This window comes from Prionailurus viverrinus, chromosome A2 (assembly GCF_022837055.1).
Source record: "Prionailurus viverrinus isolate Anna chromosome A2, UM_Priviv_1.0, whole genome shotgun sequence".
Lineage (NCBI taxonomy): Eukaryota > Metazoa > Chordata > Mammalia > Carnivora > Felidae > Prionailurus > Prionailurus viverrinus.
Window position 1 is genome coordinate 49,691,647 of NC_062562.1, and position 143,525 is coordinate 49,835,171.

Sequence of the window (143,525 nt, forward strand, 5' to 3'; positions counted from 1 at the left end):
AGAACTTGTCTGAAACATAGTCAGCACTGAATAAAGATGAGCTCGTGTTACTACCATAATGGTGATTAGTCTCATGCTCTCAGTAGAATACCAAATGCTTTAAGCATATTATTATCTATTTGGTCTATTTCTACAGACAGACATCTGTCTATTAACATCCATCTGCACCATCTAACTCAACCACCTCAACAACTCTGCCGAGTAGAGTTATCCCCACCATATAGGAGGGGAAACTGAGGCTCTGAAACATTAAGTAAGTTGCCCAAAGTTTGCAAAGCATATTGGTTTGGAAGTGCAGGGGGTAGAAAAAGCTGTGGCTTTGAAGACCTGGTTCCAACACTGGTTTGTGATTGTCACCAAGTGACTTTCCCTTCTCCAGTCTCAGTTTGCTCATCTGGAAAATGGGAATAACTGCCTCCTCTGCATACTTGTTGTGGGTACCAGCTGACTTTGTCATGACCAGAGAGTATTCAAGCTTCCCGGGGGGGCCACATTTGTTGTCTTCCTGGCTGTGCCCCCAGCTCCTTGTGCTTTGGATGGGTCATGGTAAGGGGCTCAATCAAAAGTAACTGGATGGGGGCGCCTGGGTGGCTCAGTCGGTTAAGTGGCCGACTTCGGCTCAGGTCATGATCTCACAGTCCAAGAGTTCGAGCCCCGTGTCGGGCTCTGTGCTGACCGCTCAGAGCCTGGAGCCTGTTTCAGATTCTGTGTCTCCCTCTCTCTCTGACCCTCCCCCGTTCATGCTCTGTCTCTCTCTGTCTCAAAAATAAATAAACGTTAAAAAAAATTAAAAAACAAAAGTAACTGGATGAATGGGCAAATTAATTGGTTTTGAGAAACCAATTGCTTTGAGAAACCGTTTCTCAGAGCAGAAGTTTCCTGAGTAATTCCCCAAACGCTAGCAATCTTGTGGTCCTCAGAACCTGAGACAATAGTCCCAATATTTGTCCTAGTTTTATCTGTGATTCCAAAGAGAAAAAAAAACAGATCCCAGGTTTCAGGAGGGATTGGGATGCCTTAATGCCAGGCTGGCTGTGCCAGAGGGAGGAATACTTAGTATTTTTGCAAAGGCTGTGGTGGCTGGGCCCACTCCACAGGGAGGGTAAAGTCCCGGGAGTGTCTCATACACTGAATTTCACAGAGAAAATAAATGTCAGTTTCATTTATGTCCTTATTTTGGTGGTTCAGAGCTCAGCCTCCCTTTTGAAGGCCACACTAGGTTGGATAGAGCATTCTAAGTCACTCACCGACTTCCCTGTGGCTGTCCCTGCATTCAACTTGCGTTCCTCCAACTCTGCTCAGCAGAGATTAGATTCTCATTAGTTTTCTACTGTATCTGGGAGGAAGAATATATCTGGTGATGAATCATGCCTGGAAAAATGAAGAAAACCCTCCAGAGGCAGCCATTTATTTGTTTGCAGATAAAACTGCAAAGGAAACCAATTAAGGTTTTTATTTTTAATTTAGGTTCAGTTTTGAAATGCTCCATTACCGAGACCCCAAAGGAATGTGCTTCTAGTATCCTGAGGACTCGAGCAGCCAACGCAGGAGAGAAAGGAGCTGGGAATCAGAGGAGCCACAGACACCCTCCAGGGACAGGTATAGCACGGTCCCGAGGATGGAGTGCAAGCTTCCTGCCTGCAACAGCCCGGCTCTCCTGGTCACTGAGACGCTCACTCGCTGTCCTACTATTATGCCCACTGACACGCAACCCCCAGTTCTGCCCCTTATTAGACATTTAAGAGGGACAAGCGCCTAGCCCCTTTGAGCCTCAGGTTTTTCATCTATAAACAGGGATAATGATGCTTGCCTACGTCAGAGTTGTTCTGAAAATTCCAATGCTATGTTGATTGACAAAGCAACTTTGCAAATGGGGGCACGCTTCTAAGAGTGGGAGCTTTCTTTTATTGTGTTGTAGCTCATCCTTCCCACCACTACCACACCTTCTCCAAAGAAAAGGTGAGCTCTTCCAGGGCGAGGTCCACGTCTTGCACAACAGCAAAATGCAGCTCACAATGAGGGGCTTTGAAAAAAACAGCATCCTTTCAATTCTTCCCCCAACACTTTATGGCCGGGTCAACATGGATAAGTTTCTTACCCTGAGACTCTGTTTTCTCTTCTGGAACATGGGGGTCCTAATATTTTCCTCATAGGGGTGTGGTGAGGACAAAATGAAATAACAGATTTGCAGTGTGTGACAGTGGGTGCTGTGATGGTTCGTCATTCTCTTCTCCTTTTCCTTTCCCCCACGAAATTTGCTTTTATAATTCCACAGTTTTCAGAACAGGGCTTCTGCACATAGTGTGTGCCAAATTAATGTTTGCTTGAAAAATTATCGGCACTCAATAAATACTTGTTCTAGATCATCTGGCTAATTTATCTGACCTTGTAGTACAGCAAAAGAGTCATTTCCCATAAAGCACACCTATTACTCTCTCTGTGGAATACCCAAAGGGAACTCACAGAAGTGATAACCATGAATCAGCTATTAAAAGCAATGAGCTAGACTTCAGTGGTCTGGTGTGGAAATCGCCATCATCACCATCATCACCGTCATCAGCATCAGCATCATCACCTAGGCAACCCTGACTCCACGCCAGGCACTGTCTAAGAGCTCTGTTAAAATGTTCGTTCATCTACTCCTCATAACAACACTATGGATACAGGTTGTGGTACTATCCCATTTTACAATAAAGAAAACTAAGACATAGAACCCTTAAAAAATGGTCTCTAAGTACATAAAGGTGAAACAATTCAAGCACCAGAACCATGAATAAAATTCTCGGTCATGTAATTTTATTTTATTTATTTATTTTTTTTTTAAATTTTTTTTTCAACGTTTATTTATTTTTGGGACAGAGAGAGACAGAGCATGAACGGGGGAGGGGCAGAGAGAGAGGGAGACACAGAATCGGAAACAGCCTCCAGGCTCTGAGCCATCAGCCCAGAGCCTGATGCGGGGCTCGAACTCACGGACCGCAAGATCATGACCTGGCTGAAGTCGGACGCTTAACCGACTGCGCCACCCAGGCGCCCCATCGGTCATGTAATTTTAAATACACACACACACACACACACACACACACACGCACACACATGCACACACATACACACATCACCCAGTGATGAGTTTAGGCCAACTTAAAGTTAGAAGGCACCGCCCCCAAGACGACCTTTACTTCCAACACCGATTGTGAATTCAGGGAACTGCCCAAAACCCTCAGGATCAATAATTTGCTAGGAAAACTCACAGAACTCATGAAAACTCTTATAATCACAGTTCTGGTCTGTTACAGGGGAAAGACACAGATTAAAATCAGTCAAGAGAAGAGGCACATAGGGCAGAGTCCAGGAGAGGGGACAAACGTGGAACTCCCATTGTCCTCTCCCTACTGAGTCATGGATGTGTTACTCTCCTGGCATCAATGTGTGATGATATGCACAGAGTATCACCAACAATGGAAGCTCACCCAAGTCTTACTGTTCAGAGTGTTAACCAGGTCTTATGACATGGACATGATTGATTCTTTGGTTGGTCTAATCGGCAAGTCAACAACTGATCATGACCCAAAGCCCCCACCCTAAATCACACTGTTACTATCTGGCTGGCCCAAGGCCCCTTGGCAAATGAAGATCACCTCCCAGGAGCTGAGGGCCAAGGCCAGACTTTCTTTTGTGCAAGGCTAAACTCTTTACTGCAGAGACACATATATATTTGCATTTGTATTTACACAGATATGTATATAAATGCATAGAAGAAAGACTGGAAGGAAACATACCAAGCTGTTAACAGTCAGAATTGAATGAAGTGGAACATAAAATATTTTACTCTTTCTAAGTGTTCTTCCTATATTTCTCTATTTTGAGTCTTTCCCAATGAGAATATATTTGCATATTATTTGTAGGAATCGTCATCTTTAAAACGTAGAGAATAAAGAAAAAAGAGAAAAAAAAAACAGAGTGTATTGTGGCCGCCAGGCCAGCCTATGAGGCGCCAGGTCTGAACTGCTGCATCATCCTATAAATAGTATGAAATCTGCTGACTTAACTGAGTGAGGAATGGCATGGGCTGGCCGTGTCAGGGAATTCAGAGTTGGGAGATCCTAGTGACACTGTGCAGTGTTAGGGCTCAGGAGGAAGGGGAAAGGGAGACAAATCCAGGAGAGAAATGGTGGTCAGACAAGGTTCAGGTTGACCTGCAGCGAGCTAGAGGCCGGATGGGGCTGAGCCCTGTGAGTAGGTTACTGGGGACAGCCGGCAGGATGCAGAACATGGAATTCAGACCTTGCCCTTGAAAATGGAGGGGGAGAGGTGAAGGTCAGCAGAGCATCTTCCCCACCATGATGCTCCTGAACCCCATGCCCTAGCCAGGAGCCCAGGGGAAGTGAGTGGCACCACCTCACATCCCTTCTGTGTGACACTCCATGCCACTGCTCCGGCCTGTTGTCCTGGCCACGCAAAAGCACTGCTAGCTCAGCGCCCCCGGGGGCTCCCTGATGTACACCCCACCCCACCGCACAGATCGGGGCAGGCCCGGGCCCACCTGTCATGGTTTGTCAGGACAGACCCTTTCCCTGTGGGGCCCAGTTGTCCCAAACAAAGGCAAGGCCTGCAACCTTCTTTCGAGACACAGCTGCACTCTTTTCTCTCAAAAGACTTTCTAATGAAACTTAACAGTGAAGAAAGGCAAACTTACACAAAATTACATGCCTGAGAGACACACATTAGAAGTCAGCTTGAAACCATAATTCAAGCCCTCCGTGGAAATCCTGATTATTCATATTCTCCACCATTTTCCTTTCAGAAAACGTTTTTCCTTTTTTTTCCCTTTCAGAAGAGTCACAGATTTTTTTCGAGAGCCCACGGTGCTCTTAGAGGCATCACAGCAAAGGTATAAATGTGATGTCTGTCATATACCAGGTGTTGCACTAATTCAATGAATCCTCACAATTGACACTGCAAAGGACTATCCCCATTTTACAGATGTGGAAGACTGAGGCTCAGAGAGGTTAAGAGGCTCAACATCACACACACGGTGAGAGGAAGAGCCATCCTACAAACCCAAGACTGACGTGAGCATCTACACTCTTTCCAGAAGGTGCTAAGAGCTCCTGGTTCTCGCAGGCTCCCAGCCCACAGTTGCCCCTGGTTCCAATACATATTGGCCTATGGTTAGCTGCTTCCTCCCAGGCTTTGTACCCAAATTCAGAAGCATCCTGAATCCGAAAATGACTTGAGCTGACTTTAAGAGCTTGACCTATTACAGGGGTACATTTTTCAAACCAAAAATAACAGAGTCTAACAGAGAAATTTTACTCTCCTTCAAGTGGGGAAGTTAATCTGGACATTGTCATCTGGACACCAGAGAGTGATGATTCCAGGGGGAGTTCAAGGGCTCTTGAAGACCAGCGAGTAGAACCTCAAGCCCTGGGATTGCACAGAAACCCTCATTCTGGTAGTACCCTGTGAGCACCTTGGGCATGCCTGCCACCCTGATGGATGCTGGTGATTGACATGTGTCTTGCCCAATGGCCTGTGACCTGACAGCCTTGGTGAACACAGACTGTGCTGAGGGTGGGGAGGCAGTGCTGAAAGGAAGGAGGAAAAGGGAAAGAAAGCAGAGAAAGTGAGAAAGGAGGAAAGGGAGGGAAGGAGTAAGAAAAATAAACTAGAGAAATGTTGAAACCTACAGTCCCACTACTTATGAACCCACTGAGTCGAGCCCCTTGGAAAGGTTCTACAGGTGAGCAGGGCTGTATGAGATGGGAGGCTCCCCTTTCCCTGCATCTGTCATCCAGGACCCAGCCCTTCCTGTGGACCTCAGCCAGAAGCCTGGAGCCTGCACCCCAGCACCCCACACAGGCGACTGCCGCCTCCAAGCTCACTTCCCTCTTGCTTCCAGGGCAACACGGAGGGTTCCTCCAGGGTCCTCCAGATAGCAGAGGTCACTAGGAGTAGCCCGAGTTAACTGTGCATGAGACACTGCTGGCCCACCTCAGTGCCTTCACCAGTACAAGTCAGTAGGGGCTGTGCTTGGACACAGCATATCTGGATTGCAGCCCGGCCTCCCCAACCATCCCTGGGTGCGGGAAGAAACGGGAGCTCCATGACCACACAGCCTGTAACATGTTGAATGACCGCTCTGAGGGAGCACCGAATAATGGCTTCACGGGAGCCTGAAAAGGGACACACCAGCCCATTCCCACAGGTCGTGTTTCTGTGACCCGGCGAGCAGAGGCAGCACAGAGCTGGGAGGGTGAATGGGAGGATTGGGACCCGAAAATACCCAGCCAGCCTGGAACAACAGCAGGAGTTCGACAAGGTGAAACTTTAATGGGGACAGATGGTTGGAAGCCCTGTGCCTGGGCCTTGAAACACAGCTGCCCCAATCCCAGAGTGTGGTGTGGCTTCCCAGTGGCACACGTGAGGAAGACGGAGGGGGTTCTGTTGTGTGTAAAGAGTGTGGGCGTCTGCCAAGCCGGGACGTGATGGTGGATGTGTGAGGGTGGGAATGAAGTGAGCGTCCGACTCCTCTCTGCTAAAGGACAGTGAAAAGCTGGGACCCATCCAGCGGAAAATGATGAGGACAGTGGTGTGGACTGAAGCCGTGTCATATGAGCAATGGCTGAAAGAGCTATGTTTAGCCTGGAGAAGAAACTCGGGGAGGACATGAGAGCTGCTTTCAAATATCTGAAGGGTTGCCACAAGAAAGAGGAATTTAAACCTGTTTTATCCAGCTCCACAAGGTGATACCAGGGCCATGGAAATGGCATCAAGGCATTCTGGCCCATGTAGAAGTCAGGTTGGCACTGTCCAGCTGATAGAGTTGTCCACTAATGAAACAGGTTATCCCCAGAGAGCCTGAGCTCCCCATCATTGGAAGTAATCAAGCCCAGACAGAACGACCACCTCTTAGGGGTGTCAGGAAGGGTGTTGGCAGGCCCAGATGACCTCTGTGGGCCATTCCATCTCTAAGAACTGAGAGGCCTCAGGAGGGAAGACCTGCCTAGAGGTAGGCATCTCAAAGGGCCTTCTCCTTAAATTCTCTGGCTGAAGGCATGAGCCAAGCACTTTCAACAGCTGCCATCCCACTGATTCCTTTTCCTAAATTAGGCTCCCTGGGGCCTCTCACCGGCTGAAGCCTAGAAACGAGGGCCCTTCATAGCCCAGAAAGTAATTAAGTCCGTGATGTCATCACTCAACTGGTCCCAAAGAACACCGAAGCCCCAGGGGCACGGGGCCAACTTTCCTCAAATTACCATTCTTGTAGCAGATTGTGGCCTTTTGTCCCTAAGGGCCCAGGCCTCTGTAAGGTGACACATGCCAAATGGTGACTGAAATAGAGCAGAGCGCTGGGACCCAGGCTGTCACCCAGGAGGGGGACATTCAGTCAAGGACACTGGGAAAGCGGCATCCAGTGTCCCTGACCCCTTCTCCTCCAGTACTGTCTGCAGTTACTTTCTTCTCAGTCAGCCAAGCAAAGTCAGGGGCAGGAGGTGGACAGGAGACATCTTGACATGGGCAGGACTGGCCAGTCTGGGTGTCATGGAAAAGCAGGGCTTCAGAGTGGAAGGGCTCCTGAGAGCACGTCATCCACTGGCCCAGGAGATGAGTGAGGGCTCACGACACACTAGGTATTTTGCTACAGCGACGAACAAGGCAGGCTTGATTCTGATGGCGGGGAAAGAAAGGAACAATAACCGAACAAACATTCTCTCTTGTGGCATATGAGGAAACTGAAGCCCAGAGAGGTTCAGGGACTTGGCCCGGGTCACAGGGCAGTGCACGGACTCTACCAATCCTTACACAGATATGCCCGCCCCACGGGGCCCAGAAGAACCAAGGAGGCCCTTCTACCATCTAACTCATTGGCTCTTCTCATCTCTAGAACCTCTTTTTGGGGAGAATCAGAATTTGTTGAGAATCAAAACTCATAAAGTGGTAGAAAATATACAATCTCTGAGTACCTAAAGGAGGCGGGTGGGAGCCCTACAGAGCTGACAACCTCCAGAAGAGCTTGGGGGCTCCGAAGACAAATTTGCCTGCCTTCTAAATTCCGCCCTAGGGATGGCTCTACACCTGGGGGGGCAGAACAAGGACGGAGGCTTGTGGGCGGAAGAGAAGCAACAACACGAAGAAGCTGCCAAAACATGTTGGACCACGTTTGAATCTTCGCTCTAAAAACCAACTTCAAATAAATGTTGTCTATTACCAACTGCGTAGGGTTCAACCTAACACATTCTTTTTTTTTTTTTATTTTAGAGAGAGGGAGAGAGAGAATCTTAAGCAGGCTCCACACTCAGCATGGAGCCTGACGCAAGGCTCAATCCCACGACCCTGGGATCATGACCTCAGCCGAAATCAAGAATCAGATGTTCAACTGAGCCACCCAGGCACCCCCAACCTAACACGTCCTTAAGTACTTGTGGATGAAATAACATAATTCTAGGACTTCCTTCCCAATACCCTAGTGGGGTAATGGAAAACAGGGAGGTGGGAATAGATGAAACAAGACTGGCTGTGAGTTAATATCACTGCAACTAGATGCTGAGCATGAGGCTCATTATATATACTACTCTCTCTACTCTTGTATATGTTTGAAATGTTCTATAATTAAAGATTTTAAAAGGGGATGGTGCCAATATTTTGAGCATCACTGCTAATGTTACAGCCTCAAAAGACAATTTTAAAAGGACGCAAATAGTTGGCAAAGGTCAATTTTGGTGTTAGTGATTATGTCAGTGCTTATTAGGCTTTCTGGAAGTCATCTCAGTGAAATGTGATGGAGCAGGGCAGGGACTGAGAAAAGCACACTCATTAAAAACATGAGAGTGGGGTGCCCGGGTGGCTCAGTCTGTTGGGTGTCTGACTACCGATTTCAGCTGAGGTCATGATCTCACGGTTCATGAGATCGAGCCCCATATTGGGCTCTTGGCTGACAGCATGGAGACTGCTTGGGATCCTCTCTCTCCCTCTCTCTCTGCTCCTTCCCGGTTCATACTCAAATAGATAAACAAATGAACATTTTTTTTAAAAAAAATGGTAGAAAAATGGCTCATCCTTGCTTCTCTTTTCTGGGAGACCAATTTGCTGACTTCAGCACCCTTCATGGGAAGGGTGTACCTCTTGTCCTTTCAGTTCATTTGTGGTGATCTCCAAGCTTCACTGTTGTGCCCTGGCTCCAGCGATGTCACCAGCATCCCTTTCCCTTTCTGCAGAGCCTGGCCCATCCCAGACCCAGTTGCTCAGATGCCTTCTCTAAATAGAAGCGTTGTGTGAAGATGCCTGTCTTTTGCTGCTTGAGGAAGCCAGCCTCAAAGGCCAAGCCGATTAATCCTGAGCAAATTTGTACCTGTGACCACCTGTCAATGTCAATTTCTACAGGTCGTGGATAGTGTAACCACGTGACATGGAGATATGATAGCCCGTCTTTGGGGCAGAACTGTCCAGGATGTAGGGTGGATGGTCCACAGCCCGGCACTTAATAATACTGACTCACACACTGAGAGCTTTGTCATGTTCTGCCATCAACTCTCTTCAAATCTTGCTGGTGACTACAAGGAGAAAGGCTCATTTTTGGTGCCAGTGTCTTTAACACCTTTCTAAGGTTAGCTGATCCCCCTTTTTAAGAAACAGAAAGCAAGCCCCGGGTTTGGAGCCCTTGCCGGCAACAGTCTCCAGCCAAGATTAACTAACTTAGATTTTCATCATACTGAATTCTTGTAGCCACTTTCTATTTATGGAACAGAGGCCGCTTTGATGTACAACCATAAGACAATGTAAAGAAATGTTACGTAAATATAATTTGGGTGATCTGCATATCGTGACAACACAGATTTAAAGAAGCTTGCATAGGCTTCCTGAGGCTGCCCCAACACCACCCAGCACAAGAGAGGGGGAAGTCAGAGGACAGAGAAGGCAGTCAGAACCAACTGGGGTTAAGATATCCAATATCCAACTTTTCAAATTCTTTTTTTTTTTTGATGTTTATTCTTCCATCTACATTTTTTTAATTTTTTTTTAATATATGAAATTTATTGACCAATTGGTTTCCATACAACACCCAGTGCTCATCCCAAAAGGTGCCCTCCTCAATACCCATCACCCACCCTCCCCTCCCTCCCACCCCCCATCAACCCTCAGTTTGTTCTCAGTTTTTAACAGTCTCTTATGCTTTGGCTCTCTCCCACTCTAACCTCTTTTTTTTTTCCTTCCCCTCCCCCATGGGTTCCTGTTAAGTTTCTCAGGATTCACATAAGAGTGAAACCATATGGTATCTGTCTTTCTCTGTATGGCTTATTTCACTTAGCATCACACTCTCCAGTTCCATCCACGTTGCTACAAAAGGCCATATTTCATTTTTTCTCATTGCCACGTAATATTCCATTGTGTATATAAACCACAATTTCTTTATCCATTCATCAGTTGATGGACATTTAGGCTCTTTCCATAATTTGGCTATTGTTGAGAGTGCTGCTATGAACATTGGGGTACAAGTGCCCCTATGCATCAGCACTCCTGTATCCCTTGGGTAAATTCCTAGCAGTGCTATTGCTGGGTCATAGGGTAGGTCTATTTTTAATTTTCTGAGGAACCTCCACACTGCTTTCCAGAGCAGCTGCACCAATTTGCATTCCCACCAACAGTGCAAGAGGGTTCCTGTTTCTCCACATCCTCTCCAGCATCTATAGTCTCCTGATTTGTTCATTTTGGCCACTCTGACTGGCGTGAGGTGATACCTGAGTGTGGTTTTGATTTGTATTTCCCTGATAAGGAGCGACGCTGAACATCTTTTCATGTGCCTGTTGCCCATCTGGATGTCTTCTTTAGAGAAGTGTCTATTCATGTTTTCTGCCCATTTCTTCACTGGGTTATTTGTTTTTCGGGTGTGGAGTTTGGTGAGCTCTTTATAGATTTTAGATACTAGCCCTTTGTCTGATATGTCATTTGCAAATATCTTTTCCCATTCCGTTGGTTGCCTTTTAGTTTTGTTGGTTGTTTCCTTTGCTGTGCAGAAGCTTTTTATCTTCATAAGGTCCCAGTAATTCACTTTTGCTTTAAATTCCCTTGCCTTTGGGGATGTGTCGAGTAAGAGATTGCTACGGCTAAGGTCAGAGAGGTCTTTTCCTGCTTTCTCCTCTAAGGTTTTGATGGTTTCCTGTCTCACATTTAGGTCCTTTATCCATTTTGAGTTTATTTTTGTGAATGGTGTGAGAAAGTGGTCTAGTTTCAACCTTCTGCATGTTGCTGTCCAGTTCTCCCAGCACCATTTGTTAAAGAGGCTGTCTTTTTTCCATTGGATGTTCTTTCCTGCTTTGTCAAAGATGAGTTGGCCATACGTTTGTGGGTCTAGTTCTGGGGCTTCTATTCTATTCCATTGGTCTATGTGTCTGTTTTTGTGCCAATACCATGCTGTCTTGATGATGACAGCTTTGTAGTAGAGGCTAAAGCCTGGGATTGTGATGCCTCCTGCTTTGGTCTTCTTCTTCAAAATTCCTTTGGCTATTCGGGGCCTTTTGTGGTTCCATATGAATTTTAGGATTGCTTGTTCTAGTTTCGAGAAGAATGCTGGTGCAATTTTGATTGGGATTGCATTGAATGTGTAGATAGCTTTGGGTAGTATTGACAATACTACCCAACTTTTCAAATTCTACAAAAGCATATAACCATATGAATATATTCTGAATGGTACTTTTCTTTTCTTAAAAGGTGGTCTCTCGGTCACCTGGCTTAGAAATCCTGACTTTTTCTTCAAATTCCACTTGTCATCTCCATCCATTATGGTAGATGTCACCATAATTATCATCACCATCATTATCTTCACTGTCATCATTATCGCCGCCACCACCATCTCACCATCTTCATTTATCATCATCACCATCATCACTACCTCCATCATCACCATCCTCCTCATCACTACCATCCTCACCATGAAGGGTTAACAGCATTTACTGAATGCTTTCTATGAGCCAGGCACTGTGCAGGCTTCCTTTGAGTTGTTTCAGTGAATCCTCCCTCTCTCCACAAGCAGAAATACTCTTATCTAGCCTATCTGGACCATAAAACAGACTCAGAGAGGTTAAGTGATGAGCCCATGTTTACACTTACAAGTAAGTGGCATAGTTAGGATTCAAACCCAGATTGATCCTTAGAGACCAAGCTCTTAATCATTACACTTTCCTGCTTTTGGTGCAAGCAATGACCTAGCTTACGCCTTCAGTATTTCTTCTCTGGTCTTCATTACTACTTAACCAGTCTTCTTGCCTCCTATCTACCTCCTACCCCCACAAGAACCAAGCCATCCATTGTCCACTCACCAGCATGGGCTATATAACATTCAAACATGTCCCAGAGACTCCCCTGCCTAAGATCTTCCAAAGGAGCTCCCCCACCTGGATGGTATAAACTCCTTGTACCTATTAGGGCTCATTGATGAAAAGCAACAGAAACAACTCTGAACAATTTAATAAAGAAAAAAAGGCAAGGGCAGAGAATTCATTGGAAGGACAGGAGGTAGCTCACTTAACCACAGAGCCTAAGGTATAACAAGTACTCACCATGAGTTTGTTGAACAAATAAATGAATGAGAGAGTAAGTAAATGGATGGGGCAGGTTGCTTGGTTTCTAAGTGCAACTGTGAAGATCCATGGAATTGCTTCAAAATCCCAGGGTGGGGATGAGGCTCTGGGCCACACAGAACCCCCTCCCCACTACTTCTATCTGTTTATGAGTTGAGAGGACTCAAGTAAGACTCATCTGTAAGAGGTTCTACTTTTGCAAAACCACAGGTTGAATAAGTAAAGCACCAGCCTGGAATCTGGAGATTTACATTCTAATCCTGGCTCTACCTCTCACTGTGTGGGCATTCTTGCTAGACATGTTCCCTCTCTCAGCCTCAGTTTCTACATCTATAAGATGGTCACATCCAGCAACCCAGGGAGCAAGTGATCCGGGATGATAGCACACACAATGGATAAAACCAAACACAAGCTCTGGGGATCAACTTTCTTAATCAGATTTTTCTGAGTTAACCATAAAATGAACTCTACCCAGCCACAGCACATGATGGGGCCACAAGCGTAGAGACAGGAAGATGGTCTTGTCAGGGGCACGGAAGCTCTAGGTTTTAATAGCTATTACTGGCAATCTACGAAGTGAATTTCCAGCATTAGGGTTAGCTGGCAGAAACCAAACATTAAAGATGGATGATTTGTCATTTCACCATCCACCAAGTGGACTATGCAGTAAAATGTATATTTGGGGCATGTATGTGTGTGTGTGTGTGAGCTCATTGGGAAGTCCCTAGAAATCTTTCCAACACTAACCCACGTGGTGAAGCAACCGAGACCCAGAGAGGCTAAACACCTGGTTCTTGTTCTACCGTTGATTTTGTACCAATGGCCTCTCGAGGCCCATGTCTCCTGATTCCACACCTAGCACATGCCTACTCCTCCCATTCCCCATACATAAATCCTTTCTCAAACCCATCTTGCCTGCTTCCTGCCAGGGGGTCCCAGTGCTCAGGAAGTTTCCTGGAGGAGACTGCGGTGGCTCTGAGCCCGTGAGAGGAAGTTGCAGACGCTTCTCTCCATGTGAGCCCAACACACAGTGTATTTACTCTAAGTGGGTTGGCACCACCCCATCAGCAACCTGCCAAAAATTTCCTGTACTCTTTGGGTTCAAGCCCAAGGTCATTGTATCCCCTTTCAGGGAGCTATGGAATTGGTCCCAGAGGGAAGAAACATCTAGAAAGTGGAAAATAGATACGTATTACCCTTGGAGCCAGAGAAACTCTCACCTACCTACTGCATATGCTCACTACCAGTGGGCTCACCTTTAAGACGAATGGTGGTGAAGGTGGGACCTGGGGGCGGGGTGGGGCCTTGAAATGAGGCCCTTCCCAACTCCAGACAGGCAGAGCCACATGAACACCTGACCTGAACAAGAAATAGGACGAGCACAGCTTCTCTGGAACGCAATTTATCTGCACATAACAGGAGCTGTTAAAGTATATGTATAATGTCACGCACAAATTTTGTACTCACATTTTTATGTTCATGTCTGATTATTTCCTTCATGCAGAATTTTAAAAGTGGGTTCATGGCCTGAAAGGACAGAAACATATATATATATATATATATATATATATATATATATATATATATGATATATTGAACAATATACATTAGATATGTGCATACATTGTTATATGTGTGTGTTTAACCATAATAGCAAAAAAATTAGAAAACAGAAATTAAATGCCCACTATCACAGGAATAGTTACAAAAACAAGCTATGGCAATCTGCATGATATAAAAAACAGTTTTAAAAATCATGTTTATCCATAATGTTTACTCATAATGCTAAGAGAAGGGAGTAGAATACAAAGTTGTAGGAACAGAATGACCACTATACTGGAAAAAAAAAAAGCCTGGAAGAAAAGATACTAAAATAGCAACTGAGTTCTAAGTGGTAAGATCCTGCGTATTTCTATTTTATGCCGTGGTTTTCAAATGCCCTATAATGAACCTGAATTGCTTTTATAACCAGAAAAATGGTTGAAAAGGAGCATCTTTTCAATCTCCTAGCTGACTTGCCCGGACTGTTCTGTAAGTGCCTGAGCTCTGCACCCTCCAATCTGGCCAGCTGCCCTCTGTACTTACTTGTCTGACATCTCCTCTGGTTGACAGCGTAACTAATCTTAAACCAAGCCCTGTGTTCGCGATCCTTCAGCTCTTTCAACGCTGCCATCTACCTGACATGTAACGTTGAGCCCCTTACAGTTTTCACATCAGTGAAGTGATCACCCCCAGCCATTCTCCAACTCCCCACTCTCTGAGTCTCCAGATCCTCATTGTCCCCAGCCTCAGTCGAAAGAAGACCACACCGGGATGGCGCAAGGGGCCCCAGCCTGGGTAAGTTCCTAGGGCCACCCTGATTATTTTGGGACTCACAGTTTTTACTTCCCAGAGACCATAGCTGTTAGGGCCAGCCAGGCTGCCAGGAGATCCCACGAGAGCACCTGTTGGCTACAACCGGAAGTCAGCGATTTCCTCGCCTGAGTGAACCGCTGCTTGGGCCTCCCACCCAGGATGCAGAACCCATCCTCTCAGGCTTCCGGGAGAAATGCACTCATCCCAAGAGCGTTGGTCAGTGTCTTGGCAGGAAACAGCCAGCACACTCAAATTAAGACAATTTAGGGAGTGTTTAATAGAAGAAAATTTTACAAAGGTATGGGCAGGGTGTGGTTGGTTCCCTGGGGCTGGCAACAGCCAACTCAAGGCAATGTGGAAGCAGAGGAACAAGCAGCCCCCCCATCCCCGCCACACACACATCACTCTCCTCATTCCCTCTGATGCCCTGACCAGACATAAATTGGCTCCACATTGGCCAAACCAAAAGGAAGCCAGAGGGCAAGAGAACCTCTGCCAGATGGCCTCCCGGGCTATAGAAGCAAAGAGAAGAGATTCAGGCCACCAAACCTTGGGGATCTCTTAACAATTTCTACTCACACTGTGTATGTTCCCAGGGAAGGCCCACACCACCCAGCACCCTGAATTTCTCTTGAAATGTCCCCCACCTGACACTTCAACATGCCTCAGGCCCTTCTCTGCTATTCCTCCTGTCTGTCGTCCTTCCTCCACACAGTGGAAGGGTTTTTTCATTTTTGTTTTGTTGTTTTTGTTTTGTTTTGGAGAGAGAATGCGAGGGAGAGGGGTGGAAGGAGGGAGGGAGGGAGAGAGAGAGAGAGAGAGAGGGAGAGAAAATGAGAAGGAGAAGGAGAATCTTAAGCAGGCTCCACACTCAGCACAGAGCCTGATGGAGGGCTTGATCCCACCATCCCAGGATCATGACCCAAGTGGAAATCAAGAGTCAACCGACTAAGCCACCCAGGAGCCCCCAGGGGTCAGCTTTTAAAACCTCCCAATGTCCAACTGCCCCCTCCTTAATTATGCAGAGCCACTTATAAGGCATCCTGCTCTCTGTTCCAAGAGGTCATCACAACATCTCTTCCCGGCCATACAGCCCCCTCCCCCAGAGGCAGTTTGGCAAATCATTTTCTCATCTCGCTTCACGTTTTTGTCATTCGTGTTGCACAGCTCCAAGTCATTATCAGCCGCAAAGCCTTGTTTGGGGAGTGTTGCAAAAATAAATAAATAATTCTCCCTAATTGATCTGGATAAACACATGTCTGTCAATACAAATCCCATCCCTTCACGGATCATTTGCCGCATCTCCAGCTCTATGCTCCAGGGCAAAGCTAAGAAGGCTTTTCTGCATCTGTACAGGGGCAGTCACTGAGTGGATCTTTCTTTGAGAAAGCTCTCTCAGAGCCAAGCTGGAGGGATGAGAGAAATCAGCAGAGGCCAGGAGGATTTTCATGTTTGCATAATGCAATCTGGTCTGTTCCCTTGCAAGAGTCGAGATTCCCTCATGCCTACCAACCACCACAGACCCAAAGCCACCTGCCCAGTCTGCCTGTCGCTGTCCAGGGCCAGACCGCACTGGCTCCTGCAGCCCAGCTTGCCCTCATTCACTCTGTCATTCTAAGAGGCTGCATTCTGCACTACCTGAAGACAGCACGTGTCCCTTAGAAGCAATTGGCTTTTTGTCTTCCTGAACCAGCTCCCCACTTTGAGGCAGAGCAATCCTCAGTGGACAGTGTGCCACAGGGAGGAAGGAGAGTGGAGAGCCTGACTTTGCTGCCTAGCTTCAGAGAGTCTCAGCCCAGCCCCTGCATCCTCAAAGGAAACTGTGCACCCAGGTTTCTATCATGTATGACGCTGAACAGGTCCAAGCTCACTGTCTCAGGATGAAAAGAGGTTGGTTGGGGAAGGGGCCAATCTAAAGTGTGCACAAATGCTGCCCTGGGCATTGTTTATTTGGTCCCATGGATTCTCCTCTCATTCTGGGAATGGCACCCAGATTATCCTAAGGGAACCAAGCTTCTCCCCTTTTGTATCCAGGAGGTTTCCATGGAGCTGGTTCCATCCTTGGATCAAGGCTTGGCTTATCAGCTCATTTCATCACCCAGGCCACAGGCATTGGCACTAAGCTGGCCCAAACCAGGCCATTCGGCCCAATGAGTCTCAGTACTGGAACCTTTTCTGGAGCAATCAGGAAAGCCATGTGCACTTAGCTGTAAGAGTTGCTGAGAGAGTCAGCATAAGCCTGGAATTAAGGTGGATGGACAGCATGTCACCCAACTGGACAAGAGGTGGAGAGAAACAGGTTCCCATGGCACTGTTTCAACCTTTGGGTGCACCCAGGCCCCAGGCCAGAAACCACCTGAGGCTTTCCAGTTCTGCATGTCAACAAACTGTTTCCATCAGGGTGAGCAAGGCTTCTGGGACCCACAACCAAGTGACCCAGCACCCACGTGTCCATCTATGTTTTTCTTCCGCTGTATCTAGGTCACTCTTTGCTGCTGGAGTCAGCAACATCTATCCTCTGCACACCTTCCTCTTCTGTCTTCGAGTGTCCTGCCTTGGTCTGGAGAGGGCGGTATGTGATGAGTGAGAGTCCTGGCCAAGCTGCATGGTGGATGTGTGGCAAGCTGGCAGGTCTGGGATAAGAGCATGGAAGCTGGACCTAGGGACGTCCGGGATTGGATGCCGGGAGAGAAGGCTCCGGATGTCCAAAATGGTCTGCACTGTGAGAAGTGGGGTGGGTTTGGGCTCCAGGACACGGCTCAACAGGAGTCATCAGTTACAAGAGGGGACAAAACTAGAGTCAGAACAGGGGCCTCACAGACAGTGGGAGGCTGAGCAGGGAAGAGAGGACAGGGAAGGAAGAACATGCTCTGTGTTAGTATGTGCCTCCTGGGACTCCTGAACCTCTTCTGGTCTTAAAGGAACTCTCGTCAATTCCATACTGGAGGTCAAGAAACCAGAAGGTCCTAGCTCTGGTCCAACCCACGTGACTTTGGACAGGACGCTCAAGCTCTTTGCACTTCATTTTTCTCATCTTTGAAATGGGTCTTAAAGTAAATAGGTCTCAAAGGATTGATGAGTACATCAGATTGGGACAGTAGGTGGAAGAGTGTTTTATAAATAAGCAGTTAGAAGCTGGTGTGGTTTAAAAGGCTGTTTCCAGGGCACCTAGGTGGCTCAGTCGATTAAGTGTCTGACTCTTAATTTTGGCTCAGGTCATGATCTCACAGTTCATGAGTTTGAGCCCTATGTCAGGCTCTGCACTGACAGTGTGGAGCCTGCTTGGGGTTCTCTCTCGGCTTCTTTCTCTGCCCTTCCCCTCCCTCAAAATAAATAAATAAACTTTAAAAAATAAAAATAAAAGACGAAAGGCTGTTTCCTACATAACAGAAGGTCAATTTCAAAGAGACTTCAATGCCTAAGAAGGACATAGGATTTGGAGCCTGAATGCTTTGAATTTCAGTCACGACTTTGACCCTTACTCTTTAGGAAACCTGGAACAAGACATTTTGCTTTTTTATGTTTCTGTCGGAACGTCTTTCAAATGAGAAACGCATTTCCAGCTTTCCCTCAGACCCAGAGTGAGAACCAAATGAGCATAAAAGAACTTAGTAAAATAAAACACCAAAATAGTAAACGGCTCTTTAATGAGCACTTACAGTGTGCCATGCATTAAGTCATTAAGTCCTGCAGTGATCTCTGAGACAGACGCAACAAGAGTGATAATAATAGTCGCTGGCACTGGCTTAATGACAGTGACCACTGCGGAGTGCTTAGTATGTGCTAGGCCCACTGTAGGGGCTTTCCAGGCATTATATACCCTTAGTGCTCAAACCACCCCTGAAGGAGGAACTACTATTAACATCCCATTTTGCAGATGGGCAGACCGAGTGCTCAGAGATTGATGAGCCAAGGTCTTCAGGCTAAAAAGAGCATAGCTGGGATTTATCCAAATGTAGGGGTGATTTTACAATTTATCCCGCACACGTTGTGGGATATATCATGTATCATACACAGTAGAACATATGAGTAACTCTAGCCGCGTGAATTCCTGGCAGGGAGAAGGATCACACAGGGCTCTGTTAGCCCCCTTCCCCAGGACGGTATCACAACTAGGAAGCCACGGACAGGACTGTTACTTGCACTGCAAAATAAAGTTCCTGCTCTCGGGTGTGGCTAAAGAGGTGACCTGGGATCCAGCCACCTTGAGAAGAGGCCAAGTCAGCTGCGGCCACAGAGAAAGTTGGGCCCCAAGTTTCTGCCCAAGAAGAACAATGCACTTCCTTCCAGCAGCTGCCAGGCTGGGGCCTCCCAAAAGCCGCAGCTGTTCCAGCCGCCTACAGGCAGGCATACTGTCCACCCACCGGCCTCGGGCAGGCCCTGCTGCTGCTGTCAGCTGCTCCACACACTTTTCCCCTGGAGTCCTGGGGGTCACCCCCTCTTGGGCACATAAGCACACCGTCTATACTGGCCCACTGCATTTGCACCCAGGACTGAAAGCCAGACAGCATGGCTCTGCACTTTCCTGCTCTGTGACTTTGCACAAGTGATTTAAACTCTTGGGGCACCTGGGTGGCTCAGTCGGTTGAGCATCCGAATTCGGCTCAGGTCATGATCTCACAGTTCATGAGTTCGAGCCCCACATCAGGCTCTGTGCTGACAGCTCAGAGCCTGGAGACTGCTTCTGATTCTGTGTCTGCCTCTCCTGCTCATGCTCTGTCTCTATCTCTGAAAAATGAATAAATGTTAAAAAAAAAAAAATTTAAGCTCTCTGGGCCTCAATGTGTTTATCTATAAAATGGGGATAAAAACTGTCCTTCCTTCACAAGGTTGTTAAGAAGATTTAGGGCTAAATGCTTGTAAAATGGTAGAATAGTGCCTGGCACTTGGTAAAGGCTTAATAAATGTTCACCGTGATTATTACCTGTTTCAATCAGTGAAAAGGGGAACAGGGAATTGGAAGGAATCGCAGTGCCTTCCCAAGGCAGGTTAGATGAATCCCACAGAGCTGTGCAGCACACTAAGGTGGGAGGAGGTGAGGTTCTGTTAGCATAATGAAGTCCAGATGTCGGGTTGGGTCTCCTGGATGGAGTCAGGACCGCCTATTTGGCCCCGTGCCTCTAACGCGAGATGCTTGGATTTCTACTGGGTGTTGGGGGCATCCAAAAGAAACAGGCAAGAAACACAGCATCTTTCCTTTTGACTTCTTCCAGGAATCCAGGACACCATCACGGAGGGCAAAGACCAGACTGAAAGACTGCCTGGGTGAGGGGGGCAGAGGTAAACAGCTAATGGTGAGCCACCTTCATTCACAAGGTTACAGTGCTGTGCTGGGAGTCCCCCCAGAAGGCCCTGAGCTGACAGCCCATTCTCTCCTTGTCACACTGAGACTCACAGGTGCCTGGTGGGGGAGCATTACCGCCCCCATTTTGCAGATGGAAACTCAGGCCCCAAAAGGTGACCTGTGGCCTCACATGGCTAAAGAAAGCCAAGCGGAAGCAATCATTTGGTTCACGGTGCTGATAAATCCGTGGGAAGAAAGTGCTTTGAGGTTGACAGCGCAGGGCTCAGCAGGCACTGGAACCCCGGGGGGCTGAATCATGACTCTCTGAGACCTCTGAGAAGCATGTGGGTTCCAAAGGCAAGGAGGAAATCAGTAAGAGAGAACACCCCTTCGCAGAGAGGTAAGGGGTGTTCAAATTCACTGCTGAATTCAGATTCAGCAGTTCAAATGTCATCTCTTCCAAGGGGCCTTCACTGCTCCCCTCTGGGTCAAATCAATGCCCCCTCCCTCCAAGTCTTTTTAGCCTCCAACTCCACTCCATTCAGCCCCGGAATGCTCGGGGCTGAGGCTCTAGCTATAAGCTGGATCCAGCTCTTTACTCCTTAAGGGATACAAACTTCAGGGAGATAGGTGTCACAGGTAGGGCTCCCCCCAAAGCAGGTCCTGAACCAAGGATTGCAATGGGAGTCCTTGCAATCCTTTAGTTGGAAGGTGATTCCAGGAAACAACAGTAGGAGTGAGAGGAAATGCTACCTAACAAGTAGGAAGGCAGGGAGCATGCATACTGGAGCTGATACTGCTGTGGCCACCTAGAGCTCAGTCCCACTGGGGAGCACCAGAGGGCGATAGAGAGCACACCTCAGCGTCGTCCTGCCCTAGGAGCTGGGGTTATTGATTCTCTAATCCCCACCTCCACATCATCTTCCCAGCACTGCCCCCCTGCCCGGCTCAGTAAGGCGTCATCAGTGTGCCTGGGAACAAGGAGTGACTAAGGCATGAGTGTCTTACAGCTCTTATTGCCAAGTCATTATCATGCCTGTCTCCCCCACTAAACCAGGTAGATCATGGGCTCTGGAGTCACACTGCCCAAGTTTAAATCCTTGCTTCTCCCCTCAAAGTGGGACCTTGATTTAACTTCTCTGGACCTTAATGCCCTCCTCTGTCAAGTGGAGGTAATAATAATACCTACCCGGTAGGGCTCACATCAGTTAGCACATATGAAGAACCTAGGACAGCAACTGATACATGAGTAATTCTCTAAAAATGTTCACCATTATCTTAAAGAACAGTCCTCAAGGCTAGGAGGTCAGTGGCTGACCTGATTCAACTTTGTTCTCCCTGTGACTGCCCTAGTCAGTGCCCAGCACAGAGAAGGTCTCGGTTTTGGTGTTTCTTTTTTAAGTTTTATTTATTTATTTTGAGGGGGGAAGAGAGGGAGGGGCAGAGACAGAGACAGAACCCCAAGCAGGGTCCTCACTGCCAGCATAGAGCCCCATATGGGGCTCAAACTCACAAACCCATGAGATCACGACCTGAGCTGAAATCAAGATTCGGAGGCTTAGAGAAGGAGTCAGTCATATCTACTGAATGAATGAACGAATGAGTCAGTGAGTGAACGAATGAATTGGTTTCGAGAGCCAATGTGTTGACCTCAACCATTAACTTCTGGTTTGGCATCTGCAGCCTGGCTTCCTAAATGTCAGTCAGTATTGTTTCCCATGATGTCCTTCTGGAAGGATAAAACATTTTAACTGGAGCCTCTGAATGATATTCAGTATAAATATACTGCATGCATTCCTGAAGAACTTTCTGGAGACACCTCAATCTCCCTGAGGCCCGGACCTTGCAAGGGTCTCCGTGGCCCATGAACTGCTGAGCACCACCTTCCTAAAGTTCTGATTTCATGAGACAAGGAACTCACTTGTGGGAGAAACTGCTCCAAGGTTTCGTGTGCGTGCACCTGCTGCCCCCTGGTGGGCAGGGTCAAAAGTAACAGGAAACCTTAGAAACCATCAACGTTATCTTTCCCACTGGTAATAAGATATATATATATGCGGTGTGCTGATTTACAAGCACTTTCACATTCCAAGTCTTATGCGAGCCTTCAAACAACCCTGGGATGTAGGTAGGGCAGGGACTGTCCCCATTTCATAGAAGAAGCTGAGGTTTTGAGAAAGTAAGCCCACAGTGAGCTAAGAACTGAAATTTGAGGCGGACAATTTTGATTCCAAAGCCCAATCATTTTGACTCCAAATGCCAATTTCCTGTTCTATGCACAAGAATCATCTCAGGGCATTTATTAAGGTTACAGAATCTTAGACACCAATATCCTGAATATCTAGGGGTGAGACTGGGAATCTTGATCTTTGACGAACTTTCTAGGGAAGCCTGCTGCAGTCAGGTCCCAACACTCCGACTGGCTTTTGGAAACCACTGCCTTGTATCACATAGTGTTAGATTCTGTACTTAGACACCATCTGCCTTATTCTGTGCTGCTCTAACAGAGTACCATAGACTAGGTGGCTTAGAAGCAAAAGAAAGTTGTGCCTCACAGTTCTAGATGCTGGAAGTTCAAGATCAAGGGACCAGAAGACCACCAGTGTGTGGTGAGGGTCTGATTCTTAGTTCATAGACGTTGTCTTCTCACTAAATCCTCACACGGCAAAGGAGATCCCTGTCTATTCTATAAGGGCACTAATCTCATTGATGTGGGCTCTACCTTCATGACCTAATTACCTCCCAAAGGTCCCATCTCCAAATACCATCACATTCAGGGGTTAGGGTATCAACATATGAATTTTTCGGGGACACACATAGTCTACAGCACCCTCCTTCTGCTCTACCCCCAATGTTAAGGGTCTGATCTCTCCCTCCCAATAGTTGCCTCTTCCTGTATACTATTAACGTATACATACTACTAACCTCTCACACCATTGAGGACTCAAATGCCACACAAACCACACACACTATTCATTGCATCTCCCACAAGGTGCGTGAGTCCACATGGTGAATTGTGGCTGAGCCAGAATGGGAAGCCCAGGCTGTGGCCACAAGGCCACATCATGTGGCTTTGTGCACACTGTGCTATCTCCCCTACAGAATGCCCCACCCTCTGCCCCAACCCCCTTAAAGTCATGCCTGGCTTTCCGACCATGGGACAGAAACTAATTGTTACTAAAATGACAGTGACTAATTTTGCCCTAAAATATTAGCTCTTGAAAATATTAGCTCCCTATATCCAGGTCACCTCTTTCTTCTCCTTCAGGGGAAGACACAGCCTTTCCCAGTATGGAGCACCTACTGACTGAGCTCTGCACATCCCGTCCCTTTCCAGCATGCCCTGCAAATCTAGTGCTGTCATCCCCATCTCACCAGTGGCGAAACACACTCAGCAAGATGAGTGAATTGCTGTGTCACTCGGCTGACAACAGGCAGAGCCAGAGCTTCAACCAGAGGGTATATGACCCCCAAAGCCACGTCCTCTCCACAGTCCCCGACCACTAGACACAAGCATATGCAGCCTGGAATTCTGAGGGTAAGCCGGCGGAGTCCAGGCTGCTTGAGCCGGAAGGGTCTCTCCTCCTGCTGAGAAACATAACTCCACCTGGGTTGTTTGTCCTGACTGTGAATAAAACAGTTGTCTCTTCGTTCTCCATAGCAAGGGCTGCATGTGAACTAGAAACTGAAGTTGGCCGTGGGCTCAACAAGCTAACCATACAATGAAGGTTGGGTATTGGGAGCTACATGGAATAACAGGGCCCTGGAGCTAAGGGAGGAAAACTAGGTCAGGGGAGGAAGTTCCTCCAGCCTTTTAAGCAGTATGCTCCCCATCTGGCAAACACACACACACACGCACGCACGCACGCACTCCCTATACATGCACAGCCCATATACACACACACCATATACATGCACACACACATATACACATACACATGCACACACATACAATGTACATGCAAAATCCATGCGCACACACATACATAAACATGCACACACAACCATATACATGCACACATACACATGCACACACTCATACATACACAATGTACATGCACACTCCATATACACACGTGCGCACACACACACACACACACCCTATACATGCACACCCCATGCACACACACAAACATGCACACACACACTTATACACCTATACCTCATGCACACACACATGCACACAGGATACACACACCCTATACATGGACATCCCATGCATACAACCCTATACATACACACTCCATGCACACAAACACGCAAATATACACACATGTGCATACACCATGCATATGTACACACATATCATGAATGCACCCATGCACATGTACACACATATACACATATGTACACACACACACACATAAGCACACATGTATCCTCTCTCATTCCAGGACCATATCCCTCCCCTGAGACCAAGGTCAGTCCAAATTCTTATTTTAACAGCCAAACTGCAGAGGATAGCAGCCCTATAATCCCAGCAAATACAGGGAAGGGAAGTTCAGGGTCTAGACAGGGAAAGGACCCAATCCCAATTTCACCTCTCTGGCTTAAGATATCATTTGGAGCAGAGTACACAAAAAAACTCTGGAACATCATCCCTGGATAAACTCAGCACTTTCTGTGTGTGCCTCTAGTGGACAGGTGCCCAACTTCCAGGGGTCTCTCTGATAGTCCCAGGCTGCCCCCAGTTTAGGGGAAGAGGGTTCCACGTGACCTAGGCTGGCCAATTCAGTCACTACATTCACTGGTCAGTGACTGGTTCAAGAATGGGCATGTGACCCAAAACAAGCCACTGAGAACCTTCCCTGCGACCTCTGTATGAGAGTCTCTGGAAAATTAGCTTGCAGCCCCCTCTTTCCTGAGGTCACTGAACTCATATGATGAAATTCCAGAGCTGCTGGTAGCTGTCTTACTGCCAAGGTATGGAAAGCTTGCCTGTGAACAAAAGCAAAAAAGAGAAAAGCAGATAGGAAAAAGAGGGAAGGAGGGCAGGAGAGACCACGTTGGAATGAAATCCTCCAAATCCCTGGATCCAGCTATACCTGAAGCTGGTAAACTTTATTAAGGGATAAGAGCTAATCAATGAGTCAATTTGAGTCACTGTCACCTGTAATCACTACTACTGACTTGGGTCTTAGGTATCCCCCTCTTATAAAGATACCTGACTATCACATTCATTCTTTCATTGTCCCCTGCATATATTCTCTCCTACTATAGTCTTATAGTCTTATATACTATAGTATACAGTCTGATAGTCTCTCCTATAGTCTTAGGGCAGAGACTGCAGATCTCCACGAAACCCTCACAAAGCCCAGCATGGTTCTGGCCGCCTGGCAGACTGACCATCAGTGAATAGAGAAGAACAGGGCTAGGGCTCTCCTTTGGGAAAGCAACAAAGAATAAGCAAATCACTTGAGTTTGTGTCCTTTTAAAACAGAATGGAGACCAGAGCCACAGTCTGTGGTGGCCAGTGTTGGGGTCCAAGCTGTCCTAATATTCTAATCTCTACCCCCCACCCTCCCAGTGACTTCAACTAGGTTTAGGGCTACACACGGACAGCCAACTCAGCCCGGGGATAATAGAAAGAGGCAGAAATAGAAAATGAAGTCATACCCTGGCTGCAGCGAAGGTCATAAAAATAGCTAACACTGCAGGGAGAAACAAATGACTGTTATCAAACAGCCAGAAGACCCAGGATTTATTTGGGACTTTTGCCAGAACCACGGGAACTAAGGGCCCTGTGGCTAGTAACCCACCGGTACTCAACTGGAACAGTGTCTCTCTGGACCCACTTTATTCCAGCTAGATTTTCTCTTTGGGTTCACACACCAACAGTATGTACTGGTCACTGGACACTTTTTTTTTATCCTAAAAGGACACTCATGTATAGTCCACTTACCTGTTTTTAAAAACAGAAAACAAAAAAGCAATTGAATGCACAAACTGAACTATTGGAGAGGAATGAGAAGAAAGTAATATTTTAATGCACGTTATGTGAATTTGTGGACGCTCAGGCAGGACTGCACGAGGAGCAGTAATGGGGTTGTCAGGGAATTACTCCTTTGGACTTCAGGGTAATAAGAGATCCAGAAGCAACTTCAAACAAGACATGCAGGAAAATCAAAGAACAGAGCCGAACGCTAAATAAGAATTACCACTGCATCAATCTCAGCCACTGCTGAGATTTTGTGTAACCAGGTTCTCTGTGAATGTCAGTGGGGTATCTGCAAGTTGTGTAAGATGTGACACAGGCTTCGTCATACGGATTGCTAGACACCCTGCCTTCCTGGACTCCGTCTATCAAATGCCAACCGTGTCCCTTCCAATCACTGCAACAAACAAAGCCCGTGCCCTCTGTTGGTACAAACGCCCCCAGAAGCATCCCCTCTGAGGCCCACAGAGGTAAGCTGGAGGAACTGCAGGGTTAGAGGTGTTGGCCTCCCAGACTTGAGTGTGACAGAGCTACAGGAGGAAGAGGAGGAAGGGAGGCTTGTAGTACTCTCCCGTAGTAGTCCATCCACAGGGGCAGAATGCACCACCACCCAGGGGTGCACCTCATCCTGGCCTCAGCCTCCCCTATAGGCGGAGCCTGTGGCGTTGGCGGGGGGCAGCTGGATCCAGGGGCCAAGTCTGAGCCGGGAATGTTTGCCAGCTCAGGTGACTCAGGGTCTCCCAGCTCATGGCTCTTTGCTTCTGCATTTCCCCTTGTCTGACAGGTGGTCCCAAGCGAGCAGGACACCCCTCCCAGGGCTGCGGCTCCCTGTTATCAAGACCCCCACCGGTACGTAGTTCGGCCAGGCTTGGTGGGGAAGGGGTAACAGTAGTAACTGAACAGGACAGAGCGAGTCCCGGGGGGTGGGGTGTAACAGGTGAAGGTGAAGTGCTCATCTGCATACCATCTGTCAACAGTGCCCTGGGGGGTGGTCTCAGGCATCCCAAGCTTCTTCTAACCAGGCCTGTTATGTCCACATCCTCGCACACCGAGGTGGACAAGGGCTGCAGGCCAGCAGGGGCCTGGGGATCAAGAGGGCGCAGACTGACCCTCTCGGTATGTAGCGATTCCCTTCTGAGTAGGGTGTGGATGGAACAGTATGACAGGGGCCTCTGGTTACCCCCAACCAGCTGCACAGCGGCCCGCCTGGCCCCCAAAACAGCCTGGGCGTTCAGTCTTCAGAGCATCTTCCGTACCCACCCAGCCTTGCTGCACGTGACTGGGTTCACAGGACACCCTACCACGTGAGCAGGTTCTAAGGTAGGCAGGTGATGTAAGAACCCACATATACCCCAAATCGCCCTCCAAAGCCGACCCTCGCATATGCACCGTGTCACCATCCAATACAGCAGCTTTGTCCCCTGGCCTGGAAACAGATCTCTAGTTTTTCAGTTGGGGTGTGTGTGCGGGGTGCCTACCCCTGGAGCTGCCACGTGGAGAGGAAGCCCAGGCTGCACGGAGAGGTCGCATGTAGGTGTCCAGCTCATGGCCCCTCGTGGACGTCCCAGCCAACGGCCACCATCAGCAGCCAGACCCCTCGGTGAACCAGCTTTCAGATGATTTCAGTCCCCTGCTTTTGAGGCACCAGAGTGTTCAAATCTTCCCCGTGAGGCTTCAGACATCACGGAGCAGAGATAAACCATCTCCGCTGTGACGGTAGCTGAATTCCTAGCCCACAGAATGGGGTGTAAATGTTCTTCTCTTCTCTTTTTTTTTTTAAGTAGGCTTCACGCCCAGCGCAGAGCTTGAACTCACGACCTTGATGTCGAGACGTGAGCTGAGATCAAGAATTGGATGCTTCCACAACTGAGCCGCCCAGGCACCCCTAAATTTTGTTCTTGATGCTTCGAGAGCACTCTTTGGTATGCATTAAGAGGCAGCCAATCTGTAGGAGACCTTTAAACATCTCAGTAACGCTCAGCTGGGCCAAAGGCACTGACAGTGGCACAACAGAACTGAGGCAAGCAAGTCAAGGAAGAAGCAAAATCAAACTGCACGCTCGATCGGGGTGCTGGCTTCGAGACCAGAGGCACGGCCCCAGCCATTTCAATGATGTGTTGTGAAGAAATGTGTGTAGGTTAAACGCGTGCTGGATTCCACCAGGCGAGCTCTGGGGAAGACTTGTGGCTTGACAGATGATAAGCCGAATTGTCTGAAAGGACACACCAGGGTTTATACAAGATGGTTCAATGGAGCCAGCGATGAGTGAGCTCGGGGACCTCGGCTGTGCTCCGTGGCAAACGAGACTGGCAGGCCGTGGAGACAGCTGTGCCCTGTCAGATGATGGTGCAGCCAAAGCAGTACCGGTCCGGGTAGTCCACCACATGTACCCTGTGGTCAGTGCCATAGATGTAGTAGACATATGTCTGTCCCCGGTACCAGTAATGGACTTCCGTGACGGGGATCAGCTCAATGGTCTGGCGCTGGGGAAACAACGGGCCGAGAAAAACTTCAGTGTTCGAGTCACTTGCCTGCTCAAGGATCTTCAGTAGCTCCCTACTACTCTGTGGGATGAAGTTTATGCTCTGGAGTTGGCGTTTTGGCTCCCATATGCCTTTCTAGATGTACCTCATACTACACTCCTTCAAACACACTGAGCTCTGGTCCAAACCGACTTCTCAGCTTTAGCCACTATCTGATTCTATGTTTCAGAAAGTGGGGGGGGGGGGGGGGGGGAGGAGGGAGTCATCCCCAGGGACGTCCCAGGGTGTATGGAAAGCCACCAGCCAAACAGGACATCCTCCAGAAGCATTAATTTTTAGATGGGGAGGAAGGGCAGAGAAAGGTGGAAGAGAAAGTCATTTTAAACATTTTTGTATTAAAACAACCATGGAGGGGTGCCTGGGTGGCTCAGTCGGTTCCGCGGTCAACTCTTGATGTCCGTTCAAGTCATGACCTCCCAGTTTGTGAGTTTGAGCCCCATGTCGGGCTCTGTGCTGGCATCGCAGAGCCTGCTTAGGATTCTCTCTCCATCTTTCTCTGCCCCTCCCCCATGCTCTGTAAATAAATAAGTTTAATTTAAAAAAACAACCATGGAGATGTTAGGGAGTCCACGACACAATCTGAACTAAAATATAAGGTTAAATGTTGACACCAAAGAAATTCCAAAGTCTGCTAATCTGCTTCAGGCTATTTTCACAGGACCCTCCCTCTCCCACCATGGTTTTGCTCTGACCTCCCTTTGAAAGCGGTCCTTCTCAAACACCCCCCCTCCTTTTACAAACCGGGAAACTGAGGCCCATGGGCTCACGGAATTTCAGGTTGGGAACATCATCCAGGTCAAGGTCCGTGTGGGTAGTGCTCTACACTCCTCCCAGCATGTGGCCTGTACCTGAGAGCCTGGGGCACTCACTTCCCCCAGCAGAGCGGTCCTGAAGTGTCCCATTCTCTGGCCCCTCTGCTGAGCAGTTACTCTACAACCTTCCAGAATTGCAGGGCCCTGCATAGAACGTGGGAGACCACCTTAGGAGAGAACACGGGCGTCCAGCTGAAACATCCACCCCCATTAGCACTAGGTGCTGCTGTGTTGGGACAGCTCCATACAGGGGACACAGCAAAGTCACTCCTCATCACTCAAGCTAAGCTTCCTTGGGGATGTACTGCGGGCCAGGCTCTGTGTCAAAACCCCAACGTTCTCCAGCACAAGCTGCTTCTTTGTCCCAGACTCACATCTTGGGGGATTCCAAACCCAGAGGGAAGTGGTGTGGATGGCCCAGGGTTAGACCTTCCTCCTTCAGGATGTTCCATTCCTTGGGAACAGCTCCAGCTCTCTCACTGTAGGTGAAGGTCCAGAGGCCTTCAGGGAAGGAGAAACAGGCCAGGGAGGGGGGCTGTGAAAAAAAGGACCCCTGTTCCACTGGAGGGGCGGCTGAAGGGCAGTGTGATATTGCGGCAGGAAGAGGGGACTCTGAGTCAAGGAGCGTATCTTCCATGAAGTTTTCTGTGCCATCTTAACTTCCTTTCTCTAGGAAATGGGGGTGAGAGCTCCTATGCCACAGGGTTGTTGAGATAACCGAATGAGATCCAGAGACTTCCCAGAAGCCAGAAAGTTGTCTCTGAGTGGTAGTTTTGGAAATAAAAGGTAGAAGACCCCTCTTTGATGTTTTGGTATGGAGGACACAAAATGAGAACCAACAGGCAAGAGGAGGTGGGAACCCATATCACTGCTCCAAACGCCTGGGCAGTATGGTCAGGGCCGCTCTCATTTCCAGGCTTTTCTACCAGAACCAAATGGAGAGCAACAGCAATACCACCCTCTCCTGCCTCCCTTGGCTTCTGATGCAAAAGGTCTTCAGGTTTGAGGCTACTGATTGGTTAGGACATCAGCTGCCATCAGGTGGCTACCTTGTAATCAGCCACAGATCTGTTGACACGCCTTGGTCATGCCTCCAGGATGAGCAGATTCCAAGTCTGAGAGCAAGAGCGGGGCACGGGGCACGGTGTCATGAGGGGTGTGTCCTCGGGCTGACTCCACTCACTAACTTCTCAAACCTGAACAAACTATCCTCGGACACCTTTGTCTCCAGATGCAGGACCAAAGGACAATTTGAGGAAGGGATTCACAAGAGCCCTTTTCTCTCAGTGCTAATCCCTTTTAACACGACACACCCGTCTGCTGCTGGCTTACATTTCCCTGCTCCGGGACTGGTTCACAGAGGGCTTGTGTTGCCCAAGACAAGACTACGCTCTAGGGGAAGGCCGCAGGAGACCCAGGCCTGCCACCAACATCCTGTGTGATCTCGGGCAGGTCACTTCCCCTCTTCAGGCCTCAGTTTCCCCAGCTGTCAAAATTAAGGGTCCAGAAAGGATTCAAATTATCAGTCTCAGAAATAAAAGAATCTCAGGATAATCACGAGTGTCACAAGCTGACAGGCCCATTCCTAGAGTCAATTCCCCCACCTCAATCCTGGGGGCTCTCCATGTGACCCACACCGTGAATATGAGCTCTGCAAGAGCAAAGTCCCACAGAGACGATGTTCTGGGTCTTCCATGAACCAGGTTCTTGTCCCACCCATGCTCCTGCAAATCTGCCTCTTCTCTGCTGCTCACAGCCCATTGTCCTTCCTCAGAGCCCTGTCCTTGAGTTACGGAGCCCATGTCTCACAGAGAATGCACAAAGTGCCTGCGAAGCTGTGCCCGATGTTTGGACGGTGCTAAACAGCAAGAGGCCAGTTCCCTCGTCTCCAGGCACAGAGCTGCTGAGGTGTAACGAGCACACAGAGGTCCCCTGGGACAGGGTGGTGGCTGGGCCCTTGCCACACCTCACCCTTGTGTGACCCCTGCCCCTCCCATGCTGGCTCCCCTAGTCCTTTACAGGTTCCTCCTGGGAGCCCTTCCTAGACAAATGTCCTGCACACAAGCTGTCATCTCGAAGCTGCTTCTGCAGAGCCCAACGTAAGGCAGGGTCCAACCCAGCTCATTTGAAAGATGAGGACACCAAGGCCTTCAGGAGGGGAGAGCGTGGCTCAGAGCCACGTGTATGTGCCAGAGCTGACAAGCAGGTCCCATCCCTGCAGTGTCTGGCCCCAGATCCCCCTTCGCTGATAGCCCCGTAAACCTGCACTGGCTTTCAAAGAGCTGCTGGTGTGCCTTGAATGCAGTGAGTAATAACATTTGACTTGGAGCTAGGAAGTGGGTTCTACTCCTGGGTTCTTGCACTAAGAAGCTGTGTGATTTTAGGTAAATTGCTTCCACTCTCTGAGCTTCCTTTGATTTAGTGGAAAACTCGTGGGTTCAGGCTAGACTAAGGGGTAGCTGACATCACCCCACAGGCCAAAGCCAGCCCGTCAGCCCATATGGTATTCCTAGCATTTTTAAAGTTTTGTTCTCAATCTTGAAAAATTGGAAGGTTTCCTATAAAAGTCTGGCTTTCAGAGGGTCCAAAATCTCTGCCCCTGTGCCTGCACAAAGATGAGTCATGGCTGGCTCCTTTGGAGAAGACGGCTCTCTCACTCATGTTACCACCTGGCTGTGGCAGGTCTCTGAGTTTGCGGTGCGCCCAATCCAGCTCCGAGATGGGATTCATTACTTTTTAATTAAATGCATCCTTCTCTCCCCTGCAAACAGGGGGGATGTGCAGAAAGGGAAGGGGAGATACTCATTGCAGAGGGACCAGAAGGAAAAGGGACATTTTGAGCGGCAGTTTCCAAGCACTTAAAGCAAACCCTCTGAAGGAGTGTTAACGTCTCTTTTTCACTGGTGAGAAACCAGACTTCGGGGAGGAGGAAGTAGCTGGCCCAGGAGAATGTCAGGACACAGGAGAACCTGGATCTAAGCCTATTAGACTCAGGGAGCTCGACCCTGGCCATTCTGGGGCCAAACCCCCATCTCCTCCAGGGACCCCCATCAAGCAGCTGGCTGCAGGGACCATTCAAAGCTGCAAGAGGCAACATCGCCACCTAGTGGCCATCTCAACACAGCACGAAAGCAACCTAACCCTGGGGGCCTCAGCCGCTCCCCAAGGGAGGCAGGAGAAGACAGGCCTTGGATTTAGAAAGTGCCCTGAAGGGCAGAACTCTAGGTGCCAGACTTGCGTAAGCCCTGAATCCTGAACTTCCTCCACCCGCCCCTCTCTGAAGATTCTAACCCACGGGGTTAAAATCAAGATCTCACTGCCACACTCCTGCTTGAGACCCTACAATAGCTTCCAGTTGCTCTCAGGATAAGAATCCTAATCTTGCACAATTTCCAGTGGTCCCACCTTCTGTGGAGGCCCCACAGTGCTCTGCTGTCTGCCCTCCAGCCACACGAGTCTCAGGTCAGTCTCCAGTACTGACCCCCTTCCTAAACTGGGGCTCCTGTCCTCCATCCTTCCCCTAACTGACGCCTTCCCGCCCTTGTCTGGAAGGGCCCCCCCCCCCCCAGCAGGAGCTCCAGCCTGGCCCCAGAAGCCTGGCCTCCCCACAGCCCCCGACCCCTACCCCACTCACCTGCTGCAGGACTCGGGCCCGGGGGGACAGGGCAGCGCTGTGCTCCGCAATGCCCCTCTGGGAGGCCAGAGAGATCTCCCGCAGCGGGAAATCCACAATGGGGTACACCTGCGGGAGAGACACAGCCGACCTGCTGCCCTGACCCAGGGTGTCAGCACCTGGAGCCTTACAGCTCTGATTCACACGGGGCAGAAAGCAAGCCCAGACAGGGAAGGGCCCCCGAGGCCAAGAAGTGAGTGGGTGGGAATTGTTGAACCTCCAGGTGCCCCTGACTTCCTGGGGAATTCCAACCAAGAAAGCGGGGCTGTGGGACAGAGAGCAATCCTTCTCCTGCAGCCCACTCTCATCCAGCACACCTTTGCTGCTGACTCGGGCTTGGGGTGGGACTTCCTGAAGGGTCATGCCTGAACTGAGCCCGTAGGAAGTCAGATTGGGGCAAAGAAAGGCGGATGAGGAATACTATGCCACCATAAAAAAGAAGGAAACCTTGCCGTGGGAGAAAACATGGATGGACGTCGCGGGCATTATGCTAAATGAGATCAATCATTCAGAGAAAGACAAATACCATATGATCTCATTTATACGTGGAATCTAAAAAACAAACTCCTAGATAGAGAACAGACTGGTGGTTGCCGGGGCGGGGGAAGGTGAGATGGGAGAAGGTGGTAAAAAGGTACAAACTTAGGTATAAAATAAGTAAGTCCTGAGGATGTAACATGGTGACAATAGTTAATAATACTGTGTTGTATATTTGAAAGCCGCTAAGGCACTAGATCTTAAAAGTGCTAATCGTGAGAAAATAAAAACTGTAACTGTGGTGAGAGATGTTAACTAGACATTGTGATGATCACTTCACCATACATACAAATACTGAATCACTTGTTATACAGCTGAAACGAATATGATGTATGTCACTTGTGCCTCAACTTTTAAAAATCTACACTACAGGGGCGCCTGGGTGGCTCAGTCGGTTGGGCATCCGACTTCAGCTCAGGTCATGGACTCGCAGTTCGTGGGTTCGAGCCCCGCATCGGGCTCCGTGCTGATGGCTCGGAGCCTGGACCCTGCTTCGGATTCTGTGTCTCCCCCTCTCTCTGCCCCTTCCCTGCTCACGCTCTGTGTCTCTCTGTCTCTCAATAATAAATAAATGTTAAAAAAATAAATAAATAATAATCCATACTATAAAGTGAAAGAAGCCAATCTGAAAAGGCTACTTACTATGAATGAAAGAGAGAGAGAGAGAGAGAGAGAGAGAGAGAGAGAAGAGAAAAAGGCTGAACACCTGGTCTCTCTCAGAGAAAACAGGATGACCCTGCTCAGATATCCCATAAAGGCCAAGTTCCCTGCCAAGACCTACAGCAGAGGTTGGCAAATCTGTTTTGCAAACGGCCACACAGTAAATATTTTAGGCTTTGTAGGCCATAGGGCCTCTGTCTCAGCTACTCAATTCTGCCCTTGCAGCACGAAAGCAGCCACAGACAATAAGTAAACAGACAGGCATGGCTGTGTTTCAATAAAACTTTATTTATAAAAGCAAGGCCAGGGCCAGATTTTGCCAACCCCTCTCCTACCGGACTCTCCCTGATCTGGTTGCTGACACCTCTCATGTCTTAGCTGCTTGCTCTGCCCGACTCAAGTCCCTCCTGTCCCACTGCCCTCTGCTGCTCCCTCTGCTGGACCCCTTGGCTCGAGTCCACATGGTCCACTCCCCCACCGCACCGTTCTGGTCTTTGCCCAGGGTCACTTCCCAGCCACCAGCTGAAACCACACCCCTCCATGTCTCTTTTCCCTGCCTGCATATTTTCAATGGCCCTTACAACCATCTGACATTGGGGTGGAATACTATTACCTTCTCCCTCACCGGACTATGAGAGATCTACAAGGGTGAGCATTTTGTTCCACGGTATCCCCAGGGCCTAGAATAGTGCCTAGTATGGGCAGAGGTTCTCAAGGCTTGTGTGAGGGTGTGGGGGGAGGAGGAGGAAACGCAGGGTCGAGCATGTGAAATTCAGGAGAGAACTGGCCCCACAGGCCCCAGCAGTCACTCTCCTGCTTGGCAGCAAGCACCATCGTCACCCAGCCTGTCTTTGTCTTTCCGAGTGAACGCAGCACACACAGGAAGGGAGGGCAAACCCAACTGCCATGCGACAGTCTTCAAATCCCTCCTTACCGCAGTGTTTTCGTCCTTAAAGAGGCTTTCTCCTTTGGCTTTGGCAAGGAGCTCCCTGGGACAATTCAGCCGGTGCTCAGATACAAACTCAAACAGGCTGTTTTTCCTGGAAGTGCAGAGGATAGGTTTGGAATCGGACAGGCGTGGGCTGGAGGGCTTGCATGACTACCGGTGGGGCCTTGGGAAAGTTCTTTGGCCTCTTTGGGTCTCAGCATCCTCATCTGTACAGTGGGAAACTGAAGTACTGACAGTTCTGTTCTATTACCTCATTCTGTCCTTGCCTGTGAAGCCCTTAGCATGGCGCCCAACAAGGGAAACCCATAGTGCATGGGGAGCCTTCCCTGACATGGGAACTTAAGACACAGGGACTCTAGTCCCAGAAGGGAAGGCCCAGGCACTGAGTGGCTGCTGCACTAGAAACTGGCAATGTCAGAATTTGAACTCGGGTCTGTCCATTGTGGAGCATGCCAGCATCCAGCCACCCACCCTGCCTCTCCCCAGGCACCTCCCCCCTCCCAAGTGGCCTAAAGCCCTTTTCTCCCAGCACAGAACCCTGCGTTGTGAAAGCCCCAACCAAGTGGAGTTTCTCTGCAGAAACCAGTCCAGGCCATGTCCCCTGGCCTCCCCCATGGCGCCACAGCCACATACCACATGATGACCAGCTGGATGAAGTGCAACAGTCTCTTCTCCCCCTTGCAGGTGGCACAGGTCTTGCTTCCCCTTCCTGAGCACGTGCTGCACCTGAGAGGGGCACATGGTCGGCACCACTCACGTAAGTCACGGGGTCCTGGCGGCTTCCAGCACGCCCACCCCCAAATCCTTCCTCATAGAGGTGGACTAAGGTGAACACCACTGGCTTCCACCCCCCACCATCTAGACCTCCTGCTTCTGGTGGCAGTGCCCCAGTTTCCCTTTGGAGCCCACCCTTTCCCCACCCAGCCCACATGGATTGTGGGCTTTCCCCCACCCCTTCTATGACTAGCTTCGGACCTGGGCGTGGCCAGTCAGCTCAGTCCATCTCTATGGCCACAGTGGCTGACACAGATATGAGCACATGACCCAGTTGAGTGCAATGAGATCTGCCCTGTAACTGTTTCTGAAACTATCAGGAGAGGGATATCCTTATCTACTATCAGGAGAGAGATATCCCCATCTACTGAGGCTACTACGCTTGAAGCTGTTGGCTGTCCCCTCTTTTACCACAAGAGACAGCTTGCCTGAGAATGAAGTCAACACAAAGACACGCCAGGTGAGGGACTGAGAGTCCTGGTGACATTGCTTAAGCACCTGGATCCAGCTGTACCTGAAGCCATCCCAGAAATATAATCCTGGACTTTTCTTTCACAAGGGCAGGGTTTTTTTGTTAAGCTCATTTGAATTAGGATTCTTTCACATGTAAATAAAAGAAACCTGAGCAAACAGAGATGGAACTGTGTTGATTGTTCAGTCAATCAAGCAACCTCCCTTGACTCCTGCACTCAGGCTCTGCAGTGAGTATAAGTAAGAATTTGCCTAGGCCCCGATCCTCAGAGAGTTAAGGATATCTGGTTCGAGTGGTTTCCTGTATTCATTTCCCCACCATGTGGGCAGGAAGAAGTCTCCCCTCCTAAAACCCTCCCTCCCTTCCTCTCTGCAGCACTTCATTCTTTACATCTCTACCCACAGACTGCTGGACGAGTTCTAGTCTCTTCTTGAAGTATCAAGCCTGGAGGAAGGTTCACCCACTCCACAAATATTTACTGAGCACCTACTACACACACAGCTCTGGGGCACAGGAGCGACAAGACAGGGTACCCGACTGCCCTCCAGAAGGGCAGACAATGAAAAGCAAGAGAGCTGGTAAGGGAGCGCTCTTCACCTCGGTGCCGGGGAGACCCGCTCATACCTCCGCCTGCCAGACCCCGAGCACATCTGACATCTCCGGGACTGCTTGGCTTTGCGCTTGGCTCCACTGCAGGAGGGACACCTCACCTGCGGACACACCACGGCCTCAGCCCCTGCTGGCCTCCCAGGGAAGGGGGCAAAGGGCATCCTGAGACCTGGTTCAAATCCCAACCCGGTGATCTTGAACAAGCCACTTGTCTCCCTGGGCCTCAGCCCCTTCATCTGTAAGATGGAAGGGGAACACTGTACCTTTGGGCCCCACCAGCTGTTGCCTTCAAAGATGCTACAGCCTTACATCTGTGTGCCTCCTGAGACATCATCCTCTCCTGCTCCTCTCTGATCCCCATGACTCCTGAGACTATGCCCTGACCGAACAGCCATGGCCAGAGGGACTTGGGAAGAGGGGTGGGCTGGCTGAGGAGCCTGGAGTTGGGAATGGGGAGCTCAGTCTTGGAGAGGCCCCCAGGCTTCGTTCCCACAGCTGGCTCACAAAGGCCTCTGGAGACATTCCAGGGAAGAGGGAAGGGAAGAAGGGGAGCAGGGGTGGAGGGAGGAACACAAAAGATCACAGGGAGGGGCTCCACGAAGGCTGCAAGGGGGTGCATGGCAGGAGCAAGGGCACAGGAGACAGAGACGGGTGGGAAGGCATAGGCGGGCCCCACAGGTGGCCTGTTAGTAGGCAGAGGAAGGCACACAGCAGGTGGAAGGTGGGCATCCAGAGGGTGGAAGGCAGGTGGGCACAGGGAAGGATGGAGGAAGGCATGGCTTAACGTGGCGAGTGGTCAATATGTGTCCAAAAGATCAGGAGCAAATGGGGAGAGCTGAGGACACATAAGGGGCATGATCTGACTCCCAGTGTGGTGAGCAGCCCCGAAGGCTGATGGCACCAGAGCCTGGCAGTGTGCTTACGGACCTGTACTAGGTTGACCAGTATCTCCCCCACCACCACCCCCCAAAATTTATAGCTACCAGGACCTCCGAATGTGCCTTTATTTGGAAATAGTCTTTGAAGATAGAATTAGTCCAGATGAGGTCATGCTGGACGAGGGTGGGGCCTAAATCTAGCGCCTGGTGTCCTCACATTCTGAGGGAGCCCCAGGACATACGTGGAGAATGGAGTGGTGCACCTACTGGCCAGGGTGCACTGGACTGAGGGGCAGCTGCCAGAAGCTGGAAATGTGGCTCAGGGCCTCCAGAAAGAACCAACTCCATGGATACCTTGACTTTGGATTTCCAGCCTCCAGAAATGTGAGAGAATAAAAATCGGTTGTCTTAGCCCCCCCACCCCCAATTTGTGGTAATGTATCATGCTCTCTAGGACACGAACACAAGGCCCCCATCTATATTTTGCCTCTAGAAGCTCCCATGAACGTCACTTTTTCAGACTCATCTCCCCATCCTGCAAGTGCTGGTCACTTGTCGGTCTTACCCAAAGACAGAGGGTTCCCAGTGGGAAGGCCCACCTCTTACGGGGTCCTCTTACAGGGCCCAGCACAGAGCGTGTACTCAGTCTCAACAAATGTTTGTAAATGAATGAGAAAAAAGGAAAAGAATTGAAATCATAAACCATAAACCACTGCAGTGAACAAAGGCCAGTAGCAGACGCCCAATCCAACTTACCCATTTTGCAGGTGAGCAAATGGAGGCCCAGAAAGGGAGGACAACTTGCCTCAGGTCACACTGTTAGTGGGGGAGCCCCATACCCGGGGCAGAGCCCTCTGTCCCCGCGTGGTGCCTCCTCCCACATCATGACTTACTCACCAGAGGCCACACAGGACTCACCATGCCGGCCCCGTGGCAGCCGCTGCATTTGTAACGCCCGCGCCCATGGCATTTGTGGCATTCCTGAAAGTGAAAACCTCTCCTGGGCTCCAGTTTCCCAAGCCCCAGCACCTCCTGATTTCACCTGCCCCACACCCACTCCACAATGTCACCAGCCCAAACAGAGGTGCAGCCGGTAAGGCCCAGGGCGAAAAGGTAGCCATTCTCACTTGATGAGGATTGAATCCTCATCAAAGGGCCTTGAATGCCAAGCCAAGGAGGTCATGTTACCATTTCCTCAGAGCCCCAGCCCAGTCTGTTCTCTGAACTCCGTGCTCCCAGGCTACGCCACAAAGGCCGACATCCTTGGCCCACTGCATAGCTGAGAGGTCTTTTGGAACAGAAGCCATAAAAATTGCACAGCATTTCTGTGCAAGGCAAAGAGCTGGCTATTGGAATTTAATCACCAAATCAAAATAGCTTTTCCACTCCTGAGAAAAGAATGGAACCTCCTCCTGACCTCTCAAAGTCCTGGTCATCACATGACACTATGAAAACTCATAGGTTACGTGCTTGAATCAAGTTCTAAAGTGAAAATAAGGCAGGTAAAGAGATGAGAACAGAATAGGAAATATCACGTGTGTGGTTTTGTAATATGTTACAAAATATGTTACAATGTTGGCCTCATTGCAGGTCTCAATTACATTTTCATAGGACAGGAGGGAAGTCCACTTCTGTCCCTTTAATGACTCTGCTGAAAATCCAAACAGTTTGAACTTTATTTTGTATCAGTTTCATTCAGCACTTCAGCCGTTTACTGTTTACTGGTCGGGCAAAAATAAAAACACACTGAGGGTCTAGGAATGTGAATGTTCACTGTTTAAAGCTGGTGACAGGTTAGTAAATGAAATCATCCTTTCGCTATGTGACTATTCTCTAATCTGCATGAATTAAAAAAATGTTTTAATGTTTACTTATTTTTGAGAGAGAGAGAGAGAGAGTGAGCAGGGGAGGGGCAGAGAGAGAGAGGGACAGAGAATCCAAAGCAGGCTCTCTGATGACAGCAGCGAACCATGAGCTGATGACCCGAGCCGAAGTCGGCTGCACAACCCACAGAGCCACCCAGGCAGGTGCCCCTAATTTGCATGGAATTTTGGATGGGTCTATATTCCTTGCACTGGGTTTCCTTAGAATTAGCCCGATTAATAGCCAAGGAATGAACCACCATTCTGCATTCTGGATTTTCTTTTCTTAAAAAATAAAGTTTAGGGGCACCTGGGTGGCTCAGTCGGTTAAGCATCTGACTTCGGCTCAGGTCATGATCTCGTTGTCCGTGGGTTCGAGCCCCGCGTCGGGCTCTGCGCTGACAGCTCAGAGCCTAGAGCCTGTTTCAGATTCTGTGTCTCCCTCTTTCTCTGACCCTCCCTTGTTCATGCTCTCTCTCTGTCTCAAAAATAAATAAATGTTAAAAAAAAATTTTTTAATAAATAAATAAATAAAGTTTGAGGAAATACCCAGTGACTTCCTAAGATCAGCACTATGAGGTCTGAAACCAACTCAGAGAGAAGGGCAAAGATTCCAACAATCACGTTACCTTGACTAGTGACGAATGAGGGACTTGGAACTTCCTCGTGTCTTCCTGAAACATCGGGGGGACCTGGACCTTGATGTCCCAAAGCCTGGGAGAGGTCCCTCTCTGTGGCCCATCCACTGACTGGTCTGACACAGAAAGGGATCATTGTAAGGCCAGTGAATAGCTACAAGAACAAGCTTTCATTTATTTACCAAACAGTATAGAGCCTTCACCTGACGCCAGGCATTAGGCAAGATCCTGCGCTAAGGGCCCCCTCAGAGTCTGTGGTTAAGCACCCAAGTGTTGAAGTCGAACAGACCTGGTTTGACTCCTGACTCTTCTGCTTCCCAGCTGCGCAACTCCAGACAAGTTAATTTACCTCTCTGACCTGCAATTCTCTCATCTCCAAAATGGGGGAAATACATAGCACCTACCATATAGGATGGTAGTGAAATTAAACAGAAGGCATAGCAATGCTTAGCACAGGGGTGGCACATGATAGAGGGATCAAAAGCAAGAACTGCCATCACTGTGGTGACTATTCCCCACCTTCTTGTCCTTTCTCCTTCCCCTCCTCTGTTCAAGGAGATAAGGCACAGCTACAATGATGATACAATGTAATAGGATATGGAAAGTGCTTGGGACAAGAGTTGCATAAAGCCTCTGCAAACTCAGAAGACTGACTCCTGTTGGATAAGGGGTCAGCAGGTGAAGAAATCCTGAAAGGCTTCGTAAAAGAGGTGACACAGGAGCTGAGTCTTAAAGGATGAACCAGTGGTCAGCAGAGAAGGAAGCGCTTAGGGCTTCCCAGAGAGAACCTTCAGCAGCTAGTGGGGTTCAGCAGCAGGCAGGATGGCACAGTGAATGGGGTCCTCAAGACTCAGGGAGGCACTGGGGATGGCCTAGAAGGCAAGCGGAAACCCAACCACACAGGCTGCCTTTGTGATCTAGCCCCGTGTGGTGGCACCAGTGTGTGGCCAAAGGCAAACCCTAGAATTTTCAGGCCCTTCTGCAAACCACTTCCAGACAGGAAGGATTTATTTCCCAAGTTCCACACTGGAAAGTCTGGATAAAAGCCCACCCTCTCATTTTACAGAGGATGGGGAAATCAGGGCTCCAAGCAGAAGAGCATCTCACTCAGGGTTAGTGGATAAGACATATCCTGATATTTTCCACCAGCCCCTGCCCTGTTCCCAAGTAAACTGATTTCACTTACTAGTAAAGGGTTGAAATGTCCATTCGCTTATCCTGGATTCACTAAAAGTCTCTAGTCGATACTACAGAGAAAAAAAAACCAGCATGTTCACAGTCATGCCCTTTAGGAAGACAGCATTGTGAAAAAAGACGAAGCTTTCCACCTGCCGAGGCTCCCCGGGAAATTGAAAGGCCCCACACCCAGCACCACAGGCTGCTTTGAACAGCTGGCAAAGATGATTTCTGCTCCAGATGCCCTGGACGCCTGCAGGGAGGTCAGTCAGCCCCAGGAAATCTCCCCCGATGGGCTCACAGGCTGATTTCAGCTCCCATTTCTTTACACCCAGAAATGCTCTATAACGCAAGCTGTGGGACAGCAATTGCCCTTTAACAGATGGAGGCCAGTCGAATCTGCTGCCTCAAATGTCCCCTCTGGAGGAATTTTTCTGCCTGATGTCAAGGTCCTCCCTCTTGATCTCATCCACAAAATCACAAAACAAGAAGGGATCTTGGACATCACCTGGCTCCTCCTCTGACACTGGAGAAAACAGAGGCTCAGAGAGGTCAGTTGCCTTGACCAAGATCACACAGCTACACAGGGGCGTCTTCCCCTAGGCTCCTGCTCTAACCACTCCCTGTGAGGCTTCTATGCTGTCTGTGTGATGGTGCACTCGCCAGAGGATGGCTGTGCCAGTGTCACTAGAAAATGTGAACTTAAAAGCTGTTCCCTGGCCCTGTTGATGCAGAAGGGGACATAAGTGCCCACTGTGGTCTCAGTAACAGACATAAGATTTCCCTGGAGCCTCGGGCCCAGGGGTCATGAATAAACGATTCCTTGGCACAGATGTGACTGGCGGGATCAAGGGGAGTAGATGGGCCTTTCTTGGCCCACCTCTCCCGGAAGCGGGTTACTCATGTATTTAAAGACACGGACTTTGGTGACGACGAACCCGATTTACGTCCTAGCTCTGTCACTTCTACCTGTAAATTTGGGGCAAGTAACTTTACCTCTCTAAACTTTCAATTCCTCCCCTTTAACTGGTGACAGTAAGATCTACTGTGCAGGGCAGTTGTGGGACTTCATAAGACATACGTGTAATGTGCCACCCATGATGCCGAGCACAGTTGAGCTTTGCAGTGAAGACTGGTAATGACTCCTTGTGTCATCGTGCACAACTACAGACCAGAGGAGTGGCAAAAGGCACTTCAGTGTCAACGCTATTCACATGCACTGATCCCCCCAAGACTCCTTTCTCCCGTTCGACCTCACACAAGCCACCCCCCGCCCCAAAGCCTAAAGCCCTCCCAGGCGACCGCCAGGCCCAGGCCCCCTTACCCTGCACAACGTCTGTTGCTTCAGCTCCTGGATGATGAGGTCACCGGCGGCTGTGCTGCCATAGCAGCATTTGGAGCTCACAAAGCTGAGGAGGGCTTCGCGGGCCACTTCCTCTGTCACCAAGGGGACTCTGCTGGGGACAGAGCACAGAAGCAGGGTCTCTGGAAAGGGCCTGCAGGCTCATCAGGGCCAGCCAGCTCCCTCTTGAGGCAGATGGAAATGGAGGTCAGGAGAAGGGAAGGGCCAGGCCGTGGGCCACGGTAGTGGTGAGGCACTCGGGGGTCCATCTGGGGAAGGAACCTCTGGCAGAGGGAACTGTGTGAACAGATGCCCACAGCGGGAGCAAGACAGTTCTTTCTAGAGGACAGGACAGCAACACTGCTGTGGCTGAAGTGCAGGGCTCAGGAGAAGAGCTTAGAGAATCTTAGCACACACACACACACACACACACACACACACACACACACACACACACACTTAAAGATGTACTTAAAGACGAATCACGCCATTTTACAGATAAGGAAAACTGAGATCTGGAGACGATGTCACACAGCTAGGAGGAGGCAAAGTTAGGCCAGACCACGTTCCCATGTTCCTGCCCTTGGGGACCTTGCCCCCTCAGCCAGAGGAGCTATGAACAGTGTTCATGAGAAAGCCCCTGCCAAGAACTACCAGGCCATGGTGCCCACAGGGACCCACCATGAGCCTGCTGGGCCAGCGCGGCAGTGGGTGGGAAGGAAGACAACAAATGGCCCATTCCTTGGCCTTCTCTCTGGATGCCTCCCTCTCCTCCTAGAAACCTCTTCCCTGAGGCCCAGCTGCCATGCCCCCTCCTAGCAAAGCTCTCCCCCACCAAGACCTCCAGGAAGCAGAAGTCCCCTCCTTCTTCCTCCCTCATATCTTCATTTACTTCTCCACAGCAGCCTGACTCCAAACAGTAAGCCCCTCTCATGCACAGCGATGTCTCCAGAGCCTCTGGTCTGGTGCACAGAGGGGCCTGCGCACATGCAGGAGGTGTGGGGCCCAGAATGGCCAAGAGCACTCCATTGAGGAAGCAGGGTCTGCCCTGGGCATGGAAGGTGGGCAGCCAGGGAGGGGAAGGGGAGGCACTCTAGGCAGCGGTGCGGCCAGGAGCACCCAGGAGATTCCTTGAAGGCAGGATACAGCCACCCAGCCAAGTGGCCAGACCCAGAAAGCAGGGGGTTCCACCTTCTCTCTGCACAAAGCTGGCTGGAAAGCCAGAGCTCTGTCCAGAGTCCTGGGTCCAGGGAGTCAGCAAACTCCTTCCGCAAAGGACTAGAGACTAAATAGTTTAGGCTTCATGGACCATACATACAGTCTGCCTCAATCACTCACCTGTGCTGTTGTAGAACAAAAGCAGCCACGGACAGTATGTGAATAAATGGCGTGGCTCTGCTCCAATAAGACTTGATTTACAAAAGCAAGCAGCGGCTGGATTTGGCCCAGGGAGCTGCAGTTCCCAACCCCTGGTCGTACACTGTGCTTCTCGACCGCAGCTTGGTAGCCAAACAGCCTGAAGAGCTTGCTTGGTAAAGTACACATTCCTGGCCTCTGTCCCTGGAGGATCTGATCCAGTAGGTCTGGGATCCTGATGCACTGTCAGGGTTGAGATCTGTAGACCCTAAAATCCTCGAGGAGGGCTCTTGGCACAGTGGGGGTGGGGGTGATGTGAGGGTCACTGCACATGATCCTGTGTGATGGCACCACAGCTCACCTGTGCTCCAGGAACGAGGACCAGCACCTTTGCTCCAGGGGTCTCCCTGGAGCCTCCAAAGGTGGGAACATTATCTGCTGTCCTGGAGGAGAGGGGAGGAGTCAGGGGCCTAGCTCTAAGGCACAGGTATTTGCAGGGTGAAGGAAGAATAGGCTGGTTGAAAGGGAGGTTGAATGAGACAAAGGGAAATGCTAATGTATCTAATGCAAGAGTGGTTCTCAAACCAGCATGATTCCATTCTTAAATACCTGTGGATATGGTCATGGAATGTTTGTGGACACAGGGCTGATGTCCCTATGTGCTCCTTGTCCCTCCCAATGGTGATAAAAGGCTTCCCAGGGCCCCCCAGGGGAAAGGGGCGGTATCCCAGCGCTGGCCTGTTCCAGATAGGTCTCCGCAACCAGCATAAGCCCCAGGAAGAGGCTGTAGGAAGCAAGACCCGCCAGACTTACCACCTCTTTGAAAAAGCCAGTCATAGCTGGGCAGTCTCTCCAGGAGTTCAGCTGGCGGCGCCAAAGGACTCTCGGCTTCAAAACTGAGGTCCACCACACCTGTGGAAGGAAGGCAGTCCTGAGCTTCTGGGAGGAGGGGAGTCAGTGGTGACTTCACTGGAAGCTGACAAGCCAGGGTGGACGTGTTACAAAAAGGCTGACAGTTTAACAAGCCAATCTCACTCTGGCACCATGGGACACACAACACATCTGTAGGGCAGGCGGGGATGGGGTGGGGGTGTGATAGGGGCAGCGATAATAATAATGATGAGAAAAACGTTCAGAATGGCAGCTCCTGTTTGCTGGGTACCTACTCTGTGCCAGTCCCCCATGACAGATGATCATATAGAAACATGATCATGTTCCACGACCCTAGGAGACAGGTACCGAATTAGAGATGGCCACACTTCTTTGATGCTTCTGTCTTCAAGTGGTGTATCTGTTATCTCCTCCCCTTGAACCTTCACAGGCTTGAGGCTGCTTCAAGCAAGGGAACATGGGGGAAACATGAAGAGACCACAGCTTCTACTTCTTGTCTCTTGGAGCACTCCCTCCCGGAGCACTCCCTCTCAGACCACTCCCTCTTGGAGCACTCCCTCTTGAAGCACTCTCTCTTGGAGCACTCCCTCTCAGAGCACCCCCTCTCAGAGCGCTCTCTTGGGGCACTCCTTCTTGGAGCACTCCCTCTTGGAGCACTCTCTCTTGGAGCACTCCCTCAGAGCACTCCCTCTTGGAGCACTCCCTCTTGGAGCACTCCCTCTTGGAGCACTCCCTCCTGGAGCACTCTCTTGGAGCATCCCTCTTGGAGCATTCCCTCTTGGAGCACTCTCTTGGAGCATCCCTCTTGGAGCACTCCCTTATGAGCCCTGAACTTCCATGTATATATCAGCTACCCTCCTGGGGAGACCACATGGACTACAGGCAGACTATAAGCCCACACGCAGAGGGGCCCAGTGGAGCCCAGCCTGCCAGCCACTCCACCATCCTACCGAGCCACCAGGAATCCGAGCAAAGCCATCACAGACCCGCCAGGCCAGACCAGCTTCCGGCTGAATACCACTGAGTGACCCTGTCATGGATTGCATGTCCCCCCAAATTCATATGTTGAAACCCTGAATGGTATTACAAGGTAGGGCCTTTGGGAAGTGATTAGGTTTAGATGAGGTCATGTGGTGGGATTAGTGCCCTGCCAGGAAAAGACAGAGCCCAGAGGCCAAGGATCTTTCTTTCTCTCCCCCGTGAGCATGCAGTGAGAAGGTGGCTGTTTACAAGCCAGAAGTGGACTCTCACCAGACACCGGGTCTAAGGGTGCCTTGGTCTTAGAATTCCCAGCTTCCAGAACTAGAGAAATACATGTTGTTTAAGCCAGGAAGTCTATGGTGTTTTGTCACAGCAGCCTAAACTGACCCTAATGGATGATACAAGGAGGAGATAAATCAGCCAGCTGACTCTGCCCAAATTCCTGACCCACAAAATCATGAACTATAATAACATCGTTGTTGTTTTAAGGCGCTGGGGTGTAGACTTGTTTTTTGTGCAGCTTCCTCTAACGGGCAGTGGAGTCATGGTGGGGTCCAGAGCCGACAGCCAAGAAAGAATTCTTGGGATGTCTTTGGTGCAAAAAGGTGATTTTATTAAAGCATGGGGACAGGACCCGTGGGCAGGAAGAGCTGCCCTGGGATGGTGAGGAGAGACTGATCACATACTTGGGAGTTGGGAAAGGTAAAGTCAAAGGGGAATTTCAAAAAGAATTTTCACATGCCAAAGAAGACTCACAGAAGTGTGGGAGGTCTAACTACCTCCAAGCCAAGGTTGTTTTCCCCACTAGCAAAGCATCAACACCAAGACAGTAGGGAGTTCCTAGAGAAATGCCATACTCTGACTGCCTCAAGTACTCATCAATGGGCTGCAGATTATCAGGAAATTCAATTTTACCTGCCATTTCCTTCTGCCTTTTTTTCCCACAACGGCTTCCTTCTGCCTTTTTTTTCCCACATCAGGCAATCTTTGCTCTGGGATTCCCCACAAACCTGGCAAAACTTTCCGAGAGCCACACCATGGTCTGAGGCTCCTTCCTTCCCTCCTTCTCTCTTCTCACAGGGGTCCAACCTGTGGTTAGCCTGCAGACGGTCCCTGCCCACACCTGCTCCCTCCTCTCCTCTTTTCCTTCCACATACGTTTCCCAAGGACCTCGGGCACATCTGCCATCTTAGTATCTGCTTCTTGAGTGACCCAAACTGACACAGAATATTATCCATTCTCCCAATGAGGAAATGGACTTAGAAAGGCTGTGGCTCGCCTCAGATCACACAGCCAGTGAGTGATGCAGCTGGATTCAAACCAAGGCTCGTTGCTCTCCAAAGCCCACGTCCTTCCCACATACTTCCCATGAGGTGACCCCTGTGGAAGAATCACTCACTATATATCTGCTTTTAAAACCTCACCTTATACACCTTAAACTAATATAACACTGTATGTTAATTGCATTTCAATTCTCAAAATTTAAATTTAAATTTATTTTGTTAATATTTAGTTATTTATTTTGAGGTGGGGGCTGAGAGGCAGAGAGAATCCCAAGCAGGCTCCACACTGTCGGCACAGAGCCCGATGCGGGGCTCAGTCTTACAAACCGTGAGATATGACCTGAGCTGAGATCAACAGTCTGACACTTAACCACCTGAGCCATGCAGGTGCCCCAATTTAAATTTAAGTAAACTGGGGCGCCTGGGTGGCGCAGTCGGTTAAGCGTCCGACTTCAGCCAGGTCACGATCTCGCGGTCCGTGAGTTCGAGCCCCGCGTCAGGTTCTGGGCTGATGGCTCAGAGCCTGGAGCCTGTTTCCAATTCTGTGTCTCCCTCTCTCTCTGCCCCTCCCCCATTCATGCTCTGTCTCTCTCTGTCCCAAAAATAAATAAACGTTAAAAAAATAAATAAATAAATAAATAAATTTAAGTAAACTAAAAAAAAAAAAAACCCAAACACCTCAGCTTGATCTGCCAGGCTATGGCAGAGACACACATAGTCCTGAGACTGCACAGAAGAAAGCATAATATAAGCACTGACTCCAAGAAATGCTAGACAACTCAGAAAGCACCTCCCCATACCTGTTGCTACACCCACTCTCTCACCTGGAGATACAGAAGGCAGGACTTCTAACTCCATTTCACATGAGGAGTCTGAGGCTCAGAGAGGTTACTCCAGTATTCGTAGGATACACAGCAGTGAAATCAGAGCAGGATAAACGCTCCTTGCTCCAGCTCCAGCACACCTGGCCACCCCTCAAACCTATTCCCTGAAGCTCTCATGCTGGGGGACAAGAACCACTCAGCTCTGTCTTTCCAGTGGCCAATTTGATTACGGGAAGTTGACTTTAAAAGGGTAAGTTGGTAAGTGGTCTGTGGAAAGAAATTCGCTCTGCATGAAGTCACTGAACACACTCAGGTCAACAGCTGATCTGTTTTACCCCCTAGATCCCTCCTTTTTTTTTTTTCCAGCTCTTGAAAGCCCAATAGCTCTTTCCCTCTACAAAAATAAAAATAATATGTCCTGTCTTTTCAAGTTTAATAAAAACAGAGTCCAGAAGAAGAAACAGATGTTGTAAATTGGAGCAGGGGAGGCTGTTTGGAAGTGGGCTGAGAACAATGGAGGGAGGAAGGGTGTCATTAAGACAAATGAAGCATCTCATTCTACCACTCCCCTCAGAGTACGTCTCAGCCCTCTGACAATAAGAAATGCATATGTATCTGTAAGGTTTCTCCTTGCAGGAAATTTACAAAGGAAGCTGAGAGAGGAGAGTGTTTCCAGATACGGAGAGTATCTTTCTGAGCAAGAAAGCGAAACTTTGTAAGCAAATGATTCTGCGCAGAAACCAGTGAGAGATCTTGGACAGTTGTGGGTGTGACGCAAGGAGACACCATCCCAGGCCTGCACAATGGTGTATGCCAACGTGTCTGAAATCCCCAACATGATAATTCATCAGGAACTATTATATTCATACCTTGGTTCTCAGTATTTGCTCCTACTAAGTTTATTAGCATTTTAAGCTATTTTCGCCACCAGGGATCTGCGAATATTTTCTGCAAATAGCTGGGGAGAAAATACTGTAGATTTTGTGGGCCATACGGCCTGTTTCAATTACTCAACTCGGGCGAAAGCAGCCATAGATAATGCACAATTGAGTAAGCATGGCTTTGTTCCAATAAAACTTTACAAAAACAGGCAGCGGGTCAGACTTGGCCCTTGAGCTGCCCTTGACACTCACCTGTGTGGGTACGTTTGAGGGGGTCAGAAAGAAGGAGGCTGGAATTTCAACCTGTCTGGCGTCAGGGCCCATGCATGTCACTGCAGCTCCTGTGAGCCCAGTTATCAGAATTAAGGGTGAAGGTCAGGGTTGGACTGTAGCCAAGAGTGTCTGGAGTCAGAATTGGTGGTTGGACACCTGGGCTCTGATATGTCTGAGTCATGCACTACGTGACTCTGTGCCAGCCACCCATCCTTGCAGAAATCAACCCCCCCCCCACCCCCAGCTGTGAACCAGGGCAGACGATATTAGTGCCCATCTAATGAGACAGCGTGCACACAGCTCATGGCCCCGAGCCTGGCATTTAATAAATGCTTCATCAATGCCTTGGACCTGAGGAGGGTGAGTCTTCCTCTTTCTTTGTGCTCCTTTAAGCCAGGGGACAAGAGGTGAAAATGTCGAGCACAGAAAGAAAGGCAAGACCTTCATAGCCCTCTCCCTGGGGAAGGCCCCCCGCCCACCCGGAAGTCTGGGGTCTGCTGGGGCATCCATACTCTCCAGTGCTAGAAGACAGAAAAATGCCATATGGCTGCTATGTCCAGCTGGAAACCAAACAAAGAGGCAGGAAGAGGGGAAGAATGAGAGGTGGGAAACTCACAGCTCCATCCATCAACCAGGAGCCACCCTGACCTCTCAGGGCAGTAGTAATTCGTCAGAGCTAAATTAATCTCACCATTATGTTATGTACAAAAATAAAGGACTCCGGCTGACCTACAGGCAGATGCGTCATTTCCTGTGCAGATCTCAACAGGCACAACAGGAACGTGGACGTCACAGGTCATTGTGTGACGCCCAGCGTGGGGCACTTCGAAGGGGGTCCCCAGCCGTGTCACTGTTTCCATGGGGTCAGGGCAGAGTTCCAGCACGGCCACCCCACCCTAATACATGCATTGTGTCCCATGGCTCACAAAGGGATGGTGCAGGCATGATCTCTTTTGCATTTCATGACAACCACTGTTTCCCCTGCTTCGTAGAAAACCAAGGTGAGACTCAGAGATGTGATTATGGGGCAACGAGCTCACACACTCATAGCAGAGCCAGAAATAAAGAGTACTTAAAACTGAGATCCTGGGATGCCTGGGTGGCTCAGTCAATTAAGCCTCCGACCTCAGCTCAGGTCATGATCTCACAGTTTGTGAGTTCGAGCCCCGCGTCAGGCTCTGCGCTGACAGCTCAGGGCCTGGAGCCTGCTTTGGATCCTGGGTCTCCCTCTCTCTCTGACCCTTCCCCGCATTCTCTTTCTCTCTCTCAAAAATAAATAACCATTGGGGTACCTGGGTGGCTCAATCAGTTAAGTGTCTGACTTCAGCTCAGGTCATGATCTCACAGTTTGTGAGTTCGAGCCCCGCGTCAGGCTCTGTGCTGACAGCTCAGGGCCTGGAGCCTGCTTCTGATTCTGTGTCTCCTTCTCTCTGCCCCTCCCCCACTCACACTCTATCTCTGAAAAATAAATAAATGTTAAAAAAATTAAAAACAAAAACTTAGAGCCTAATGCTAAGCCAATGTCCTTTCCACCTAGCTGAACACCCTATTGCTCTGTGCAAATGTCATCAAGTGGTTGCTGAGAAAGTTTGTAAAGCATCTCTAAGGTAGTGCTCACCAGCCGCCAGCTATTTTTCTTTTGTGTCAAAAGGAATTTTTCTTGTGGAGCAAGGTATAATTAGTGGACAACCTCTTTAACTTCCACTTTGTAAAATGCCATTCCCTTTATTCCAGAGGAAAAAAGGAGTCCACATCTTCTGCCTTAGATTCCAGTACTAATCATCTTAAAAGCACTGAAATCATGCCATGTCTCCACTCACACACCTCCCCACTGCAAACTTGCTTTAGTTTGTTTCGGCCCTTGCCGCCTCCAACAGGGGCGGGAGACCCTTTAAGACAGGGAACCCCCCCCTTCCTGTATACAGTCGATGCACAAAATTACACTGTGATCTGTACACTTGAGATGGGACAGGAGAGACTCAGGTGGTCAAATCCACACAGACATGAAATGGAATGGGGTTGGCTGGCAGCAAAGAGGAGAGGTATGTGGGGGACTGTTGTTTAAAGGGGTTAGAGATGAAAGGACTTGAGAGATGCATGGTGGTGATCATATTCCCACAAGAATGGGACTGTATTTAATGTCGCTGGACAGCACAATTAAAGATGCTTAGGATGGCAACTTTCATGTGATGTGTATTTTATCACAATTGAAAATAATAAAAACAGGAGAGTCAGGTGATCACAAGAGAAAGGAAAGAAAAAAAAATCCTGCTTTGCCAAGAAGAACAAATACTCGGCTCTATTATTTAAAAGTCTTTGGGGCGTCTGGGTGGCGCAGTCGTTTAAGCGTCCGACTTCAGCCAGGTCACGATCTCGCGGTCCGTGAGTTCGAGCCCCGCGTCGGGCTCTGGGCTGATGGCTCAGAGACTGGAGCCTGCTTCCGATTCTGTGTTTCCCTCTCTCTCTGCCCCTCCCCCGTTCATGCTCTGTCTCTCTCTGTCCCAAAAAAAATAAATAAACATTGACAAAAAAATTTTAAAGTCTTCATAGTGGGGGTGCCCGGGTGGCTCAGTCGGTTAAGCATCCGACTCTTGGTTTCAGCTCAGGTCATGATCTCACGGTCATGGGTTCGGGCCCCGAATCAGGCTCTGTGCTGACAGCGTGGAGTCTCTCTCTCTCTCTCTCTCTCTCTCTCTCTCTCTCTCTCTCACACGAGCGCACACAATTTTGTCTCTCTCTCAAATAAATAACTTAAAAAATATTTAATAAAAAAAATAAAAAATAAAAGTCTTTGTAGCAAGACTAGAGGGCCTGACTGGGCCATGCCATCTCTTAAACACCGCAGTGGCTCACTACTGCCCACAGCTAATGTCTAAGCTCCTGCCTTTAGCAGAGAAGGTCCTGTGTTAAATGGCCCTAGAGTACCCACGGGACAGGAAGAAAAGATTCTAGTCTCCTCAGTCCTGAGGGGAAAAGCCTCCCCACACAGCCCAGAGCAGGGTGAGAGGAAGGAAAACAGTTGCTGCAGAAGGGGAGAGGGTGGGGATAAAGAACAGAGCAGAAAGGGGAAGCGAAAAGAAGAGCCTGCTTGGGGCTCCAGAGAGGAGTCAGGGGTGTGGGAGCTTTGAGGTGGGAGCCACTGAGAACACATTTGGGAGACCAAACACAGAGCCCACCATGGGAGTGAGGCCAGCATCGAGAGAAACAGGGAGAAGGCCGGGAGAAGTTTTCCTTGGTGTTCTGCAGGGCCCTCTGGTGCGTCAGGAGAGACCCCGGCAAATGTTCCCTGGGATGTGGAACTCTTGCTTTGTCGAAGTGTCATCATGCCAAGATAGGGCCACGTGGGGGTGGGATTTGTAAGTGCAGCCTCGTCCCCTGGGGACACTGATGTGTGCATTCCCCCCTGGCACAGGCAGCGTGCCATTTCTCCCAGCTCTTGTTCTGGCTGTTCCTGCCCATGACACACACACCCCTCACCCCCTTTGGCTGGGCTCAGCCCAGACCTGACCTCCTGCAAAGCCTGCCCGGGTGTGGTTCCCCCTCCCCATGCCCCTCAGTACTCTGTTCCACTCTCTACCATTGTTTCTGCCAAATGGCTTTCCAAGAGTTATTTGTAGAACGTCCATCTGGGGTCTGCCTCCTCCACGAGGCTTTAAACACTTGGAAGGCAAATCAATGAATCATCCTTATTCCCCCAGCCATGAGCACAGCAACAAATAGCTAGCCTACTGTGTGGTCTGGGGGGGAAGTCACTTTATTTTTTATGGCCCTGGTCTTCTTTCCCTACAAGAGGGTTCAGGGAATCTGGTTGCTGACAGGAGCACTTGGGAAGATGGATAAGAGAAGGCTCTGCCAATGATTTGGGAGGGTCCTTGGGACCCTTTCTCAGCTGCAGTATGATTTCATTAAAGGTTTTTATTCCTTGTTCCCCAAAGGGGACACCCTATCTTTTCATTAGGAGTTGCGGGAACCACAAGCCCCTTCCAGAAACAGGACAGCCTACAAGAAAGACCAGATGGGCCCTGTGAGGACAGGGCCAACTTGGCAGGGAGCACCTGCACTCCTGGTGGCCGTGCCTCTATCCTAAGGGATGGGTGACATACGCTAAGGCCCCACAGTCAGTCACCAAAGCTCCTAGAACCTGGGCCCCTGCCAGGAGTCCAGCATTTTTCCCACCAAGGTATCCTGAGAGCTTAACCCAGTCTCTAGTCTCCAACTCAGAGCTGGGGTGGGGGGAACACTAAGGAATAAGCCTTTGGGGAGCAGAGCTGGCCTGGGTACCAAGGGAAGTGGGCCACTGATGGCCTCAGATCACTGCTCCGAGCACTCCCCAGCTATCAGTGCCCAGAAGAAAGGAGGTGCCACCTAGGTCCTATTGTCCAGAATTACAGCAGTCCCCTCCTCAAATTATGGGGACCTTATCTTACTTGAAGAGGCTCTTGCACACCAAATCTGGGAGGGAGCTCGGTATGTAATAAAATAAGTTCTATTATAAGAGATATGGTTTTTAGAATAAGGGAGGGGATTTTTCTTCTTCATCCCTGGTCTGGGATGTCTCCCTCTAAGAGAAGAGAGATTGAAACCACAATTACATCTGGGACCATCGGAAAAACAGGACCTGATCAGGCTAGAAAAGAAAAGACTCTGAAGACTTCTTATTTTAAACAGGGAAGAGACATGTTCTAAGTAGCCTTGGGGGGTAGAATCCAGACCAAGGAGTAAAAGTTACAAGGAAAGAGATGTCAACTCAATGTACGAAAGAATTCATGATGGCCTCGGCTATGGAAGGGAGACCAGCCCATCACTGGAAGTGTCCCAACCAGTGGTGGGAGGTGCTGCCTCCAGCCAAGAATGCTGTCAGAGGTGTCTCAGCAGCCGACGGTGGCAGTGCTAAGAGGTCTTCATGGTGACTGCCACATGGGTGCCACATCCCAGAACGTCTCTATCCATGCCCACTTTGGTCCCAAAGTGTGTCACTGTTAGAAGATATTCTTTCTCTGAAGCTGCCCACATTACAGACTCAAAAACTGAGGGGACAACATTTTCATGGCTGGGGAGGGTAACTCAATTGGGATAAATGGGCAGCCGTCTCTTACCTAAGAAGGGACATTTAAATTACATAAGTCCCATAGCAGTCTCCCTTTCTGAAACCTGGGCAAATATTGACCTAGTTTCAGATTTCATCAGTGTTGCTTCTAAAAACTTTTCTGGGGGCACCTGGGTGGCTCAGTTGATTAAGCATCTGACTTTGGCTCAGGTGATGATCTCACAGTTCATGAGTTTAAGCCCCGCATCTGGCTCTGTGCTGATGGCTCAGAGCCTGGAGCCTGCTTCTGATTGTGTCTCCCTCTCTCTCTGCCCCTACCCCACTTGAGCACTTGCTCTCTCTCTCTCTCTCTCTCTCTCAAAAATAAATAAACATTTCAAAATTAAAAAATAAAAACTTTTCTGGATAATCCCATACCTTGCAGTAGACCCAAAGTTTCAATTATATTGGAAACCAGCATGGAGGTTTGGACCCTACGACAGAATCAGAGTGTTTAGAATTTTAAGGGAACTGAAGAGTTTACCCTACTCTCACGTGGCTTGCCAAAAGTCATGATGCCAGAACAGAAACACTACAGATGATAATATTTTTCATTAATAGCAAGTTTAATTTTAAAGCCCTGGGACACATAATCTGATAATTTTTCTAGAGTCAACATTTATTCCATGCCTACTCTATTCTGAGCAATGTTGTAGGCACTTTTCATCCAATTAATCTTCTACAATTCTTCAAGATGACACGATCTCCATTTTTATTGTGGGAAATGTAGCTCAGAGAGGTTAAGTGACTTGAGCAAAATCAGCCAGCAATCAGGAGGCAGAGCTTGGATGTGAATCCAGATCTGACCAAGCCCACTGCTACTAAGAGAAACTGATTATAAATTGTAAGACTGCTAATGAGCAGTGTTTTAAAGAGGAAAAATTGCATTTTAATATTAGTAGAGGCTTATAAGATATGGATACATGATTTCCAATATATCAGAGATCAGATCCTACCCAAATACATGCTAAAATATCTCTGTACAGTTTCCAACTTCAATGTGAAAAGGGATTCCAACAAAAATTTAAATTCTAAGATTTCACATGGGTTTATTTCATATGCCACCTCAGCTATGAAACTTAAAGCTTTGAGATGCCCACATTAAAGACAGCAGTGTTGGACCTGTGCAGGACATTCAAAGTCAGCAAGTTCAGGAACTGTGAAAACGTACTTACTAGTGTCACAGGCCTCTCCAGGATTCAAATGAATTGTGAGAATACTTTTCCACCCCCCAGAAAAGTACATTCATACAACATTTTGCCCTCACCTTCATGTTCCTCAAATTAAGAACTCCTGACCCATCTCCTTTTATAGATGGGGAAACTGAGGCTAAATGACTTGCCTGAGATCACACAGCAGAGTCAAGACCTGAACCCCACCTTCCCAACCCCCAATCTGATACTCTACCACACTGCTCCTTCCAGATCAGGAGCAAAAACCTCTTATTTTTAAAACACACCACAATTCTTACTAAAATGCCATTTCCTTCTTCATCTATTGAAATAGTCCTTAGATTGCATTGTGTTTCTGTCCCAGGAATGACAGCCTTGGGGTCATGAGGACTGTGTTCCTTAAGCAGTAATGAATAAGCAGCTCTTTGCTAGAGGAAGATTACAAGTAAAGACAATCCATGACATTTCTTTAAAATTAACTTCATCTCAGAACGGAGCCCAAGTGAGGTATTCTGGTTTACATGTAGCTGGGGGCGCGGGTGGGGGGCCTGTCAGCCAGAGAAAGGAAGATTGAAGAACACGAGACTTGGACCGCGATCAGGGAGAAGAGTTCTCCTGGTTGTTACCATCCTCCCACACTGTCCAGAGAGAGGCACATAATGGAAGAACAGCCAACAGGCTGCAAATAAGCTTTACAAGCAAAAGGAAGGAAGGAAGGAAGGATGCCCTCAGCAACACAGACCCAGAACCCGACACAGCACGGAGGCCAAAGGGAAAGTTTTGGTCAGCGCTGGCCACAGAAGTTGGCGCCCCAGGTCTCCCGGCTGTACTTACTGTCTTCCTCACTCAGATCCCTGTCCATGGTGCAGATGTCCAGCCAAGGAGGTGTCTGCCCTCCCAGTGGGCTCAGGCCGCTGGGATCTGAGGGACCACCCTCGGGCCCTCCCAGAATGCCGGGCCCATTGTTACCCGATTTGAATACAACAGAGGGAAACATCTCGGGGAAGCACAGTGTCCCTCCGAGCTGCTGCTCTGGACCCAAACTGCAGGGGTCCTTGCAGCTCCTACTCACAAGAACTTCTACTTGCCAGGCTCTTACACGGTGCCTCTAGCCACTAGTGCCCATAAGTGGCACTGGGCTGGGATTCAAACCCTCATCTGTGTGACTCTCAAGTCAGAGCTCTTGACCACTCTGCTAGCTGACTCATGTGTTGGAGGCAGGCTTCTAAGTGTCGTGGGGTGACAGGGGAAGCGATACAGAGAAATGTAAGAGCACACAGAGGTTACCTCCCCTAGGGGGAGAGAAGATACGAGTGGGGTCTCTGAAGTCTCCAGCTCTGACCTCCTCCTCTCACTGGGGAAGCAGTGAGGCTCGGATCATGAGGTGGAGCCATGCAGTACGTAGCAGACAGAGCCAGCTTCCAACCCAGGCTGCATGGCCACTGCTCTCACCACACCAGCCTAGCCCCCTGTGAAGTATCTGTGGGTTTTTCAAAGTCTCTTCCAGAGCCTTTTGCACTGGAGTTTGAAACTGCTTCAACCCAATGCTTAGAGGATCACTCCTCTCTTCTGGATGAGTCTAAACAATGAACACCTAGACTGGGTCTCCTGGAGGTGGAAGCAGACAGCTGTAAGCTGGAGCCACCTCCCCCACATCCTTGGCAATGACCCCCCACACCTCTGGCCAGGGAGGCCTTGCTCCGTAGGGCAAAGCAAGCACCCCATACCCCGCTTGCCCAGGCCAGCAATGGCTGTGGGGTTGTACCATGATTCTCCTCAGTGAAGACTGACTACTGCATTCACCAAGGGATGCATTGTCACCAACTTGTCAGCGGCCTGTCTTGGATGGCCACAATGTACACACTGATGGCTTAAAGGGACCCCACAAAGTACCTTTGGTCTCTCTCTGTGCCTCTTTCACCCTCATCACGCACTGCCTACCCCCAACAGAATGCTAGTGGCAGTAATAAAAGTAAAGAAGCAGTAGCAACAACTTGGCAAATGCTTCTTAAACACAGGCAGATGACTCAAATAGGTTTTTATGGTTGGCAGGGGCACTGAATTTCTTAAATTTGATAGTTATGTAAGTTTCATTACTGCATGTGCATGAGAAAGACCCAGATTCTGAAAAATAAATATAGTCTTTTTTTTTTATGGACACTGTATGTGCCCTACTGGATATAGTCTTTTAATACCTTTATACAGTAAGCAGTTTTTAAGTGCTTGTAGAACTGACTCCATAGTAACAGGATTACCATGAATGTGTGTGCCTGGGTGTGCATATATTTTACTCTAAACATATTGTGTATGTGTATCTATATCTGTGTCTGTGTCTGTATGTGTGTGTGTGTGTGTGTGTGTGTGTGTGTGTGTGTGTATTTGAGCCTAAACACAATAGATAGATGATGGATACATGGATAGATGGATAGATGGATGGATGGATGGATAGATAAGTAGATAGATAGATAGATAGATAGATAGATAGATAGATAGATGGACTACTCATGGCTTAACTAAAATAATATACCACTATTACACCTCAAGTACTTTATAAGCAGCAATATATGCTTGCCTAAATCCCTCTACAGCATTTGAAAGAAACTATAGGAAATTATTTAAATGGCAAACAGAAGGAACAGAATGTTAAATAGAGTTGAGTATTAAAGACACCAGAAATCTGGAGCCTGCAGAAATGCAGATAACCATGAGTTGTATCTTAAGAATGAGAGTGAAGACCAAAGAGAGTGATAGTCCCTTGCTGCACATGTTAATAAACATCTCTTAAAATACATGGAAGATGAATAAAGCAACTACTAGACCTTTCTAATCTTGCTTAACCATCAAGGCAGGAAAGCTGTCTGTAACCATGTGCTAGAGTGACTGATGGCAAATAATATACCCATTGCCACCTAGTATTCGTGGTGTTAGCGGGAACAGGCTTCACTAATTCTAGGACCCAGGCCAGCATAAAGCTAATACTGGTTCCCACCTCCTGCTTGTATCAAAGGGGCTTTGGGTAGGAGAAGACAGGCATGAACTGTGTGCATGAAGACAGGCTTCTTACAGTCATTCTGTAGCACTGCCATTGATGTCAGGAAGTGGGTTCCTTAGAGCTCTTCTTCCTGAACCAGTCCTCAGCGGTCCATGGGTATGATCCATCACTGTCCCTTCTACTCATGGTAAGTACTCATGAAACATTCGCTGGACGAACAGAGCTGTCCAAGAGTTGACTCCACCCATTCATTTCTGACTGCGAACCTTGTTTATTCTTGGAAACAAAGTCTATGTAATCTTACTGGATGGTCTCTGGGTCTGGAGGGTATGTTGTGGCTCAGGGAAACATGTCAGGGCGGTAGAGGCTTTAGAAGGAAGTCAAGAAGTCACCTTGTATGACTGCAATTGAATATGATGGCAAGAGAAATAGAAGGGTTTAACAAATACCTTCGAGTGTTTAAACAGCTGTCATGGGGGAGGAGGTGGCAGAATTGACTCTCAGGATACTCACTGATGAGCAGGCATGTTGAGAGCTGGTCCACAATGGGGGACCATCTGCAACTTACCAAAAGGAGTATCTGTCTAGTGAGTAAAGTGTAAAGCTTCCTTCTGTTTGATTGAGCCTCTCTGAAGATTCAAGCAGAAGCATGACAGTTACACAAAGTGGGCAGTAATACAATGTTAACAGAAATGGCTTCAGAGCTGGTGTAACTGTGTTCAAAGCCCAAATGACCCTTTTTGGAGCATCCCTGGAGGACAGGTGACGGGAAATTCTGTGGACAGGTGACGGGGAAGAACTGTTAACAATGCACCTGGCTGTGCATTTTTCCTGCAAGAAGAATGGGCCACAAGGGAAGGGCCTACACCAAGGGGCTATGGAAAAGGGTTTAACGGGATGGTCAGGAACTCTGGGAGGAACATCACCAGAAAATTGGTGACAGGAGGTTTGAGGAAGAGGTATACTGATAGATCTCTCTGAATGGATAAGGAATATGAAGAGACTTATATCCCACGTCCCATGTTGCTGCTCACCAACTTCAGCAGAGGGGGACTTCAGTAATCAAGTTTATGACATGACCCAATTGTGGGCACCAGCCACTGCTGTCATTGCCTGGAGGGTCAGAGTGACAGGGTTGGAGGTTGTGCGTGGGCTTCCACTCAGCAGTGCTGGCTGGCCTGGCTACAGCTAAATGCTCAGTCTGCCAGCAGCAAAGAGCAACACTGGTCCCAATATGGCACCACTCTCTGAGGTGATTAGCCAGCTGGCTGGTGGCCAGTTGATTACATTTAACCACTTCCATCATGGAAGGAGTAGCGCTTTGTTCTTCTGAAACAGATACTCTGAATACAGATTTGCCTTCCCAGCATATAATACGTCTATCGAAACTACCATCTCTGGGGGCCTGGGTGGCTCACTTGGTTAAGGGTCCGACTTCAGTTCAGGTCATGCTCTCCCGGTTTGTGAGTTCAAGCCCCGCATCGGGTTCTGTGCTGCTGACAGCTTGGAGCCTGGAGCTGCTTCGGATTCTGTGTCTCCCTCTCTCTCTCTGCCCCTCCCCCACTCCCCCACTCACACTCTGTTTTATTTTTTTTCTCTCTCTCAAAATGTTTTAAAAAAGAGAGAGAGAGAGAGAGAAACTACCATCTGTAGATTCTAACAAAAAGGGAGCAGAAGCTGCGTCTTCTGAGACTAAAGAAATTATCAGAAATTATCAGTTAGCCAAGCCCCCTGCTTGCCAATTCCCTACTACTAAACCTCAGGCCCCTGCTGGCCACCGCTATTTTTTCTCCCACCAAAATGGGGTCTCTGCTGTGTCTCCCAGGCTTCCTAATAAACTCACTTGGGCTGGCCCTGGGCTCTTGTTTCTTAGTCTAGTCGGTAGGAAATGGTCTGTAAATAATATAAATTCCCAGGCTCCACCCCCAGAAATCCTCATCAAATATGTGTGAGGTAGAACCCTGGATTGTGTGTCTCTTTTTACCAGAGCCTCAAGTAAGTCCAATTCAGGTTGCCTACATTTTTAAAAACACTGATATAAGGAACCCACTCAGGGTAAATTCAGCATTCCAACTTCTTTCATACAAGAGTCATTTTAAGATACAACCACTAGATGTTTAATGTGAGTGATTACCTCACCATCTGTCTTAGATTTTTCTTTTCATGGGGGGGATGGGGCACTTTCTTGGGCTCAAGATGAAGACATAAGAGTGAGCTAGGTACTGTAGAGGGGTCATTGTCTTATCAACCCATGGGTTTTCATTTTCCTCCTTCAAGGGCACCAGTCCTATGGGGGTGAGAGCAATAACCACGATGAGAATGGGAAAGCATTTTAGAGTTACAGCTGTTGCCTCAGTTGGTGGCAGCCCCAGGCTGAGTAACCCTAGGACACTCAAATACAGATGCGTAACCATCTGCTGATGAGTTGATGGCATCAGGAGTTCACCCAGAATTTTAAATTATTCAGGATTCGGCCATTTTTTATAGGTAGACAAGCGCAAAGGCTCAACTCCAGTCAAGACAAGGTATTGTCACAACGGTGGTGATGGTCTAAAAAGGTTATTGTGGAAAACTTCTCGTAACAGGGAATCTACCCCATTTACCATTTTTAAGTGTATGGTTCAGTGCCATGAAGTATATTCACACTCTACAACCATCACCACCATCCATATTGAGAACTTTTCCTTCATGTTCAGCTGAAATTCTGTCCCCTTCGAACACCAACTCCTCATTCCCCTCTGCGCCAACCCCTGGCGACCACCGTTCTACTTTCTGTCTCTAGGAATTTGAGGACGCCGGTACGTCAGATATAGGGCAGAATCATAAAGTATTTGTCCTCTTGTGCCTGACTCATTTCACCAAGGTTCATCTACCCAGTAGCACATAGTAGAGTTTTCTGCCTTTTTAAGGCTGAATAATGTTCCTTTGTATGTACAGACCACGTTTTCTTTATCTGTTCACCCACTGACAGACATCCGGGTTGCTTCTACCTCTGGGCTACTGTGAATCACGCTGCTGTGAACAGGGGTGGTGTGCAAATATCTCTTCAAGACCCTGCCTTCAGACCTTTTGGGTATATGCCCAGAAGCAGATTTATGTTAACATAATAAGAAAACATCTTATTTATGTTTTCAAAAGGCTTGAAGAGATGAAGTGCGCTGTCCAGGACCACACAGTCAGGAGGCAGCCTGGGGCCTCCTAACTCCCGTCCTGCCTTGCCCCCCTGCCACGCGGTGACACTCGAGCACTGGTTCCAAAACCAGTCTTGCCCTTTCCAGATGAAGGTCTTGCCCCCCATCTGATAGGGCTCTCCGTCACTTAGTCACCCAGTGAACACTCACTGAGCATCTACTAGGAGCCAGGCCCTGCCCCAGACCCTCTCAGCACTTTGTCTAAACCCGGATCCACCCAGAACCCCCCACAGGAGCCAAGACTGCCCAACAAAGGAATTCTGCCCAAAGGGCCTGGCAGATGCGATAACATTGTTCCTGGCTTATCTGCAGGCTGGCTGGATGGAGACCAGCGGTGCCCACGGCCGGAACTGAGGATGGAGTGGAGGAGAATGGTCTTGACACAAATAAGAAGTCTGCCCAAGCGGGAGGTTCCTGGAACGCTGCACCCAAGCACCCCCCTCTCCCTGAGAGCCAGGGAAGCTGGCACATCCCTTTGGGTTCAAGTCACAGGCTCCTGACTGCAGAGACAGTGACACTGAGGTCTTCTGGTGCCTCCCAAATGCCAGCGATGAAGGGGTATGCTTTCATGGGTGCTCTCCCCCCTAAACCCTCACAACAACCCATAAGGTAGATAATATTCTCTTTATAGATTAAAAAAAAAAGGGACTCAGAGAAGGTGAGTGACTTAACTAAGGTCACACAGCTCACGTGCGGCAAACCCAGGATTCGAGCAAGATCTGTTGGCACTAAGGCCCTAAGGTAGAAACTACGAACACTTGTGCGCATTGTGATGTGTCACTGTAAGAAGCTGGGGGGAAGGCGACCACCGTGACGTGGTCTTCCCATCAGAAAACAGCTTGGTCCCTGGAAGTCTGGCCACCTGGTGTTCTTCCTCGCTGACTAGGAAAACAATGGAGGAGCGATTCCTGCAATTCTTCAGCCTTCTAGAAGGTCACCCTTCCACCCTGCCCTTTTCTGGCTGAGTGATAATCGTCTGAACCTCTGTCACCTTGACAACAGGAAAGTCACACTTCAATAAGCATCCCGCCCAGGTCTTTCTGGAAGTTGCCAAGGAATGCTCACCATTGCACTAATATGCTGGGTACACACTTGTGCCACCCTGGTCTGATGCTCTCCCCTTCCTTCACCTCCTTTAGGCCTCGGCTCCTCGCCCCTCCCCTCATGGACATTAGGGAGGCCCTGTCTGTAGGTCTCTAGAACCAGGCAGACTGACTTCCCAGAACTCAGCTGGGGAAATCACAGTCTCCATTATCATGAAGGGACTTTATCATCCTATTTCTGGACTTCTGAGCAGATTTCTCCAAAGATGAGTTTGTTCCATCATCTGGGGAGGGAGAAAGGGAGAGAGAGAGAGAGAGAGAGAGAGAGAGCGAGCCATGAATAATTTTTAAATATCAGAGGCACCCTGGTGTCTCAGTCAGTTGAGCTCTTGATTTCTGCTCAGGTCATGATCTCACGGTTCATGAGTTCAGGTCCCATGTGGGGCTCTGTGCTGACACAGCAGAGCCTGCTTGAGATTCTCTCTCTCCCTCTTTCTCTCTGCCCCTCCCCTGTTCTCTCTCTTTCTCTCAAAAATAAACTAAAAAAAAATTTTTTTTTAAATATCAGTTTCTGTTTTTAGACTTTCACATTTTCAACAACAGAAGAGCCCAGTCTCTGAGTGCCTCATTAAGGGACGGCAGGAGAGAATTCACTTGACCCTGAGGCTCAAATGCTGAACTAAGGCTTCCAGAATCTGGAAATAAGGAAAGCTCTGTCCCCATGGGGCCGGAAAACTGGCTGGTGACAGCTCAAGATCCAGTCTGTGGCATGACTCTAAAAGACGTAACTCACAGGGCTCTTGAGCAGGACCAAGGTGATGACCAGCCAGACTGCTTCAGATACAGCCGAGGACCAGTTTCTGTGGCCTAGCTGTTGTCCTATCTGGGCTAAAAACTGGGGGAGGTTTTCATTCCTGGTTCCTGGCAGGCAAGGAGAACAGAGTGGTCTGTTTTCAGCAAAAGTCAGAAATGGTCATCTCATTCTGAGCAAGGCTGCCCGCCAGCTAGTCCACACACGTGGAGCTATCTGTCCATTTCTCCGTCCCTTCCTACTAATCCAATCTGTTGGTCTCCAAACCCAATTTGAAATTTGAAAAGGCCAGTCCTCTTGGTCACTTAAATTTTCAACCACAAATTCAGTTTGCTTTGTGAGGCACCACCAGCCTTCCCAGGTCTCGGGACAGCACTAATCCCCAGCACTCGGACACAGAGGGATGCTTCTGTCATCAGTGCTTCAGGGTCCAGCCTGTGCCTCCCTCCACCACCCAGCAAGGAAGGGAAGCAGCCAGGAGAGGGTGATCATCATGGGTCATGAACTTGTGCTGGCACCTCTGAAATCCCCTTGCCCTACCTCCTCACCGAACACATGGGGAAACTGAGGCCAGGCTAAGGGAAGGGATTTGCCCACGGTCACATGGCAGTAAGCGGCAAGTCATAGTCTAGGATTTCTTCTAGGAAAGATGTGCTTCATGCTTTGCACTGAGGTCCCCAGATGTGAAGTGACTTCTGAAGGCCACACAGGGAGCTAAGAGCTGGTTGGGACTAGGAACTGGGCATTTTTTCACTCATCATCATCATCAACAAGCTTTAACTCCCTGTAGAGACCTTGATGGGTACTGGAGCCACAAGTGATAACAGACATAGCCCCGTTAAGGGGCCTCCCAGTGAAGGCAAAAATGGTGGAAATGATTTCTCCTCTCTGCCCTGATGTTGGGCCTCCTGTCTTTTGTCAGTTGGAGACACAGCCCTAAGCTAGATGTGCTGCCATGACTCTGAATAATTACCTTCCTCCCTGGCCAGCCCCTCCCTTCCTTGGCCTCTGTTTGGCCCACCGCACAACCGCCGCCAGCCACAAACTGGAACCCTCTAGTTATCCTCAATTCCTGCCTCTCCTCACTGTGGATGCCTCCTGCCGATCTCTCTGGAATCTTTGCAGGGACTGCCCGGTTCTGTCCCTCCCCCACCAGCCCCCACGCTGTGCCCTGCCGCCTCTCACCTGCTGCGCAGCGTCAGTGCCCAGGGGGAGGAGCTCTAACCCCGCACGTGTTCTGCGGGGACCAGCCACGGCCAGGTCACAGTGGGGGGAATCGATGACCACCCAAGCATGAGCACACTCAGCGTCCACAGGATGCTACAAGAGGACACTCTTTTCTCCCGGTGAGTCTTCACCATACGGAGCCCACGTGGGCCCCTTCTCTCTGCTCTCCTGCCTCTGCTCCACCTGTTCACACTCACCCCAGGGTCTCAAGGTCTCCCTGAGTCACAGGCGTAGCTTCTAGACTCAGAATGTGCATGGCTTCACCGGCCCTCCATTCCTCCACATAAAACATCCACAAGGCGGCAAACCTTTCTGTCAACTGCCTCTCCCAACATAATCCTGCCAACTTATAATGTCTACCAAGACTGTCTTTATTCCTACTGGTCAGAGGCTCCCTCTCTAGAAGGGAGGGTAAGAGAGAGAAAAGAACAGAAGGATCAAAAGCTCCCTCCTGCCTCATTTCAATGTGCATAAATCTTCTGTTTCAGACCATCTATGGGTCCCTATTATCATCACCATGAAGTCCAAATCTTCGGTGTGGCTCCAAACAGCTTTCCCAGCCTTAACCCTCACACTTTGTACTGACCCATGTCATGAGTTCTTGGTCACACTACCCTCCTACCTGACCCCAACATCCAAGCCATCATGACCCCAAGCCTTTGCGTGTGCCGTACCCTTCACTTGGAACATCCTCCTCCTCAATTATCTGCTGTCAAACTTCTACTTATCCTCCAAGGACCACTTCCAGATGCCCTCTCCTGCGGGAGGCCCTCCCTGATTTCCATGGGCAGAACCAATTGTTCTCTCCCCCATATTTCCACACCACTCTCCACAGGGTGGATATGGATATGAGCATAGTGATGGATATGAGCTTGTGACTGGCATCTCCTGAGGTGGGAGGGGCGCGGGCTGGGAATTGCTCCCTGAATGGCCATCCTACGGCACATCCATTACACCTTGCTTCCAGATGTCAAACTTGACTTACAGAAAGAATGTACAGCAAAAACGCAGAACAACAGCTACATGAATGGACAAGGCTGAATGCCTTGGATCTAGATTAAACACACACACACACACACACACACACACGCACACGCACACATGCACACACACATAAATGGAGATTCAGTGCCACACAACGGAAACCATCAGTATTTCTGGGTGCAAAGGTGTACATTAATCATAGACCCCAAAGCGTGAAGAGGGGGCATCATCTGCTCCATGACATCTCAGACATCATCTGCTCCAAACTGTTCACTTCCTTTCCTTTTATTTCTCGTCACTATTCTTTTTTATATCTACAAAAGAAATACCTTAATTCTGTGAAAAAAATCAAACCCACAAAAGATTAAAAGTTAAAAATTAGTGACTCCCCAGCTAAAATGTCCATGTAAAAATTTATATCTAGATCTGCACATCTCTGTACATACACTTAGAATTTTTTAAACCATAAATGAGATTATATTATAAATATTACTTCATACCTTTTAGTAAACACAAAATGTATCACATAGCTTTCTGTTTTTACTCTGTTCATTTTTGTAAATTTTGTAGCAAATTTTTCTTTTACTGTACACTTATGAGTCCAGGCACTGGGGTAGATACCAATCACAGAGAATGACTGAAATATGAGTCATGAGCCTTTCTTTTTATTGATAATCATTCTTTTTTTTTTTTTGGATGAGTTCTTTTCTCTTGTAAATTTTACCGAAATATAACACATATCATAAAAATGCACAAATATCAAGCATGAATGATAAATTTTCACAAGGTAAAGGCACTCGTGTGATCAACAGTAAGATCAAGGACAGAACACGACCAGATCCCAAAGCCTCTCTCCAGTACTCACCCCCTACCCCTGGCCCTGCCCCTGCCCCAAGGGTAACCGCTCCCCTAACTTGGCCACAGCTTGGTTTTGTATGTTGTTAAGCTTGATATACTTGGAAGTTGTTGAACTTCTTATACTAGGTACTTACATTAGCCAGCTGGCGTTGCCATGACAATAGGCAGGTAGCTTAAACAAGAGAAGTTTATTTGCTCACCCTTCTGGAGGCTGAAAGTCTGAGATCAGGGCGCCAGCATGGTGGGCTCTAGGAGAGTGCTTTCCTTGGCTTGCAGACAGCCAGCTACTCGCTGTGTCTTCACATGGTGAGGGGCGGGGGGCGCGGAGAGCAAGTGCAAGGGTGCTCTCTGGTCTTATAAGGGCACTAATCCCATGATGGGGGCCCCACCCTTATGACCTCATCTAATGCTAATCACCTCCTCAAGGCACCACCCCCAACTACCATGGCATTATACCAAGCCCTGGTTAAGGCTTTAGTGGCTGGATTTGAGGCGAGGGTGGGGGGGTGGGGGGGTGGGCGCAACAGGGGGGCAGCTATAACGTAGAACACGGCAAGCCTCTCTTGTGTCTGGCTTCTTTCATTCAACATTAGGTTTGTGGGAATTGCCCATGGCATCCCAGCCCAATCCACCTCCAATATGTCACAGCTTTCCATGGTAGGAATGTGCTGTGATGTATTCAACCACGCTTCTCTTTTTTTTTTTTTTAACGTTTATTTATTTTTGAGACAGAGAGAGACAGAGCATGAACGGGGGAGGGTCAGAGAGAGAGGGAGACACAGAATCGGAAGCAGACTCCAGGCTCTGAGCCATCATCCCAGAGCCCAACGCGGGGCTCAAACTCACGGACCGCGAGATCGTGACCTGAGCTGAAGTCGGACGCTTAACCGACTGAGCCACCCAGGCACCCCAACAACCACGCTTCTCTTGATGGACTCCCAAATTGTTTCCTATTTTTTGCAATTACAAAAAGCATCGTGATTTACAAAAAAAAAAAAAAAAAAAAGTCCTTGACACATGCCTGCACATGTGTGCATTTTTCCACAGGGTAGATTAGGAAAAACAGAAGTGCTGTAACTGCCTCATTTTACGGACAGATGCTGGGCTCAGGGGAAAATGTGAACACCTCAGTGTTTCAGTCCAGGACTTCCCCAGGTTCACAGTGGGTGACATGAATGAATGGTCTCCCCAAAGTCACAGTGAGCGGTCCCTCCAATGTTACACTGAATGGTCTCCCCAAGTTAACAGTGAACGGTCTCTGACGGTCACAATGAATGGGCTTCCCAAGGTCACACTAAGTGAATGCTCTCTTCAAGGTCACACTGAGTGTCCACCTCAAGGTCACAGTGAGTGGGTAGCAGAGGTAGTGCCAGGGACACGCTCCCTGACTTGCCCCACCTGCCCCATCAGTCCACACTACCTGTCTCTACATTGAAAATATTCCCTTGGAGTTAGTTATACACGCAAACTCCTTAGAATCCCCAACACGCCTCAGGCAGGTTTCCTGACTGACATTTCAAGCTGACTGCGTGGAGAGAAAACACTGCCCATTTTTTTTTGTTCACAGCAAATCAGGCAGCCTACAGAAAAACCACACAGCGTTTTTCCGAGGTAACACTTGATGGTTTCTGAAGCCGAAGACCCGGATCTCTGGCACCCATTGGGGCCGGGGGAGGGAAACAGACACAGACCTCGATTCGGAAAGCCCACTCTGCTCTTTTTCAAGTTCAGGACACCGGGGAAATGTTTCAGATTCCTCCACTTTTTTCCTTCCCCTTGCACCACCGGGGAGCAGGGGAAATTGAATTTCAAAAGGATATTTTTCTAACTAAATATAAGCCTTTGCTGCTATGAAAACAAGGTTTTGTTTTTGTTTTTAATCATAATGTGTGTCCCACTTCAACAATGGTCAAGGAAATAAGATTTTACGAGAAAGACAGAGTGCAAGCAGAACACACAACTCAAAAAGCTTCGTATTTAGGCTCAGGACCGAGAAACCCCAGATCTGGCAACACACCCTCCCTCTTTTTTTGTCTCCTACTAAACAGCTAATTTTCCCATCAACAAGTCTGCAGGAAAGGGAACAAAAGGTCTGGCCCAGGACAAGTTCTAGTATTTGTATTCCGACAACACATGGGAAATGAGACCTCTTGGAATAGTGTGTGCAGGCCAGGGGAGGGGTGGGGGTCCTTTGGAAATCTGGGGGGGAGGGCGGGGGGGGGGCGGTCAGGGGATACGAGCAGTCAGGCCCCATGCAATCTTGCCATCAGGAGAACAAAAGCAATCAGTTGAACCAGAGTTTGGATCCAAATGTTAAATGTGACCTGGCTGGCTCTGTGCCCCTTCTCTGGGCTGTGGTTTGTCCGCTCGCGGGGTAAGGCTGGAGGCTGGACCAGGGAAGGCAGACTGCTAGAAACTGCCCCCTTACCAAAACGTACGGTACAGACCAGAGGCAGGAGAGAAACGAAAAGGGTCGACTGATTGGAAGGGTGATTCAGAGCATATTTAGGACCAAACTGGTACACAACCTGATCTTTTCAACTCCCAGGCTCCAAGCTCCCCACAACCAGCAACAGGTACCCAGAGGTGCAGAAACAGCCTTTCCGCAAAGTCGCCCTGCCCGAGTAGAAGTGTGATAGAAAGGGGGAAAGGGCCAGGTGCCTGACACACACCGTCTCATCTAGTCCTCACTACAACCTTGTGACCGCGAATTATGACTATCTCCACTTTGTAGATGGGGAAACTGAGGCACAGGGAGGGAACAGACTTGACCCAAGCTCCCCTAGCTGGGAAGTGGCAGAGCCATGACCTGACTATGGATTTCTCTGGTGCCCCAAACCTTTCTGCCTCCTCCTTCATAGGATTTACCATCCTGTGGTAGCTGTGACTGCTTCCCTCCTTAGCCAGACTTCTGGGTCCTGGCCACTGTGTCGCCACACCCCTAACATTGCATTTGAGTATTTGCTGAATGGGTGGGCGGATGGATACTGGATCCTGTGTGCAGGAGGATGTCACTGAAGATCTGAGGGCAGGGGAGGGATAGAAAGTGATGTAGACAAGCACAAGATTCAGCCCCTACCCTCAAGAAGTTTTCGATCCAGTTGGGAAGGCTTGGCTTGGACCCTTGAAATGTCTCTAACATTGACAATCCAATTCGCCCGAGAGACCCCGTATTTACAGGTAGAGGAGGTGAGACAGGAGGTCAGATGAAAAGTACCCCCACACTGCTCTGGGCAGCAAAGGAAGTCAGGGAAGGCTTCCTGGAGTAGGTGGGGCTGGAGCTGGACACTGGAGGACAGGGAGAGTTAGACGGATGGAGAAGAGGAGGGAACAAAGGTGGACTCCAAAGACCAGGCTCTTTCTGCTACATCCTACCAAGAGGTGAGTACAGAAGGAAGGAAGAGAGAGAGGAGAATTAGACAGAGAGAGGTGGGGACAGGGGCAGGGAGAGAAGCAGGGAACATAAGCTTCCTCTAAGGTAACCTGCGGAGGATTCAGCTCTGCAGGATTCTGACCCTTCACCTCCCCCTTACTCAGGGGAGAATTGGTGTGGTGACAACTCAACCTCGAGTGTGTGGGCATCATGGGCTGGCATTAATATGCTGTTGTGGCTCTCCAAAGTCTCTTTCCATCCTCCTTGTTTTCATGGCCAGGAGCACAGGCATGATTACCCCCATAGGAACTCCAAGGCATGAAGAAGCCACAGATTCACTGTCCAGGTCAAGGGTAACATCAGGACGAAGGCAGGCCCCCTGACTCCTCCCTGTTCTTGTTCTCCTGCCTGGACAGGCAACAAGCCGGGTCACAGGGGCATCCACAGTGCAGCCAATAAGTCTGAGGCCAAACCACTTCCCAGCTGGTTAACCCTGAGCAAGTCATTTAACCTCCCTGAGCCTCAGTTTCCACATCTGAAAAATGGGGCCATTCCTCACAGAGGTACGACGTTAGGAGATGGTGCATGTAAAGTAGGCAGCACAGTGCCCGACATCCAGTAGAATCTCAGATAGTGGGTCATTACTGTTAGCAGTACTGCTTTTATGCAGATCGTAGTAGAGGATTAAACTAAACCCTATTGCTTCTTGTGCGATGACTTCAGAAACTCTCTGAGTGAGAATTCTGGTCTCCTAGTTCCCAGCTGAGAGAAGAAGGCGGGGGGCGGGGCACTCCGGGACTCTCTGGGACACGTGGCCTGCCTGCCAGGGACACTGGTCCCCCAGGGACCCAGCTGTTTGCTTCCCTTTGCTGCCTACAGGAGACCAGCCTTTGCTGGCGACTGACTCAGGCCGCCGGGTGGGGTGGGGCTACATTCTTGGGCCCCCCCAAGGTAAAAATAGTTTTGCTTTGTTAGGCTGGGTGGTTACACACTCCTGGGCCTGGCAGCCTGCCGGCTGGAAAGGCAAATGCCAGACTATTTCAGGCTGTAAAAACAAGCCCCCGCCAGGCCCCAGCGTCAAGCCCCCAGATAGCGGTATTAATATTCCACTATCTCATTCTTTCAGGCCAAAAAAAGAAAAAAGAAAAAAGAAAAAAAAAGCTCCGTGGCTGCATGATTCCTCCTTCTGTTACCCATAAACACAGCTGCCAACACCACCACAGACAATGCACATGACCCTCAAGGCCAAGTTCTCTCAAACAAAAAACCCAAAAGGCTGCAGTAGGAATACTAATTAATAATGACGATAATATTAGAGCACTTACCATACAAAAAGCAGTAGGACAGTCATGCTGCCTTCATTTGATCATCCATTCACAGCAGCCCTAGGAGGTACCTATTACAAGCCCCATTCTCTAGAAAAGGAAATTGAGGCTCAGAGAGGTGAAGTAACTTGTCCAAAGTCACACAGGTAGCAAAAATGAACTATTGGGACCTCATGAAGATAAAAAGTTTCTGCACAGCAAAGGAAACAGTCAACAAAACTAAAAGGCAACCAACGGAATGGGAAAAGATATTTGCAAATGACATATCGGACAAAGGGCTAGTATCCAAAATCTATAAAGAGCTCACTAAACTCCACACCCGAAAAACAAATAATCCAGTGAAGAAATGGGCAGAAAACATGAATAGACACTTCTCTAAAGAAGACATCCAGATGGCCAACAGGCACATGAAAAGATGCTCAACGTTGCTCCTCATCAGGGAAATACAAACCAAAACCACACTCAGATACCACCTCACGCCAGTCAGAGTGGCCAAAATGAACAAATCAGGAGACTATAGATGCTGGCGAGGATGTGGAGAAATGGGAACCCTCTTGCACTGTTGGTCGGAATGCAAACTGGTGCAGCCACTCTGGAAAACAGTGTGGAGGTTCCTCAAAAAATTAAAAATAGACCTACCCTATGACCCAGCAGTAGCACTGCTAGGAATTTACCCAAGGGATACAAGAGTACTGATGCATAGGGGCACTTGTACCCCAATGTTTATGGCAGCACTCTCAACAATAGCCAAAATGTGGAAAGAGCCTAAATGTCCATCAACTGATGAATGGATAAAGAAATTGTGGTTTATATACACAATGGAGTACTACGTGGCAATGAGAAAGAATGAAATATGGCCTTTTGTAGCAACGTGGATGGAACTGGAGAGTGTGATGCTAAGTGAAATAAGCCATACAGAGAAAGACAGATACCATATGTTTTCACTCTTATGTGGATCCTGAGAAAAAACAGAAACCCATGGGGGAGGGGAAGGAAAAAAAAAAGAGGTTAGAGTGGGAGAGAGACAAAGCATAAGAGACTCTTAAAAACTGAGAACAAACTGAGGGTTGATGGGGGGTGGGAGGGAGGGGAGAGGAGGTATTGAAGAGGGCATTTTTTGGGATGAGCACTGGGTGTTATATGGAAACCAATTTGACAATAAATTTCATATATTAAAAAAAAAAAAAACAGTCACACAGGTAGCAAGCAGGGAGGCTGGGATTCAAGCCCAGGTCTACCTGACTCTGAAATCTATGTTCTTTCCTCCAGACACTTCTCTTGATGCCTTACTAAAAGAAAGCATGATTCTTTCATTGGTTTTCCCTTTTGTTTTAAGTAAGAAACCCCACTGGGGTATTTTCACTGGCTTTCTGGCACCTTCAAGGTAAATTCCAAACTCCTTAGTGTGGCCTTCAAGGCCACTTGAAGTCTGGCCCCTCCTACCTAGTTTGTATCTCTCCAAAATTCACAGGTTAAAATCCTAACCCCCAACAACATGGTGTTAGGAGGTAGGGCCTTTGGAAACTGATTCGGCCATGGTATTAATGCCCTTATAAGAGACACCACAACTTCCTCTCTCTGCTCTCTGCCATGGGTCTCACCAGATCTGCAAGTGCCTTGATCTTGGACTTTCCACCGTCCAGAACTGTGAGAAATAAATATCAGTTGTTTAAGCCACCCAGTCTATGTTTTTGTTATAGCAGCCTGAGCAGACTGAGACACCATTTTTTGGTGCCCAGCTCCACCTCACCTCCTCCAGGCAGCCTTCCCTGATCTCCCTGCCCAGAGCAGAGTGAGCTCCCTCCTGTCTGACCTCCTATCCCACTGTATGAGTGCCTGGAGTACCTCTGCAGATGTGGCCTTTTAAGATTAGAGACTTCACACATCCATGCTGTATTTCACCTTTTGGGCTAGAAGCTGTTGGAGGGCAGGGGCTATGTCTGTGCTTCTGGCTGTTCACATCACTCCCCGGTCCCCAAACCTTCAATGGCACAGGATCATATTCATCCCTCTCTCCAGGCATCATCCACCCACATATTTATTCATTCACTGAATGAATGACACAGAAGTCAGTTAGATACCCACAGTCAGAGGGGATAGAGACAGGAAAGTGAAACAGAGTTAGTCAGTCAGTGCCCTGGAAGGGGAAGCATGGAGATCCTGGGAGTCTTGCCAGGGATGGGACACCTGAGTTGGGTCTCACAAGAAGAATGGAGCAGGCTCATTAGGTGACATTAGACCAATCTTACAGGTTTTCGGTACTCCTTCCAGAGGCTAACCCCACATCTCAGCCCCTGTCAGCCACTTATTAGTCAGGTTCCAACAGGGCAGCCTGGCTCACTTGAGTCAGAATCATGCAACAAGTGTTTATTTTAATAGGGACAAGCACACAGAAAGAGGCAGGTAGTTTCCGTGTGGTCACCTGGCTAGTGGTAACAGAGCTATCACAACCCACTAGACCTGAAAGGGTGAGGACAGGGAAAGTCTGTAAAAATCTAGAAGCAGAGACTTGGGTAAAGGCCCCAAAGAGGAACAGCAACCTTGTCGATGGGCACGAGTGGCCCAAGGTAACCTCACAGGCAGGGAGCAAAGAGGAGCCACACCCTGACCTCACATTTCTTCTACCTGCTGATCTTCTGCTGGTACCTCCCATGGACCAACCCAGCCAGAGTATACAGCCAGGGAGAGAGGGTGGAGGTGACTCCAGAGGGACCGACAAAGCATCCAGCCCAGCATCCCTGCCTCAAGCACACTTGGAATGATTGCTATCCCCTGAACCCACCCTTGGCCTTCACACCTCTGTGCTTTTGCTCCTTCTGTTCCCTCTGCCTGGAACTCCCTTGCCCAGCTTCTGAACCCATCAAAATCCCACGCCTCCTTCAGGCCACACTCACAGGCGGTGTCCCCAAGAGTCTTTCCCTTCTCTACTCAGAAAGTGTTCACCTTCTAGGACCCGTATCATTCTCTCATGTGTCTTTTACTCTCCACCTCTTTAAGGACAGAGGCTGTGGCTGACTCACCTTTGAAACCCTAAATCTTTGCCTCCTCCAACTAATGAACCTAGAATCTCTCAAGAACTGTGAAGCATACCCTACCTGCAAGCTGACAGGTTAGCATACCAGTTTTTTTTAATCTTCAAAAGAGAGAGAGAGAGAGAGAGAGAGAGAGAGAGCAAGCAGGAGAGGAAAAGAGACAGGGGGAGACACAGAATCCAAAGCAGGCTGCAGGCTCTGAGCTGTCAGCAGAGAGCCCAATTTGGGGTTCAAACTCATGAACTGCGAGATCATGACCTGAGCAGAAGTCGGACTCTTAACAGACTGAGCCACCCAGGCACCTCAATTAGCATGCCAGTTTCATGGCTGCTGGCAGAAGACACAAGATTCCTGGATCAGAGACAAAGGACTTTATTACTTCCACAAATAGTGGTAGCCAGACAATCAGCATTTTTGCCCCAGTTCCCAGAGCTCCAATTTCTACAGGACCACATAAAGAGGGCCAGGTAACCCCCATTCATGCCGTGGGTTGCATTACAGGAGAGCACCACCATGCTTAAGAAACCCAAATATTTTATAGTGGCTAGTAAGTAATCTGTTCCAGAGGAAGACACTAGCTCTGTCTCTTAAGGATGTCTACTGTACAAACATCCTGGAAAAGATACTTCCGAATAAAGCACAAACAGGGCCTCTCCTGGCAAACCATGCAGAAACACCAGAGGCCCATGGAGAACTGGCCCACAACAGAACCTGGCGGGTACCCAATGAATATGACACACACATTTTTGGTCTCATTCTGCCCTCCTAATAACAAACATCACGGCTGAGTATCCAGTCAGAGCCCCAACCTGGTCCCTCTTGGTGGTTCTCTCCAGTGGATGCCAGGATTCATGGTGATATTATAATCCATACTGGGGGAGAGTTTCCAGGTAATAAAGAACCTGACTGGTCTGGCCCTCAGCCACACACAGGAGGTGGAGACAGGATCAAGAAAAGGCAGTGGAGTGTGAAGACCCAGAGAAGCCTGCTCTGGTCCAACCTTGCCTCTTACCAGCTGGGTGGCCATGGCAAGTCATGGAATTCACTTTTGAGCCTCACTTTCCCCATCTGTAAAAGGGGCTTAGTAAAAGTAACTAGCTCACAGGGTGGCTGGGAGGATGAAACGAATACATTCCTGTGAGGTACTCAGGCTGACACACAGTAAGTGCTCCATGTATTAGCAAAAACGAAAGAAGGAAAAATGAACAGGTGTGCACAAGGAGAAGGCTGAGTGCATGGACCAGAATGGCCTGGCCCAGCTCCTGAACAGGGAGCAGAATCATGGCTGTGAAAGGAGAAAACATCATTACCCACCCACCTCCCTTCCCCAGGCTCTGACTGTGCACTCAGGCAGGATATAATTTCCTCCACCATTGACTCTGGTCTCCGTCCTGCCTTTTCATTCACAGACAGGACTTGATGAAATCCACGTGGCTGAAGATGGCCCCAGGCTCTGGGGGTGCTGGCTTGGGACCAATTATTGCCCACTGAAAAACAGGTATAAACGAAATCATTTTGGAATCTTTCCAAATGCAAAATGCATACTGAGACAACATCCATGCCACTATTTCAGCTCTCACTTAGAGATTGATCTGCTCCCTTCTGTAGCCATCCCATGGACCAAATCTTTGGAGGATCACGAGGGCATTAATGAAGATAGCCACTGATTGTGCTAATGAACATGCCAGGCCCTGAGCCAGGCCTCTGCAAAGATGCTCTTGTTTGACGCTCAACATAACCCCCAAGACTGCCATTATCATCAGCTCCACTGTACAAATCAGAAGCTAAAGATCATGGAGATGAAGTAATTTGCCTCAAGTTCCAAGCTCAGCCGAAAACCCAGACCAGCCTGACCCCAAAGCCCAAGCTTTAACAAACTGCATTACACTGCTACAAAGAGGCTTGGAAATCACCTTCTCCCTCACATTTGACAGAGGAATGGAAGGCCTCAGAATAGCAATGGCACATGCTGAGTCTGAGAAAGTACCTTCAATGAATGCTAATTCTGGGTCCAGGCCTCTGTACCCCTATCCTTTGTTCTCTGATAGCATCACCGTGACTTTGTGAGAAATGAACACAAAAAGGACGTAAAAATGCAGAGAAAATTAAGAAGGTGGGGGCGGAGGTGGAGTGGGAACCACAGCAGTGTGCCTGGGAATGGTCTAGTTCCCATTCAGCCAAATCCAAGAATTCCATGGTCAATTAGAGCAGCGACTTCCACCAGGTGGCGCTATGAATTTGTTAACTGATCAACTAAGCCTCAATACAAAATTCTGCAGGAGGCCTTGCTTTAAGAGGGTTTCCCAGAGAGAGGCTTCCATGGGTACCACACCGATGGACCCAGATGATTTTATGGAAAAGACACACAGATTAACTTATAGAAAAATTAATTACTGGGACGCCTGGGTGGCTCAGTCGGTTAAGCGTACAACTTCGGTTCAGGTCATTATCTTGCAGTTTGTGAATTTGAGCCCCGCATTGAGCTGCTGACAGCTCAGAGCCTGGAGCCTGCTTTCAGAATCTGTGACTCCCTCTCTCTCTGCCCCTTCCCCAGTCACACTCTGTCTCTCTCTCAAAAATAAATTATAAACATTGAAAAATTTAATTAAAATTAATTATTATGTATTTTCTAAGAAAATTTAGTTTTCTTCTAAATGTACTCGGTAAAAAAAAAAAGGATTTGCTTTCTGACGAGGCTATTAATTTTTTCCTTGGTTAGAAAGTGAGGGATTCTTTGACCCTTTAACTTCCAAAATACAGCTTTAACAGAAGGAACTGAAGAGTCGGATTATTTCATAAACTCTTCTGGCTTATCAATAAAAGGGGTCTGCTCATTTGGCTGTCCTGCTGGAGGCTCTTTGCAGGTCATGGAGTCCCATGACTGTTGCTATCCCAGAAGGCGTTCACGGGCCTGTGTTTCTGTAAGGTGAGAGAGATGAAGACCCACGTGGGTTGTTTTGCAGCTCCCAGAAAATGAAACTAGGCCCAGGGGCATAAGGTACGTTACATCTTCCAAGAGCCTCACACTCATCTTGGCAACTCCAGTCACTGAATGCTTGTCCACTGGAAGCAGGCCACCATGTTGCCCAACTGCAGGGACATGATTCCCATCATAGCCTTCATGAGTGGTGTCCCCCTTCCCTTGGACCTGTGTACAACCATACTCAGGCTCCCCAACTGTGACTATTCATCCCTTCATTCAACAACATTTCCAAGTAACTGCTTCTTGCCAGATTCTATGGTAAGCCCTGCTTTTGAGAAACACATAGCCAAGAGTGCCAGTGGGGTAGGGGCGAGGTAGCTTTGAATTGAGGAAATGCATCCCATTTTGAGACACCCAGCTTTCCCATTTCACAAATGAGGAAATTGAGATCTTCAGAAGCTATTTGCATACTGACAATGACAAACCAAGAAATAGCAGAGCTGGGACTAAAACCCAAGTGTCCTGGCTCCTCAGCCCAGGCCTCTGGCCTCCTCACCATGATGCTCTCCTAGACCTCCCATGCCATCAGCCCTCATAGTATTTCTAATATATGGAAAGGAGCCAAGACCACTGTTCCCATCTCACAGAGCAGCAGATTAAAGCGTCCAGAAGACAACCTGGGCTGGTTATTACATCAACATCCATTTGACTCTTGAACATTCCTCAAGAAAGACATCTTTGGATTCCTGCAAGTCTTCTCTGGAAGAGGATCACAAAAACACTGAGCTTGTACTCTCTCTAGCATCTAGCACCTACGACCCCACCTTTACAAGTGCCTTCTTTAAGAACAGCCCTCATACAGGGTCCCTGCCATCTACACCCACCCCACTGTCCACCATTTTTCTGCAGATATTCTGCTTTAATGTCCAGTTGTAAGGGGTCTTTTGTGTCAATTCTCTGTAATGTTTCTTGTCAAAAGGGTAAGAAGCTGACTGCAATCACTCCGGTATGGGTGCATTTCAGTTGTCACAACAGAAAGAGGTGGGGGCAGGGAGAAGAGGAAGAAAGAAAAATAAATCAAGGAGGGAAAGCCATTGGAAGAGAGGGAAGATGAAGAGAGGAAAAGAGGGTGAAGGAAAAAAGGAGTGAAGGAGGGGCAGGGATGAAAGGAGGCAGGGAGAATGAGTTGATAATTAGGACCATGCTCATCTACTAAGTTCCCCACCGGAGGGATCCACAAGAGGCAAAGATGGCAGTGTTTACTGGTAATGTCTGTTGAAACAGGAGGGACTTCACTGTGCAATCTCTTCTCCTCAGTGCTTGGGCTTGAAACCAAAGTTTAATGGAACTTCCACAGCATCCCCTAATTGGGGGGAAGGGCATTCTGACTCAGAGACAAATCTTAGCTAAGAAAAAAGAGGATCTTATTATCAAAGGATGTCAGAGCAGGGCAAGACTGGAGAGATGCCCACAGGAGTTCTTTCTTACAACCTTCAATGCTTCTCTCCTTGCCATTAAGCCAAAAAACAAACAAAAAACACCGGTTTCCTTTAATGTCATCTGGAAGGTATAAACAGATCAAATATCATCACTAAAAACAAAGCAAGACTATGGCAACTGTAGATGAAAATAATTTGGTTTTCTCTGCAAGGGAAACTAAATCTTTATTTATTCACATGGTGTCAATCTACTTGCCTACCAGTTTTTCTCTCTTTAGTCAAGAATGGCAGCTAAAATAAACCCAAGATCATTTTCAACATCAAGGATGTTGCATACCTTTTTTTTTGCATACTTGATGAAAATGGAAAATAATTTACAACCAATGCTTACTGTTTTTTTATGAAATGAGAGAAATAATTTACTCCTGCAAGTGTTTAAAGTCAATCTGATGTAAGGTGGCCACTAAATCAAGTTTGACTTCCAATAACACCTGTAAGAGATCTGGCAAAGACAGCACTTATGAGAAATAATTTACTCCTGCAAGTGTTTAAAGTCAATCTGATGTAAGGTGGCCACTAAATCAAGTTTGACTTCCAATAACACCTGTAAGAGATCTGGCAAAGACAGCACTTATGAGAAAGGTGTTCCTTACAAAGTTATAAATGTGCTTTTCAGCCACAATATCAGGGGGGAAAAAGCGTATATCGTGAATTCACCCAGACACATTCGATGAAATATTTTTTTTCCTTGAAGGCAAGAATATCACCCAATCCAAACACTCAAAAGAAAATTTAACACCAATATAATGTATCTATAAACTTTGGCTATAATTTCTTGACATATAAAATACTGACAAATGAGGTGGGTGCTTATCTCTTAAAGTTGCATGATTACTGTATTTAAAGCTTCAAATGTATCTGTTAAGTATGCCAAGTATCTTAAGTCAGGCTCTCAAGAAGTAGACCCTAGGTGAGGATGCATGTTCAAGGTATTTATTAAGAAGAAACGTGTAATGGAGTGAGGATAGGCAATGAGGACTTTCAAGGTCCCAACTATGATCTGGTCCCTTGGGGAACTCTGGAGGATGAGTTACACCCCGAATTTGCCCCCCACCCCAATACAAGGGAGAAAGACTTTCATACCCAGCCCTACAGTCACTGTCTACAAACTCCCAGGGGCTACAAGCTCCCAGAGGCACTTAGGCTCCCTGCACCTGCCCAAGGGTGGCCCTGGAAGAAAATAGCAGGTACAAGTCATGGAAGCAAAGCACAAAGAAACTGTGACATGAGTGCTCAAACCCGGAAAAGAGACCCAAGGGCTCCAGGTGAAGCACTGAGAATGTTTGCTGTACCAAGGTATGTAGAGAGTTAACATGTTTGAAAGTTTGAAAAAGTCTTTCACCAGGTATCCCCAAAATAGAATGACAGATCCCAGCCAGGTTAACTTCCCTACAAACCTCAGGATTCTGGGATCAGTTCCCAAATCTTCACACAAAAAAGGGAAATGACCTGATGTTTTAACATGCTATTTTCCATGCACTGGCTATCTTGGTAGCTAGATGGAGCTGCCCTCACAGAACTGTTCAATCCAATGGTTGCAGTGATAAGGCATCCTCAAAATGTTAATCTTCTCTTGGAGTTTTGTCCCAAATGCTGATCTTGAACCAGGCATTGCTTAAATAGCATCATTGGACACCCACTTTTTTTTTCCCTCTTTATTTAAGCTCATTACCCTCAAAGAATTTTGACCAGTGCTTCAAAGACATCGTCAGCCTCAGGGCTCATCTCCCAGGCTCTCCAATGCAGCATGCATAAACAAGCAGTGAGCACAGCTTTCCTTTACTAGTAATGAATTAACCTTGAAATTTGTTTTTCTCATCTTCTCTGCCTTTCACTGTCAAATCAGACAAAACAATACTCTGGAATTGATTTGTAATTTTCTCTCCATGTGAAGTTTTGGCAACACTCAGAGTTCATGGTTTTCATGAGTCTCTTCAACATGAAGTGCTTGTCATTCTTTGTGATTAAAAAAAAAAAAAACCAATGAATTCGGATGTTCATAACCTAGAGAGAGTCCTGATTTTCAATTCGAGTACAATCCAGCCTCAAATGCCAAAGAGAATTGCACCTTGTGATACAAAAGAAAGAAAAAAAAATCCACCATCTGTTAAAGGTTTGTCTGTGTAACTCAAGTAAAGGCAAGGCTGCCTCACGGCTATCTCAGCATCCTCTCCCATTCAAATAAACAGCAGCGGAAGATAATAAACAGCAATGAACAGCAATTTTAATTATTTGTACTTATTTGCACTGTTTAAATGATAAAAGCCATACATCATGTCAAAAGGACTCAAGAACTGACCTGAAAGAGCTCCCATTAGCCAAAGCTGGAACAATGTGAGCAATAAAATAAGTAGCTATGATATTTTATCAGGACCCCCAAATAAATTAAATTAATTAAAAATTAGTTAAAGAAATATCCATGAGCCCAATATTTTTAAACGATTAAATAAGTAAATAAATAGGGGAGGGCAGCTCTTCCTGCCTGTCCTGTTCCAGTGTTTTAATAAAAACACCTACAAACAGGGGTGTCTGGGTGGCTCAGTCGGTTGGGTGTCCGACTTCAGCTCAGGTCATGATTTCACAGTTTGTGGGTTTGAGCCCTGCATCAGGCTCTGTGCTGACAGCTCGGAGCCTGAAGCCTGCTTCATATTCTGTGTCTCCTTCTCTCCCTGCCCCTCTCCTGCTAGCGCTCTGCCTCTCTCTCTCCAAAATAAATAAACACTGAAAGAAAAATTTAAAAACAAACACCTACAAACAAGCAAACAAGGGAGAAGTGGTAACTCTTCCTGACAGGAGGATTCCTAACAAATAGAAAGGGAAGGGAAAAATAGAAAACCACCATCTGAGCAGTATAATGATAACTGATGCCAGATCCACCAGTGAATACTAACATTCGTGGGGAATAGTTCAAGGAGAAACAAGGTATTTGATAACCTCAAAGAATCCTCCTTCCAAGTATTTCTTTATTAGGAAAGGGGAAATGGCAACTTGCTGGTGCAAAATCTGTCAGACACCACATGGTGGTAAACAGTGGCAGTTACAGACATACCCATGTCATGTAACTAATGCTACACACTGAGAAGGGCACCTCAGCTGCCGGCATTCTTCCCCCAAATCCACAATCTCAGTCTATCTAACCATAAGAAAATGTCCTATGACTCAAATTGAGTGGCACTCTACAAAATACCTGGACAGTGCTCTTGAAAACTGTCAAGGTCATAAAAGACAAGACTGAGAAACTATTCCACATTAGACAAGACCAAGGAGACATGATGGTTGAATAACGCAGGACCCTGGATGAGATCCTAGAACAGACCAAGGACATTATGGGGAAATCCGAATAAAGTCCAAGTCTGTAATCTACTTCATTGTCTTGTGCCAGTGTTGATTCTTAGTGTTGGACAAATGTACCATGGTATCATTATGGAAAGCTGAATGAAGGCAATCTCAGAATTCTCTTTGCAACTCTCCTGTAAGTCTACAATTATTATTTTTTTAAACTGTTCTTAAGTAGTACATGATTATTATAAGAAGTCAAACTGAATAGGAGATATACAGAAAAATTTAGCCTTCACTCCCCAAACATCCCACCGCTTGAACTGACCAGTTCAGTGTTAATTTTATGGGTTCTTTTTGCTCATTATATATATATATATATATATATATATATATATATTGAGGTTTTCCCTTTGTTTTTTGACTGTTTTAAAAAAACGGGTTATTGTAGGGATGAAGGTAAATATTTACTGATTTAACCTTTATAGAAATCTCTTTAAAAGGCTCCAAAGAGGGGCACCTGGGTGGCTCAGTTGGTTAAGCGGCCGACTTCAGCTCAGGTCATGATTTCGCAGTCCATGAATTCGAGCCCTGTGTCAAGCTCTGTGCTGACAGCTTAGAGCCTGGAGCCTATTTCAGATTCTGTGTCTCCCTCTCTCTGACCCTCCCCCATTCATGCTCTGTCTCTCTCTGTCTCAAAAATAAATAAACATTAAAAAAATTTTTTTAAAAAGGCTCCAAAGAGACATTCTGTTGTAGGATGCCCAACAAAACATATGGATCCTGATTTATTTCCGGGTCTCTCCCTGCTCAAAAACCTTTCCTCTGTCTCTCCACTATATTCCAGCCCTCTAAATCTACTAAGTTTATTCCATTCCCTGTGGCTCCTTCCCTTCCTTTCCAATAGAAACCAATTCAACCTTGCTGGCTCCTGCAAATGTTCCTACCCACTTGGTAGCATGAGGTCCATCACCAGAGTCTAAAGCAAGTAACAAGGGACACTTCAAGATAGCAGGGAAGCTGCAAATATGTCAGTATCTTCATTACTGCCATACTATATTTGACGCAAAGGTCAAGTCAAGAGGGCTATATGGTTGCATTGTTAGTATTTTTACACATAACCCATCCCAAAGAAATTATATCCAATTCTTTGCAATCAACGTGCATCCATACTTGATACAAGCCATATAAATTTAGAGAAAAGGAGGATTTTCTGCCATGGTCAGCAAGCAGCACCCCAAGAAAAGAGGGGAGGAACACAACAATAAGGAGAGGGACTGGTTGCACTTTCAGGGTGACAAATAGCGTTAGTGATGACCTGTGGGAGGCAGAGCAGTCCCAGGAATCCAGCAATCTTTGAGATCAATTCTTGTTTGTCTTCCTATACACAGACAGTGGCAGCCTGTGATTCCATCTCACCGCTTAATGGAGCATAAAGGCAGATTTGTATAAAGAACTTATTAAATTCAACACCCAAAAAACAAATAATCCAGTGAAGAAATGGGCAGAAGACATGAATAGGCATTTTCCCAAAGAAGACATCCCAATGGCCAACAGACACTTTAGATGCTCAACATCACTCATCATCAGGGAAATACAAATCAAAACCACATACTGCCTCACACATATCAGAATGGCTAAAATTAATAACACAGAAAACAACAGATGTTGGTGAGGATGTGGAGAAAGGGGAATACCGTTGCACTGCTGATGGGAATGCAAACTGGTGCAGCCACTGCGGAAAACAGCATGGAGGGTCCTCAAAAAGTTAAAAATAGAACTAGCAATTGCACTACTAGGTATTTACTCAAAGGATACAAAAATACAGAATCAAAGGGGTATATGCACCCCAATGTTTATAGCAGAACTATCAACAATAGCCAAACTGTGGAAAGAGCCCGAGTGTCCATCGACAGATGAATGGATAAAGAAGATGTGGTATATGTAGTGAAATATTACTCAGCCATCACAAATAATGAAACCTTGCCATTTGCAAGGATGTGGATGGAACTAGAGTGTATTATGTTAAGTGAAATAAGTCAGAGAAAGACAAATACCATATGATTTCAGTCATATGTGGAATTTAGGAAACAAAACAGAGGAACATATGGGAAGGGGAAAAAAAGAGAAAGAGGGAAACAAACCAGAAGAGACTCTTAACGATAGAGAACTGAGGGTTGATGAAGGGAGGTGGGCAGGGGTGATGGGCATTAAGGAAGGCACTTGTTGGGATGAGTACTGGGTGTTACATGTAAGTGATGAATCACTAAATTCTACTCCTGAAACCAATATTACACTATATGTTAACTCTTCAAATAAACTTTAAATTTATAAATAATAAATATATAATAAAATAAATAAAAATAATTTATTAAACAAAATTTATTTTAAATTTAAATAAAAATTTGGAAGAAAAAAAAGGCAGATTTGTGGGCTCTTATGCCGATTTCTTTTGGGCAAAGGTAGAGCATATTCTGACTTACAGGACGATGTCACCAAAATAATTGTTTTTGATATTTTATTGTGGCAACCACAGAAAATCTACATTTATTTGGCACCAGTCAGTCCTGGCACTGGACTGGACTGGACTGGACTCAGTCTTCCCACTTAGTCACTGTGTGATGTGGGAAAAATTAGTTCCCCTCTCTGAGCCTATTTTCCTCATATGTAAAAAGGTAATAATATTATCCACCTTTCACAGTTGCCATGAGAGTTAACAGAGCTAATGTGTGTCAAGTGCCTACACCAGAACTTGGCTTTTAAAAATCTCCATCTTAGGGGGGCCTGGGTGGCTCAGTCGGTTGAGCGCCCAACTTCAGCTCAGGTCATGATCTCATGGTTCATGGGTTCAAGCCCTGTGTCAGGCTCCGTGCTGACAGCTCAGAGCCTGGAGCCTGCTTTGGATTCTGTGTCTTCCTCTCTCTGCCCCTCCCCTGCTCACAATCTGTCAATCCCCCTCAAAAAATAAATAAACGTTAAAAAAAATTTTTTTAAGAAAAACAAGTAGAAGCCACATGCATAAAAAAGCCTCAGGTGCCACACAGTGGCCACAGAAAACAGTGGATGGGGCTCGATTGTTCTCAGGGTGTACCTGGAGCAAAGCAGGACAGTGGGCTGGAGTTTACTTCCCATTCCTAAACCATCTCAGAGAATAGAATGAGCGTCCTCCTTTTAAGACACCAAGAAAGGAAAAATTACATATTTTGAGTAAGCATTAGAAAGGAGGAAATGAGATATTTTGAATAGGTAATCTATTCTATTCATTCTCACCATCCATTCAGTCTCCTTGAATTCATGGGAACAGGTGAAATTTAATAGCTTCTACCAATGCTGAAACCCAGCCCAGAACTACAAAGGGCACTGCTGTTTATTGGGTTCTGTTCTACACGTTCCTTAGATTTTCTGAAATCCTCACAAGGACATTTCGAGATAAAGAATATAATTCTCCCTTTTTTTTAAATGAGGAATTAGGCTCAGAAAGGTATAATGCATACAAAGCGCTTAACAGAGCATTAGCACATAGCAATTGTGCAGCATTTCATAGGTACAGATAAGATTATGGCTATTTATCAAAGTGTCACATAAATACCATGATTTCCAGCTTGCCTTTAAAAATTTAAAGAGCTAGCAATACATGGCAACAGTTGGCCCAAAGCCCCTTTTATCTCCAATTTGCCTCAGTACTCACCACTCCCTACTGTTTACACCTGCTCTGAGCCACCCATTTCTATCAAGCATGAGTTCCTGCAGTCATCAAACTTATAATCACTTGGTATAGCTTTCCTGTCCTTTGTGCAAATAATTTTTTCTCGATGGTGTTCAAGATCATCTTATATTAACAATTTCCTCACTTGTGTTTTTCAGTTGGCTTTGTGTAATTAGCAGTTTCCCACATTATCAGAAATTCTTTACATATTATCACTGTTCTACAGCATTCCATTGAAAATATATGTGTACCTTAATTTATTTCTTTTTGTCATTATAAATAATTGTGATGATCTTTTAAAAAATGTTTAAATTTGGATTTTTTTTTTAATGTGCATGTGAGCACTGGATAATTGGAATACTCCCTTTTAAACTCTCTAGTTCTGGGATTAATACTGTTGGTCCCCTTTCAGTGGCATCCATGACCTATGATCTTGGCTACAATAGCTACTGCTTCTTAATAGCCAACCACCAAGAGTCAGGACCTGAAGTCATTGTCCATAGAGTGAAGGTATTTACTTGTTTGTAGATATGAAAGGATATAGAAAAAAGCCAAAAGGGCCTGGGCATAGTCAAAGTTATTGTAATCACCAAGTTCATGCACCAAAGCCCTCATCCATAGCTAGGACTTATATTAGAGACTCAATTTTAAGCAGGTTAGTTATCTAATATTCAAGATCACAAAGAATGAGAAATAATGAATTAAGAGGGGGAAGAAATTGGAAAAGTAGCTCATAGTAACAAGAAGTGGCAGCTGACAATGAGGAAAGAAAGGGAACAGCTATTAAAAGCAAAAGAGTCATAAACCAAGGCAATCTGGGGGTCAAGAATGATCCAAAGCACAAGTTCATTTAGCACAAGATTGAGCCAGATGTTGACTGCCCAAGGTGCCTAGGGGTGAAATGACCTGCCTGAGGACACACAGCAGGCAGCATGGAGACAGGGCTAAGGGCAGATCCCTAAGTCGCCAACCACTGGTTGCAGCACTCTGATCCTTCTCTAATACTCAAGGTCATATTTAGAGGTATAAATGGGCTGGGACATCCCCAAAGGGAGGAGCACGTAGGAGCAGGAGCTGATCTTCCAACCAGACAGCCCTGTGGCCTGGAGGTTTGGGAACTTCAGCAAAGGCTGAACTTGCCCCAGTCAATGGTGAGCCAGCCATGACCCCTTGCTACTCACCCAGTCCTGGGCTCCACTCATTGCCTGAGACTCAGGGAAATTTCTTAGCCCTCTAAACCCCCCACTCACATATCAAGTGAAGATTTTAGTCCCTGTCCTACCTGCCTCATAGGCAATCTCAATGATTAAATTTGTTAGCATGTGAGAGAGCTTTAGAAATTTATGCTGTGTGGGGAGACAGCCCAAGAGTAGGGACAGAGCTGGGCCTGCCAGCTCACAGAAGCAAGATAATGCTCCACATTGCACTTAATCATCTAGCCGGCCTGTGGGATTGTTTGGAGAGTTTGCTCAGTGATCAATGCAAGTTAGAGAAGCTTTGTTCTAAAACAGAAAAAGGAAAACCACAAAACAGACACTACCTGGTCACACTATCAAATAGGAAACCTGGAATTATAATTTGGGAGCAAGGGTTTAGACTTCCCTAGGGTTGGTCTCCAAGTTAATATCATCTCCATGACAAGGGACAAGATTTGAGCACAAGAGACTCTGCAAAAGATGTGATCACCACCCCTTGCATGATTTCAACCTGGAGTGAGTGGAAGAAGCAAACATGTCAACTACTGAATCAGACGGCCTAAGTAAGCGTCCCTAACCCACACCAGCCTCCCCAGTCAACATGACTCCTCTCCAGCTGTGCGCACATTGTCCACTGGAGGAGTCCCCCACCCTCGATTTCACCACGGCGCTTGGGATGGATAGCTATGAATGTGAGAAACCCATTTTAGGGCTAGTTCTACATGAACATTACATCTGTGGGAGAAATGGGAATTTAAGAGTGGTAGCTCTGAAAATCAAGGCTTATTGGCTGGGTGCTTTGGTGAGTGATGAGATGGTGTCTTTGAGGAAGTAACATAGCAGCAGGAGAGTGAGAGTGATTTAGATCAATCAGCATGCACCCTGGAAGGTCTTGGGCCAAGCATCAGCAGCCTGGGCTCTTGCCCCAACTCTGCCTCCCTCTTGCTGGATGACCCTGGGAAAGTCGCTTTGGGCCTCAGTTTCCTCTTCTGTAAAACAGGTACAGTGATATGTGATTCCCTTATTTCAAAGTAAATTCAAAAGTGGAGCCACGGTGTAGAATGGGGGTACTTTCAGTAGTAGCAAGCAGGCAGGCTTGAAAAGTGTGTCCACCCTACTCTAACTCGGCAGTTAGAATGGAGGAAAGAGTTGGGGAAAGCTCTGGCCTTTGTTGTAAATGCCCCCCGCCATGTGCCAAGGACAGATATAAAGCATGATGTGGAATAGCCACGCTCCAGGCTAAGGGTGGAAGTTTTAAAGACTGATGAGGTGGTGGGAGGTACCAGTGAGAACACCAAGAGATTGCACACACGCACCACTCCCTGTTAAAGCCTGTCACACGTATTGTCTCATTTAAGCCTCCTGGTGATCCTAAGAGGTTGGTACTATGATTATTATTCCCATTTTTCAGATGAGGAAACTGAGGAACATGCTCAAAATCATGCAGCTAGTGTCAAAGTCAAGATCTGAGTCGAGAAGTTTGCCTCCAGAATCCACGCTCTTAGCCATGATGCTATAATAATTACTAGAATAAGTGATAATATTGCTATCACAGTTATGAATACAATTATACTATCATAATAAGACAATGATAATTATTATGATCATCCATTGCCTTTGGTTTCTCTCAGCCCAATGAGGAAGGCATTTCATTTCCCTTTTATCAGTGAGGAAACTGAGGCTCAGAGAATTACTCAGAGTCCAAGGGGCAAAGCCAAGGTGTGACCTGAACAGACACACTTTAGGAGGTATGGTCAGGAGACAAAGCTCACAGAAGATTTTAAAATAATAATGAAAATGACCAACTTTGAGATAACCACTCGGCTCAGGGTGACCCACCCTCAGTTTGGATGTGTCTTACGGACTTGAAATCTGAATGTAAGAAGGCAGGTTAATTCTAGTTTTCCTGGTATATTTCTCAGTGACAGGAAGCACAAAATAGGATTCTCTGACCCTCTGAATCCTGATGGAGATGAAAGGGGAGAGATGAAATTTATAAAGCGCAAGTGACAGGTGATAATCAAAGGCTTTAGTCCAATAAAGAAAACTTAGTATGATCTGAATGGTAAGAAGAAAAGAATAAGGAAAAATATTCTGTTCTAAACACCATTTTAGTTATTTGGGGTTTGGTTTGTGTTTTTTTTTTTTAATAGAAAAGATGCTGGCCAATTACTTTCAGTACCCAGAAAAGTGAACAAATGGAAAAGATTTCAGCTGGAAAAGAGGAAACGTGTCTTCCACGGGAGCTGACAGAAGACAAGGGAAGCACCAAACTAACAGATGTTAGCAGAGAACAGGTATGTTAACGTGCTATTTGGTGGCTCACAGAATATCCAGGCATGTCAGAAAGCTAGGTTTGCCCACCCAGGATCAATGTTTGAAATCATGTCACAAACCCGGGCCATGAAGTTGCTACTGCAGCTGCCACCAGGCACAGAAACCCCAAATCTTCAACACACAGTGGCGGGTCCCTGTCAGGAGAATCAGTGCCTCTGAAAAATGGGTGTGGCCGGGTCCACTGCTGCCCACTCCACTCCTCCAATTGCAGCCTCCATATCAAACATATGGCTGCATCTGATTGGATGATTCCAGGTCATGTGCCCACCCCTTAGCAGCAAAGGAAGCTGGGAAGTGAGCGGCAGACATGTTTAGCGCAGGGTGAGCAACTCGTCCCGATATGCCTGAGACATTCCAGTTTTTAAACTGCAAGTCTCATGTTCTGAGACTACCTTAGTTCCAGGTTAACCCGGACAACTTATCGCCGTCTCAGGGGGATGGTGGAGTGTGGCCCATGAGGGAGGGAGGGCACGACGCTCCAAAATGCATTCTCTAACAGAGGCCAGAAAGATTCCAGTCTTGATGGACTTCGGGAAGAAAAGAGATCTGTCTGAAGGCAGGGAACTAGGCTGGGTGAACTCTTGTGTTTTCTCTCAGCTACAGAGTTCTGGAATTCTGGAGCACCAGGATTCTGTACTGCTGGAAGGCCATGATCTTTTCCCACGATCTATCAGTTTTTGCAAGCCCTCAAAGCATTACACAGAACTAGTACACATGAGCTCCACCGCTGCTATGGGTGAACCAAAATGAATTTAAATAAGAACCCAAAACTCAACACTTTTTCATTCCACTGGGTTAAGCAGCTGATTGAGATTCAGGGTAAAAACCACTTCCTGAAAGTAAGCTTTATTCTGCAAGTCTTCCTAGAATCCAGTTTCCACTTGGAGAGGACAGGGCACGGGCACAAGGGGCTGGGTTGTGGATATATTGATTGCTAGTCTCCCTAGCAAGGGTTCCTAGCCCTCCTCCCCTCCTGAGGGAGTAATGGAGTCCCACTCCATGCTTGTCCCCCCAGCCAGGAATAAGCACCAATCTGGCCAACCTCAGAACCCCACTGCCCACGCCCAGCTAGGTGACACAAGCCAATCAGTCCCTCTGCTGGGGTTTCCCAATTTGGAGCTGGGACAGAAGGAGCCCTGCCTCTGGGCTACTGGTGCCAGAAGAACTTGAAACTAAGGCCCAGCAGCCATCTTCCCTGTTCTGCAGAGAAAGCCTGTTAGCAGCAGGAAAATATGGAGCCCTTTGGAGACTGGCAGAGACCTGAGAAAAATGGGGAGTGAGACAACGAAAATGTCCTTGTGGCATCAAAACCCGGCTCTGGTCCCTGAGGCCCTGGTTCCTACAAGCCACCCTGTGTCCATTCCCAACATGTGAGCCCACAAAGTCCCCTTGCTTCTAATAAAGTCCTTGACTAACATGCAAACTAAAGACGTGGGAGTTATCAAGCTGCCCATAATCAATGATTAGAATGGTTGTGCTCAGGGCGCTTGGGTGGCTCAGTCGGTTAAGCGATGGACTTTGGCTCAGGTCATGATCTCACAGTTCATGGGTTCGAGCCCCGCGTCAGGCTCTGTGCTGACAGCTCAGAGCCTGGAGCCTGCTTCAGATTCTGTGTTTCCCTCTCTCTCTGCCCCTCCCCTGCTTGGGTTCTATCTCTGTCTCTCAAAAATAAACATAACAAAAGAAGAAGAAGAATGGTTATGTTCTGGGAATATTGGTGTAAAGCCGTCACGTGAAATGTAAGGTGGAGCTGACATTCAGCCATTTGTACTAATGCCACTGTTCAGATTGCCTTTTTTTTAAGTTTATTTATTTATTTATTTTTTATTTTGTGTGTGTGTGTGTGTGTGTGTGTGTGTGTGGGAGAGAGAGAACAAGGGAGGGGCACAGAGTGAAGCAGAGAGAGAGGATCCCAAGCAGGCTCCGCACTGTCAACACAGAGCCCAACAGAGGACTTGATCTCACAAACTGTGAGATCAAGACCTGAGCCGAAATCAAGAGTTGGACGCTTAACCAACTGAGCCACCCTGGCACCCCCAGATTACTTCTCTTAACTTCCCTTCAACTGAGTCATCTCCACTAAAAAATGAGAAAATAAAACCAGCTTCATTGGGTTGTTGTGTGACTTCAGTGAAATCACAGAAAATCCTTCAGTCTGAAGATTTGATGACTTTGGGTCATAACCCAAACTTGTGAGATGAGATGCTAAGGTCTTGAGAAGTCATCAGTAACCCTCTCAGTTTACACAGCTAATAAGGACAGGTAGGTCTCAAGGGCAGACTCCAAGTCCAGTGTTCCTTCTACTCCAGCAGACCCTCAAAGAAGGAAAGAGGTTCCCAGGTGACACGCACTGGTGGAAGAGGAAATCGACAAACTGCTGAGAGGCATAAATCAAAGACTGATTATTTTGAGAACCACCGACTATGGGTTGTTTTTTGCCTGACTCATCAGGTTCCTAGGCCAAACTGGCAACCAAGTAGTCAGAGGCAGCCTTACCTGGAGCCCAGGGAGCCCGGAAGGATACCCTGGTGAGTGGTGAGAATGTCTCAGCAGGTCGTGAAGGAAATCAGATCCCAGGGTCATTTCTTTTTTCAGTGATTGATAGTGGCAACAAAGTTCAGTATATACTTGAGGGATGCTTATTTGGGTTCCTCTTCAGCTGAAGAATTAGAAGAACTGACAGGAAAAGGGAAAAACAGGGTAAGACAGGGAGAATGCCAAACTGTGCAGTCAGCACCAGACTTGAGACTTCAGGCACTCAGAAACTCATTCCTGCCTAGACTGCAGGTGGAATCTTAAGCCAGCTCTCAAGCCAGTACATTTTTTAATGTTTATTTACTTTTTGAGAGAGAGAGAGAGAGAGAGAGAGAAGGGGAGGGGCAGAGAGAGAGGGAGACACAGAATCCGAAGCAGGCTCTAGGCTCCGAGCTGTCAGCACAGAGCCTGACATAGGGCTCGAACTCACAAACTGGGAGATCATGACCTGAGCCAAAGTTGGATGGTTAACCAACTGAGCCACCCAGGCGCCCCTCAAGCCAGTTCATTTTACTGCAAATTCAACTTCCAGTATTCTAAGTGCTAAGCCTCTGGAAAGACCCTGAATTTGTCAAACATTGCAAATTAGGGGTGCATAGAGATACAGGATTATGGGTTGAGCTGGGGAAAAGAGATTAACCACCAATAAGCAAACAAACATATCAGAGAATTCATATCTATATAAAGAGCTGTTACAAATCACGACAATGTGAAGGATAAACATGAAAAAGATGTGAGGAGGAAAGATCTCCACAAGGGAACAGAAATAGTAACACAGAAGAAAAAAAAAAAAAGTTTGGCATCACCAATTACCAAAGAAATGTCAGTAGGAACCATGATGTGCCACATCTCTCTCACATTAGCAAAAATAATAAATAACAATAATGCCCAACGATGGCAAATTTGCAGAAAACTCGTAGGTTCAAATGATACTACTGGCGGAGTGTTTTGGAAAGTGACTTGGAAATGTTTCTTGAGCCACAAAATTATTGATGCCCTCTGACCCAATGATCACACTCCATGTAAATTTTCTAAAAGAATCCAAAACCCAGTGTCCACAGATGTCAGCACTGCCACGTAATTTAATGGCACACCACCAAAAACAGTTTAAAAACAATCCAAAGGTCCACAGTATGGAATTAGTTCAACAAATTATAATATGTCCACCTAACGGACTGTTTTGGAGCCACTTAAGATGACAATGGCAAGGACTAAGTAAACAATTTAGAAAATGTTTTTAATATGCTTAGTGCCAAAAGAAAAATGTATAGAGTTATATTTGTGGGAAATTTATATTTTCAGGGGTACAAGAATTTAAAAAGTTCAGAATAATGAAAAAAAGTAGGGGAGTGGAGAATGGATGATGTTCAGCCTCAACTTCCTCAGTGAGGACTTTGGGGAATGTTTTCTCTTTCTCTCTCCCTCTTTCTCTCTCTCCCCCTCCCTCTCTGCAAAATTGAGGGGTATGAATCAGATCATACAAGGAAAGATGTGTGCTTGGTGTAGGCTCTTCTCCCTGCAGCTCAGGGATCTAGGATGGTGTGATGTTCAGGGGTGGGGAGCTGCCTAAGGAGCCAGAGGTGAGAGCAGAAAATGCCTTATCGGAAGTCAAATACAGAGGGTGACATCTGGCCAGCACTTCTTAGCCTCCACATGCTTCTGTCCCCAACCCAGTTTCCCAATAGGCCCTGCATACCTCTCCCCATACTGTTCTGGTCAAAAGGAGAGCCAGTCTTTCAGCACGCAGAGATTTGGGCTGAGGTAAGAAGAAAGACCACTGGAGCCCCCACCAGGACGGAAGCCTGAAAGTCATGAAGTAATCCCACACTTCCCCAAGGTTTACAGTAGATAAAGGACCTCTGCATCTTGGACTCCTCTGAGACTCACAAGAATCCTAGGAGGAGGTAGAATGGGGAATATCGTTAAGGAAGTAACTGAGGCTCAGAGAAGTGAACCATCCTCCCCAGGGCTGCACAGCCTGTAAGTGGCAGAAATGGCAGAATGCAGGCCTGATGAGTCCAAAGACCACATTCTGTTGGCAAATTGGGAGGCAGAAGACAAGCTGCCTTCCCCAAAGGCCCAAATCCCCTTGAAACCTTTATAACAAAGAGGCAAAATTCCCTCCCAAGGGAAAGAACGCTAGTTGTCCTGACCAGAGGTTCCCAAACTTGATTATGTGTCAGAATCACGGGCAGAGGTGGGGAGGGAGGGGGGTGGCACCTGGGTGACTCAGTCAGTTAAGCGTCCGACTCTTGGTTTCAGCTCAGGTCATGATCTTGCAGTTCTCCAGTTGGAGCCCTGTGTCAGGCTCTACACTGCATGAAGCCTGCTTTGGATTCTCAGTCTCCTCCATTCTCTGTCCCTCCCCTGCTCATGCCCTCTCTCTCAAAATAAATAAATCAACTTTAAAAAGAAAAAAAAAAAGAATCACTGGGGTGGAGGGAGCATTAAAATATGGATTGCTGGACCCCACCCCAGAGTTTTCAAGTTAGTAAGTCTGGGTGGGGCCCAAGAACTTCCCCATGATGCCGGTCTATGGAGCACACTTTGAGAACCACTAGTCTGGAAGGCTTGGTAAGTGCTTGACCTTAAAGATGTATGTGGGGCAGAAGGGGAGAAATAGTCTGCATGAAAACCAAGGGGGAAAAGGCGTCCCTTTGCTTCCGGTAGGGAAGTGAAATGAGCAAAGGAAGAAGCAGATGGGAGGAAGGCGTTGGCCCTCCACTAGCGACTTCATTGCAGCTATTGGAATTATGAGTGTTCAATGTTGGTGGCTTGGAAGGTGTGGACACTGAGGGGGTGAGTGATGGAATGCCATGTGGGAACAAGAGTGGGACATGTAGCCAACAACAGCCAGATGGACAGGCTAGCGATCTGGATTCCAGCCACCTGGAAATTAGTGGGCAGAGCTTTGGATGTCCAAGGCTGTGGTATCAGGGGGGTGAGGATATGTCGCAAAGCTCCTGTGGGCAGAGCCAGCTGACATGTAAATCAGATGGACTAATGATGAGGACAGCCTTTTGTGGCTGCATCATGCACTGGCACGATATTATTGCCATGCATTTCTGAATATGGTGTGAATAAAATTCTCTCACTCAATGGTGGCACCATCCTCTGAGGTGGGCAAGGTGCCGGGCTAGCACCCTCAACTCCAAGAGTTGGCATGATGCCTGAATTCCACTATGGGAAATGAATTCCTTGAAGGAAGCTTTTAGCATCTTCCAGAATCCTCTGTTACATTTTCCTTGGATAGTTGAGTTGCCCATTAGGTCAGCAAATAGTTATACAGCATCTACCAGGTGTGGAAGATATAAAGACTTCAGACAATCACGGGCTAATGCTTTAGTGGGTTTTAATTGTCAACCAGCCTGTCTCGTTGTAATTTAAAATGGTCAACAGGGTGAACTGGGATTTTAATTCTAGTTGTTAGAGGACTGATAGTGTTCTTATGAATGGGGGCACTTGTCAGAGAGGGCAGCATGGCCCAGAGTGTTCGTGGGCTCTGCAACTCTGGAGAGCCAGAGTCCTCATGACAAGTGCCAGGGCCTAAGGATGAGGGAATGTGAGTATGGGGTTGTGAGTTTGGCGTGCAGGTAGCAGGGGGCACAGGAAATATGGCAACCCTCGGGTGGCCTGGGGGGCTCCAGGCTCCTGAAATGATCATTCTGACAGGAGCTCTGGAGAAGGACTTGTAGGACAAACCCCGGGCCATCTTTGTGCTAGGACTCCAAGAGGGTGGTGGAGAAGTGGGGTTGGTTCTTGGGGAAACCCACCCAAGACACCCAAAAAAGCCTCTGTTGTCAAGGACAGTATGTTTAGGGCCAGTCTGTGTGCAGTTCTGTCCTGTCGGTCTCACTGTGCCTGAAAGGTTTTGAAAATTCAAATGGCCAGGGGAAGAGCACTAGGCTTGGGAATCATGAGCCCCAGGTTAGAATCTGGGTTGCACAAACTCACCAAAGTCATTTCTTCTCTTGACCCTCGTTTCTTCACTAGTGAGAGAGATGCCAACCCCTACCTCCCAGCCACTGAGAGGCAGTAGGAGCAGTGGTTTAGAGGCTCTGACTCTGGAGCCAACTGCTGGGATTCACCTATTACTTCTGCCATGTACAAGCTGTGTGACTTTTGGCGGGTTAATTGACCTCTCTGTGCCTTGATTTCCTCATCTGAAAAATAAAGCTAATAATCATTTCTGTGTCAGTATTCCTATAAAAATTCAATATGGTAGTATGAGGAAAGTCCACAGAACAACTTCTGGCATTAGCAGGTACTATATAAGTGTTTGTTTAAAAGGTGGCCAAACAGGATATTTTTCAAGCCTACCACCCACCACCACCTAAGGGAAGGGTAACAATTTGGGGAGGGGGTTTGCTGCAGTAGCTGGTACCAAGGCCTTTACCCACGGGCAAGGAAAGAGGGGTTCTTCCTGTGCCTCCCAATCTAAGTGTGGGGGAGCCCAGGAGAACCTTTTGGGTGGACTGGGGAAACCTTTCCAGGAGAAGTCATAGGCATTCCTCCTTGGCTGGACCCCTGCTGAACTGCAGAATCTCAAAGGCCACTCTAAGCATTAATGCAGTTCCTCGCAACACCAGACAAGAGTCCCAAGAGTTCCCCAAACTTTGGGGGCATGCAAAACATAAGCCCTGGGTTAGCCCCTCAGAGAAGCCTAAGGTGGGCGGCTACCAGGAGCAGCCTGCACGAATGGGGGGCCTAGTACTTTCGACTAAGGTTCCTGCCCACCCCCCAAGCCCATTAATAGGTTGAAGCCTTCACCCCCAAAGTGACTACTTGGAGTAAGGAAGTAATAAAGGCTAAATGAGGTCATAAGAATGAGACCCTGATCTAATAGGATTGGGTCCTATTCTGCCTATTCATGCCAGGCAGCTGACATGGCACGAAGGCATCCCTTTGCAAGCCAGGAAGAAAGCCCTCACCTGAAACCATATCGGCCTGCACCTTGATCTTGGACTTCCAGCCTCCAAAAATGTAAGAAAGAAATCTCTGTTGTTTAAGCACCCAGTGTATGGCATTTTGTTACAGCCCCCAGCATTAAGACACCCAGAATGACTGCACATCCCCAGGCACCAAGGGGTGTGCACCAGGGACAGGACCCCAAATCAGGCAGAGAGTAGAGCTGGGGAGGCCACGGCACAGGTCCCTACAAAGCATCCTCCAGAGAGAGAATAGGGTGGGGTGTCTGCCATTTGTCAGCTCAGAAGGGACAGCTATAGACAGCGCTCACTTTGTAAAAAGGCCTTTGGAGTTTTGCCCCCACAGCCCATCATCACCCCCCAGGGTGTTGGTCATGGGGTGCAAGGGGAGCCGGGCACTGAAAAGCCAGACCACATCCCCTTCCCCGCTCTGGTTCCCAGCCAGGGTCAGCCTCAACCAGGTAGAGGAGAGAAGTGTCACGTTAGAAATAAAATTGAAATTGCTTTCACACTGGGCTTTCTTTGTTTTTTGTTGTTCTTTTGTTTTGCTTTGTGTTTTGTTTTAATTGAGGTGTGATGCTTTGCTACCCACATGTGGTCCCCAGATGGGACATGAGCGTCACCTGGAAGCCTGTCAGAAATACAGTCTCAGCTCCCACCCTAGACCTGCTGGGTCAGAGTCTGCATTTCTTTTATAGGTTTATTTATTTATTTTTAGTGGGGAGAGGAGCAGAGAGAGAGGGAGAGAGAGAATTCTAAGCAGGGATTGGGAGCTGTCAGTGCAGAGCCCATCGTGGGGCTGGATCTCACGAATGGCAAGATCATGACCCGAGCCGAAACCAAGAGTCCTCACTTAACTGACTGAGCCACCCAGGTGCCCCCAGAATCTGCATTTCAGCAAGAGCCCCGGTTGATGTGTGCCCACAAAAGTTTAAGAATACTGGTATAACATACATCTCTGTGAGAAATGTTTACAAATAGACATGCCCAAGGAACAACCACCCCAACACCTCTCCTCCCAGCTGCAGCCCCAAAAGGGATTGACTGACTAAGGTGAAAGTCCAGACAGTGCTCACACAATAAGACCCAGGATCTCTTACCTCTCACTCCAAACGAGGACTTTCCAACCTCCTTGCAAAAATAGAAGCCAGGATCCCTATGTAGCATCTCTGCACAGGCTGGTCCCCACTCCCCACCAAAAGGCCACCTTTGGTTGCAAACCACAGGTCTTCTCCTTCTCTTTCAGAATCACCCCGTGGCCCAAGGGAAACCTTTGGCGTCACTGAGTTCCAGTCTTAGCACCATCGCATAGCAGCTGTGTTACCTTGGGCATGTTACTGCACCTCTCTGAACCTCAGTAGCTCCCACTGTTTTCTGACAGTTATGGCAGAGATCCAAAGAGAGCGGACATGATGTGACTAGCACAGTGCCTGGCATGTAACTTCACCATCCACTCGTTTAACACAAATAACTAACAAATCATACCCCTCCCTCCATTTGAATAAACATTACTACCTTTGATTAGCAACTAAAATATCAAGCTCTGACCATGTGCTGAGCGCTGTTGTACCTTCCTTGCATTAATTCCTGTGTTTACTCACTTAATCTCAGGAGTTAGGAAACATAATTACCTCCATTTTACAGAGGAGGAAACTGAGACATGGTGAGATTAATTAGCTCGCTGGACGTCACACTGGGTATGTAGCAGAGCCAGAATGAATCTAATTTTATACAGCCCAATACATATCTCATCTTTAAAACAAACACGTCTCAAGATTTTCTGTGTTAAACAGAAGTATAACAGCCTTGAATGTCAATTCAGAAGTACAGTAGTTGTCCCTTTTCCAAGGTGGATACATTCCAAGATGCCCAGGGGATGCCTGAAATCTCAGGTGGTACTGTGCCCTACATACAGTTTTTTCCCCCAAATACATACACCTGTGAGAAAGTTTAATTTATAAATTAGGCAGAGTGAGGGATTAACAATAATAAAATAGAGCAATTACAACAATATAAAAAAATTATAATAAAAGTTATGCGATTGTGATTGTGATCTCTCTCTCTCAAAATATCTTTTTTTTTTTAAGTTTATTTCTTTATTTTGAGACAGAGAGAATGGGGTATGGGCAAAGAGAGGGGGAGAGAGAGAATCCTAAGCAGGCTCGACACAGTCAGTGCAAAGCCTGATGCATGGCTCAAACTCACAAACTGTGAGATCATGACCTGAGCCAAAACTAGGAGTTGAACACTTAACCGACTGAGCCCCCCAGGCGCCAACCCCCGCCCTTTTTTTTTTTAAGTTTATTTATTTATGAGAGAGAGAGAGTCTCTCGAAATATCTTGCTGTACTGTATTCACCCTTCTGGTGGAAAATGTGAGATGGTAAGATGCCTACATGGGGAGGTGAAGTGAGGCAAAAGTCGCAGGCATTGTGACATAGCATCAAACACTCCTGATCTGACCGTACCTCAGAAGGAGGGTCCTCTGCTCCCAGGCCCCACTGACCACGGGTAACTCCAACTGCAGAAGGCAGACCTGTGGATCAGGGGTGAGGGGGGACAGGTGTACTCAGAATCCAGCTGAAAGCCATGAGAGTTTCTTGACTCCCCTCTGACGAGTTATTTCACGGCAGAGCAATAATCAATCACCCCTGATAGCTTCCAAACAGCCAAAAGCAAGCAAAACCTTGATTGTCTGTCAGCTGCTTCTCTCCTGCTAGAGCAGACGTTCAACTTGATTGGAATTAGACCCATGTTCACAATTGTCGCCTTGTCTCCGTGGGAAGCAAGCCCATGGGTGCCAGGTCCTAAACCTGTAGAGCTCACATGAGCCTAAAAAAGCACTAGATTCTTTCCTTCATCCTCCGTTCATAAATTTTCTGGCTTAGCATTTCTGCTCTTATGTTCTTTCCAGACACGAACCCGTCTGGAGTTACCTCCATTTATTCACTCAATAAATACCTATAGAGCCCCTACTGGGTGCCAGGCACTATTCTCCAAAAAGCTAGTCAGTGAACAACTTCCCAGTTCTGATTCTCATGAATCAGTTTCACCTACAAGTCCCCTTTGGTCTCTGAAGGGGCCGTTACAGTTAATTCCTCAGAACATATGCTCAGAAACCTTGGCCATCCTGTAGGCTCAACACCCCCCCAGATAACCTGAGTTTCCGGATTAAAGGAAAAGACTGTCCTATTCCAACCCCTGAGATGAATCAGCATCTGAGACTCTGGCCTTTCCCTCTGCGTCCTCCCCTTTTCTGGCTCCCTCCTCCTCTCTCAGTTTGAAAGCTTTCTTCCCCCAATCTCCTCTGGCCCCCTTGCCCCCACTCCAAAGCCACTTTCTCCTCAGTACCTCTCCGGGGCAAGACGCCCAGTCCGTGCCTCTGGTGTGTGTTTTGTTCCAGACCACCAAGCAATTCTATACCAGCTGGGGTCCTACAATTCAGCCCAACTCTGACACTCTCTGCCTGGAGTCCCACAAGGACTGCCCCCTACACACACTTCAGATGCCAAACTGAAGTCCAGGTTTTCACCTGTGCCTCTGACCACCCTGGGATGAGAGGTTCCCAGGACCCCCTTCTTGGGTTGGATTAATTTGCTAGAGCAGTTCACAGCACTCAGAGGAACACGACTAGACGACTGGTGTATTATAAATGGATATAACTTAGGAGCAGTCAGGTGGAAGAGATATGTGGTGTGTGGGTGTGGGGGAAGGGTGTGGAGCTTCTGAGCCCCCTCCCAGCGCCCCCGTGTGTTCACCAGCCCAGAGGCTCTCCAAGTCCCAGCCTCTGGGGTTTTATGGAGGCTTCCTTATGGTGGTCATTTGTTGCAGAGGCAAAAGGGAACAAATTTGGTGAGAAGTTTGGGCCCTTCTACCTTGTGTCAGTTTCCTGGGCCTCTGTAACAAAGTACACAAATGGAATGGCCAAAACAGACATTTGTTGCCTCCCAGTCCTGGAGGCTACAAGTCCCAGCTCAAGATGCCGGTAGAGCCACACTCCCTCTGAAGGCTGTAGGGAAGGATGGATTCCAGGCGTCTCTCCTCATGGCTGGTAGTTCCTTGGCTTGTGGCAACCTGCCTGCAACCTTCACATTGCGTTCCCCCTGTGTGTGTGTGTCTGTCTCTGGGGCCAAATTTCCCCTTTTTATAAAGACACAGCCATACGGGATGAACACCTACCCTAATGAGCTCAACAAACTGGATCACCCCGCAAAGACCATATTTCATTTTTTTAAATGTTTATTTATTTTGAGAGAGAGAAAGAGACAGCATGCAAGCAGGGGAGGGGCAGAGAAAGAGAGAGAGAGAGAGAGAGAGAGAGAGAGAATCTCAAGCAGGCTCTGCACTGTCTGTGAACAGCCCCATACGGGGCTCGAACCCATGAAACCACGAGATCACAACCTGAGCCAAAACTGAGAGTCAGATGCTTAACCGACTGAGCCACCCAGGTGCCCCACAAAGACTGTATTTCTAAATACAGGCCACATTCACAGGTGCTGGGGGGTCAGTACTTAAACGTTGTCCCTAAAAGCTGCCCTTCTTTACAAAGCCCGGGGAAGAGGGTAATAATTCCTTCCCTGCAAAAAGAAGCAATCTCTGCTGCTGTCCCCTAGTTCACTGCCACCAGCCTGAGAAGCAAGTGCTGGATACCCAGTATCCACCTATAACTCATCCTACTCTGTGGGGCCTGTAGGTGCTGGGGTGCCTCTCCCGGCTACGAAGTCCTCCCAGGCGGCAGCCGCCTCGGTCCCTTCTGCCGTAGCTCTTGCAATGTTCGCCTCCCATCCTCAGCACCTGCCACACGCCACACATCCAGTAAGTGTCTGTTGCAGGAACACACTCTTCATCTGTGTTTCCCGTCCGCTGAGCTCAGCAGAAAACACCAGCACTAAGTCGATGTGTGTTGAATTAAAAAATGAGCCCAGGAAACTTTCCGTGGACACAGAGGAGCTGACCTCAACCTGTTTTCAAACGCGGCATTGTTTATGAAGTGGTGACATTCTCTGAATCACCGAGACTCTGCAGGCAGCTCACATCTGCGGCTCAGGTGGAATTAAATTGGAGCCAATCCTTTTTGAAGCAGAGATTGAGGTCCTATGGGATACTAAGGAGACAGGGAGCAACAGACTTCTCTCTCTCATCCCGGCCCGGCAGAGCTCAGCACGGTGTTTCAGACAGACACATGGCCTTCAGGGCCTAGAACATCAATGGGGTTTGGGGTCAGCTCAAAGAGATGCGGAGACCCAGCCTGCAGAACCACGTCCAGACATCAGGTGTCTATGCATTAACGAAGCTGTGCCAAACACAGAGGCTCCTGCTGTTCTCAGAGACCAAGGCCTGCTGGGGGGCTGAAAGGAAACAGTAAACAGTCCTCTCCTCCAAGGGCACACACAGCCCCTCCCCCGGAGCCCACTCCAGTGTGGTTTCCTAAGGGTGTTGCTGTTGGCCCTTGAGACTGGCAAACCTTCCACCTCTTTTCTCTCACCAGCAGGGCAAAGTGGACTCCACCTACGCAAGGGCAGGGCTCCTAGTCTCCCCTGTTTTGGTAAGGACTCTGGCAGGGAATATGGTGACTTGGGTTCATTTGCTCACTCTCATTCCCTGATGGAAAGGGAGATGAGGATTCAAGGAATCGCAAGGAGGGGTGGGACTCGAGGCAGAGACAGTCTTCCCTTGGGTGGGAGAATGAGGCCAGGAGAGCACATCTCCGCTGTGGTGCCATCCCGCCATGGCTCCAATGAGCCTCTCAGCACCCTAGAGCAGAGTTAGCAAACTACATACAGCCTGTGGGCCAAAATCTGGTCGCCACTTATTTTTATAAATAAAGTTTTACCAAAACACAATCATGCCCCTTGATTTACATACTGTCTATGGCTGCTGTTGTGCTATGCCCGCAGAGCAGAATCATTGTGACAGAGACTATATGGCCTGCAGAGCCTGAAACCAGGGGCAACTTCATGGCCATGCAACCCCCTGGGCCCTGGGCTTAGAAGACACCTTAGTTTACTGTTCTGCTGCCACTGTCTTGAAATTCCTAATTATTTTTAGCAAAGGGCCTCGCATTTTTGTTTTTCACTGGATCCTGCAAATTATGTAGCTGGTCCTGCCTAGAACATTTACTTGCTGGCCCCAAGTTTGCCTACTTTTGCCTGTACTTTTCCAACCCTCCCTTTCATGCCTCAACAATTCCAGCCTTGGGAAGCTCACTCCTTTCTGAAGCAGCCTATTAGACTTCTGGACAACTGAGAATGAGTGCTTCCCGGTACCCTCAACAGTAATCCCATCAGTTGTCATTATCAAGAAGCCCACAGTGAGCCAGGCACTGGTTTGAATGAAGCCAAAGTCTGCCACTTACTCACCAGTCCTTGGGACCATTCAGAATAAATCTCATCCCTTAAACGTTCATGGATTTGAGTAAGGTTCTTCTGTTCTTCCCCTAAGTCTTCTCTCCAAATTGACATGGCTTTGTTTCTCATTAAGACATGCTTCTAGTTCTTGTACCATCTTACCCACCCTATCTAGATAGGATCTAGCTTCCCCAAAACCCTCTTAGAGAATGGAGCCTGAGTGTACAAGGCTCCAAGTGTAGACTGACCAGTGCAGAGTGGAGTAGGTCAGTCACCTCCATCATTCTGGGTATATATCTTTATTAATGCATCCTGACATCACATTGCCCTCTTTGGAAAGCATTCAAAGAATCTCCAAAATCTCAGGTAGGAATTGTTACCAAAATCTGGTAAGAGGCGATGGTGTCATTATCCTCATTATATAGATGAGTACACTGAAGCTTGGAGGGGGTGGCCTGCTGATTGGCAGATGACCAATTACTTCCAGTTCTGTTTCCAAATGCTTACTTCTCCCCTCCACCAACCAACACTCTTTAGAGGGCCCACAGTTTCTTCATCTGTAGAGTGCAGAAACTGGGTCTCTTCCAGCTCAGGATGCTGTGATGTGTCTGCTAAATGCAGACTCCAAAAGCCAAATAGTAAACAGAAAATAGATGCCCTCTGCCTAGATCTAAAACTCCTATGAAAAACTAAAAGGTTTCCTATTCTACTCATCCTAGCCTTATCTCTCTTGGAGACATCTGCAGACATGATCAATCTTGCCGGTTAATGTAGCCTTAAATCTAATAGTTATTTGAGTCTTCAGATTGTAGTGCTATGACTCTCCCGGTGCGTCTGTCTATATCATCTTTCCCATTACTTCCCCTTTTCTTATTCCACAGATTTATGAGTTCCTGCACATCCCATTTGCAAAGATTTTTTTTCCCTCTCTCCCTTAGCAAGCCAAACAACAACCCTTTAAAATAAGAACGCGGTGTCCTCCATAAAACCCCGGACACCAAATGGGCTTCAGAAAATCACTCTCTCTGCTTTACTGGGCTCTCATGTCAGGATCATCACCCCAGGGTTGACTTGAAAGCTTCATCTTTCAGTCTGTTCTCTGTAACATCTTCTCTGTGGGTACAAGGGCCCACTGGTGCCCTGTGAGGTTTGTCCCTGTGTGTGAGGTACAGAGTCTCGGCGTGAGGAACGCGGCCGGCTTCACCATCCAAATTGGACAGGTGAGGACACTAGGCACAGAGAAGGTAAAAAGCCCACCCGAGGTCACAAAAGTGGCAAGTGATGGGGCAAAAAAAGACCTCACGACGGACAGTTCCTGAGTTAAATGCTCTTTCGTTGCCACGACATTGCCTTTGGAAACAGGATCGTCATAAATGAAAAGAGAGACAGCTCTCTTTCTGCCTCTGGCTTCTAGCTCTCCCCATCCTGCTTCTCGAAATCCAATCATCCTTCTGGTCCCGCTGAAGTGCCACCGCCTTCAAAAGGTGCACCCTGGTCACCTCAGGCCACAGCATTTCCTTCCTTGGACATCCAAAATGGGCATTAGTTGCCCCACATCCTTGGTTCCTCAGCATCGATTGCCATCTCCAGGCAGCAACCCTTCCAACGTGACAAACAGGACAACTCTGTTACACCTCCAGTGAGGGGCAGCACACAGTGAGCCTCAACAAACGGCAGCTGCTGTTACTACCAGTGTCACTCTTTGTTCCAGTTCCCATGACTGTGAAACCAGCTACCCTCAAATTGAGTTAGTGGACTCTGTGGCTTCGGTATTGGGACAGGACACAGAACAGCTTGTCTGTTGCACGACGTCTGGGCTTCAGCCGGAAGGCACAGAGGTTCAGGGCTGACGTGAAGCCCGGGGCCTGGAGTCATCCAAAGCCTCAGGCACTCTCCCCTCTGACAGGCCGATGCTGGCTGACAGCTGGGGGGCCCTGGACCCTTCGCATGTGGTCTCTCCCCTTGGGCGAGTCAGGGCTTCCTGAAAGCGAGCAGCTGAGTTTCAAGGGCGGGAATCCTGAGAGGAGAGAGCCAGGAAGCTGTCTCCATCCTATGGCCTGGCCCAAAAGCCACATAACATCAGTTCTGCTGTGCTCTGGGAGTTGCAATCATCTAACCCCCTGCCAGGATTAAACAGGAAGAACACAGACCACTGTGGTGGAAGGAGAGTGTCCTACCGGAAGAGCAGAGATGTGGCCATCTCTGAAAAATGCAAACGTCCATGATCTGTTACCACTGCTTCTACTTTAGGATGAGCCTCTTCCTGATGGCTCCATCCCTTGTGAAATGCCATTGCCTCAGTTGCCCTAGCTTTTCACCGGGCATCTGGCCCCGCAGTGGACAAAACTCAAACTCAGGCTGAGCTCCCTGGCATATGGCAACACTTTCTTTGTCCCAACTCTTTACAGGAGAAGGTACATACTCCCACGAGCTGGGGGCCCAGGCAGGGGGATGAAGGAGAAAACAAACAGGTAATTCCTAAAAGAGTTAGTAATAGACTTTTCTAGTTGCCTGCCATTTACCCCTAGTGACCACTGTGGAGGCTACCAACGTGCTCTGCCCACAAATCTGCATTTCCCAGCCTCGTCTGCTGAGAGGGATGGCCGGTGAGAAATAAACAAAAGCTGTCAATGGGGACTTCCGGGAAAGCTTTCGAATGGAGCCGACTCAGCTGGCCGATGCCTTTTCCTGGCGCACCTCCCCACAGTTTCTTCTTCCATATGCTAGCTGGAAAAGCGACAGCCACCTTGTGCCCAGGAGGTGGCTATAAGAATAGCAGGACAGAAAGAGGGAGGTCTGGGAGTCTGATGCCACAGTGGAGCTACCACAGTAGTTCTGTACTATGTGACAGGGGGAGAAAAGCCCCCACCTGGCACCAGCCACTAATATCTCGCATTTTATTAGCGATAGCCGAGCACAGTTACTTGCAGAGCCCAGCTTTTACGCCGTGGTCACCTTGACTGTCTTCCTGCCTCAGACTCACTCAGCTCTGATCACCAGTGATCTTCCTCGCACATCATTCCGAAAAAGACCACCTGCTGTGCCGAGGTCTTCAATGGCTTCGCTTTTTATTGTTTATTTATTTATTTTGAGAGAGAAAGAGAGTGCCTACGCCTACGAACAGGGGTGGGGGGGGGCAGAGAGAGAGAGAGAGTCCCAAGCAGGCTCCATGCTATCAGCAAGAGCCTGATGAGGGCTTCCATCCCACAAACCATGAGATCATGACCTGAGCTGAAATCAGGAGTCAGACTGAGCCACCCAGGGGCCCCAAATCCATACTCTTTAGTATGACATTTGAGTCCTTCCCACATAGGCCCGAGCTGAGCCCCATCACCTGCCCTGCCCCTGCCAGACAACCCAGGCCCCAGCCACTGCACACGGCTCAGCATCCTAGTTCACACTGGCCCTCTGAAACTTATGGTCTTTCCACCCAAGAGGTTCTAGATAGTGAACTCCTGCTTACCCTTTAACAAACCCCAAAGGCACCTCCTTTAGGAAGCCTTCCCTGATTCCCTCAAAGTAAGCTATTGCCTCCTGTGGACCTCAAAGGCAAGTCCTTTGTAAAATATCTCTGATCCGTAGCACTTGCCACACCCTATTATAATTACTTATTTTTGAATCATACTGTCCTCCTAGACTGTGAGCTCCTCAAGGCAGGAACAGAGCCTGATTGCTCTGTTTACCCCCAGCTGTTGGCAAATCCTGAATGAATGAGTGGGCAGATGGATGAACGGATGCACAGCCCCTGGAAGCTGGGGACTCCGACTCTTCACCCCTCAGGCTGTAGAGGCCTTGAGTGACGGCCGAGTTGGAGGAGGACCCAGGAAAAGTGAGCAGGCACCTAAGACAGGTGCATCCCGCTGACACCCATGCAAAGTCTGGGGCCTGTGGACACCCTGGAAGCTGTCACGGCGGGGGGTGGGGGGCAGGACAAAGGGCAGCATGAATGTGGACCTCCTATCCCCTCCATGTGGTACCAAGAGGGCATGGGAGTGTGCGCTGCCCCATCAACGGTCTGCTTCCCTGGAAAACTCCAGAAGTGGGACAAAGTTAGCCCTGCTCCAGGCCACCAAACAGCAAGGCCAGGTACTAACTACCCCAATGAGAATCCCTACTGGACAGTAATTCCATTCCCGAAGCCCTTTCCCGCACAGGAGCTCATCTCCTCCTCTCCGAGAGGGTAGGCAGAAGGTTCTCGCCACGGCCCCATTCCACGGGTGGGAACCTGGTGGACCAGAGAGGAGAGGCGTGCCCAAGCTCACAGTCAGCAAGAGGCGGAGCTGAGGACCAACCCCACCCCCCTCCCAGAGAAGCCCAAATGCTGATGGCAGCCGTGCGAATTCCAGGACCCTCTCCAACCTCCGAGCTGCCCCATGGCCCACAGATGCCAGAGTCTCTGCTCTCTTGGGTGAGGCCCTGCGCCCTCGGCAGTCCCTGTAGGGAGTGCTGGGCCTTCCAGCAGAGCTCCAGTCTTAATTTTAGCTTGGAGGCCTGCCACGGAGGCTTTAGCGAGAGGCAGGCTGAAGTTATGTGGGACAGCTGTCAGCTGGCATGCTGGGTGGGGCCTGTTGAGCCGGCAGGGGCACAAGTCTGGGGACACCAAACTGTGTCCCTGCCCCAAGTCTTTTCAGCCCCGCTGGCCACACGGCTCAGACCTCCTCCTGTGGTCCCCCAGCTCCGCGATGATGGCCGAAGAGCACACAGACCTGGAGGCCCAGATTGTCAAGGACATCCACTGCAAGGAGATCGACCTGGTGAACCGAGACCCCAAGAACATTAACGAGGACATAGTGAAGGTAGGATCGGCGGGCCTGCCTGGGTGCCACCGCCAGGAGGGTGTCGGGTCTGCAGAATGTTTGGACGGGGGACGGGGGACGGGGGAGGGCTCTGCTCCACACACAGCCGGCTTCCCCGACAAGAGGCCCTGTTCCTCTGTCTTCTCCAAATCCTCCCTCAAAAGCCAGCATATACACCCCCCAAGGAACATTTAGCATAAACAAGAGCAGGACCTCAGCCGCACAAACGTGACGCAGGTGTTGCCCAGGGCGGGGAGACAAGTCACAGACCAGAGTGCCTCCCTACTCCTCTGAGCTTCTTCCCATTAGCGCCTGGCCCTTGTCCCAGGATGGAGACCAGCGGGTGGCCGACTTGGGCTCTTTCTCATGCCAGGGGTCAGTCTGCGGTCTCCATGGTGGGCGTGGGGTTAATCCCCAAAAGGTGGCTTCCAGCAGGGCTGGCAGCCACTCGTGGGGGCACTCATCTCCCCAGAGTACTACCCCATGTCCACAGCCCATGGTGTGGGGGCTGTGCCCAGTGCTCATGCCAGGTCCTGCGGCCAGGCCAGGGCAGAGGCCTCTCAGACGCACCCAGGCCCCTGGAAGGGACCACTCGGAGGGTGGTTACCGGGCCTTTGGGGAGTCTCCCCAACAGCCACTGCCTGAGTCAGCTCCTTTCCTCATCTGGATGCCCCCAGCAGCCTGACTGCCTCCGGGCCCACACCCTCCCTCTAACCTCCAGTTGGTAGCCACGGGGATCTTCCTACAGCAGAATTCCTGGAAGCAGGGTGGCCAACCACTGGCATCAGAGTCACTGGAAGGGCTTTTAAAAGGGCAGGTGCCTGGGGCCTCCAGAGTCCAACTAAATGCATCAGAATCACAGATCAGCCCTGTCCAATAGAAATGTAATGCAACCCATCATACAATCACCAGATGTCATTTTACATTTACATTTTACATTTTTCTAGTAGCCGTGATTTTTATTTTTTCAAAAAAAATTTTTTTAACATTTATTTATTTTGAGAGAGAGAAACAGACAGAGCACAAGCAGGGGAGGGGCAGAAAGAGAGAGAAACACAGAATCCAAAGCAGACCTCAGGCTCCGAGCTGTCAGCACAGAGCCAGACAGGGCTCGAACCCACAAACTTGTGAGATCGTGACCTGAGCCGAAGTCAGATGCTTAAATGACTGAGCCACCCCGGCGCCATGATTTTATTAAAAAAAAATTTTTTTTTAATGTTTATTTATTTTTGAGACAGAGAGAGACAGAGCATGAATGGGGGAGGGTCAGAGAGAGGGAGACACAGAATCTGAAACGGGCTCCAGGCTCTGAGCTGTCAGCACAGACCCCGACATGGGGCTCGAACTCACGGACCACGAGATCATGACCTGAGCCGAAGTCGGTCGCTTAACCGACTGAGCCACCCAGGCGCCCCTTAAAGGAGAAAAAACAAGCAGATGAAATTAATTTTCATGATATTTTTCTATTTAACCTAATATTTCCAAAATAGTATCATTTCAACATGTAATTGATATAAAAAACAATTATCAACGTACTATTATACAGTCTTTGTTCATCTTTGAAGTCTACCATGTATCCTTCCCTTACACTGCATATCAGTTCAGATTCCAAATTTATCAGAAATCCTTGTCCTGTATTTAGATCTCATAAACTGCGCGGCTGAAATCAATTCAACACACCCAAATTGTTCCAAAGATTTTTAAAAGTTTTCCAATCTCAGAATTAAGTATCACTTCTCACGTTTGAACTAAAATGAAACAAGATTTAGAATTCTTCTGTTGCCCTGGTCATAGGTCAAGTGCCCAAAACTCGTGACCGCTGCATTAGACAGCGTGGCTCTGGGCTTGCTCGGAAACACAGCCCCTGCGTTATCTTCTTCTGGAGGAATACCTCCCATGCTGGATAAAGTCTAACGTCTCGGCCATGGCTTTCAAGCCCCAACTCAATCCGGCCGCAACCTTCTTCCACCTTCCAGCCCTCAAGCCAGGAGCTGGCCATACCAACCAGAACATACTCCTGTGTCTGTACCAGGAGCAACCCCCACCCCCTTCTTCCCTGGGGTGAATGCCCTGCTCAGCTTTGAAGACCCAGCTCAAAGGTCACCTCCTCCAGGAAGACTGCCTCAGCTCCCCCAGGCAGTCAGTAACTCCCTCCTCCATGCCCCTGCTTCCCTCAGGGCACTTCTCCATAACAGCTCATGTTATGCTGTGACTGTCTTTATCTGTATCATTAGTGGCAGAAATAGGGTAATTATGGCACAGTGAGAAGAGCTACAAGGGGGAAATTACTATACGCATGTAAAACAGTATTCATCATGGTTTGTGCAGTGCAGTCTGGAGGACATAGTCCCGAACTCGGCTTTAACAGACCTGCTTTCAAATTTACTCTCTTCTACCTCAAAGCAGTGACCCTGGGCAAGTCACCTAGGCTTTCAGAACCTGAGTTTTCCTCTGTAAAATGAGCATAATATCATTTACTCCACCGGGTAAAGGACTCTCAGAGCAGCCCTGTGCAATAAAAGTATAATGAAAATAAAGGATTTGAAAGTGCCTAACACAGTAACTGGTGTGCAGCAAGGGTGTGACAAGTGTGAGCGGAGTTGGAGCCTGGAAGAGCTTGCAGGACAGGACAGCGAAGCCATGGGCCAGCTTTTACAACCAGGTTCCCCCCTGGCGGTCCCTAGGCAGCTGCTGGGGTGGAGAAGAGAACCCCAAGGGAGAACGTGGCTTCTGAAAGAGACCCACAACAGGTGACAAGTGTAGAGAGGCTCTCAGGCCCTACTGAGCCTGGAGTGAACGGGCTCCAGGCTCCAGGCCCAGGTTATAATCTCAGTGAGGGATGGGGGCAGCCATACAGACATGGCTGTTTACACAACTCTCCCCTGGGGCTGAGACCTGTCTCTCCTGAACCCCAGAAAACAGCCCTCAAAGGCTAAGCTTTTAAAAGGCCCTGCAAATAACCTTGTCGAGAGGAGATTATTATTTGGTATATTTATTGGACGCTCCCTGGCTTGGGGAGTTATTCTGTTTTTAATAACTGAGAAATGAAAAAGTTTTGAAATTCAGGACGAGGATCATAAAACGGAGTTGGATAAATAGCACAAACAGGTTGAAGTAGACTTCAGGTTTGTGTATGGTCTGTGAAAAAAGAAAGAAAAGGAAGAAGGGAGACAGGAGAGCTGGCCAGGAATTGGCAGGGGGGGGGGTAGTGGGGGGGGGTGGCCTGGCCAGTCTGTCTGAACAGGAGCCTGGGGCATCTCGGCTTCTTTGATCAACTGGGGAAAAAGACAAGAAGGAGGGAGGAGGAAGGAAAAGGAAGTGAGGAGGCAAGAGAGACGGAAAGAGAAACAAGGCAGAGGCTGAGATGAAGGCTCAGGAGGGGCCTGTCAGGGTGGTCATGAGGACTAATAGGCTCCTCATGGCCTAGGATGGGAGACACAGTAAGATCCTAGAATAAGACTGAGCTACAGAGACCCAAGTTCTAGGCCCAGGCCTGACACTAGCTCGCTGTGTGACTCCAGGGAAATCCCTTTCCCTCTTTGGCCTGAATCTTGGTGTAGACACACGCTGGGTGGAGAAGAGGAAGACCTGTCCCCTCTGCAAACAGCTGCTGAGGTTTCATATAGGATGCAGAGCAGGAGATAGACCCATGGTGATGTGGATTGGACCCCCAGCAGATGGGAGGTGCTCTGTTTGACTTTATCCAGAGTCAAAACTTCCCCAAACTTCTCCGAGTAAGGCCTGGTACTGCTCTTGAACCTGGGCTGGAAAATGAGTGCCAGATGCAGAGGGAGAGCCTTGTCCAGCCTAACAGACTTGAACTGTGGTCCCCAAGGTTCAGGGCTAGGTCTTGGGCAAAGGCTCATGGGGATTAGAGCTAAGGACCTGGGATGAACACACTCAGTTCCCTCCGCCCCGCCCTCCACGTCACCGCCACTCACAGAGTACCGCTTCCACGAATCTTTACTGAGCACCTGCTATGCACCAGGTCCTGTGCTCAGAGGAGTTGGGGATGAGCCAGACAGACCCACAGCGCATAAACCCCCCCGCCAGGCTGAGGGAGGTGTTAATGTACAGCAACAGTCCCCAGGGTTCTCCACTGTTCCCTTTAGACCCATGTTGTAAACCTCCAGCCCTCTTTCCATGCATTCCTGCAGGACCTCAGTCCCAGCACAAAGGCCTCTGAGTTATTTCTGAGAGGGCTCAGGGCCGTCTCCCTAACCCGCACTGAGGCACTCACACCCTTAGGCAGGAAGGAATGCTTGAGCCCAAAGCATCACACAGCCTCTTCAGCCTCAGTCTTCAACTGCTCTCCCCTCGGCCACTCAAGGTCAAACAGGGGGACAGACCTGACCCCAGCCCATCCTACTTGTTCCCACTCCACCTGCAACCGACATCTGCCGCTAAACACCCTTCTCCCTTGGGAAAACACACAAACCACACCCTGTGCCTATCAGCTCAGGCTAACAAACAACCAGAAGACCCAGTAGCCACCAGCTCTGTGAACCCTGCTCCCATTTGGGGCCCATGTGGACATTCTGCTGCAGAAAGATGAAACTGACCTGGTACTTTCTCTGGAGAAGACTCCAACCCAACAGAGAGGATGAGACTAAAATCATGAGAATATCTGGGAGAAGGTGCTAAACGCCATAAATAAGTGCCCGATGAAGTGTCACGGGGTTTAGGGAGGAAGATTTTACTCTCGTCTAGGAAAATCAGGAGCCACCTTCACGGGGAGGTGGTAGCCCAGGTGCATGTACAAATGGGAAAAAAATTAAAATGTGCAAAGGGAAAATAAGGCTTTTGAAAAAAAGGGAACAAAATAAGCAAAAGCCACAACATCAACAAGGATGTGGGTGGACAAGGATGTTGGGTGTGAAAGAAGAAAGAAAAGGAAGAAGGGAGACAGGAGAGCTGGCCAGTCATTCCTTATTGGTCTTACCCTCTGTCAAGTACCTCTAGAAAGGGCTACATTGCATGAACTCACAATGAAGTATTTACAATTTAGTGTTATGGGGACTCCTAGGTATTAACTGATCTAGTTTTTCAAAATGGCATCCTCTTTCTTGGGGACCTGGTTAAAATGCACATTTCTGGGCTCTGCCATCAGAAATTTTTATTCAGCATGGCTGGTGAATGTTTTGCACTTTCAAGTACAAACAGGTCTCTCTTGTCCTGTAGAAAATAAACCTGGAATCCAGCTTTCCTTAGAGACGCACTGTATAAGTTATCTATCGCTGTGTAACAAATCATCCCAAAACTCAGTGGTATAAAGCCACAACCAAGTGATGGTCTCCCACAGTTCTGTGGGTTGACTAGACTCAGCTGGGCAGTTCCACTGCTCTCACTGGTGGCCTCTCAGGCAGCGGCAGCCACCGAGGACCTCTGCTGAGCTGGAACACCCAAGATGGCTCACTCCTATGCTTGGTGCCTTGGTGGGGATGGATGGAAGGCAGGGCTAAGCTGGGATGCTGGGCTGGCCGGGTCTCTCCCTCATGTGGCATCTCCCCCAGATTCTAGAGCAAGGTAAAGTAATGGACTTCTAACTCCACCAGTCTCTACATCAGGGCATAAAAGTAGACTTTTAATTTGGTGGCTCGAGGCTCCCCAAGGAAGAGACTTCCAGGCCTTTGTAAGGCTTAGTTCCAGACCTGGCACATCAACCCTTCTACTGCATCCTGGTGATTAAAGCAAGTCATGGGGCAAGCCCACATTCAGTGTGGGATGAGAAGAGGCAAGGGCACAAACCCTCAGGGCCATGACTAACTGGGGGTCATCTTTGGAGACTGGTTAACCACCCACCAAAGGTGGACAGAACACTAAATATAAGATACATGGCCAGAAACCAACACCTACAAGGGCCAAATTGGGAGCAGTGCACTGGTTATCCCAGACTGTACACAATTCTATTGTTATTACCACTTACAACTCGAGAAGTAAAACTTTGCCATTTTTCAGCTGTTTTACAGCTAACACCTACTTTTAGCTTCCTACTGTATATGCCAATGCTTCTCAAATTATCCAGCTGAAGGGCCAGTTTTTATCATTATAATCTCAATCTGTGGTACACCAATACTTTTGTAAAATTCAACAAAAATGTATGACCAGGGAGGTGAAATGAAAAACGGGCATCTCCAGTGTAAGCCCCAATTTTTATTATCTTTAGACTTAACAGACCTAAAATTACTGGCTCAAATTTCTGTGACTGTTTTTAAATGCTTACTCTCAACTTCTATACATACCTTGTTGAGAAGAGGGTCACTGGCCATGGACCGCCCTTTAGGCAGCAAGGCAATGGGTAGGAAAAGGAAGACCCAGCAAAACTAAGCCTCCCCCTTGGGTGTTCGGACTCCAAATCTAACTCTGAGTCACTAGGAATCTTGGCCCAATCCTCCTGGTGTAGAGTTAAAAAAAAAACAAAAACAAAAACAAAAACCGGAGGCCCAGAGAGGGAAACTACCATGCCCAAAGCCATACAGTAACTCAGTGGTCAAGTGGAGACTGGAACCAGATGTCTATCCCCCTGCCTAGAGCGATTTTCCCGCCACAGATACTCTATCTGAATTGTCCAGGGCCAGGGCACCTGGGTAGCTCAGTCGGTTGAGCGTCCGACTTTGGCTCAGGTCATGATCTTGGGGTCAGTGAGTTCCAGCCCCGTGTCGGGCTCTGTGCTGACAGCTCAGAGCCTGGAGCCTGTTTCAGATTCTGTGTCTCCCTCTTTCTCTCTCCTCCCCCACTCTGTCTCTCTCTTCTCAAAAATAAATAAACGTTGCATTGTCCAGGGCCCTGGATGCCCAAGGACTGAGTCATACAGGAATCTGGGGAGGTATTTTTGACAGGGGGTTGCTGCTGGCCTTCCCTGAATCCTCCGGCAATGCCTGGATCTGCTGTCTTGCACCTTCCCTGCCCTCTTGGGAGACAGCGGGGGCCACGTTGGCTGGTTCCGATTAATCAACTGGCCCTCTTGCTGTTCCAAAAATAAATACGCCAGAGAAGGGGACACCAACTGAACGAACAGCTACATTCACCCTTCCCACCCTTTGCCCTTCCCTCCAGCTGCACACCAAGCCCTGAGGCTCTTTTGATGGATCCAGCCCACACCCAACCACCTTCCCAGAAAAAGCCATCTCCTCTCCGCTTTAGAAAGGAATTAAGAAATGAAGTCACTGTGTGCTTCTGATACACTGGCATGACTGCCTATCCCTGCCTGAGCCGGGTCTTATAAATACCTCCCCAAAGTAGGTGCTGTGGACAAAGCTGGCCCAGTGCTCAAACAGCTGGGCCTGACAGCACAGCCCATCCCTCTGAGAACACATTTTCTGATTCCCAGAAAACGGAGCAGTCGCCCCATGCTCAGTGCCCAAAGGCGTCATGAGCAATAATTCAAATGTCAGCATCAATGTCTTCTGCAAAGTAATAATAATTAAACGACGCAACAGAGAGGTCCCTGGGAGTAAGATTACTACCGTAAACAGCAAATGAGGGAAAAGAGGCAGAAGTATGCGTGCACACACACACACACACACACATTTATGACTAGGTAGGCTGGAGAGTTACTGTACTTAGGATCTGGGGTGTCAACAGATTTTCTGAGATATATTTGCATAGGAACTTCAGAACAATTGAACAAATAATTACCTTCACTGAGCACCTACCACATGCTAGGGATTGGGCTGAGCATTGCCCAAGAGGTGGTATGCCTAGCACAAAGTAGGTGCTGAATAAGTATGTGTTGGGATGGGGGACAGGCATGGGTGTCTGTGAATGGATGGGGAGATCCATGGATCAATGGATGGATGGATGGATGGATGGGAGATAGGTAGGTGACTAGATGGTGGGGAACAAATGGATGGATTGGTGATAAATTATTTCTATTCCTCATAACAAGATTGTAAGACATTGCAAATGCATTTTTGCAGTTGAGGGAGTGAAGCTCAAAGAGGTAAGTCATCTACCAAAGTCACTCATCAGAGTGGCACCTGCCCTGGGGTGCAAAGCCACCTTCGGGGCTCGAACATCCTCCCGAAGCGAGCACTCCGTAACAACCAACATGAGCTAACAGTTATGAACCAGGTATTCTGTGCCAGGAAGTTTTCTGAGTATTTAGATGTCTTATTTAATCCTCCAACAAACTTTATGAGATGAATCCAGGAAACTGAGGCACAGAAAAGCTCAGACACTTGCTGAAGTTGACAGAGCCAGTTAGTGGCAGACCTAGACTCCAGCCTCAGCAGCGTGACTTCAGACAGGGTTCTTTTCCACTCTTCAGCCTCTTAGAGGCCAGACACAAATACTCAAAGGTGTTGAAAGGCAGAAAACGCTAGACTAGACCAACAAGACAGGCTGGGCTACAGAGGAGCAGGGTGGGTAGCTGGCTTTAAATAAGGGGCTGGGAGCTCTGCCATGGGGCAGGTCTCTCTGGTCGACAAGGACCAGACCTCAGATGCTCCACAGTGAGAATCCACCTTGGGGTCTGGCCCCAGCTGGGGCAGCCTGCAGAGCTTAGATTAGAATCAGGACACCTGATTCAGTCTGGGCCCTGCTCCCTCCCACCTCTGGGCTGTGTGGCTTCCCGTGAGGTGAGGAGGCAGGCCTGGGGAATCTGTGAGTCAGGGGTACACCATCCTAAGGAACAGCCACAAGAAGGGCAGGGGAGGCCGCAGGCACTGAGTGGGAAAGGGAAGGAAGGAGGAAGTGCCTGCTGGGACAAAGGCAGGGAGGCACGTCTCCACCCTAATGTCTCCTTCTGCTGGCAAAGGTCCTGGGGCTGCACTATGCTCCAGAAGCCAGCCGGGGTGCTAAGAGGCATCAGGCTGAGGCACGGCCATGATGGAGGAGGGGCAGGCTGCAGAGGTCAGAACTCCTCAATCCAAGATCCATGCCCCAGGGATCTAACTGCACCTCAGTAATCATTATGGGTGTCCCCAGGTCAGGGCTGGAATAGTTCTCCGAGACCTATCCTCCCCATCTTCTCAGATTTGAAAGCTCTCTGGGGTGCCTGGGTGGCTCAGTCAGTTGAGCGTCTGACTTTGGCTCAGGTCATGATCTCATGGGTTGTGGGTTCAGGCCCCACATCGGACTCTGTGTTGACAGCTCAGAGCCTGGAGCCTACTTTGGATTCTGTGTCTCCGCTTCTCTCTGCCCTTCCCCTGCTTATGCTCTGTTTCTGTCTCTCAAAAAAAAAAAAAAAAAAGAGAATAAAAAAAATTTTTGTTAAAAGATTTGAAAGCTCTCCCAAGAAACAGCAACTCTGAATCTTTGCCCCCATATAAGCCAGATGTAGAAGATGTCAGCTCTTTCCATCCACTGTCTAAAGCCATAAGATGTTCCCCAACCAACTTGGGCCTTCTTTTCCGCATATCCAGCACACCACTTTTCCATCTCTGCCTCCAAATCCCACAGTCCACCAAAGTCCCAGACAGCCACCACCTCCTGGGAGCCCTCCAGGAATAAGTGCGATCTTTCTGAGAAGATGAGGACCATATTTGTATTCTTCCCGCCAGCCCTGCCCTTTCACCCAGGGGGCCACAAATGACTTCTGCTGAAACCCCAGAAGAGAAAGCTGGAGGCTGAGATTTAGGGAGGTGGGGGTGGGGGGCGTCCTGGAAGGCCCTACTGACTCCCTGAGTCAGCTTTCCGCATCACCTGTAGCCTGAAATATCAGCACATCCACTCTGTTCTCCATAAACATACCATCCCCTGGATGGGGCATCATCCTCCGATGTCTCCAGGGGGATCCGGGGATCTGAGGCATGGCACAGGAACTCAGAATCTAGTCACATGAGAAAAACAGGACCCACCATTGTACGTGCAACATGGATATGTCCAACCCCTCCCCCAAAAAGTTACCCTGGAAAGGAAAGTACTAAAGCAATGACATCGTTAGTACTAGGGAAATACAAATTGGAGGTGCTTTTGTTTCTTTCTGCTGTTGCCTGAATTTTCTGCAATGTGGCTATGTAATTTTATAACGAAAAGTACTTTGAACCTCATGCCTAGATGAGAGGACCCCCCTTCCTCCAGCAAAAGTGGGGAAAGGGTTGACCCTGGAAGACTGATGTTGGAGCTCTGCCCCCACCAGCCCCCACACGTGTCCCCTCCACCATTAGTATGATTAGTTTGAGCATTCATTCAACCAACTTTTATTAAAGTAGCCTAGGAACATGGAAGATGGCCCATTTTACAGACACGACAGCTAAGGCTTAGTGATGCTAAAGGACATCACACGCGAGAAAGAAGCTATGATGGTCTTCAATGCATAGCAGGGACTCAAGAAAGGTTAGTTAAATGACTTGGCTGAAAGTACAATGTTTTTTCCCCCAGGTTTACTGATTATTTTTTCCCACTTCCCAAATGGGGCCTCAGTCACCATTTCAGTGGAATGTGTGAACCAGATTCTCTGAGCGCCCATGCTCCTCCCAGCTGCCAGACTTAGGAAAGTCTGAGGTTGCCACAGGACTAGAGTGAGGGAAGCACCTGTCTGCTGCACAAAGTGCTTCAGGCCTGCTCAACCACACTCAGTTGCAGACACCTTTGCTAGCCAGGACGACATGGCCCTCACTTTGCCACATGCCACATCCTAAAATAGCTCTCAGACCTGTTTGCCTCTCTTTGGCCCCCCACCATCACCCCAAAACAGCCTGTTGTCAGGTCTCACCTGGAATATTGCGACAGTTCCCTGCTGGACCCCACCTACATCCTCTCTCCCAACCACCACTGGCCCAACAAGCTGCTCAAAATTCAGATCAGAGAACAGAGAACAGACTGATGGTTTCCAGAGGCGGGGGTAGGTGGCGAGTGAAGGGGGTCCAGAAGAACAAACCTCCACTTATAAAATAAGTAAGTCACGGGGATGTACGGTGACTGTATCTAACAATACTGTGCTGCACATACAAAAGGTGCTGAGTAGATCTTAAAAGTTCTCGTCACACACACAAATTTATACCCATGTATGGTGACAGATGTTAACTACACTTACTGTGGTGATCATTTCCCAATACATCAAAATACTGAATCATTATGTTGAAACTAATATAATATTATGTATCAATTATACTTCAATTAAAAAAAAATTAACTCAGATATGGCTAAGCCAGTCCCCTGTGCAAAAAAGCCTTCAGAGACTGTTCATCACAGACTGACTGTCCCTCCAGGCCTCTCCAGCCCCACTCTGGCCACTCCGGGCTTGCCCTCAGCCTTACGGAAGCACCTGCATCACCCTGAGGGCACACACTGTCTATCTGGTTAGGTACTAGCCCCACCCAAAACATGCTGTTCCAGCCCATGCCCCTGCCTCCACCTGGCTACCTTCAAGTATTGGCCTGGCTGGATGTGTCCTCTTTACCCCCAGGATGACTAGGACTGTCCAACTCTCTAGGATCATAAAATATCAGAATTTGAGAACCACACCTCTAGGTCTGCATCTGCATTACTGATGGCTTTAAGCAAGTCACTTAATTCCCCAAGGGCCTGCGTATCCACCTGTGAAATGAGGGGGCTGGACCAGCCCCTGTGTCTCACCGCTCTAGGGAAGCATCGGCAGCCCCCCGGGGGCTCGCTGGAAATGCAGTCTCAGGCCCTGCCCCGGCTGTGCGGGTCAGAAGGCCCAGCGGTGGGGCCCAGCCATCAGGTGTGACAAGCCCTCCAGAGGGTCCTGAGGCTGGCACCCCAAAGCCCGAGGAGTGGGTGGACGCTGTGACCCGAGGATTGCCCCTCCCGCCCCTGCAGGTGGATTTTGAAGACGTGATCGCGGAGCCCGTGGGCACCTACAGCTTCGACGGAGTGTGGAAGGTGAGCTACACCACCTTCACTGTCTCCAAGTACTGGTGCTACCGCCTGCTGTCCACGCTGCTGGGAGTCCCGCTGGCCCTGCTCTGGGGCTTCCTGTTCGCCTGCATCTCCTTCTGCCACATCTGGGCGGTGGTGCCGTGCATCAAGAGCTACCTGATCGAGATCCAGTGCATCAGCCACATCTACTCCCTCTGCATCCGTACCTTCTGCAACCCGCTCTTTGCCGCCCTGGGCCAGATCTGCAGCAACATCAAGGTGATGCTGCGGAAGGAAGTGTGAGGCCAGGTGGGGCGGTAGGGGTGGCCGGGCAGCAGGGGGAGTCAGGGGAGGCTGGCCCCACCGTACTTCTCCATGGGCCTGCCGGCGAGCTCTTTCTCTTTAGGGACTGCTATTCTCCCCCCCCACCTCCCACCCCAAGATGGGAGCACACTGTGTAGGGAAGCCAGAAAGAAAAGACAGCCCCGCCACAGAAGCACAGTGGCCCTTCGCTCTGCCCCCCACCCCCGCCCCGCCTCGATGCCCCTGTGACCGGGCACGAGGAAAGGTAATTTGCTAAAAGGCAGCTACTGTGCAAGTCTTTGCATTCACTGGGACTGTAACAGCATAAACCAGCACTCCGTTCCCACCCGGAGTCAACCTGTTGATGCACGCCGCCCGGGGAGGCTACCGGTGACTCTTGGCATTAGGAGGGTGGCTCCAATAAAGGGTTTCGGCTGCATTTTGGGAACGCTGTGTTTTTGTGTGTCCGCAAGGTAGGTGTGTGTCCTGATGAGCTCCAAAAATACAGTTCACTGCCCCGAAGAACAAGCGGGGCAAGTTGGTTGGTCCTTCTCTCTGCGAAATTGAAGAGCCAGAACAGAACTTGGTTTCTCTTGGGCTTCTTCTTGTTGTCTGGGTATCCTGCTCCCCTGTGTTTCTTAGGAGGTTATATTCCCACCGAGGTCTGCTTCCCTGGGCCAGCCAGTGGTCACCAACAGAAGAAAATGGCCCTTGGGCTGGAAGGGGCAGGAGACCCTCCCTGGGCACCACTGAGGGCAGGACTTGGGTTCAGAACCCTGTGAACCTCCCCTTTGGCTCACCAGACACCAAGCCCCTGGCACTGCTGCTTGGCACACATATGCCTTCAGCCCTCAGAGAAGTGATGAAGGCATAAGGTCCAGTTTGTGCATGTGTGGACCCACTACGGACATAAAAAACAACAGCAGAGGCATGTCACCTAATCCCACTGGGGGGAAAAATAGCAATCTCACATTCTTCAGAGATGCTTTTCCCAAGAGTGTTATCCAGATCTTAGTCCTCAAAAAAAAAAAAAAAAAAAGGTGGGTACGGATTTTGTGATTAAATTTCTCTGGAAAATGCTATCTATTTCTCTCAGAGATTTTCAATAGACATGAGTACATTAAAGGCTCTGACAAGTCCTGCAGTAAAGAAATCTATTTAGGCCAGTGTGTCTCAATCCCACTTTTTTTTTTTTTTTTCATACAATACCCACTTACGTCTCATAAAATTATGGTTCCACAGCAGGTTTTCAGAGGCATCACCTCACTGGTGCCTGGCCATGAGCCCAAGAGGGCTTTGGGGGTCGGGGGTGAGGTGGTGGGCAGTATGGTAGAGTGGATTGAAAGACAGGGAGCAGGCAGCCTCAGTTCCAGTCCTGTCTCTTCTCCTACTTGCCTCTTCTGGCCTCAATTTTATCATCCATAAAATGATCTCTAATGTCCATCTCAGCCCTAAAATTTTGCCTGTTTTTGTTTTTTCTAGCATCTTATCATGAAATTTTCGAACACAGAGGAAAGTTGAAAGGGTTTGCCATGAACACCCATACGCACACCATCCAGGCTTTGTCACACCTCTGACACCCACCATCCTCGGTTTTCTTTATGCATTTTTATAATTTTTTTAATGTTTATTTATTTGAGAGAGCAAGCACGCACAAGCGGGAGACAGGCAGAGAGAGGGAAGAGAGAAAGAGAATCCCAAGCAGGCCGTTGGTGCAGAGCCCGACATGGGGCTCTAACTCACAAACCGTGAGATCACAACCTGAGCCAAAACTAAGAATTAGATGCTTAACCAACTGAGCCACCCAGGCACACCTCTTTATGCGTTTTTAAATAAGCCGCAGATATCAGTATTTTTACTTCTGAACACTTCAGTAGCCATCCCTTGGTTGTTTCCAGGTGGGGAAGTGACAGCCCAGAAAGGTCAGCAGACTTGCCAAAAGGCACACAGCTAGCCAGCATTCGAGCACAGCAGCTCTAGCCCACCTCTCTTTGCTCTATTCTGGGGCTCTTCCCATTCTCAGGGGGACTCAATGAGCCCAGCCTCGTCCTGCTGAAAAGGTTTAAAGTCAGTATTACTTACATCCTCCTCGAAGGGGCTGCCCTTTCAAACATTAGCCCATCAGTTTCAGACTTGGAATCTTGGGTTACACAGAGATTTTTCACCATCTTGGCATTTTCTATAACCTGATTTGACTACAACTCCAATTTTTCAAGCTTGCTCCCTTTCTCTAGGGGCAGACTATAACATGTGCTCAACCATCCATGAAGTTCACGGAGCTGGAGAAAGGACACGCATTTAAGACGCATGTATGGCCGAGGAGTTCTGTTCCTTCCAGAATCTCCTTGAGAAGCAGCAGGAAGAGCAGCACACTGGGGCACCGTGGGGACAGGCCAGAGGAGGGAGGCGGAGTTTCACTCTCTGGCTACATTCAGCTCATCAGGGAGTCCTGCTGAAAACGCAGTTTTAGGGTCCCAGCTCCAGAGTGTGAGTTAGTGGGCCCAGGAATGAACACGAACCCATCTGTGGTTCTGCAAGTGGCCCCCATACCTCACTGGAAGAAATATGTGTTAGGGTCCCTTTGAGGTGACAATCCAGAGTCTTCTTATCTCCAGAGTTAGCCCCAGTGAGTGTGGCTAAGTCGTACCAGAGGTCCATGCCTGGGTCTTAGAACATCTTCTGATACGACTCTGACAAATCTTGACCGAAGACAATGGCACCAGGTCCCCTACCCCCATTCCAGCCACAACCCAGGTGCACCTCTGTCATCATCAGGAAGAAAACTCTGCTCCCTTCCCCCAGCCCCTGCAGGGGACTCCGGGTCTGCAAGCCATCAGACATGGTCACTGTTTCGAAGAGGGAGAAAGAGAGAAAAGCAATGTATGGGGGAAAAAATGTTTATTCAGTGCACCTTTTATAAAGCAGTTAACGAAGCAGACATCTTGCTATTGGCCACATCATTCAGCGACTGGCACAGTCCACGAGGGTACCACAGAAAAGTCACCACAGGAGAACACAGTCAAGGAAGTCACATTTTGTATTCAGTGGTGTTTCGTTGCAATTAAATACAATAGGTGAAGCACTTTGAAACCAGGATCTTTGTAAAAGGCAGCCTCCTGCAGGTGTAACCCACAGATCCAACCCAAAAGGAGAGCAAATTGTGTGACACTTTTTTTTTTTCAGGGCCTAAAGAAACAAGGCTCAGAGTCCTCAAGTGTTCACATGTCACTTTTGACCATCAGAATGAAACATTCCAGGAGAAAATGCGCATGGTTCAATTTACTGGCGCCTCCAGCCACGTGTGAGGTTTGTAAACAGGTCTGATGCTGTGGGAAAAGATGGTTCACAGACCTCAGACACGAGGTCTGGGGAAGGAGGACAGAAACAACTGAGCTTCAGACAGCATTCTGGACCCCGCACTCAAGCTTCCAGAGTTTGGTTGGGGAAAGCCCGAGACGATGGAAACTTCCTCCAGCATGAGATCGGGAGGGGAGCGGTGTGGAAGCCACGGGTGCAGCTGAAACCAAATGCCACTGATAAGTGGTATATATAAGACAGACTCTGGCACCATAATAAGACCCAAAGAACCATCCAGAGATACCATAGGAAGAGAATAAGGGAAGCATCCCAACTGGTTCCAGTGCCCAAGAATCTTGCAGCTCCAGGGGTCTCAGGAAGGTTGTGCCCCTAGTCAGGAAAATCTGTGAGTTGCTGTCCCCTCAATCCCCAGTGGCCTCCGTTGGCTGCTAGGGCAGCAACTTTCCCAGGAACAGCAGAGGCTGGGGCATCTCTGGCTGGTGAGCAGATAGGCTCAAATGCCAACAGACCCCACCACAGGTGCATTTGCACCCAGAGTGCCCCATGGTCCTGTATGTGGCCACAAAGACCCCAAATCAGCACCCTGTTAGCTTTCCAAAAAGCAAGAACTGGCTGGTGTTGATGCTGTCAGTACGTGTGACAGCAACACTGTCTCTGGGTCCAAAGATGATATAGTCTTCAGTCCCCAGTCAGTACTGAAGGTCTTGTACTAAATGGTGAGAGTCTGAATACTGGCATTTCAGTGCTTGCCTCTCTTCTCCCCAAACATCAAGACCATGCCAGCTTCTTCTACTGTGTGCATATGTGTGTGTGCATGTGTGTGTGTGTGTGTGCATAATGCAGTGTGGAGGGAGAAGAGGACAGTGCATATCGAGAGTGGATCTGTGACTTTCGGGAAGTGCTCTTGTTTGTGAGTCCAAAAAATATGTGTAGAAATTTAAAAAAAAAAAAAAAAGAGTCCCACAGTGTCAATGAGCTGGCCAGTCCCAATCGGAAAACCTCTGATCCAGAATATCCTGTATTTAATAACCAAAGGTATTTCTTGGGCATGGTCACGTCCTACCTCAAGGCTGCGAGGACCCTTGAGAACATGTTTCCTAGGTAAGTAAAACCTTTGAGACCCCTGGTGAATTGCTCTTCTAAATAAAACACAACAGTGTGCAGCCTCAAGACATCGCTTGTGCCTTTACTAGAGCAGGAAGAGAGGATTATCACTGCTGGGAACCTTTGGCCAAGCGGGAAACACCATCTCTTGCAGAAAAACCGAATAAGAAAACCATTCCTCCTAAATGGTGAGTTACAGAGAAAAACAAACAAACAAAAAAAGCTCAGAGGGATTCTAAGGAATTCATCTTTCCAGTGGCCACGTCTGAATTCAGCTGGTAAACATTTTGTTTTTGTTGTTGTTGTTGTTGTTGTAAACTTCTTTTAAAGTGCTCATCTCAGTGGTATTGGCCCTATTCTAAAAATCACATGCCATCATCACTATATTCCTAAAAACTATCATCACCTCCCCGCCCCAAAACCCTGTATCTATTGGCATCCACGGTCTTCAGCCCCTGGCAACCACAATTCTGTAGACTTTATAGATCTGCCTACTCCAGATATTTCACAAAAATGGAACTGTACAGTAAGTGGCTTTCTGCAATGGCTGCTTTCACTTGGCATACTCTTTTCAAGGTTCATCCATGTTGTAGCATGAATCATGATTTCCTTTATTTTTATAGCCCAATAATATGCCATCGTATGGACAGACCGTGTTCATCCATTCATCTGTGGATACACCTCTGGGCTATTTCCATTTTGCGCTATTATAAATTATGATGCCATGAGCATTTATGTACAAGTCTTTGTCTATGTGTATGCTCTCATTTCTCTTGAGTAAATACTTAGGAGTGGCATATCTGGCTCATATGGCAATTCTATGTTTAACTTTTTGAGAAACAGCCAAAGTATGTTCTAAGTGGCTGGACCATTTTCTATTCCCACCAGAAACGTATGAGAGTTCCAATCCCTCCACGTCCTTGCCAGCACCTGTTAGTGCCCATCTTTTTGATCATGGTCATCCTAGCGGGTGGGACATGGCCTTTCACTGCGGTTTTCATTTGCATTTTCCTAATGAAAAATATTGAGCATCTTTTCATGGGCTCATTGGCCATTTTTAGGTCTTCCTTGGAGAGGACAGGAAAATATGTCTTTTTGTTTGTTTGTTTGTTTATTCAAATATCTTATGCGCCCTTTTCTTAAAGATTTTTATTTTCAAGTAATCTCTACCCCAAATGCAGGGCTCAGACTCACAACCCTGAGATCATGAGTCACACACTCCACCGACTGAGCCAGCCAGGCACCCCTATTTTGTCCCTTTTAAAACTTGGCTTATTTGTCTTGTTACTGTTAAGTTGTTAGAATGCTCGATATATTCTGGATAGGAGTATCTGATTTGCAAACATTTTCTTCCATTCTGTGAGATACCTTTTCACTTTCTTGATCATGTCCTTCAAAGCACAAAAGTACTGTACCCCGTTTTGATGGGGTTCAATTTATCTACTTTTCCTTTGTGTTTGCTTTTTGGGTATCATGGCTAAGAAATCACTGCCTAGTCCAAGGTCACAAAGATTTATGGCTATGTTTTCTTCTAAGAATTTTATAGTTTTAACTCTTACATTTAGGGCTGGAAGCACTTTGAGTTAATTTTTACATACAGTGTGAGGTAGGAGTCCAGCTTCACTCTTTTTCATTGAAGTATAGTTGACATACAATGCGATATTAGTTTCAGGTGTACAACATCGAATTCCAACAATCCCACCCATTACTCAAGGCTCACACCATGACAAGTGTGATCACCACACAACCTGATTACAATATCATTGACCATACTCCCTGGGCTGTACTTGTTATCACTGTGACTTATTTATTTTTCTAACTGGAAGTTTGTACCTTCACCAGCTTCATTCTTTTGCATGTGGATATCCCATTTTCCCAGAGCCATTTATTGAACAGATTGTCTTCCCTAGTGAATTCTCTTGCCACAGTTGTCAAAAATCAATTGGCCATAAATGTGAGGGTTTATATGTGCACTCTCCATTCTACTGCAATGGTCTAGATGTCTACCATTATACAGTACCACACTCTTTTAAGTTTGAAACCAGGAATCCCACTTTGTTCTTCTTTTTCAAGGATTGTTCGGCTATTCTGGGTCCCTTGCATTTCTGTATGAATTTTGGGGTCAGCTTATCAAGTTGTGCAAAGAAGCCAACTAGGATTTTGATAAGAGATTGCACTGAATCTGAAGATCAATTTGGACAATACTGTCATCTTAACAATATTTAAAGTCTTTGATCCATGAACATGGGATATCTTTCCATGTATTTAAGTCTTCTTCAGTTTCTTTCAATGATATTTTGTAGTTGTCAGGGTATCAGTCTTGTACTTTTTTTCTTAGACTTATTCCTATTTTATCCTTTCTTAAATTATTATATATGGAATTATTTCTTAATTTCATTTTCATATGGTTAATTGCTAGAATCAAGAAATACCACTGGTGGAGCACCTGGGTGGCTCAGTCGGTTGAGTGTTCGACTTCAGCTTGGGTCATGATCTCATGGTTTGTGAGTTCCAGCCCCACATCGGGCTCACTGATGTCAGTGTGCAGAGCCGGCTTCAGATCCTCTTTCCCCTCTTCCTCTGCCCCTCCTCTGCTCACACTCTCTCTCTCAAAAATAAATATTAAAAAAAAAAGAAATACCACTGATTTTTGTATGTTGATCTTGTATCCTGCAACCTTGATGAACTCACTTATTCGTTCTAATCGGTTTGTACAGGTGCACGAATTCCTTAGAATTGCCTACATACAAAATTATGTCATTTGCAAACAGTTTTACTTCTTCTTTTCCAATTTAGATGCCTTTTATTTCTTTTTCTTTCCCAATTGCTTCATACAAATATTAGCTTCTTAAACATTTGTAACCCAGGTTTTAATCAGCTGCCTATGCCAAATGGTTTCATAAGGGAATCCCCTATTCCTAGGGCCACCTTCTGACATGCTGTTGCCCCAGGATGCTGGGATGGGTCCATGCAAAGGTAAAAGCACTCTGAAGTCAGGAATATATTGGTACCACCCTCCGCAGCTGAGCTCACTCCTTATTTTGAGCTAAGAACACTAGGCTTCCACACCCAGGGAGTCACCAATCCTATACTTACTTTCTCAAGATCCCAGCATAAAGGAGTTAAAATATACTGGAGTGAAATGACAGGTCCAGGAGAAAAAACCAACCCATCCACCAGCCAGGGGCAACAGTGGGGTCAGGGTACATAAACATCTGTGGGAAACCAGGGGAGATCTAGGGATTGTCTGATGGATGAGTCACCCCATCATCTTCCACCATGAGGACTACTTCCCCAACCCCCATGTCAGAATTCCCCGCTCAAGCTACCCCAAGGTGTGGAAGGGTGCAAACTGAAAGGTACCTCAAATACACGCACACATGCCACCAAGGGGTGGACTGTCCGTGTAGGCACAGGCTGAGCCATGGGAGGTAGTCCTGGCCCCGGGCCGGTCACACCGTGGATGGCTGCGAGGAGCTCCTCTGGCTGGAGCTGTGGCGGCTCAGGACGAAGGTGGAGGAGTTGCTCTTTTTGCTGACGCTGGTCTCTCCCGGCCGGCTGCCCTTCAGGTAGCTGGAGGAGCAGCAGAGGAAGCGCTGTACAAGTTCGTGGAAGAGGTGGCCAGTGAAGAGCATGTAGATCCAAGGGTTGCAGCAGCTGTTGAGGCTGGCCAGGAGCATGGCTATGATGAAGGCCGAGGCTGTCGGGGGGTGGGGGGGTAGGGGGAAGAGAACAGCCCATCACTATTGGAGGAGTCCCTACCATTTCCTGAGAACATCCTTTCCCAGGTACCAGGTGCCGGGTCACAAAGTCTGTCTTCCTTCCATATCCTAGCTCTGGGCATGCACTCAGCCTGCACACGGCCTCCGCCCCCAACACTTCCCAGGCTCAGCCCAGCCTAGAATGCTCTCTGTCCTTTCTCTCACCAAAAGCATACCCGCCTCATGCTTCCGTCAGCAGGAGCTGCACTCGTCATGGCCACCTGTTCATTCATAACTCACCCAGCAAGTATCCAGTGCCTACGACTGGGAGTGCCCAAGAGCACAGGATCTGGAAGCTGCCAGACCTAGTTTGTATTTTCATGCCACCAGCACCATGTTCTTTAGTTCCCCAAGATACTGTTATTTGCTATCTTTCAGGGGAGCTCACAAGAGTATCCAAACCTCACAGGAATCTGCAAGGATTCAAAAACGCCTGGTATACAGCAAGTGCCCAACACACAGTGGCTGCTATCATGACCATGTGCCACACACCAGGCTAGGCAATGGGGACACAAAAACACAATGAGTAGCACCATAGGGTGGGCACGATGCAGGTCAGGGTGGGCACACCGAGGAGGGGTGCAACTCTGAGCGAATCACGGCCAGCCCCACAGAAACCGGCATTTGAGCTGATACCCGAAGGATGCTTACAAGTCTTCAGGCAAAGAAGGGAGGAAGGGTGCTCCGAGCAGGAGGAAGGACACAGGCAAAGGCATGGTAGCAAGAAAGTGTATGCCGTCTTCACAGTTGAGAACATGGAGGGTTCTGTGAAGATACCTCTAGGAGCACTGCTTCAGCACGGCAAATAGGACTCACACAGGAAAAAAGGTTACACTGAAATTATTTGAGGCACTGTGCAGAAGCTGTCATACTGCGGATTTATTGAGTTCCAGGCAAAATCAATGATCAACTTCTGACTGCTTGTCACAAATTCAAGCTTGAAGGGGAAAGAAAAATTCCTAATCCTGGGGCACCTGGCTAACTCAGTCAGTAGAGCATGTGGCTCTTTGATCTCGGTGTCGTGAGTTCAAGCCCCAGGTTGGGTGTAGAGTCTACTTTAAAAACAAAAAAAAAAAGCTGGGGGGCCTGGGGGGCTCAGTCAGTCAAGTGCCTGACTTCAGCTCAGGTCACGGTCTCACAGTTCATGAGTTCGAGCCCCGCGTTAGTCTCTGTGCTGACAGCTCAGAGCCTGGAGCCTGCTTCAGATTCTCTCTCTCTGTCCCTCCCCACCACCACTTCCCCTTGCTAGCACTCAGTCTCTCTCTCTCAAAAATAAACATTTAAAAAAAGAAAAGAAAAGAAAAGAAAAGAAAAAAGAAAAATTCCTAATCCTATATACTTCCAAGTAGAAGGAGGGGGAAAAAAAATCTGAGTTTCTTGCAATGGACTTCAATCTGACAAACTGCAGACCTCTCCTACCAATGGAGGAGCAGAGACCTGCAAGGAAAACCATGTACCCGAGAAAGCAAGAAGGGGAAATCTGCTGGTCTTGGTCTTTTCTGCAAAAAGTTTTCAAAAAAATAACTCCAGAATTCGAGCTAAATCCAGGAAAGGATTTCTCACAGGGACAGAGGAGCCACAAGATCTCCATGCCACCACAGATGCAGAGCATGGAGACATTTGTAAGCAAAGTCGCCAAGCACCAAAAGCAGAAAAGTATTTGGCTGCAAAACAAATGCAGTGGTTCTCAAGGTGGGATCCCCGGATCACCTGGGAACTTGTTAGAAATGCAAATTCTCAGGCCCCACCCTAGACCTACTGGATCAGACTCCTGGGGGTGAGGTTCACCAGTGTGTTGTAGACAGACCTCCAGGGGGTTCACACACACACACACACACACACACACACACACACACACACGTTTGAGAACCGGTGGTCTAATTACTTGATGCACCTGTTGGCACAAAAGCAAACTACAACAGATAAAAGCAAAAAATTTCACCAAAGAGAATGTTTAGAAAACAAAGGAGAAGCAGCTAGCTAATCCTTAGACTAAAATAGTAAAGAACAAAAAAGTGGAAAAGTGAAGGGGGGAAAAAGCCAGTACTACTGAATCCCTCATTTTCTCTAAAAGAGAATGAAAAAAATAAATATTTGATTTGGAGAGCTAAGACGATCAATTTAAGTTTAGAAATTCTGGTGAAAAGTGACTAAGACTAAAAAGACTAAAAAGAGAATGTCCTCAAAATCATAATTAAACATATAAAATAAAGGAGGTAAAATTGACCTATAAAAAGTTAAAAGAGGGCACCGAGTAAACTATCAGACACAAAGGCAAGAATGTAGGTGTGTAAGGATATAAACAAGAGAGAAGGTCGTAGCAGGAATAAGTTCACCCTTGGACAGGAAGGCACCACTTTTGCCTAACTGTATACAGTTATAATTGTATCTTCTTTTTTCTTAAGCTACCTGCCCAACTCTTTACATTTGGATCATTTAACTCATTTCTCCTATTTAAAAAAAAAAGCATACAGAAACATCAACAACAAAAAAGTAAATAGTTAAAGGATTCCCAAGTAACCATAGGGAGATTTTCTACCTCTACATGGCCAGCCTGGGTGGAGGAGTTGAGACTAGGGCCAGCACCCGCTGCCCCCACCTGGTGGCCACAGACACGAATGACAGGCCTGGCCGGGCTCCTTGGGGGATGGATGAGCCTCTATAAACTGAACCTGCTTGTGTCAGGTTGCCAAATGTTAAGGGCTCATTTGGACTTTTAAATTTGCCAATATCCTAACTATCCAGAGACATGAGTCCCCAGTGGTAGAAATGCAAGCCATCAGCAGAGACAAGAGCTATTTGGGAATAAAAAACAGTCTATGGAGGACATTCCAAAGGAAGGAAGCAATAGGAATGAAGGCACGTAAGAAAGAATGTTCAAGAACATTCAGGGACTTCCAGAGTTGGAGTGGGGGGGTGGGTGTGGGAAAAGAAACTGGAAAGAGCTAGGCTGAGGAGGATTTTGAATCCAGGCTGTCTGAGCTTTAATCTATAGACAATGGGGAGCCATTGATGGTTTCAGAGCAAGTAAGTGACTGACTGATTGCACCTCACTGGCTCTCTGCACTTATTGTACCTTGTTTAGGCCACACTGCTGCAACCTTCATAGGGTTTCAGAAGAACAGGAACATAACAAAGCATGGAAAACAGTGTCCTCACAATTCATGATGTTGTTTCCAAGGGAGCACATAACAACAACAATGCTGACCACTGGAATCACCCTCTCAAACTGGCACAGGACCATATGATTTTCAAATCAGACTCATCCCCATTTTATATGTCGAGGAAAGTGAAGGTCAGAGAAGGGACATGACTTCCCCAAGGACACACAAGTCACCCAGTGTTCCTACCTGAAATTAATAACTAGGTCAGCATTCACACATCAGGTTGGTACTAGTTAGCGAATCCTCTCAGTCCCAAAGCAAAGACACATGCTGGCCAGGCAATCACCCTCCTGGTGTGATCTGAGGGACAGAGACAGCAACTACCCTTTTCCCACACAGATATAATTGCCCATGGAGGCTAGGTACTGCCTGTTCCCAGTGATAGTCTTTTAATATCTAAGTATACCTGGGACGGGAAACACATCGCTTCCTATCAGATCACCATTGTTCCTGGCAGAAATGTCTTCTGGTCTAGACTAGGGGCCAGCAAACTATATAGCCCATAGGCCAAAACCCGCCTGATGCTGATTCTTCTAAATAAAGTTTTATTGAAACACAGCCAAACCCATTCATTGATATATTTTCTGTGGCAAATTTTGCATTACAAGGACAACGTTGAGTACCTATTACAGAGACCTTATACTCACCAGCCTAAAATAGTTACTGTCTGGCCCTTTACAAAAAAAGTTAGCCAATCCTTGATGCCTGTAGGAGGGGCAGATGTTAAAAAGCAATGGGAAGGGGCTCAGAAGGGCAGGGGAAAACCCAGAGGGCAGGCCCAGCACACTTCTTCCCATCCGACCAGAAGGAGAGCTGAGCAATGGCTTTGTTTTCAAGTTACCCAGACATGGCCCACGTCCTGGCTCTGCCACTGCACCTGAGTTTTCCAGGGCACGTCTCCTAACTTCTCCTAACCTCAGTTTCTCCATCTGTGACATGGGAGTAATAAAAAGAACTTCTTTACAGAATCACTGCCAAGTTTCATTAGACAGGAGATACCAAGTACCCACCACGATTCCTGGGGCTCAATAAAAGTCAGAACTTGGCAAACTTAGCTATTGTCATTATCACTACCATGATGCCCAATAAATGCTACTTCTCTTAACAATAAGAGTTAACACCAGCATGGGTGAAACAATGGGGAGAGGCCGCTCCCTGGGCTGGGCTGTGTCTCAGAATCTGAGACAGCTCAGGGTGGGGCACAGGACACAGTACAAAGTGGCTGAGCTTCTGGAAGCTGCACTGCCATATGGCAATGTCTGTTCAGCGTGGCTCTTGGGCCAGACTGCATGGCCAAGAATGTCAGCTTATGGATTCGATCCCCGGCTCTAAATGCCTGTGTCACCAGTGGAACCAACAGACCTTATCTACCCTTCTCAGCTAGCTTGCAATTTCCTGATGGGTTTAAACAGATGAAACAATGGGCCATCTACAGGGAGCGCTATGGGGGCGCCTGGGCTCTACAAAGTCAGAGGTGTGCTCAAACAAAGAACTAGCATTAGAGGAGAATGTTCTCACCTTATTCCACATTACTCGGGGTCCTGGGAATGTCTGATCTTGCCCAGCAAATGTCAGTGCTAAGATCTGTTTTAATGCACACGCCTGGCACAGCTGGGAGCAGCTGCCGTCTCTGCACTGTAAACTGCCATCTTTCCTTTCTGCTCGCTGCGTTCCAGCTCCAGGTTCTAGGACATGCCACCCTCTGGGTGTTCTATACTAAAATACTGTTTGACAGTCTTCTTTCAAAACACAAGCATCCACTGGGTAGCTGCTGCTGGTGGGACACTGAATGAAAAGGTGACTCAGAGTGATGCTGCCTCAGGCTGGCTCTAGCAAGTGTTCCTTGGATGCTGTGATGTCCCAGGCGCGGGTCCTGCCCTAGGAGGCTCATCCCCCAGCTGCCAGGGAGCTGGCCAGTGTGGCTCACGGCTGAGTTCCTTTCAGGGCACTGCCTTTGGCCAGAGCAAAACACCCTGTCCCAGGGGCAGCTCGCGTGCAATGACCCATCTATGCAAATGTACAACAGTCTACCCTTTTGCCTAAATTCAGGCTACTCTGAAGGGCTGTCCCTGCTACCAAGCTCTGAGCCTGGTCCGCGGCCACACTTTCCACAAAGCAGAGAAATGACGAAGTCAGAGCACAGAAAGGAGGAGCTGGAAGTCAGAATCTACCAGACTCTTCAAAAGGTGTGGTCTATAGCTGCCAGGAGGATGGGGGTGAGTTCACAGAGGGGCTGGGCTCAGTTGTCAGAAGGAGGAGCCAGGGACCCCGGATTCAGATGCAAATCCCTGGTGTCTGAACTCTCTTTCTCTGAGTCACATCTGCTGTATGAGCCTTAACATCCTTACCTATAAATTGGAGATAACACTCCCAAGGACTTTAAGAAAACTGGGGGAAAAGAGTATAAAAGGGCTTTGTGAATGGCAGTGTTAATTTAGGTGATTAGTATTATCATTAACAGAGAGGAGATATGACCAACTGCATGCTTTTTTTAAAGCCCCAAGTTTGGGGGCTTCTGATCTCAGGTCGATTAAAGAAATTGTCCTTTGTCCTTTTTTCCAGGACTTCAAAAATTCAAAAAGAAAAAAAAATCAAAACCCAGAGCACTGGGATTGGATTATGTGATACCAAAGGAATTCCAGACAGTTCATTAGGAAAAACCTTCTCTGCCAGTGACATGAGAAACCCAAAAGGGAACGTGGCGGCAACCCCGGGAGAGGGCAGGATTTCAGGGTCTCAGAATCCTGTTTCTTCCACTTGCCCCCCATAAAAATACCATCTTTCCCCTGGATGGAGCCCTGAGCAGTGCAAACTGCTCTCTCTGGTCATTGCCGGAAAGGGAGGGTCCGTGGGAGGTACTGGGCCACGGACTGGGCCCTCACACCTGCCTGGCCATGAGCCTGGGGCATTTCTCTGAGGAAGAGGATGTTCCTGCATTCTTTCCATGCCCTGTGCCCGCTGCTGCAGCAGCAGCCCTGGGGACCTGACCTCAAGGGAAAGACAGACGTATGACAGGCGGGCTGTTAAGCAGGGAGGTGCAGCACTGGGGAACAGGCTGGTGGGTCCAAAGCTAAGGGTGATCTTCCAGTGGGAGCTCCTATGTGCCAAGCAGGGGAAGAGAGCAGAAATGGCCAACCACCAAAAGGCAACATACCCTGCTGGCCAACAGTACTCCCAGGAGACAGAAACAACTCTGCATTTCCACTCGGCACTGTGACTCATGGAGGGGTGGGCGGCAGAGGGCCACTTGAGGACGAGGACGGTATGCCCCAGAGCCTGCCACCCGCCTACCAGCCTGGCTTTACTCAAGCCCCAAGAACTCCCACGTTCGGATTTCCCGGTACCCCCTCCGCCCTGCCACCGAAGGCCCAAATTAGCCCAGAACAGCTGACGGGCAGCTGGCCACGGCCTCTCTGGGCGGTGTGTGCCTGAGGTGACCAATGCATTTCACGTACACTTCAAAGACATATGGCTTATCTAACGTCTCTTATCTGGATCAAATCAAGCCCGTCAACTTTTGTAAGAGGCCCTCACTCCAGAAACCAATTGCTTGGTACAAGGCCTCCTGGCCAGGGGATTGGAAATCTGGGTGTGAATCCCTTATTCCTATAGGGGCTGTGCAGGAATTTGAGAGTTGTGTACTACCAAAGGCCTTTTTCTTTTTTTAATGAGTTTTGAATGTACAGTTACATAAAAATTGAATACTAATATGTATTACAATAGATCGCCCTCTTAGAAAAGACCACAATTTTACAACATTGGAATTGTTTTAAAATTCACAGCTGTGTGATCTCCCCATGTATCCTAAAGTCAGGAATAGGAGCCAAATTCGTGGGCTATGGAGCTTTAAATGGGCTCCTATTGTGTCCCTGCTCAAATCTGGGAAACAAGTTGAGCTCACTGGGCTGAACCAAAGGAATAACCGCCTTCTGGAAGCACAACCGCTGGGGCTTTCTTATAAATGACCAGCCCTTCTCTACCATGCAGGGAATGACAAGTCTTGCAGCCAATTTCAGCCTATGTGCAAAGGCAAACTGTGCATTTTGGTAACAGAGGTAAGATATTAAAGACTTACTACTCAGTACATAGTCAATGGGCCAGATGCATAGGCACTGCATAGACATCCCCTGGATATTTGGTAAAAATGCAGACTCCTGGGCTCCCTCCCAGACCTCCTTCATTGGGATCTGCATTTTCACAAGATCCCCCACGTGATCTGTGTGCTTACTGAAGTTTGAGAAGTATCCCTCCAACAGGGAGAAAGACAGTACTAAAGTTAAGTGCCTGATGATCTCAACATGTAGTGTGCTTCCTTGCATTGGCAGTTCCAACTGGCTCCCACAGCCCCCTTTTCAAATGTGGTTCCCTCTCTGAAACCCTCCAGGGTTTTTCACCAGGGAGTCAGAATCAACTGATGCCTCCTGGGGTAAACACTTGGGGTGGGAGGAGAATAAAGATCTCTCTTACTGCATCATCCCTTCATGCTGTCATTATTTGTGTTTACAGACTGGTGACTGGGAATGGTGTGTCATTTGTGGCTCTGTCCCTGACTGCCAGCAAACACTGGAAAATAGGAAGAGGTTTGTGAGGGATGGAAGTGAACTGAAGCGTGAAATTAGCAGACGGGAAATCCTGATACGTTCAGCCGCCAATGGCAAGCTGGGAAAGCGAAAACGCAATTTCCCTGCTTGACCATAAGAGGTGGCTCTAATGTGATAAGAGGATTCTAACGTCATTCCTTGCATGAAAATGAGGTTCACACTCATATCCAGGTCAGGTGGAGAGAAAGAGAGAGAAATGGAATGAGCAAGAGGGGCCATTTTGGTGTGAGGGGTGAGCCATGGAGCACAGGGCAACGGGCAGGAAGTGCCAGCTGGAGCACGACAGACACTGGCAGAGGCTGCCCCTCCGTGGCCAGGAATCAGATCACAGGAATGGGGATGCTCGCACATGACTGCCTGGTTACACCCCTTCCCTGGCCACCCCCTATGCAAGTGTCCTCTGGGGCTTCTAAAATCCAGAGCTAGAACCTTTCCGCCTGGCTTCCTGCTGCCTCCTCCAGGTGGGGCTTTCGTTAGTCTTCACCTCTTCCCCTCTGAGCACCCATGGGCTTCCTTCCTCACCAGAAACCGCAGGCCTTCTGCTAAAATACTCCTGAGCTCACGATTCCCACCCCCAACTGCACTGACTCGGCCCAGGACCTGACATGTCTTGGAACTGCTCTCCTTTTTAAAGCAAATATTTATTAAGCACTTACTATATGCCAGGCACTGTGCCACGGGCACAGCCCACCCTCCCCACAACCTAAACTCTATTCTTAACTCCACAAAACTGGGCTCCAGGCAGGTTTAGTCAACAGCCCAAGGTCACTGCTGACACCCCATCGTGCTACATACACCTCGGGACCTAAGAGCCTGACACCAGCCTAGCAGAAAATGGGGTGTTGCCCCCAAAGCTCTGTAACCCACCTTGGCCTGGCTGTCCCATGTTTATGCAAATGTCAGCCGTTGGCCACAGGAGGGCAAGTGAGGAACTAGGGATTGGCTCCCTGCAAACTCTCCTCACTGGAGGACTGAGATACCAAGGCAGAGGTTGTATGGACAGGACCCTCGGAGGCACTAATGACTGCAGAATGAACTTCCCTCCTTCAGAGGAGGAAGGAGGCCTCCAGCTGGGGGAAGCAGGGAGGGTTTCATGGGAACACTGGATGAGGCTTCCATGTCCAGCTGTTCGAGTTGTGCCCTGCACAGCTCCTGGGAGCATCATTCTCACAGGCCAGGAGGTAAATGGTACCCACTGGAATTGTGCCACAGAGCAGCCTATGCTTGGACTTGGCCTATGAAGGATGATGGGTCTCCACAGAAGAGACTCGGGGTGGGCATTCCCGTGGTGGGAACAGAATCAGCGTGGGAGCAAAGCAAAAGGACCTCGTGGGGACTGACAAGTCATCTGGCCTGGCTGGGGGTATACTAGGCAGACTGGCCAGAGCTCAGGGCAGATGAGGTTGCCCTCATTCGTTAGATATCAGTTCAGGCCACACCTACATAGTGGGCCTAAACCACTGCTTCTCAGCCTGGGGCGATTCTGCCCCGTAGGAGACATTCGGCAATGTATGGAAACAATTTTGGTGGTCACAACCGAGGGAAAGGAGCCAGTGGCATCTAGTGGGTAGAGGCCAGGGATGCTGTGAGCCACCCCACAGTGCCCTGGATGGCCACCCTCCCAACAGAGATTATCTGGCCCAGAATGCCGTAGTGCCAAAGTCAAGACATGCTGCTCTCACCTAAAAGCTGGTGATGGAAAGGGAAGAGTCACCATGACAGGTGTGGTACTGCTAAAATGGAGGGGTCAGTGGGTAGCAGGAGTAGCTGAGAAGCACAGACTTTGAACCCAGGATGCCAAGGGGGTGGTGCTATGAGCGGACGTGCAGCCAGGTGGGTGCATGTAGGGATACTGGGGCTGCAAAGAGGGTGCAGGGCTCTGGGGCAGGGCCAGGAATCAGCTTTTTAACAAGCACCCAGGAGATGCCAAGGCCGAGCATGGTGGACCACCTTGAAAATGCTGGCCTGGGGAGGAAGGGCAGTGCAGTCTGGCAGTCTCTGGTGTGAGAGGGCTTGGGTTCAAATCCCAGCTCCACTGCTTACTCAACCGCATCCTCGAGCAGGTCATGCCTCTCCGAGCCTCGGTTTCCCCCTCTGTAAAATGGGGATAAAGCCCCCTTGTTGTGTTCAGGTGAGGATGAGAGGTGGGGCTGGGTACTCACCCAGTGGTGGCTACTGTCACCAACTCATCCGACTCCTCACGTCACCGAAGTGGATGCCCAGAGAGGGTGTCATGTTCTATCCCCATTGTTCGGATGGGAGTGACAGAAGCCCAGCCATCAAACAGAGATGTGCCCCAAATCACAGAGATGGTGACAAGACCAGGTCTCTGAAGGGGGCTGTCACCAGTGCTCACTGCTGTCTTCTGGGACTGATGCAATGGGGTCTGGCAGAGCACAGGTCAGCCCCCACCCAGCCTCAGCCCCTGTGAGTGAGCCCTGTGGGGTTCCCTCTGCTTCCAGTAGTTGCCAGCACAAAGTGGTGGGGGTGTCAGGTGGACCAACCCCTCAGACAGCTGACCGGCCAGCCCAGGCTCTCCAGAGATGCCCTGAAGCCAGGGGCAGGCCTGCTCCAGGAACTGACCTCCTGACCCACAGCCCCCCACAGCCTCCCCACCATCCCAAACATCCATCAAATGGGAAAAAGTATATAGCAAAGCCTCATCCAACAGATCTTTCTTCTCTCGCTCTCTCTCTCTCTCTCTCTCTCTCTCTCTCCCCCTTTTGTTCTCCCTCTCTCTCTCTCTCTCCCTTTTCCTCTCCCTCTCCCTCTCTTTTTTGCTGTTATTAATCAAACCTTTTGCGGGGAAAAAAGGGTAAAGTCATCTGGGGCAGAAACTCAAAACGAAAGCTAGGGGCGCCTGGGTGGCTCAGTCGGTTAAGCGTCCGACTTCAGCCAGGTCACCATCTCACGGTCCGTGAGTTCGAGCCCCACGTCGGGCTCTGGGCTGATGGCTCAGAGCCTGGAGCCTGTTTCCGATTCTGTGTCTCCCTCTCTCTCTGCCCCTCCCCCATTCATGCTCTGTCTCTCTCTGTCCCAAAAATAAAATAAAAAACGTTGAAAAAAAAAAGAAACTCAAAAGGAAAGCATGAGCATTAGCCAAGAACATAACTCACAACTGCTTAATGCCAAGAGTATGATCGTTAACTGTCCATCTAATTGCAATTTACACCCAGAGGGGCCAAGTTTGAGAGCTCTTCAGGGCAAAGAATCTCCTCCTGCCTGCCCTCCCTCCCCCACTGCTCTCCGTACCAGTGGGTCACCTGAAGAGCAGACCCCCGCTCCCCCGCAAGGTGTCTGGCCCACCCAAAATTTGGGCACAATATCCTCAGAATGATGAGGTGGGCAGGGCCACATCGGAGGGACCACAGTTCCATAGAGAAAGGGAGGAGCTGGGCAGCTCATTTTCAGGCAGGGAAACACTTAAAACCAAGCCCCTGGGCATTTCCACCTTCCTCCTAGGACAATAACCCTGATAGATGTTTGGTTGCCCCCAAGTGACCACTCACTTCTTTCCCAGGTAGCCAGTTCTGTTGTTGGAGGGCTACTTAGAAAACCCTTATTTCTAAGGCACCTGGGTGGCCCAGTCAGTCGAGCGTCTGATTCTTGGTTTTGGCTCAGGTCATGATTTCACTGTTCCTGAGTTCCAGCCCCGCATCGGGCACGGGGCAGACAGCACTGAATCCCTACTTGGGATTCTCTCTCTCCCTCTCTCTGCCCCTCCCCTGCTCATGCATGCTCGCTCTCTCTCTCTCTCCCTCAAAATAAATTAAAAAATAAACTTTAAAAATTTAAGAAAACAATGACAACAACAAAAGAAAACCCTTATTTCTCCTGAGTCCAAGTCAGTCCATCTCCAGCACCTTCCTCCTCCCATATCCTTCCTATTTGTTCAGCAAGCATTGGCTGAGCTCCTGATGGATGCCCAGCCCTATGCTAGGCACTGTCACACAAGGTGTCCCTGTTGTGACAACGCTCCTAGTCCAGCCCTAACAAGTTTCTCCCCCACATACCAACCTCCCTATTGTCCAGCAGGCTCGGCTTCCACCCCCACCCCCTTCCACTGGGCTCTCAAGAGAAAAATGTCCACTTCCTCCCTCAGGAATACCTGCCAAAATTCTCAAAGTCGGTCTCAAGAATGCAAACAAAACTTTTAACAAGTCGGATGCGGGGAGAGGAGGAGAAGAGCAACACCGATCACATGGCCCCCAGGTACCATGGGTCCTATCAGGTCATCTGCACAGCAACCCCCACAAGCAGGCTCTGCTTCCTTGATTATACACAGGACGAAGCTGAGGCCCAGAGAGACAGAACCACTTGCTCAAAGGACACAGAGGAGAAAATGGCAGAGCGAACTCCAGGTACAGGCCAAAACTGTGTGGTTTTCTCTGCACGTGCGATGTGGGATTCCACAGTGCCTGTCTGCTGTCCCGGCCCACCAGATGGATCTCTTGGTCCTTCTGCAATCTCCATGCAGTGGAGGTCCCCACCCTGTTCTTGGGGCAGTTTCCTGCTCTCACAGAAATCAGCCATTTTGAGAGAATTCTGAAAGAAGACTTTGGCTCATCTATGAACTGCGAGTGAGATTTTTTTTTTTTTTTTTTAAATTCAAAAGCTTCTCCTCTAGCTTCCAGGCACCTTCTGCTGAACAGACAGGAGCCACAAATAGTGTTTGGTATGTACAGATAGCACACCTGTCCAACCCATCCCCCCTCCTCTCTCATTTCTGCCCACTGGACCAGGCATTTCACAAACACTAGACACAGAGACTCAAAATCAGCTCCACTATACCAAGCAGCATTGACAAATCCCTGGAAATACAGATATGCCCCCTCTCCACCTCCTCTCTCAGAACTACTCCAGGGTCCGAGTCCTTGGGACCAGCAGCAAAGCAAACCTACTGAGTTCAGAGGGAAAAGGTTGACCCAATCTTTGATACTGGGATTTGCTTGTGAAGGATACATCTGGGGCTTGTCCAAACCTGCCATGGTTGTCTGGTGTCACTCCTACCTCTGTGGCCTCACTGGCCTCACCAAATCGGGACTCCAACAGCAGGTGGCTATTTTGGGTGGGGAGGAGTGCAAACATTACCATGATGCTCCTCTTCCTTTCTTCTTCTCTCACTGTTTTTTCTTGTGAACAATGGAAATACTGAAATTGAGAGTTTCCTTCTTTCCTTTGGCTCTTACAAAAAGGAAGCCCTGTGCACGGCTCACCTCTACCAACAGAGCCTTTATTATTATTATTATAATCATGTTATAATCTTCCTATGCCTCTTCCCCTTTCATCCAAGTCTCCCCATATCTACTTTATCTCCCTGTGGTGCCTGAATCTTTGTGGCCTACCTCTCATTACTTTTGGAACAAGGAGAGCTCTAAACCCATGAAGGCGGCGCTTGGTGTGAATAAAGGGGTATGAGGTAAAGAAGTCCATCAAGGGAGAGCGATGTAAAAGAAGCATCTGGGTTTGGAGAGAATGCCAGAGCACACAAACCCTACAGGAGGCAGGGACTTGGAGCCCTGTGAAGGACCACGAGGCCAGCTGCCAAGACAAGCATGGTTTCTCCATCCACTCGGCCCAAGATCTGTAGCCAGTGGTTCAGGAGTTTCTTATTCTCTCAGAGGTGTTCATCATGAAGCTATTGGCAGGAACAGACCCCACATTTGCCCCACTCCCTCCACCTCCATCTGTAGCTGTCTGCCCCTGGGCTTCCCCGAAGGAATGTCATGCTGCTCTCAACGGGTTTCCTGAACTTGCAGCCTCCACTCCCCAGGAGATGAGCAGAGTGAGGGGCCCTGATCTCTCTGTTTTGCATCTCTTCTGAATTCCCTTCCTCTTGGAAAGTGGGGGCTGTGCATTCATGCCGCGGTGCTGATCAAAATCTCTTGAGTAGCTCAAGTGTACCTTTCTTTTATTCCTTAACACTTAGGATAGCCTTGGGACAGAGTCATGTCTCCAAAGTGACTGTAAACACCATCATTTCTGATGGCCCAACCTGCTACTTGCACTTATCCCAATTAATGCCAAGTGGGCACAGAGTTTACGGTCCAGCTGAGCCCATGTCCACTCAGACCCGCTGCAGCCTTGAGGCCGAGGCACAACTTGGCCAGGCTGGTGACCAGAGCCCAAGTCCTTGATGCTTGACGGGCCTGGCACGTGGGGACTGGGCGCTGGCTCGTGGCAGCGGTGGTATCATGAATCCCCTGCTGTCTGCACTTGTTCTCTTCTCACAGTACCCAAGACAGAGTGTCGAGAAGACCAGGGGGACCTACGCTCTCCGTGTGACACCCACCTTTTCCTCTGAACAGGGAAAGAAGCACAGGAACACAGGGGAGATGGGAGGTTCCTAGAGTCTGTTTCTTTCCCCACTCCTGGAGCCTGAGAACAGGGGTCCGGCTCTACTGAAGGTCTTGCCCGGAAATCCTCAGGGAACCACATATACCCAAAAGGCCTCTGGCCCCCACTTTAGCTGAGGGTTCCCTCTCACTCTCTCTGTGTTTTAAGACAGAGAAATGCATTGTCTGATGTACTTTTAAAGTGTAGAATTGGGGTGCCTGGGTGGCTCAGTGGGCTAAGCATCTGACTTTGGCTCAGGTCATGATTTCACAGTTTGTGAGTTCGAGCCCCCCATCAGATTCTGTGCTGATGGCTCAGAGCCTGGAGCCTGCTTTGGATTCTGTGTCTCCCTCTCTCTCTGCCCCTTCTCCCCCACCCCCCACCCCCATTCTCTCTCTCTCTCTCTCTCTCTCTCTCTCTCTCTCTCTCTCTCAAATATAAACATTAAAAAATAAATAAATAAATAAATAAATAAAATAAAATAAAATAAAATAAAATAAAATAAAATAAAACAAGGTAGAGAAGGGGACCCTTCACCTGAAATCCCACACTAGTAAGCACTGGAAGGAAGACTCCCCAGTATATCTCCCCAGGATCTGATCAGTATCAGTCTCACTTCCTCAGGGGCTAGTGTCTGAGCCCTCAAGACTCAGGTCTGAATCTTCAGCTTCTGCCCAGGAAACAGGTGTAGCCTGATGCCCTGATTAGAAACACCCACTGCTGGCTTTTGCCCAGCCCAGCTCCCTACTCATGTGTCCTTCATAAGAAGTCTGGCACAGGACAGAATAGCTCTACTCTGCCTCCGATTTGCTGTGTGACCGGGAGCAAGTACTTTCCCCTCTCTGGACCCCTGAACCCTTTCTTCAAGGCATGACCACAGGCTGCACCTTGGAGCCAGGCTGGCTTTGCTGAGTTTTCATAGCAATCCTCACCCCACACTGCCCCAGCCTGACATCCCACAGGTGCTCAGTAC

The 143,525-nt window shown here is 48.3% G+C and overlaps 3 protein-coding genes across 8 annotated transcripts in view; 1 reads left to right on the forward strand and 2 right to left on the reverse strand.

Moving 5' to 3' along the window:
• Nucleotides 1–26,179: 26,179 nt before the first annotated feature.
• Nucleotides 26,180–56,753, reverse strand: SSUH2 (ssu-2 homolog). Of its 6 annotated transcripts, none has more exons than XM_047850606.1 (13): nucleotides 56,656–56,753; nucleotides 45,244–45,342; nucleotides 44,792–44,873; nucleotides 43,057–43,189; nucleotides 41,743–41,803; nucleotides 40,548–40,672; nucleotides 38,975–39,037; nucleotides 37,194–37,279; nucleotides 35,957–36,049; nucleotides 35,309–35,414; nucleotides 33,139–33,246; nucleotides 29,562–29,648; nucleotides 26,180–28,632 (listed from the first exon to the last, which is right to left on the reverse strand). In XM_047850606.1, the coding sequence occupies exons 1-13, from the start codon at nucleotides 56,681–56,683 to the stop codon at nucleotides 28,486–28,488; spliced, it is 1,218 nt and encodes a 405-aa protein (XP_047706562.1). In that variant the 5' UTR covers nucleotides 56,684–56,753; the 3' UTR covers nucleotides 26,180–28,485. The 6 variants fall into 6 exon arrangements, with proteins under 6 accessions (XP_047706562.1, XP_047706563.1, XP_047706561.1 ...); XM_047850607.1 differs by lacking the exon at nucleotides 56,656–56,753 and adding an exon at nucleotides 45,597–45,654 and having other exon boundaries at nucleotides 43,057–43,186; XM_047850605.1 differs by lacking the exon at nucleotides 56,656–56,753 and adding an exon at nucleotides 45,597–45,654.
• A 50,959-nt stretch (nucleotides 56,754–107,712) lies between these two features.
• On the forward strand, nucleotides 107,713–120,651 carry CAV3 (caveolin 3). Its single transcript, XM_047849373.1, has 3 exons — nucleotides 107,713–107,811; nucleotides 108,079–108,199; nucleotides 119,927–120,651. Exons 1-3 carry the CDS (start codon nucleotides 107,777–107,779, stop codon nucleotides 120,266–120,268), a joined length of 498 nt encoding a protein of 165 aa, XP_047705329.1. The 5' UTR covers nucleotides 107,713–107,776; the 3' UTR covers nucleotides 120,269–120,651.
• Nucleotides 120,652–123,765: 3,114 nt separating this feature from the next.
• The window catches only part of OXTR (oxytocin receptor), a 22,173-nt gene continuing 2,413 nt past the window's right edge, over nucleotides 123,766–143,525 (reverse strand). The window contains exons 2-3 of the mRNA XM_047849420.1: nucleotides 128,054–128,390; nucleotides 123,766–123,785 (exon numbers count right to left, since the gene is read on the reverse strand). Of these exons, the coding sequence (XP_047705376.1) occupies nucleotides 128,143–128,390 (248 nt within the window). The 3' untranslated portion in view covers nucleotides 123,766–123,785; nucleotides 128,054–128,142. The remainder of the gene's footprint in view (nucleotides 123,786–128,053; nucleotides 128,391–143,525) is intronic.

Excerpts from the sequence above, each read along its gene's own strand:
- SSUH2 (XM_047850605.1), bottom strand. The coding sequence starts at position 45,627 with ATGATCATCTGTCATGGGGGACTGGCACAGA. Across the intron at positions 40,673-41,742 it reads GACATTTCAACCCTTTACTA|ACCAGTCAGTGGATGGGCCA; the intron begins GTAAGTGAAATC and ends TTTCTGTGTCAG. Across the intron at positions 37,280-38,974 it reads GCTGCCACGGGGCCGGCATG|GTGAGGTGTCCCTCCTGCAG; the intron begins GTGAGTCCTGTG and ends GTGTGTCCGCAG.
- CAV3 (XM_047849373.1), top strand. The coding sequence starts at position 107,777 with ATGGCCCACAGATGCCAGAGTCTCTGCTCTCTTGG. Across the intron at positions 107,812-108,078 it reads CAGAGTCTCTGCTCTCTTGG|CTCCGCGATGATGGCCGAAG; the intron begins GTGAGGCCCTGC and ends GTGGTCCCCCAG. Across the intron at positions 108,200-119,926 it reads TTAACGAGGACATAGTGAAG|GTGGATTTTGAAGACGTGAT; the intron begins GTAGGATCGGCG and ends CCGCCCCTGCAG.